This window comes from Gambusia affinis, linkage group LG20, assembly GCF_019740435.1.
Source record: "Gambusia affinis linkage group LG20, SWU_Gaff_1.0, whole genome shotgun sequence".
Classification (NCBI taxonomy): Eukaryota; Metazoa; Chordata; class Actinopteri; order Cyprinodontiformes; family Poeciliidae; genus Gambusia; species Gambusia affinis.
Window position 1 is genome coordinate 2469941 of NC_057887.1, and position 127660 is coordinate 2597600.

Genomic DNA, 127660 nt, shown 5'->3' on the forward strand with positions numbered 1-127660 from the left:
TCCAGCTTGGAGGAACATTTTATGTCGCTTCAACAGAAACCGAAGAGCTTTACTTTATTATGAGGATAAACTGAATGAAACTCGTTGTTAGTGTCGAGTCACCAGCAGTCACTCACTCACTTATTCACTCATTCATTCACTCACATTCTGAAATGAACACAGGCAGCATGAGGGACAAAGGAAGAAAGACAGTAACACGACTACGTTAATATATATATATATATATATATATATATATATATATATATATATATATATATATATATATATATATATATATATATATATATATATATATATATAATATTATATATAATATTATACATATATAATACATATATAACATATATAATATGTGCATCAAAGCTCTGATTAGCATCTTCAGTATCACATACATGAACCTTAGTTGTGTTTTTACGCAAATCATTTACAAAACGACGAGGAGCGAAGAGAATGATTTTTTTTTTTTTTTTAAAGAATTCTTGGGGGAAAAAGGTTTTCGGAGCAAATTAACAACTAAACACGAAACAGATTTTCATTTTTAAAAAGTTGGTATTGTATTACTTTTAATGGCTATAAATAAATAAATAAATAAATAAATAAATAAATAAATAAATAAATAAATAAATAAGTTCATATAGCCTATATATATATATACATTTTGAATTGCCCATTTATTTCAGACTGCTCTAATTTACCTTGGTTACACTGAGCTGCAGTAGGAAAGAACCGTGAGGTTACAAAATGAAGACAACTCATGTTTACACAGTAATAAAGATTAATGATAATAATAATAATAATAATAATAATAATAATAATAATAATAATAATAATAATAATAATAATAATAATGATAATAATAATAATAATAATATATATATATATATATATATATATATATATATATATATATATATATATATATATATATATATATATATATATATATATATATATATATATATATATATATATATATATACATATGTTATTGGTAAATAAACGTAAAAGTAGAGCTGCAATTAAATTGCAACCCGGGCGGAATGAGGCTCAAACTCTTCAATAAGTGAAGCAAATGTTTTAAAAATATTATAAATTCGTGAGCAGTAAATTAAAAAAATATGGAAAATATCATACCGAGGGAGTTTTCCCTCATTCTACACTCGAATCTTCGATTCAGACACAAAGTCTCCAAGCTGCAGCTCGGCTCAGACGCGCGTTTTCCATCCGTTCCTGCTGCCGAGAGCTCCTCACACACTCACAGTGAGTGTGCTTGGATGCTCGTGTGTGTGTGTGTGTGTGTGTGGTGGGAAATCTAAAAGCGCCGAGGAGACAGAAAACACAACTCTGTTTTTTTGTCGAAAAGGTTTAAACCGCGTCACCAAAACTGTGAATAAGATAATAAGGATAATATGTTGGCGTTTTAATTGGCTGCTGTTCTCCGCGCTGCGATCATCCGCTCAACTAAAAGCGTGTTGTTCAAAGTGAGCGGACTTACTGCTCTGTGTGTAATTATGGAAAACAGCTCTCTGCTGCTCCTGCTGCAGCTGCCAGCCCGTAATTTTAGACTTTGCTTTCTTTGATGGCGCGCGCGCACACGCACGCACACACACAGACACACACACACAGACACAACATCAGATCACACAACACGAAACAAAGCGCAAAAAACTGAAGGAAGTCGCTGGGAATAAAATCCTGTTTGTAGCGTGGAAAATGGAAACGGAGTCATTGTGTTTGTTTACTTCCGTCTGACACGGCGACGCGGAGCATTTAGGGTTTTACCACGACGATTTATTAAATGCGTTATTTTTGTATTTTAGTTTTTAAAAGTATCAAAAATTCTGGACATACACACTCTCGAATGCGTCTGCCGAAAAATAAAACAATAATAATAATAACCATAGAAAACACACAAATTAATCGCGAGAATTAAAGGGATTTTTTTAAAGTCCACAGTTTTGTTACTTACAGTTTTAACAATTACATTGGTTTTTTATCGTAGTTTGTAAGCTTACTTTGTGCTATTTGGTAATTTTTTATATTGCCATATTATTTAAGTTGTTTTTATAATTTTAAAAATGAATATTCTGACCTTTAAAATAGACTTTAAAACTATGCCGAGAATATTAATCCAAGGTTTTAGCTTAACATGCCAGAAAATAATTTAAATAAATAAATAAATAAATAAATATTCTCACCTTTGTCAAAGACAAACAAAAAATGATACCAAACCTGAAATAAAAAATAAATAAATAAAATAAAATAGTTTCTTCTCAGTCCGCTCCTCGTGCAGTCCGCTGCAGGTCCGTGTGAAACATGAGAAGCCACGACGAGCTGCGAACACAGCTTTTTGAAAATGGCGCCTCAGTAAACGCCTCCCTGTCGGAGTGTGTCGGGAGGCGGGGTGTGTGTGTGTGTGTGCGTGTGTGGGTGTGTGTATGAGTGTGAGCGTGCGGCTACAGCCTCCGCTCCCGTCTCGGTTGGTTGTCGGATCATGGAGCTCAGATAGTCCCCGGCGCAGCTCTCCTCCACCCGCTGACCCTCTCTGGTCACCTTAACGCCGGTGCGGCGGTCGGAGCTGACGCGCGGGTTTGCGCACCGAAGAAACGGCGCGCTCCACGAATTTTTTTTTATTATAAAGAACTGGAGGCTTCCATCCCATCCCCCCCCTGTTCTCTTCCTCAACTCAACACGGAGCACTTCTTCCCGTTTTCCTTGCGATCTTCCCCGCAAAGCGTGCATATTTTTCGTCCCTTGCTTTGTTTCCGCCGTCCAAAGCCTTCCTGAGCGCATTTGCGTCAAAAAATCAGAGAAAAACCCGGAGTGTCCACCCGCAGCTGTCCCCGCGCGCAGGCAGGCTGCCCGCCTAACCGCGCAGTCTAGCCAGCAGCTGAGACTTCCAGGGGAGAGCTGTGAAGAGAGAGGGGGATCTCTCTCTCTCTCTCTCTCTCTCTCTCTCTCTCTCTCTCTCTCTCTCTCTTTCTCAGCGTGTCACTCTTTCTCTCGCTCCTTTCCTCAACGCCGGAGCGGTAGCGAGGGAGAAGAAAGGAGGAGGAGGGGGAAGCCCACGCTGATAGCTGGAGGAGAGGAAGCCCCAGCGAGCTGAGCTGCTGTGTGTGCGCGTGTGTGTGTGTGTGTGTGCGGGTGCGTGCGTGTGTGTGTGTGTGTGTGCACGCGCGTGTGCCTGTGTCCCTTTCCCTGTGTGTGCGTTTGCGCTTTATAGCGGTTGCTAGGAAATCCTTTCTGTACTGTTGTGAGGAAACACCTACAAGGAGGATGAGAAGGCAGCAGCTTAAAGAAAGGCAGCGAAATAAAAATCAGCCTTAATGGCTTTAAAATATACATTCCAGTCTTTCTAAATAGTCTGTTTTGAAGACTTTGCTGTGGGCTGTGATGTGGGGTCAGGGCCAGAATTAGGATACTGGGGGGGCCCTGGGCTACAGACGGTTTTGGGTCCCTTCCCACACATGTAGATTACAATAGGTTCAGGCCCCGTCCACCCTGGAACTCCAAACTGGGGGAAGTTTTTAACCGTTTGTGCCCCACGTCCACACGGTGGATCCTAGGTTTAATTTTTAAACCTGTAACAAGTGAAAATGTTTCCCTTGTGTATTCACGTGGGGAACAAAAACACCTCTTTTATGACAGCAGTGATGTGTTGGCCCAACCTCTAATGTGACCCTTAACTCGTCACACACAACAATGGCGGACTACATGATCGTCTTGTAGTTTATTAGTTTCATAATCCGTTGTGACGGCTCATTTGCAGAGGCTGTCCTGGGTTTGGTTCTCAGTCTGTGCTGCGTTTCTGCCCCTTCTTCCACCTTCCTATTTTCTGTGCAATTAAATAAATTGTCAAAAGATGTAAATAAAGGTCACTAGTGCCTAATAATTAATGAAAAAATATTAATTCAATGTGACACAAAGAAGAAGCTTTTTTTAGTCATCACCCATCACCAAAGACTCTATTTGGACTTTGTGGTTCACCATTCTTATTTTCTTTTGTTTACCACTAACCTCATGTGAATGTCCTGTTTCCATGTCTAACGCCACTTACAGGTGTTGGGGGTACAAACAGCGTTTTGGTCTGTTCTCAGGGTTTCCGTGTGGATGAAAAGAAATCCTGGAAACATTCAGTGTGGACATTAGGTACACATCAACTTTAAGGCCTACAGGCCTCGTTAAAGTGCTTCTGAAACAATCTGGGACAAACGGGACAAACAGCCGTACATGTACCGAGAATTCAGGAAAGATCAGGGCGAACATGCAAACTCCACGCACAAAGACCCTGAGCCTGGAATCAAACCCAGGACCTTCTTGCTCTCAGGCAACATCCAAATAAAAATAATTGTAAAACAAACATGAGCAGAAGTGTTGCAATGACTATGCCAGGCCTGCATGTGGTGCTGTAACAGAATTTGTATTAGAAGGTTTCTGTCATGTCTGAGGTGCTTGGAGTTGATCAGGGTTTTTAAAGTGTTAAAAGAAAATCCAATCAATTAAAAAACACATTACAGTGACAGTTGGGAAAAACCTGTTTATATTTTGTTTATATTTTGTTTATATTTTACCGATCCAATTCCATGTAAATGTAAGGCCAGCATCACTGATACTGAAACCGATACTAATACTGATACTGATTCCGATACTTTTTAATACTTAAGTTCGATACATGGTCAGACTTCTGACTTTCAGTTGTTTTTGGAGTTTTTCCTTTGAATTATTTTGTTCAAACCTAGAATAGAATTTGGACAAAGTTTATTAGTGTCTACAAAATATTTTGATGACATGTTAACGTGATAAACAGAAACAACAGAAAAACAAAACAAATGCACTTTTTCATAAAGAAACAAATTGCAAAGAAGTATAACTTGAGAGCAAAGCAAAACAAACTGTTTTTTGAGTTAAATTTGTGAACCTACGCCCCAAAAATAAAACACAATTTCAAGAGGAAATCTGGAACTAAAGCCTCAACACCATCATACGATGGTCGCATCCGATCAACACCATCACGCCAGCTCTGATCTGACACTGATCGTTCCACCTACATCTAGCAGAAAGATCAAATGTTGTTCAAATTCCCCCCCAAAAAAGGAAAGCATAACAAAAAACATTGGAATGGTCTTTTCATCTAAAGCAAATTATATAAAGTTCAGTGTCACAAGTCAATAATATAAGGTCATGTGTTCCTACTGCGCTAACACTGCTAACAGCTAGAGAGTGAGCACTTACCATTGAGTAGCTATCCAAATAAGCAATAAAAAACTTGCTTCAGCTGACATAACTTTGTTTTTGTTTTTTTACCTGAAGTTCTCGTGCCACCCCCTGGTAGGATAGCAGCATGGGCAGTCGGCCATTTTCCATATAAAAATGTCCCGACACATACAGGCTGCCTCCTGCATTGGAAGAGAATGGATCTAACACTAAACGCATATGTGTGTGTGTGTGTGTGTGGGTGTGTGTGTGTGTGTGTGTGTGTGTGTGTGTGGTTGGGGTACTGGTGGTATTTCTAGATAAATCACTCTCAGCTTGCAGAACAGTCAGCCCTCACCTATGTAAATGCACCCCTGAGGGCATTAGATTCATCTGCAAGAAGAAGGTTCACCTCACACGCACACGCCGACACACGCACACACACACACACACACACACATACACCCCCTTACCCTGCCAGTGCAAGGCCCCCTCCCACTCCCTTCTCTCAGCATAGAGATGGATGGCCAATGTCTTCTTTGTCTACATGCAAATGGACTTTAACCCCAAATTAATGGATAACTCCCCAGAAAGGCCTAATAATGCTCTGCTCTGCGTTGCAGGGCCAGCACAAGGTTGTGTGAAGCCCCGAGCACAATTTCATTTGGGGAGCCACTTCCAGCGAAAGGCTCAGGCAATCTCTCAAAAAGGTCATTTTGTGGCATCAGCTGGAACGTTGCGGCCTTTTATGCTGCACAACAATCACTGTAGCAGCAACAAGCATCTGAGAAGAATCAGCCTCAATGCAACGACTGGTAGACTTTAGAAGCAGTGGATTCCTCATGTACACAGCTGGAACATGGTTTTAGCTATTTTTACCTTCGTGTAACACTCTGTGGTCGTATTCAACCATAGCTATGCTCCCATAATAGATTCAGATTCCCCCAAACTCCTACTCACACGGCACAAAGGGAATTACAAAAATAGAATTGTGCAACAGACCCAACAGGGTCTGCTTTGTTATTTCTGCCTGTGGGTCCAGATGAAGCATCCATAAACTGCATAAGATTGTACTAATTTAAGTTTTGAGACATTAATCTGCTGGAGGTAGCCCTCAGAAGATGGGAGCACGGGGGTCATAAAGGGATGGACATGGTCAACATCAATAGTCAAGTAGGGCGTGGAGTTAAAGGGTGTATTCCCACTAAACCTGTTTAGTTTACTTTAACCAAGCTCTGGTTTGTGTGCCTATCATGTCTGATTTGTTTTGGGAGTTGTGAATCTGTAATCGAACTCCGAAGCGTAATAGAGAGGCAAACTCTGGTCTCGGTTTGGTTGAAGTGAACTCTGGTGCGGTTCAAATGCATATGTGAACGCAAGGCTTCCAAAGCAGGACACAGACTACAGCGCAGGGCATTCTGGGTAAATCTAACCCAAACAAATATCTAGCTCAAGTAGGAGGAACGACTTGTTGGTCTTTTACCAAAAGAGAAATCCTACAACTGCTGAAGTCTGAGGACACTTCACTTTAGCCTAGTGTCTTCGTCTGAGGTTTTTGTTTCATTTTCTTCAGCGTTTCTTCCTGCAGTGCCCCTACAGGTAAAGGGGGTGAACACGTTCATTTGACACAGTGCAGTGTGAAAGAGAATGGCACCAGCTGAAAATGTAACCAATCTTGCAATCTACTGGACTGTCAGGTGTGATATCACTTCCTAGTTGTAGTAACAACCTTCCCAGCTTGTCATTGTTCTTCTTATGAGCCGTCATTGGTTGCAGGTGCATTAAGTCAGGGAGAGAACTAAAACATGCAGCATGCCGGCCCTCGAGGACCGACTTTGGGAACCACTTCCCTAAATGATGCCCAGTTGGTGCAAAGGTGCAAAAGTTGGCCCTAGAAGTATCCCTCACACCTTTATGCTACGTCACACATTCAGCAGCCTGAACTGGATGGACCCACGAGTTAATGTTCATTTCCACATCTCATCCTACCGTCTGAATCTTGCAACAGAAACTGACTCATTGAACCGTTGACTGTGTTTCTCCAATCTGCTGTTGTTCAGTATTGGCGACCCTGTGTGTTTGGAGTCTGTGTTTTATCCATCCACACAATATTACCAGACATATTCACAGTGTCGGATCATTTTCTGTAAACCCAGAAGATGGTTGTATGCCAGCAGATCAGCGGTTCCTGAAATGCTCAGACCCTCCTGCCTGGCGCCAGCAGCCACCGACTTAAATCCCCCTCCTTCCACATTCTGACGCTCAATTCAACCCTCATCCAGTCATCTTGATTTCTAGATGCCGGAAAGCATCGGCTTGCTGTCATGTGAACAGGTGTACCTAATAATGCAGTGAGTAAGTGCATTTGCAAATCCGTTGTTTGTGAACCCAAGTGCCTTAGGGTTCCGGAGCCAGTGGGAGGCCCTGAGCAAAGTCTGCTTATATATCAGAAAAGCTCTGTGCAGATGCAGACGCTCATAGGAGCAGCAGCTGTCAGTAAGAATGTAACAAACGGGGATGTGTTTTTTGTTGTTGTTGTTGTTTTGTTTTTATTTTTCTCCACAATGAGTGCTTTGAAAATTAAAGAAAGCCTGTCCCAAAGGGGGGAATTTCAGAAACCACACAACCGCTCTGACCAACCTCCTCCGCCACAACAGTGAAAGAAATCCCCGCCAGCGTGCTTCCTTACTGTTTTCCCACCCTTCTTTATGACCCCCCTTGTGCGCCCCTCTCCCCTCCGCCACAGAAATATCACATTGTTGTAATTCTATTTGCGTTTTATGTGCTGACATTTGAACTTTTGGGGCTGTTATATCCTACGCCAAATGCACGGGATGATGACAGACGCTGGTGGGAGGGGTGGGGGTAGGGGTGCAGGAATCAGGGTGCAGATATGATCCCCCCCATTAGCCGCGGCGCCGCGCTGCTCCGCAACATTACCACTGCACTAAAATTTTATTTTAGTAGCGCTGCACTCGCTCGGCTTGATCAGGAGAAATCCCCCCTGAGCGACTCTGACTGTGTTGTGTATTAAGGAGCCAGCTCTTGTTATATACAGTATTTCTCTGTGAACAATAAACCCACATTCCGTGTGTGCGTGCGTGTGTGTAGCTGTCACCCTTGAGCACAATCAATGAAACACAGCCATTTGCTTCGTGTCAGGAGCAGACCGGATTACCACGGACGTAAAAATTCATCTGGATAAGGGGCCACTTGTTGCTGGGAACGACGATAGCTGGAGGTACGAGGAGAGGAAATAGGAGGACGGATGTTGGAGCGCTTTCATCGAAAGATGAACCTTTCAATACATTCCACATAAATGTGCATTGTTAAGAATTTTTTTCTACGTGCTTTGAAACAATTTTTATTTGTGTAACTTTTCACGTTTCAATTAGAGCTGTTAGGTTTTATTTAACTGTACGGAGGATTTTCAGAAGCACTTCCAAAGCATTTAATTCAAATTATGGGTACTTATTCTTTCTTCTTCTTCTTCTTCTTTTTTTTTTCTAACCCAATCTCTGCTTCCACCCCACATTACCTCAGATGCAGATGTGTCTAGTTAAAGTCATGTGTCAAGTTTAACTTCATTTGAGAGGTAAAAATAATTAAATACAATTAAGTCATGGTAAAAGTGGTTGGAATGTGACACACACACACACACACACACACACACACACACACACACACACACACCACCACCACCAACACCCTTGCATATTCACTGCATCAGGTCAATTTGACCATTTGCCAGTTCAGACCGCAATTTTGTCCATTCATGATTAAACCAAATTATTCCATGACAATGTATTTGGCTGCTCTGTCTAGTTTTTTTGAAATTTATTTTATATGAAGTAAACTATTTTTGATAAATTAAAGAAAAATTTGTCATAAAAATACAATAATCTTACATGTAATTTTAACTAATTGCATAGCATTTTGAATTCTTTTAATCACACCCTAGTTCAACGGATTGTTCTAATCAGCATTTGGGTCATTCTGTTATCATGAAATGTGAGAAACGTCCTGCTAGATATAAACTGTATGAGTACCATAACCACATTTCCCTACAGTAAATTGCAAGCAGATTATAGAAAATGACTCCACTTTGAATCATGGGTTGTCAAAGTACCCATGACAACCCACACACACACACACACACTCTTACAAGGTGTGTATGAGTTGATGTCTGCTTTAGTACTTTTTTCTCGGGCACAACTCCACCAAAACTGGAAAAGTGGGATAAAATGTCTGGTGCCCTAAATACACATACACACCAAAACACACCCGTCCACTCACACACGCACGTACATGTGCAAACATGTAATATAAGAATACACACAAAGGCCAATATTCCAGGACACACACTCTTACAATTCAACTTTTATTTCAGCGAAATATTTATTTGAAATTTAATGTCATCATTGATTTAACACAGTGAAACTCTAAGCCCAAGTACATGGATGAAACTTATGATTACAGTTATTTTTATTTTATTTATCTGAACCACTGACCTTTTCAAAAAGCATAACTGCATAATTTCCTTGAACATCTGACCCATTAAACCATTTTTAACATCCCAATTAATTTGACAAGCCAGCTCTTTTCACTTGTTCAACTCGCCCATTTTATTTGTAAATGTTTTTTCTGAACATGTGGACCTTTTCCACAGGAGCCACTGTCCACTTGTACAACTGGCACATTTTACAAAAAACAATTTTCCCAGTTAACATAAAACTTTTGGAATATTCTTCCTGAAATATTGGCACTTACTTTTATTTGAACAGCTGTCCTATTTTACCAGAAGAACTGGCACGTTTAAGTTGGACAGCTACTATGTGGAGAAGGCAATTCAGAAATTAAGATAAAATTAATATTAACATTTTAATTAACCTAATTACATGTAATCACAATCATAAGATCTTTTATCGTCCATCAGCCTCTTTTTGAACAAATTGAGTAAAAATGCGTATCAATTTTCATTACTATTTGTCTCCTTACTATTATTATTTTCTGCTGTTCTCTGTTGGAAATAAATAAATAAATAAATAAATAAATAAATAAATAAATAAATAAATAAATAAATAAATAAATAAATAAATAAATAAATAAAATTGGACAAAAGAGAAAGTCTCCATGATTCAGAGAAAAACCTTATCTGTCTCATGTTGCATGGATAACAAGTCGGGTCATGTGGTTTGCGGTGCAGTTCTTCTATAGTCAGCGGATGACACCCGTGCCCTGAATTTCTACCCTAACCCCCCGACCACTTGGAGTGTCATTCAGCTCCATAAAACGGCATGTGAAAAGCGTAACATTCATAGAAATGACATGTGAACCATATCCTGGGTTGCATGCTATTTATACGCATTGCCTGGAAACCCCTGCTAGTGCGCACTCTGAACTTTTCACTCATTCCTCAGCCCGTGGTGTTGCCACGTTCACTCAGTCTCATGACCCACGCAGTGTTTATAGAAGCCCTGTTGTTGTTGAGAAGGGTGACTGCACCAGATGAGGGAGGCAGCAACATGCCCTCCTCCTGATGCTAACACCTGTAGCATAGTTTGCAGGTAGCATGTACTAGCAACAGATTCTCACAGTACGATTGAGTTAAAAAAAAAGAGACAGAGTTTCACTTAAAAAACAAAGCAAAACAAAACAAAACAAAAGACACACAACCTAAAACAGGAATGTATAATGTGATCATATTTATCTTACTTCAGAAAAGCTGATTATTACTACAACTAACAGCTAACAAAATGTAACATGCTAACTATTCCTGCAATGTTATTTCTAAGCTTGCTATATTGATGTTGAATGACAAACTTAAGTAAACTATATTGAATCAACATCACAATTTAATTTGATCTTTCAAGAGCTCATTGCACAGAATATTACACCTTTTTGCTGCACTGCTGACCAGCTAACTGGTACAGCCAACAGGTTACCTTAGTCATCCTAGTCTTTCTGCTCTTTATAGAGAAATACAAATATAATGAGCTGGTGAATTAGTCAGGGTATCTCCCAGCAGTCAGCTGCCTACTAGTCACTGTTTGTTGCTGCAGTTTTTTTTTAAGGTTTTATTGGCTCTAGTGGCCTTTATTTGATAGTTAATTGACAGGAAAGTGGATAATGAGAGAAGGGCAAAGGTCGCCAGGCTGGGAATCGAACCTGCGACGGCCGCGTCGAGGACTAAGGCCTCCTTATGGGGGTTTTGCTTAACCCCTGCGCCACCACAGCACATCCCGTTGCTGCAGTTTTAACACAGAATTAATCAAACAAAAGTTATAAGTTTTTACAGAAATATTTGTTATTTTTCAAGGAGTTGAATTTGTCTTTATCGTGAGCAAAAGAATCATGTCAGGGCCTTTCTTCACCAGCAGCGTGCAGCAACTGGTGGGGGAGGGTCTAGGCTTGTCACAAAAAGCAATAAATCAATTAATCAGTTAATCCATTAATCATGTGATAAATTCAAACAAGTTCAATCATTTCTGTTGATTGTTTGTTTTTCCTCATGTTTTTCTCTCTTTCTGACAAAAACTGGATGATTAAAGTCTTCAGTCTGCTGCTTTGGTCTAAACTGGTTCCTGTTTTGAACGACAAGTTTACGTACAAGGACTTCATAATTAAATGTATCTGTTGTTTCAGTTTTTATCTATTTATTTTGGGTATTTGAAATGTCTTCCAGTTCCACTGTTAAATGTTCATTAGAATTGAAAGTTTATTGACTTTTGAGAATGTATTATTGCGTTATTATTACGCCATTACCAGTATATTTCTTGAAAATGATCTCAAAACAACAATATTAGCGTTTGTTCCAACGACTTATTGGACAAATGGTCATCCAGCAAAATTTGTAATGGTGCTGGGAGAGGCAGCTACCTGGTGCTCCGTACTAAAATTTCTCTGCCGTGTCATTCAAAGGATGAAGGCTTAGGAATGGTAAGACTTTGAATGAGAGGATTGAATCTGTAGCCTTTCAGAATCTTGGTGTGCCCTCATACCTGCAGCTGGCTTGTGACTCATTTCCAGGTGTTGATTGATCCGACTGAAACTCATGCCAATGATCGACTAGAAACCCAGCAGCAGGAACTGTTTCCATAGTTCTCTAAAGTCTCGAAGCTTTCTTTCTAAACGGTTTCATCCTTTGCTAATTTCACACTTCTGAGACATGACTATTTGCTCTTTTCTTATGCATTTTACCAGTAAATGCCCAGAATGCGATGACTATTCCCCAAGCAGTCGACTTCCAGCTCTGGGACATGTCTTTGTGAACTGTCTGATACTCTGTTCATGCTGAATTTCACTAACCACATCTTTAATCACAGCCAGCCTCGGGCTTTGAAGGCAGACATCTGGGTCAGACCAGAGGCCAAGCAGCCGAAAAGAAAGAGACGATGGTTAAAAACTGTAAAAAGAAAAAAAAAAAGAAGAAGAAGTAAAAAAATGAAGAGAAACCCAAAGAGAAAAAGTGAGTCACTCCCTGTGCTGCTCAAACCCACTGGATCAGCGTTGAGTTGACCTTTGACCTCCCAGCTGGACCAAAAAAACCAGCCTTTTGGACACACACTTCCCCTTTTTCTTCGCTGAGCGGATCACATGACTCTCCGGGGCCGACCACACCAAGCCGCGTGATGCTGCTGCAGATGTGAGGACAAGAGGGGGGAGGGAGTGGGGGGGGGGATTGTGAACTTATAAAAAGGGGGGAAGAAAAGAAGTTTTTAGTGAAAGATTGGAAGGGGAACAAGGGCTCTGAGATGACACGGAGAACAAGCGATCGCGTCAGCAGACAGCTAGGAGGGGGCCGAAGGGGGGGTCACAAAGCTAGCTTTGTTTCTGTTCTGGCTGCAACATTAGCAGCTGCAATCTAAAAATCGCTGAGAGAATAGAGGATGGATGGCCAACGCCGCGGAGGGGGCGAATGGCCTGGCGCGATGTTAAAGAGACGTCTCTGTTTGTGCCCTGAGCGCACTGTTTCATAAAATATGCATACAGGCCATAACTCATGCAGAGAAAGGAGGACCTACATGACAGATTCCAAGATGAACGCGACGCTGTGTGTCCTGTGATGTAACACCCTTTTTATGGCTGATATGCATTACAATATGAGAGCGAAGATGAAGGAGTTGACTGCTTTGGCATGAAGTCACATCCGAGGACGTTTTGCTGTCTGAGCTCACCAGTTTGGAGCTGCCTCAGTTGTTCACCTCTGGGGTCGCTGGACCTCAATAAACCAGAGGTCAGGGTAAGTTTTCCATGCAGTCACCGTGTGTGAATGTGTGTGTGGGGGGGCCTTGTTTGTAGAATGTAAGGACTATTTTTCCAAAAACTACGACATCATGAGGACTGTCTCCTTATGGGACCAGAAGCCCAGGACCCATAAGAGAAGGTGCTGGTTTTGGGTTGGGAGTTGAGTTTAGGACTAGGGTATAAACTAAATTTAGGTTAGGTTCAGGAGTAGGCATATGCTGGCAATGGTAAGGTGCAGGGTAAGGGTCAAGGTTAGGCTATAGAAATGATTGAAAAATGAAGGGAAGTCAATGCAAAGTCCATTTGAAGAAAGAAAGACATTCTGTGTGTGTCGCCTGCATGAACAAGTTCTGTCTTTAGTACCAACAACACCAGGAAGTTGTTGTTTCTCTTGTCTAAAAACAGTAACCGGAAAAGGATCTACCATTTTATCTACAGGTTTAAATCTTATCTTTCTTGCCACACTGATGATTCAGCTATTAAATTTACATCTCTCCTTCCCCCTTATCTTCTGGTGTTCCCCAGGTCTGTGTACACAGATCCCTTTTATTTAATGAAATTCATTTCATTAAATAAAAGGAATTTAACTCCTGATTCAATTTTCTATAAAAATAACATTTAGTACCATTGCTAAGCACAAGACACCACCACACCCACCTGCTCCCCTACACCCAAGTGCCTCTCCAATTGTCTGCAGAAAGTCACATAATGGTTCTCCAAAAACATTCTAACACCTAATGGAAATATAAACAAACATTACCTCAAGTAATAAAAAAATGCACCTTCTAAAATTTAAGCATCTTCTCTTATTTTTGTCGACAGCTCTTCATTTTCTCCTTCACCCCAGTTAAAGTATTTGGGTTTTCGGTGTTTTTTCATTTTACATCCACTGTAGCGCCTCGATGGGCAACATTAAACCGTATGAATATAATCTCATATTTATTGAACTCTTCCTTATCAGGGACAGTATAACAATCATTTCTATATATTTATCAAAAGCAAAAATTGAAAAATTGAAATGTACTTAAGTAATACTTTAGTTTTAACTTAATGGCAGTCAGGAATGATCTGATTGATGGTCACATTAATCTACTCCCCAGTCATTGATTAATCAAAAAGGACATAAAAAAAGAACATAAAGCATAAAAGCTATCCCATAAGATGTGTCTGTGACTTGGATTGAACATTCAGAATATCATCTTATTTTAACTTTAATTTAATCTAAATGTCTTCTGCCTTCCTAGAGGTTAAAGAAAGGGAACACAACCAATTTTTTTTACTTGTAACGTCTGAAGTTAATCTGAGGGATTCATTCGTTCAGACTTCCTTAGCATCTTCCACCAGAGCTTGGCACACTAGAAGAATGAAGAGGTGAATCTAGCAGTCGTTTTGCTGAGGTTCAATAAGGTACCAGTGCGATTCTAACAGTCTCCCATCTTTTGTTGTCGTGGAAATCTCTGGACAACAAACCTCTGATTAAACTGAAGCTCACTCAGTCAGGAGGGTTGCAGGCTGACTAAGGCCTTTGGATGTTTTGAGAGACCCTCACTCTGCCTCATGAACAAATCAAGTTGGATATGATGGAAAAACAGAAAGATACTAAGTTAAAATGGACACTCCTTCAATGTGTGTTTAGAGGAAATCAGAATTCTACCCATAAAGAAGAGGAAAGCAAGAAGACGTGGTGATCCAGCTTGCTTCGATTTGATTTGGGTGTCTCTCCCCACTGTCTGTTGGTCTGTTTTGAATATTTCATCTCTGAGTCAGGATTCAGAACTCGGCTCCGGAAGCTAGCAGCTTCCAGGGAAGCAGACGTCATCCGGACCTAATCGGAAATCAGAAAAGAATTTTGGGAGGAGGGTCTCCACGTTGCATTTGTTCACCAATAAGAGTGGTGAAAACTGAAAAGACTGAGAAGCATTAGGAAACTTCTCTACCAATGTGCGACTTGTTACTGGTTTGTGTTAAATATTTGGTGTGTAAAGTTGACATCCTTATTATCCATACAGTATGTAAAGTCACGCAACATACCAGAGGACATGTCAGCACGTTCTATTTATGTTTTTGTGGCGCTTTTGGGGTTTATTCATTTCCACTCACTTCTCCAACACAGTGCAAGGAGATGGGTGGGCCAAGGACAGATGAGAGATTTCATTGGACTAGCCCAATGTCTTTAAATAAAATCAACCAATGAGACGTTGTGGCCAATAAAAATGATTTTCGATACACTTTTTTTAGGTCATTTTATGACAGCCTTGGGCTGGCTCATAAATGTACAACAGCCTACTGGGCGTTGTCCAGTATGCCAGATGACCAGTCCACCATCCTGTTCATCCAGCCACATGCTCATGTGTCTCTGTGGAACTGAGGGGCTTCAGACGTTGGTCCAAGACACTCAGCATATCTGAACTCCTTCAAGTCTTGCCTTAAAACCAAGGGTGCACTAATTACAGTTTTCTGGCCGATTACCGATCTTTAAAAGTCTTTACCTGCCGTTTCCGATTTTGGCTGAAATAAAAAATTTTTCACTGAAACGATAAAGCAAGAAAGTCTCTGAGTTTGTAACAGACATGACCTGGTGGGCTGGTCTGTTGGTCAAACCTCTCTCATCGGACAGCAGAAGTGGACGTGGCTGATCTTTAGACCTTTGCTGAGGTAGATAAGATCGGGGGATAAGATCAGCTTGACATTAAAGCATCAGCTGATCACCGTTCGGGACAATCAGTACCAAAAAAGTGGCAGTCTGATAAATTGGCACACCCCTACTTAAAACTCACCTCAATAATGCTTCATTGTTGAAGCGTATCCAGGTTGCACTCAAACCAGCTCTGTTTAGTCTGTTCATTAGTGGTTTGTTTGGAGAGGTCTAGATGCAGACCAAAAAATCCAACTCTGGTTCTCCTACACACCGACATCTTGGTTGAGATGAAGTTGCGCTCATGTCTTCTTCAGAGGTTTTTGCTACAGCGCTGAATGTGTTTGATTCATTTGACACAGTCTGGCATGAGAAAGAACCACAGCAGCTGAAAATGGAAGCAATGTTGCAATTTTGGTCCTGAGTCAAACCGACTATGAGGCATGGAAACACCCTTAGTGTGTTTACTGTTAGTATTTTCGTGTTCTGTGCTGTAATTGTACGTCAACCTTTGGGGTCTGGGAAGGTGCGTAAGAATGAAATGTATTACTGTTATTATTGTGGCTCATTCTGGCACACACACCAGTACAGACGGGTGCCAACACGTGTGCAGGCAGGGCTGAACAGGGAGCGACTGTATGACACCACGGCTGCAGGCGTCGCTTCCCGGGAGCAAATCTCAAACATTTGTCCACGTTCATCAACGCTGCCAGTTTGAGGAAGACGCTCTCCAAATACCGCAAGGCTGAGCATTGTCTTCTCTGCAGCTGCTGGATTCTGCAATGACTGTTGCAGATGTTTCCTGTGTAAATGTGTTTACCACACGGTGGCATGCAGTCAGGAGGTTATTACGAAGGGCTCGAAATGCAACACAATTGTGTAGATCAGCTCAGCAGTGTTGCGAAAAAATAACTTGGCGCTGACAGGTGTTAACGCTCTGTTTGAGAAGGAATCCGTGATGGGGGGGTGTGGGGTCACCTGACACCTCTGATGGTATCTTACAGGTTGTGTTTACCCAACACAAGCAGAGAGGAGGGCGTTATGAACTGATGACCTTCTTTAGGAACTGAAGTAATTGCGAGGTAATGCTTTGAATTTCTGAGTTAGACTTTCCCCCCCCCATGTTTCTATTAAGGCTCACCATCCAGGGAGCCATTCTGGCACTGGAGCGGCACTCGGCAGCAAAAGTGAGCAACAATCAGAACAGGTTTTTGTTTTATGTTTCTTGTCGAGTCTAGTCAAACAGGTTTGTCTGAAACAATAGAGATTATTATCTGCAGACCCTGAACGACACAAATTTGTCTCAAAAGCGCACGTGGTTGATGCTGATGGAGAATAAAAAAAAAAAAAATTATTATTCAATTAGGACAAGACTATTAAAACTTTTCCAAAATATAAAGCGGCCTATATGACATTTTTATTGAAGAGGACAGACTAAATCTTCTTGAGTTTTCTTCAGTGAAGTCAAGAAAATGAGCAAAGTGGTTGCCTTTCTTTCAGTAAAGAAGTTTTGGATCTAATGATTCACACACGTTTCTTTGATTAAAGTATTTCATGCTTAGTATATTATTGAACAGGAACTAAATTCCCAATAAAACTTTTTTTGTGTTTTGGTTTGAAAGACAAAATAAAACCTGGCCCCCGGTACACTGGGGTTGATCACATAACAAAAAGGCTGATCTATAAACACATCCTTGCCAAATAGGACAGATATACACACTTATACTTAAGTGGAGTAGATATGCTTTATGTAAACGCAGTTCATGTCAGTATATGGCATGAGCTTTTCTGGTTTTAATGTGTAAAATTGTTAGGATTTAGATTTTCTTTGATGGTGGGTGTGGTGTATGTACTGGAAACTCATCCACTTCCCTTCTGTTCATAAATGCTTCCAAAGCCAAAGCCTTAAAACCATACCGGGAATATTTATGTCTGTATTGTTGCTGAAAACAGTTTCTATTTTTCACCGGGGGCAGCCGCGGTTTGGAAAAGTCACAGCAGAATTACTTAGCGTGAACGTTGAGATTGTCTAAGTGGATTTTCCCTTTGTGGAGATGCCGGCAGGGCCTAAAAAGCCCTTTTTGTCCGTGTTGTTTGTGTGGAAATGTCTGACGATGCACATGTCTCACTTCACTCTGACAACTCCCAAAATCTGCCCTCACGTGAACACTTGACATCTTAACCACCTGTTTTTATTTATTTATTTTATTTTTTATAGCTGTTGAGGCTCAACCAATAGTGATATTTTTTCTTTACATCAGAAAAATATGTTGAAAACTGACCTTATTTAGTCCACATGTTTTAGCCTAAACAAAGATGTAGAGAGTCACGGTTGGTTAACCCATTTGATCAAATTTCCAAGCATATTTAGATAGCTGTGCAAGTCTCTAAACATCTCATGGCCGGACCGAGGAGTGGGCACAGAGCAGGCGCTGATGAAAGACAGTCCAAACGAGTCCTATTTGGAGTTTGCGACAAGCCGGAGGGGACAGATGTGGAATAAAACCGTCTTATTAGATGAGAGCAAGATGTGAAAAAGTTTGTGCCTATGTGTTCAGACATTTTCAACATGAAACGTGGTAGTGGCAGCATCATGTTCTGATAGAGAACAGTGAAGCTGGATAGAAGGGACTTTTCCTCCAGGACAGTCCTGGAAGATGCACTGGTGTAGAACACAAACACAAACAATCTCCATCTATTGGAACTGAGCTGATACTTTCTTACAAAGCAGAATGAAAGAAATGTCTGGATGGACAGAGGTTGATTTCTAAAACCCCCAAAAAACAAAAAAAAAAACCCCAAACAAACTTTGACTTCAACACATTCACATCGTTCTTCTATTTTGCAACAGAAAACAGTTTAGTGTTGGTCTAACATCAAATTTCCAATCAAACACATCGAAGTTTTACAAAATGAGGTCAAGTGTGATTAATAAGTTAGTAAACACCTGTGGAGGACAGATTTGATTAAAGAGCAGGAAATAATCTAAAAATATATAAAAGAAGGTTGATGAGTTTCCTGATGACTCATATGATGACGTCACCACGTGCACGTGGAAGCTTGTTTCTGGGAAGAGAAATGTTTCTCTCAGCTAAATATTTTGTTCAATCAATGAACAGAACAGGGGGGGGGACCCCTGAAGATTACATGACATCATATCTGAGGTGAGTTTGACTGATTTTACAGAATGATCTGTTTCTTATGTTTTTATAATCCGGGACATCCTGGATGGACCCGCCTCGTATGTGAAGGGGTCCGGGGGGAGGAAAGACTTCCCTCCCCTCTCCTCTCTTTTGGGGATCTCGCCTCTTAAATGCGGTCATTGGCGACGCGGGGGTTAACGTGGTGACGTAGTTATCCCTGAAGCGGTGACCCGGTGAGGGCAGCGGGCAGTGCATGAAGGGCCTGGGAGGGGGGTGATGAGCGTGGGGGGAGTAGAGAGAGGAGAACAGAACAGAGTGCAGGAGACGCTTCAGTTTAAAGACATGCCCACTCCCACTACATTCTGGTTCCTCCACGCAGATGAGAATATCTGAGGAATCTGCGTTCTCCTTCGTTCTCCTGTGTTTTCTTTTTTTCTTTCTTCCGGAGCGATGTGGGGAGGTTCCTTCACTCCAACTCCTAAAGCTCGTCTGGACCGTTCTGACCCGATGAAAGGCTGCGGGGGGAAGGACGCGAAACGCCGCGGACTCTTTAGCGCTTGTGCTAAATGTTTATTGCGCCTCTTTTAATTGAAGCCGCATGTGTGCCTGCCAGCAACAGAGGGGTCTCTGAAACTCTGGAAAACAGCTATAAATGTGTGTGTGTGTGTGTGTGTGTGTGTGTGTGTGTGTGTGTGTGTGTGTGTGTGCGCGCGCGCGTGTGTATAGACATGTAGCAGGCATTCATGGCGGCGGTGATGAATCTCTAGAAAGTTGGATAAACCGTGACCTCCAGGCGGTAATTAGGGCCGATCATTTGCCAAAACAGCCGCCACTAAAAACAAATATCAATTAGATCTCCGGAGAAGGACTGATTGCTCCATTTTCATGCCATGCAGGGTCGAGGTACTCCACGAATAAAATAAAAATCCAAGGACCTGGAGCAGCAGAGCGCTCACAGAGAGAGAAAGAGGTGGGAGGGTTTCCTTTAACTTGGGTCAAAAAGTGGAGGCCGGAGAAATGCTCCAGATTCACGTGTGGAGTCGCTTCAGCTCAGTCACAAATGAAAGCAAAAACAATAAAACGTGTGAAAGCCGGCCTACATTTAAAGAATGAACACGTTCAGTTTTAATCCGGAATATCGTCACCTTAATATAATCAGATTTTTGGGGGGGTTTTTTTGCCAAAAGTGATTCCCTCCATTTCCCTAAATCATTTTTATGCAATAAAAAGGGGTGATTTTGTACAAAAATCTAAAAAAACAAATCACTTTTGACAAAAAAATAAATAAATAAAAAATGCCTGCAGGCATTAACATATTTGTTAAGAGTAAACTAGAAGGACTTTCAAAAACATCATCCATTAGCTACAGCCACGTATCCATGGAAACCAGCAGGCGAGGCCTCTGGTCATGTGACTAGAGCTCGCCACTAAAACATATTGATTAGAAATTAGCGCCACAACAAACACCAGATTAAACATATTTTCTGCAGAGCAACTGGAGCCTGCCCAGCTCGGCTGTAACGTCACTTCCTGATCAGAACCAAATCAAACACACCTGCATTATTAGCAACCCAAATCGTCATTTGGTTGCCATGGAAAATATGGCATGCCGGCTTGTTAGAAGAAATTTAAAAAGTTGTTTCAGCACCAATCTAACTTTTTATAATAAAGCAGGTGATGAAAACTGACCCAATAAGGGAAATTATTTCAATTAATCATAATTTAACTGATTTAGTTGAGTTAGAGCAATTCACTTATTTGTCTGAATTTAGCTCATTTGTACTCAGAGATGCTGATTAAAATGTTTTATGGCTCAAATTCTAACTGTTTGTTTTTGACAGTGTAGAAGCTGAATTACACCTTCCTGTCTCTATTTTGGGAGGCTACACCTTCTACACCTTCTGAAGGGGGGTGTAATGATCCATAAGCCCCCCTCCCCTGACGAAAGGAAAGGAGGGGGGGGGGGGGGGAGATGGTGTAAATTCAAGAAAGCCTTTATAGTCTCCAGGGCGACCGCGCATGTGGGAAAGATGAAGCAAAACGGAAAGTTTCTCCATCAATTTTCTGTTTAATGTCAGCGCTGAAGAAAGAGAGAGAGAGAGAGAGAGAGAGAGAGAGAGAGAGAGAGTGAGAGAGAGTGAGAGAGAGTAAGAGCTCGTCGCTCTGACATAAATTCGCTATTATACAGCAGCTTCACGCAGACGCACTTCCAGAGGATCCGGCGCTCTGTACACACGCGGGGAAAATCCCTGCGTGGAGAAATTCAGCGAGGAGCTCGCGCGTAAGTAAGCAGAGCGCCGTTTGAGCTCGAGCGTTTTAGATGCGCCGTTGTAGTTTGGATACATGCGGAATTTGAGGAAGATAAAAAAAAAAAAAAAAAAAAAAAAAGTTATTTATTGTGCAAGTTGTCCAGGAGGCGGGCTCTTATTAAATCGACATGAATTATGGACAACATCTAGTTTCTGGTAGCAAACCTTTCACGTCAACATTTCAGGGACATTGAAGTACAAATGTCTAGATGACGTTCTTATGCAGTTTGATGTTAATACAACTAAGTTTGTCAGTTGTCTGAAGGAACTTGGTTGCATGACGAATGACTCCCATTAGTGTGTTATGCTGCAGGTAGAGACCTGCCACACACACACACACACACCCACACACACACACACACACACACACACACACACACACACACACACACACACACACACACACACACACACACACACACACACACCTTGTGGTCTTTGGTTGGCAGAAGTTGTCTGGTTTCAGATAGTGTGATAAAGTGGAATTAGAGTCAGAATGTGTGTAATAAACCTCTACTGGATCAGAAGGTTCACTCCACTTTGTCATTGATGTGCCACTAAATCTTAATCTAGTTAACAAAAAACAATTAAGTAAGTAAAATTCATTCAGACATTTTGTTATTTACCTACAAATTTAATTTCTAAATATATATATATATATATATATATATATATATATATATATATATATATATATATATATATATATATATATATATATATATATATATATATAACTGTTTAATTAATTTTTATTGATTTTCTTTTTACTCCATCTAGATTGACTTTGATCAAATTTGATGAAACTGGAAAATTTATTTTGCTTAAATTTATATTAGCTAATTTTTAAGTAATTCTATTTCATTACATCTAATTTATTTCATTGTGATTTTATATCACTTACATTTATGTGGATTTATTTTATTTTATGTAAGTGTAATTTAATAAATAAAATATTTTTTATTTATCTTTAGTGCATGCTAAACTGTTTAAAATCGCTTAGCATCAAATTAGATAAACGTGACTTAAAAGTGTTATACATTTAGAAAAACCCAGGCATGAGTAGAGACTGTGTTAGATTACTCCACTCTGTAAAATATATTTGTTCAGATTTTTACTCCAAATTGGGTTACCTATAATGCAGCATTACTCAGTCAAGTCATAGATTATAATAAAGTCATTTTTGGGTTCAGCCCAATATTTATTTATTTATGTATTTATTTATTCATTTTCTAGTTATGTACAATGAAGTGAATTAATATGTCCCATAAAACCAAGCGGTCAGATTTTCTTTCCAGACTTTCTAACCTTCCTCTCGTCTTTGACATGTCAGCTGTTACGTTGTGTAAATTTGATCAGCACAGAGAAAACGTAACAGATCTGAGCGACATTTGCTTGTTTCCTGGGGAGCGTGGGATATTTCAAAAATATTTGAGCCCAAAGTTTCAGGTTTTGTTTTTATTTGCAGCGATCACAATAAAGACACAATCCGCCTCGATGTTACAGTCAGAAGTTTCCTGAAGTTGTTCATGCTCCAGGACTTCACTTCTCCGTCGTTTTATTGGAGGAGTCGGTTTCTCACAGAGCCGAATGATCGGCTGGAGGAGGTCAGCTGACCTCCTGACCCCTCGGCCCCTCCTGTTCCTGCAGGGCTTTTTTTCTCCCCTTTTCTTTCTTTCTCTTTTTTTGTTTTTTTTTCTAAACACATTCCCACTCTTTTCAACACTCCTCTCCGGACCCTCGGCTCTCGGGGGTTTCTCCACTCAAGTGGGACGTATTTTAATGGATCTTTGGAGCTCGACAAGAAAAACACCGAGCTCGCTTTTCATTTCCACCGTCCCGTCACGTCGAGCGTGCAAGCGTGGTGCACGTGCACACGGGAAGTGATGCAAATCCAACCGAGCCGAGGTTGAGGTTGGCACATGTTGGGGGGGGGGACGCGCCGCGTGGTGCTGCAGCGTGTCCAGCAGTTGGTAGAGTTAATCCCGTCATTTGCGTGCGTAATATCAACACACGAGTTCACAAGTTGTCTGAATATAAACTCACATATCAGCTGTACACAGTGAGAGCAGCACAGCAGGGAGCCGCAGTATGGCTGTTTATGTTGAAACGGTTCTGATAATTAAAGCTTCCACCTGTAGGGAAATACATGGTGGAGCTTTCATCAGCTTTTATATATATATATATATATATATATATATATATATATTTGTGTGTGTGTGTGAGACAGACTAATTTGTTGCCTCATGTCACCATATCATCATTATTTCCATTTTAAAGTTATTAACCAGTTGTTTGTTGTTTCACCAGCAAACATACACTTACAGTAAAGACATATTTGTCTCGTCCAACATGGATTTCCACAGCAAGGTTTCCCAAAAAACACACTGAAGGAGGGGGGCGTTGGACTCTGGTTTGTGTTGAATTTGGGTTGATGACATCACAAGAGGCGCACCAATCGAGATCGGTCAGCCAGTATTTGTAAAAACCTCTGAAGGAGCGATTTGACTGAAGTGAGTATTTGAATAAACAGAGCACGACAAATAAAAATAAGCAAACGCTGAAGAACTCTGACTTGTTGCCTTGTGTGATGTCATCACGCAGAAGCTCGTTTTCCAGAGCGCAGACGCTGACGACGTCAAGGTAGCGAAGCGAACCAGAAACGACTGCGGCGTGTTGCTCCGCAGGTGACGAACTGCATGTGAAGTAAGTTTAAGTGATTGCATCAAAGCGTCTGGGGAGGCAGCTTTAAAGCTGCCTGGATATGTTGCTGGTGTGTGTTATCGCTCATTCCTGACTGTTCTGTATCCCCTGACCCGGTGTGAGCCTCTCTGCCGGGATGATCCGAAATAGCTGCACAGAGAGAGAGAGGAAAAGGTCATGTTGTTTTTGTGTCCAGTCCACTACTGACTTCATCACGTCTGCTCCTGTCGTCACCGAGGCCAAATTGTTGCTTGTTGCAGCTGATGTTTACAATGTGGAAAGGAAAGCTGTCTGAAGCGTTTGTGCCATCACAAACAGCCAGAACGCACAGACATCTACTGCTGGTGTTGGATAGTTTAGGAGGTGTTGGGGTTGGTGGGGTGGGGGGGTCCCTAATGAGACCCTCTGTTGGAAATTCTGGCTATTAAACATCTATCAGACAGTATCTGGTGCAGGCAGGATGGCTGCCCTCCACCGAGGGCCTCCTGGGGGAGACCACTCTCCATTTGGACCTCATTTTAAACCAACATGTTTCCCCTTGATTCTAAATTGTGTGTGTATGTTTGTTTTTTTTAAATGCGCTCCTACACATTTAAAAAAAAGTTTGTTTAGACCAGCTGGTTTCAGTAAACAGTGGGGTAACAGTCAGTCGGTGGATGGTGAACAGAGGTGAAGACGAAGCGGAGCGAGGTCAGAGACAACCGATCCGAGTTTATTACGTTATTAACCGGCAGAGAAAATCTGCAATAATAAAACATGAGCTAAAAGATCTCACCTGCTAACGAACAGGCTGGAGTTGATCTGAAATAGATGATTCCTTGAATCGCCATTATTCAAAACACAATTGTTATTATTATCATTAGTTTTTTTTTTGTTTTTTTTTATCTTTGCACATAACCAAGTCTGTTAAGTTGATTTGACCAGCCTGTACCTGGTTACTGCTGGAGACAAATGGCCTCCCACTCTGACGGATGAGCAACTTCTGACAGTTACACTTAAATTGTGAACCCCTCCAGCCTGATCCCAGTCTGCCTGGTTTTCTTTAAAAACACTTCCATGTGCTAGTTTTCAAATTTCTCTGAAATCCAATCAGCAACTTTGTACATTTTGAGGTGTATATTGATGTATTATAGGTGTCCGCTCTGTTGTACATAACATCAGTTAAACATGCACAAACAACTGTTACAAAATGTTGACTGGAAATAAGTGTTATTCCATTATCTTGGCGCCCCAAGCGGCACAGCGCCCACATATAGCGCGTACCCATTTTTTGCACCACTGTCCTCACTTCCAGCTGAAGGTTTCTGTAAGATGAATTTGCTGCAAAAACACAAGTAGCTTTGGTCTAGCTTTTACTGAAACTATCGTAACACACTTGAAACAAGAAGAAACTGACATACAAGTGACTTTTCAGCAAGATATCCGAACAGCTTATTTTACTTTCTCTTATTACAAGAGATTGTCACAGGTACCTTTTCATTAATGGGAATTATCATTTCAATCATAATCATTTTAAAATTTGTGGAAATGAAATCCTAAAAAAAGCAGAATAATACAGCAGAGTGTACTCAAAATAACCCTGGTTAGCTGAATTATGCCTTCTGTGATGTCATCAGCCTTTTTGTTTTTAAGAACGGTGAGTTTTGTCTTGACCGAGTGAATGTGTTACATCAAAACAGCAAAACAAATGGAAAAACTAACTGTGTCCGTGGCACGCCGTTCTGTGGGTGGCAGGCCACATCCAAAGTGGAGTACAGAGCAGTCCGGCTGGTAGCTTTAAAAAACAACCACACCAACAATAGCAGAGGAGGGAAGAAACTGCCCGGTGTCTGGCTGGGGTATGAGGCTGGGAGGCAGCCACCGACCCGCCTCGCTCTGGCACTGGACAGGGAAGGAAGGCAGCAAAGAGGTAGAGAGAGAGCGAGAGAGAGAGAGAGAGAGAGTGAGAAGGGAAAAGGAGGAAGAAGTGAAATAAGGGAGGGGAAGGTGGAAAGTGTCAGTCAGGAACGCTTCATTGCTTGAGGACAATCCGCGTGCAGGATCAGTCTGTTTCAAGAGCAATCAGTCAATCCGCATTAATTACCCCCCACCCCTTTTCCACCCTTCCTCCTCCTCCCCCCACTGGCACACCGACGAGAAGGAGGCTGAGGAGGAGGAGGTGGGTGGGGGTGTGGTGTTATGCTTTCTCTCTCATCCACACACCCATCCCCCACCTTTTTTTTTTCCTGCTTCTTTTAGGTGAAAAGGAACCAATAAAAATCAAGCAACAAAAGCCTTTTTCTTGTCACTAAATAAATTAAATGCAGATTTCTGTTTTAAGTGGCAGCCCCCCCCCCCCCTCCTTCGCCCCCCTCCATCCTTCCCCTTTCTCTCCACCCTTCCTCTTTTGTGAGCTGCGGAACAGGATTCTTTATTGTCCCCCGGTCATTAGTGCTGTGGACAACACTGTTATAGGGGGAGAGAACTGGGAAAGCGAGTCATTTTATAATAAACGTGGTCCACGTTTCACTGGTGTGGGCTGATGGGCCAGTCAGGATTTCCCCAACAGTGGCTCCTGCTGGAATTATTCTATATATATATCCATTTTTTTAATTAGATTTTTTTTTACATAAAAATACACATTGTTTTTAAACAATATAATATTATTTTCAAAGAAAAAAAAAAAGAAGCTAAACCTGCAACTCTTGGGAAGTTGCGTCAACGAGCATAGAGACCGAACAAATTCAGCCCCGTTTAAACAGAGACGCGTTTGTGTCCCTGAAAATGATGTGGAAAAAATGAACTAGAATTACAGTGTGTCAGTGCTCTGTTTACCTTTTAAAACATTGCCTTTGCACACTGTGGAAGGTTTTGCAAACAGACGCTACAAACAGGATGTGTGTGCGTGTGTGCGTGTGTGTGTGTGTGTGTGCGTGTGTGTGTGATGGCAGAAAAGAAGCTTGGACATGCAGGCCGCTACGACACCATAGCAAATATCCTCTAGCTTTGTCCTTATTTGATTTTAATAGTATCAATTAACTCTCCGTGCATTCAGTTTTATAAGCCGTAGATGAGCTGCGGAGCCCAGCTTGTGCTCGGGGGCCGAGGGGCCGGGGGGCCAGGAGGTCCGCAGCGCTGCAGAGAGCCTGTATTTTAATGTAAATGGACGTAAGCTGGAACAGGCCGGGTGTGTGCTTTATGAGGTGCATGCTCCGTGTTGTCAGTTCTGGACAAGTTCAGCTAAAATAGCAGGCAGGCGGCGGGATCTGCTCTAACGCTGCGCCGTTAAAACAAACCGGGGGAAGGACAAATAAACCGGTGAGAGAATTAGCGAACAGTTTTTTTGGGTAGAGAGTGGTTTTGTTGTTGTTGTGGCTTAACAGATAAATTGCAGAGATAAAATTCCAAAATTCACTTTTTTATTTTTTGTTTTGCCTTATTTAAATTCTGAGATAAATAAATCAACCAGCTTCTAACTATGCTGTTTGTTGACACAGTAAATCTTGGTAAATTGACTATGATGGAGTGTAAAATCGAATGTATGAACTCAGCATTCAGTTTGCACAGTTCGGTTATCTTGGTGCATTAAACGTCACCAGATTTTACACGGTGACAAAATCCATATCAAGTTTGACTTCCGCGTTAGTGCTGCTGCTAATAGTCTTAGCTTGATGAGGACTCGAATTGTTGTTCCAGCACAGCAGCCTTTAGCTCCGGCTCTGTTTGTGACCGTTTATAACTTTTATGAAGTTGATACTAACATGTAGAAACAGCCTGACTGTTCTCTGCTGTAAACCGCCCACTGAAAAATATCTATAGGTAAATTCAGGATTTTGTTTTTGAGGAAAGCTAACATGATAGAGTGTAAACAATTTAAAATATATATTTTAAATAAATATGTATAATTAAAACTTAATTAAGTACATGTGCTAAAATGTACTTAATTTTAGCACCACCCCCCCACAAAACTCCTTCTTGGCTTATTACTGTTTCTGCAATGCAGCTATATTGTTATAAATACACATAAAATCAAACACATCAGATCTAGTCAACTACAATTAGGCTATTAAGCTACAGTAGGGGGGAAAAATAAGTCATTTTAGGCTATCACTAAAGTTCAGGTCGTGAGCCGTTGTAAGCCATTTATCATTTAGTTTATTATTCCAACTCACCGACTATTTAAGCTCCCGTGTGGCCTAAACTCGGATATTTCCACTTATTGAATCACCGGCAATAAAAAAAGAAGAGGGAGAGAGAGAAACAAAGAACAAAAAGAAGAGATTTGTTTTCGTCGCGAGCGCACGTGAGAGTTTGGACGCGGATCTAAATTTCTGTATTTTCGGCACTAAAGAGAAAATCTTACTATTTCCCCCGCTGTCTCCCTTTACCGACAACAAAAACAAAAACAACAACAAATGACTTTCTTCCTCTATTTGTTGTGGGGGAAAAAATCCCCTTAATTCTCGGCAGAGCCATCGCTGTTTTCCTGGTTTTCCTCCACTCTCTGGAGTTGTTTCTGCTGTGTTGCGCGGATCTAGCCTCCACGTTTAATACAACGTGTAATTTCCCCCCTTTTTCTGCCGTCTTCCCTTTGATTTAGTCACTCTTGACTCTCCTTTTGCTCTGGGGCCAACGGGGTTCGCCGTGCGGAGGGAGGTGGAGGGCGCCTTGAAACCGCCCCTCCTTATCTCCTTTCATCGTTCGGCGCTGGGGGCGCCTTGAAACCGCAGGGGCAGTAATTGCTTTTTTCAGGCAGCCCAGTGCGGACTGGCCAACAGCCAATCAGAGCCTTGTTTACACTCGCTGATTGACAGCGTGCTGGCAACTCGCCAGCCAATGAGGAGTCTCGCTGGGCCGAACAACCCCGGAGTTTTAACCCTTTGCCTGGACGGATATAAACAAAAAAAAAAAAAGAAAAAAAAAAGAAAAAAAAGCTGCACTGGAATATTAGCCCGTAGCAGCTCATATATTTCGACATGGAAGCACACACACAAGCCCATATCCTTCCACTTTTAATTGGCTAAATTAGTGAACCATGCGCTGGGCTAACCCGGAGGACAGTAACGCTTTCAAATTATGCACTGATTCAATTTGTCCTGTGTGACTGTGTGTGTGTTTGTGTGTGTGAAAGAGAGCGAGCGAGAGAGGGGAAGTGGGGGAAGCAAGAGACAGGTAAATATATGGAATTTAAATGTACAGTTGTCTATTTCTTTAGCCTTCTGCGTGTAACACATAAACCTCCCCAACATGTGGCTACATTAAGCCAAATGTTTTGTTTGGGATTAAACTTTTGGGGTGACTCCAAAAAGTTTTCAGAGGACAGAGGGCAAAGCAAAATTGAAAGCTGTAGCAGAATTCCAGATTAATTTAATTAAAAGTATCTCACAGTGAACGAAAACATAATGACACAAACATACATAACTGTAAATAAACGCATGTAACTATATTTTTAATAAGTAAACATGTTATACATTGATTCGAGATTTCTCCTTTGTTAACTTCCCTTTTAGAAAATAAAAGTTATGAATATAAGAGGCCTGAAAGTAGCAAACTGAGTTGATCGTTTATATTTAAAAAATGTTTAAACTTTAATACACTTAAATTGCATCATTTGCTCCAAATGCCCCAAGCATTACGAGCATTGCAGGTCATAAAACAGTCTTATTTCATAATAATAAGTCTGCACTGAAGAAAAAGTCCGGCCAATACGCTGATAAAACAAACTGGCCAAATATAAACAATAAAATTGATGAAAGCACTTGCACACACCTTTTCAGTGTAAATCTCAATCAGCGGTTACGGTTAGAAATTATGTAAGATTAAAAGCTTTATTTTGATAGTTTAGTTAATTTCCTTCTAGTTTTTGAAATGTACTCACTCAAATAGAAAAAAAAAAATTTAACAGATTTTTGCATGTAAATTTTTTATTACTTGGTTTGTGATTATAATATAAAATTCTATAGGCATAATTAGGAACTTTTAATATATTTTCTAATGAGCTTCCATGTAAACCGTTTCCCTGGCAACAAGAGCTTGGATGGCAAATGGTATATCGTCCAGTTGTTTCGGACATCTCAGTACATATTACATGAGGAAATGGCTTCCAATGCGGGTTAAGTGAGTTCTGGTTGCAAGTTGGAACATCAGTGCTGTTGTTTGTTTCGGTACATTTAACAATGTACGCCTGTAACAATGTCTATTCATTGTACATGTTTAAGCTAATGTATGTTACAGTTTACTATGCCTGCTTCCGGTTTACTGCTCTACAACCTCAAATGTTCAACATTATTGTGAATTCCTGCATTAGGTGGCATTCCTGTTGTACTTATAATTGAAAAGTCAGAATATTGAACTTTTATTGACAAAAAGAACGCACCAAGAGTACAGCTTGCTAGCAAACTTGACGTTATCATTAGCACAAATCTAGTGCTAACAAGGCGGAAGCTTTCTAAACAACCACACAACGCTGCACACGATGAATGAAATAAAAAATTAACTGAACCACAGTTATTGGTTAAATTCTTGGCGATATGTTTGCTTTTTAGGATTTATTACCAAGATAAAGTGACCAATGTAAGCACTTAGTTGTCGTTAAAAGTAATACGTAGGCCTAAATAACGTATTGGTTATATTTAATGCCGTCCGAACGTTATATTCATGTTGCACCACATGACTTTTGTCCTCTACAATTATTCATAAGTTCAGACACGGTTGATAATCCACCAAAAACATTAAAGTGGAATTCATGTTCACACAACAACTTCAACAGAAGCTTTCATCTCAATATGTGATCGTTGTCGACCCAAGTCACGCAGTAGCTAGCTTAAAAATGTTTGTCAAGAGTTCAGTTTGTGTTGGTTGTCACATGTTTAAGTACGAGTTCAAAACGCAGTCATGGAATGAACAGTCTGTTTCTGCTCCTGCTATTACGCTCTTTAAAGTAAATGTCTAATTTCCCTTGATTTTTACTGCTCATTTACAGAAAATATGACTGAATAATTTAGAACAATTTTTTTTTAAAATTCAGAAACTTTAATGTCTCTCGTTGGGAAAAAAAGGGTAAAAGCTTGTAATTAAAACAAATGCCGTTTTTCACCGAGACTCATTTGATAAACTGAAGCTTAAAGCCGCGTGACCGCCAGTGTCGGCAAATCAAAATGAAAAATAAATATTGCGCTTGTTGTGATGTAATACGTACAAAGTTTTAGACTCGCGCACAGTGAGCACTCCGCATAAACACACACAAATTACTGTGACCTATTCAAATTTAGATCGTTTTAACGACCCATATAATATCCTACAAAATTCCCTCTTTACGGGCAGAGCACACATATTGTGTTTAATCAGGGCACACGCGTGCAGGGGGGGCTCAAATCAAACGTAAAAAGTAGATTTCCCCAAAGGAGCATCAGTGGAAATAAAACGATCACATCACCGCCGACACGCCACAAAAATAACGACCCGGGCCCAATCAGAGCCCACTTGGAGCTCCGCTGCAGCGGGATCCCGCGGAATGAGAGCTGGATGCTGTTTTTCGCAGACTCGCGCCGGCTCCTCTCCGCTCTGTGTGTGACAGGCAGCGCCGAGCTGTGCCGCTTGTCTCCTCGCATTTGCTCCAGCACGCAGCGCGCCGAGGGTTGCAAATCAAACGCCCGCCGTTTCGCTCCGCGGCTCCGGAGGCTCCCTCATTGGCTCCCGGCAGCAGCCAATAGCAGCCTGTGTTTACCGTCGGAAGGGAGGGTAGCGGTGGTGGTAGTAGTGCTTCTCTCTGTGTGCGTGCGTGTGTGTGTGTGTGTGTGTGTGTGTGTGTGTGTGAGAGAGAGTGTGTGTGTGGGTGTGTGCGTGTGTGTGTGTGTGTGTGCGTGCGTAAAGGGTTGCGGGGGAGGAGGAGCGCCTCACGGGCACGCTTTCACATTGTCGTCCTCAAACCAATAGGCCTGCGCGTCCACTCCTCCCCGCGCACACACCCCTTCAACCTCCTCCACCCCTCTCCACCCTCCTCCTCCTCCTCCTCCTCCTCCTCCTCCTCCCGGCGTGTCTGAGTCTCCGGCTGCATGAACGAGCCCCGATTCACTACAAGCCTGAACTTCTATGATGCGTCTCTCCCATACCTCAGCTGAGCGCACACACCAGCGCAGTCTGCAGAGGCAGCGGCGTTAGGATGTAATCAATCCCACATGTTTCATCTGGGCGACTCGGGGATTTTCACTTTGAATATTTTTCTACTTTTTTTTCTTTCTTTCTTTTCTCCTTTCATTTTTCGCCCTCATCGCCGAGCAACGGATCTAAGTTAGCAGTAAGTCGTCAAATGATTTCATTACACTTTCTGTCGTACGTGCGGCGAATATCGCGTTTAGTTCGCTTCTTCCGCGGAGAGCGGACTGTTACCTTAAATTAGCCGTCTTTAAAATTAGGCTTCACCTTTCTAAGGAAGGCTGAGGGGGAAATGACGCCTTTACAGTAAAACAGAACTGGAGACTGGAAGATGCGGGCTGGTGGGGAGAAGCGGGATAAAAACAGTCGACTGTCTTTATTCCGATTCACCCAGACGACAGACAGCAGTGTTTTAAAGCGTTCATCCCGTATATTAACCACCCTCTCCTGACCAGTGTGCAGCAGCAGCACTTAGCTGTGTGTGTGTGTCTGTGTGTCTGTGCTCGCGCGCGCGCGTGTGTCACTTTTTGTTTTGATCTCTCCTCAAGGCACAAATTACCTGCAGTTTCTCTAAATCATTTATAGCCCACCACGCCAGAGCTTGAATTTAAAATGTAAATTCAGTCTTTTCGTATAGTTTCCTGTGATGTGTGTGTCAGTGAGGGTATGCGTGTGTGTGTGTGTGTGTGTGTGTGTGTGTGTGTGTGTGTGTGTGTGTGTGTGCGCGCGTGTGTGTGTGTGAAGACTGCAGTGCTCCCTCGGCTTTTAAGCGCTGAGGAAAACGCCGGGGCTGTCTTCGGCTGCAGCCCGGGTTCGCCTCTCCCCGCTCCGGACTGGCCTCTTGCTTTTCTCACCCGGTGCGTCACTTCTGCTTTGGACTTTATTTTATTAAAAAAATTGTCAAATGCAGCAGGATACTCTCACCACGCCACCCCACACACGCATGCACACACACATACACACACACACACACACACACACACACACACACACACACACACACACACACACACACACACACACACACACACACACACACACATCTCCGAAAACCCGAGCTAATTCAATAATTTAAAGCTTTTTTTAAATATATATTTAATTTAAATATATTGACCTGTGTGTGCAAAGGTCAATATATTTATGGTTTAATGTTCCTATTAAAAACAATAAAAATAAAAAGAGAGCACAAAGAGGCTCTCTGTTTTTTTTTTTTTGTTTTTGTTTTTTTTTTTTGCCCGAAACCGCAACTGCACGAGATCTGTCAGCCACAATCCTTTGCAGATTTTCTGTCTTTTGTGCAAAGTTCATGTAATGTCGCCTTGACCAGCAGTGGGTTACTTTAGTCTGACGATAGTTTGACCTCTTTCCCTGTCTCTTTGTGTGTCTGATGGTAGGAAGTCCTGAAGCCTTTCCACGTTGGCTGCCTTTAAAACGCGCACCGCAACAGCTCCAATTTTTTCTTTCTTTCTTTCTTTCTTTCTTTCTTTCTTTCTTTCTTTCTTTCTTTCTTTCTTTCTTTCTTTCTTTCTTTCTTTCTTTCTTTCTTTCTTTCTTTCTTTCTTTCTTTCTTTCTTTCTTTCTTTCTTTCTTTCTTTCTTTCTTTCTTTCTTTCTTTCCTTCTTTCCTCCTTTCCTTCTTTCCTCCTTTCCTTCTTTCCTCCTTTCCTTCCTTCTTTTAAATCTTGCTCGTACCGTTCCTGTTTGCGTGGATTTAGAGTCGGAGATTGTTGTTGGACGCGGGGGCCCTGAGTGGCTTCTCTGTTGACGTGGAATGTAAACACCCTGAGACGTGTGTTTATGGGCCGAAAATGTAAAAAACCTATAGACAAACGTCAGAGAGGAGAGTGGTGTGTGATTGATGCCCCCGCGGAGAAGGGCCATTGTTTCTCACAGCCTTAGGGCCCCGGAGAAAGAAGAGTGAGGAGCCCATTTTGCGTTCATCTCCACCACCACCACCTCCACCACTCACCCCCTCCATCCCACACACACACTTCTTTTTTTTTTTTTTTTTTTTTTACCCTTTTATTTCTCCCAGCGCTGCCGACCAGATATGCACCGCAGAACTAACGCTAGGCTCTCAAACAAAAAGGAAATTTAATAATTTAAGTGCGCTCTGAATTCGGGAAAAGACGCTTGGATGTATATTTATACGTTGTACGTCAGGGTTTTTACGCACAAGGCGCGCACATTCATGAAAGCTGGATCTGTTAGCTCCAATGAACTGTGGTCAATTTTCCTCTTAAAATAAATAAATAAATAAATAAGTTAGTAATAGTTAACGTGTGTTTGTGAAAGACAGCGTGTGTGTGTGTGTGTGTGTGTGTGTGTGTGTGTGTGTGTAGGTGTGTGTGTGTGTGTGAGGCTCATGGAACTTCATAAAACCAGTCCTGGTCCACCAGAGCATTTGGTATTTTCTTTGTTCCCTTTTATCGTCGGTTCCTGTGAGGTAGAGGTGCGATCAGCATCTACAAAGTGTTAGATGGACGTGCCATGCATTGGAAGAGGTAATAGATGGAGGTGCGCTGCGTGGGACTCTGTTCCTGTGGTCGCATCTCAGAGAGCCTCACTAAAGTAAAGGGTCTGTACGAAGGACAGAAACAGGGATATATATATATATATATATATATATATATATATATATATATATATATATATATATATATATATATATATATATATATATATATATATATATATATATATATATATATATATATATATATATATATATATGGAAGATTTGCTGTTTTCATCTTAATATGGTAATATTTTTCTTTAACATGACATGACTTCATATCGCCTGACTCAATCTAACATGCAAAAATGCCTCAAACTCAGTTTACATATAACCGCAATTCTGAGAGCGACACTCCGTTTGGCGTGCAAACACAAAATCTAGAGGATTGCAGATTGTTTTGTTGGTTTATTATTATTATTATTATTATTATTATTATTATTATTATTATTATTATTATTATTATTATTATTATTATTATTATTATTATTATTATTATTATTATTGCTGTTTTTGCGCAAGATTCGGTCCAGTCCTTGTTGAGTCTGCGTGGACGAAACATTTCCAAGCTACCAATCGACAAAAAGCCTCGTCCAACCCCAATCAGGACTGTCTGCTGCTGCTGCTGCTGTTGCTGTTGCTGCGTGTGAATGGGTTGTTTGGTGTCTGGGCCAAACGTGCCGTTTTCTCTCCATTCTTTGCGCTCCTGTCTGTTTATTTACCTTTTGTTCTGTCATATGAGTGGAAGAATAGTAGTGTGTTTGTGTGTATGTGTGCGTGTGTTTGTGTGTGTAAGCGTGTGTGAGAGAGAGAGTGTGTGTGTGTGTGCCTGTGCATGTTGTGCAATGTAAAGCCAAGCGAGTCTGTTTCCATACGCACTGCTTACCTTCATGAAGCAGTGCGTAACTTGACTGTCGTGCAGACAGTCAAGTTAGGATATAATGCTGCTGTTTTAGAGATGTTTTTCCCCGTTAATGAAGAATGCTTGTTTGTGTAAACTTCAACAGTGGCTGTCTCTCAGCCTTTCCTCCAGCGAAACATCACCGCCTGGTTCTGACTTGTCCCCTGCTCTCTCTCTCTCTCCCTCTCTTTCTCTCTCCTTCTCTCTCCTTCTCCCTCCTTCTCTCTCTCTTTCCGCAGGACATGTCGGGGACTCCGTTTCTGCCGTGCACTGCGCTCCACACAGCGAAGGGAGCGCGAAGTTCATAAAAAGGGATTACTATTATATTTTCTTTTCTTCTTTTGGGGCGCTGGGTGCCTGAAACCTTCAGTGCCTCTGGATTTTTTTTAATTTTTATTTTTTTTATTTTTTACTTTGGATTTTGTGGGGATTTACTCGCTTCTCATCGGGATGGAAAGCCGCGATTTCGCCCCGCCGCACCACCTCCTGACAGAGCGCAGCGCCCTGGTGCACAGCGCCGCGTCTCGGATAGCGCCGGGCGGCCACAGCTCCGTGCAGCACCCGGCGCACTTCCAGCCCGCGAAATACTACTCATCCCACCTACCCATGGGTCCGCACTCAGGTCGGTGCTTCTAAACGCGCTTGTTGTTTTTGTGTTTTGTTTTTATTTTTTATTTATGTATTTATGTATTTTTTTTGCTGTGTGAAAGTTTGATGCAATATTTTTCTCAGCGCTTGCTGTTGCATAGTTTTAATGCTGACTTAAAAACAACTTTGAACTAGAATGTAGAATGGAAATCTGCGATTTTTGTGTGGTAATCAAAGGGAGAGAGAAGATTATTTTATCGGCCGCAGAAAGCTGCCCGTTTTTACACAAGACCCAGTTTAACATTTACAACGCAGACTGGTGTTTTATTTACTTTGTACTTCAATCTCATAATAATAATAATAATAATTTAAAAAAAATCAAGTATGATTTAGTTTAGTCCAAGAAGAGATGAATAACCAACAGCACGCTCTTGTCATACATTTCTACGGGACTCATCAATTGATAATTAATGAGCCGAATGGCTCATTTAATATAAGAACAACAATTTGTTATAAAGTAAAATTTTTGCCGTTCTGAGGTGAAGGTTCGGGTCACATGCTGGTGTGTACTGATCCCAAACGTAGAGGAGTGTGTGGGGGTGAAGAGGAGTTGTGGCTAATACTAGAAAATCCGGTCTCTATATTGAGCGGGGATGTGACGGGGTGCGAATGGGTTGACAGTGCATGCATTAGATTTAACAAGTAGCTTTGGTATCCTGCTACAATGAGGGAGGGGTGTGTGTCTGTGTGTGTAGGTGTGTGCGTGGGTGTGTGTGTACGGAGGGGGGGAGGAAGAAAGAAAATTATTGCTGAAATCTTTAATTGCATATAAAGTCCTTGGAGTGACCGGATGATTGGGATCCAGTTCGGACAGAACAATCCGCCGGTTGTTATTTTGAAGTGGACCTGGTTCTTTAAGAGACACTGGTACCGAGAGTCCGGTGCGTCTGGTGTGTGTAGGACCCACAACGCTTCAACTCTGTCTTCACGTACAACTATTCTTAACACAGCAGCCGACAGACCTACAGTCCTGTCCGTTTATATATATATATATATATATGTATATGTATATATATATATATATATATATATATATATATATATATATATATATATATATATATATATATATATGCTAGCAACCTATATATAATGATCTATAGAATTATATATGCTTCTAGAGACTTCATTCTAAAAATGTGCATTCATCTTCACATAATTTTATGTTTAATATTTGTATAATATACAAAATATGAACTACCTCACAATATACCTTTCAACAAATGATATTCTTTTATATACTTTTTATATTAAAAATAAGAAAATATATATATATATATATATATATATATATATATATATATATATATATATATATATATATATATATATATATATATATATATATATGTATATGTATATATATTCCACCTTCTACTGATGCATTTTCTAATCTTCAAGTATAAATGTGTCAAGTGTCACATCTCCTGCTGAGCAACCTTTATATAAATCTATAGACATTTCATGTTAATTTTAATTACTAATCTGTGTAATGTAGAATATATAATTGTGGAGATTTTAACAGTGATGGGGGGGGGGACGTCATTGCTTTTGGAAGAATGCTTGACAGGATAAAGCTTCTTGACTCAGATTCCCTGAATCTAAATGATTACTTTTAAACATACATGATGAGCCTATTTTTTTTTTATTATTATTATTTTTTTTTTTCAGAAATTTGACAAAAATTATTCAAGCAAAAGAAACACTCCATGTAATTCTTGGGCCAATCATTAACTCTCATTTGTCTTGCAAAACAATTGAAATGCCCATTTGACTGATATTGTTGCTCGCTGGCATGCCATGCATTACAGCCTATTTTAAAATTGATTTGGTAATGTTAAAAGGTGGTGGGCTGTGGTAGGGGCAGGGGGAGTAAGCATTGTAATTTAGGGTGATAATGCTATTGAAATATATTCAAGAGGGTCTCTGACTGCGTCTCAAGGTGCATGACACTGTATTGAGATTCCACATATTCAGACTCTCCATGCATGTCCCTTATGGGGTTCTGACTGACATGATGGGCATGGAGGATTGTTGTTTAGGGGTGGGGGGTGGGGGAACTGGATACGTGTGTACGTGTGTGTTTGGTTTGAGGTTAGAATGAGATGGGCTGGGGGGGTTACCTTTGTCCTCGCCCCCCTCAGAGACTCGGGGAGCTGTACGCCTGGCCCTAGGCCTCGGCACAGGGGGTAGATATGATGTGGAGTTGGGCGTAGAAGAGCAGGAGGAGGAATGGGGGGATAAGGGAGCGGTGGGGTTCTTTCAGATTTTTGTAAAAAAAAAAGACACACACACATCCACGTCTCACCAGACTCGCTGTGTCGCTTAGAAAAATTCAAAGAAAAAAAATAAAATAAAAAAAATAGACTCCCCAGATCTGCTTTTTCTTCATATTCCAGAGAACCTGCAATCCATCAATTTGCCAAAGCCTCTCATTTAGATCAGCATGGTGTCTGCTTGAATATGGTTTCTCTTGACAAAGTGGTGGAATGACAGACGCATACCAGCACCATAAGACTCAGCCCCACAATGATATTACGCAGGCGTTCAGATTACTGATAGGAGCGCTGGGAAAGCCTTTGTGCCTGTCCGTCCGTCTGTCTGCCTCCCTCTCTCCTCCCTGTCTTTACCCTGTTGGCTTTTATTCACTTCTCCCGTTTTCTTCTTTTTCTTCCCTGCTCTGTGATGTTAGCCCCTGGCAGCAGTCGCCTCACTGCGTGTGTTTGCGTGTGTATTTTGCGTGTGTATTGCGTGTGTGAGATTAAGGTTAGGTTTAGCCTGAAGTAGCACAGGTGTGCAGTATTGTGGAGGGAGTGGCAGTGCTTGTCATTGAACAGGTGTGTTACTTCCCAGACAGCAGACGGTTTTTGTTTACATGGTTGTGCGTGTGCATGTGTGCGTGTGCGCGCGTGTGTAATGTGTGTGTGTGACCTTGTATTGGAGTTTACATTAGTGTCATGCTACACAAACACTCGTTCTCAACTCTGTAGGGTTCATATTCTCAGTTCCTCCTTGTGTTGTCAGAGTAGATAACCTCCCAGTTGATTGTGTCTTGCCTCTCTCCTGCTCTGATTCCCTTCATGTTGAGTCTTGTTCACCAAACTCCAGATCCTGCGCCGAATATCTGCGCCCCTATCCGCTCATCGTGATCACGCCTGGAAAAGAAAAAAAAATCTCGTGGGCTCTTGGAAGTTTCTTGACTTTGATCGTAACGCCGGCGTGTGCGACACACACCCCTTCATTACTTCCCCTCTGTACGTGCTGGCTGTTTTTGTGCATGGAATTTCGGGAGTCTCTGTGAGTGCGTGTCATTGTGTTAAGCCAGAAAAGTGATGAGATGACGAGCAACGCTGAAACGGCAATGGAAGAACAAGAGAAGGGGGGATGGGGGTGTAAGTGGGTGGGAAGGAGATGGTCTGAATCTTTCCACCTGGTTGGTAATCCAGTCAGATTACCACCGCCTGACAGCACCCAGTAGCCGTCTTCCCCCGACTCCCCGGGCCAGCGTATCCTACGCCTCTTAAGAGTCTGAGTGAGTGAAAGCAAGAGAGGAGACGCCTGGCTGTTTGTGTGTGAGTGTGTGTTTCTGTGTGATTGGGACACAGAGAGCTGAGTCAGAAGTAGTCAGTGGATAAATCCCAGTCAGAAGAATTGTCCACCCCCGCTCCCGAACCCCTACCCATTCTACTCTGGGTACAAGGGGGCACATCTCTGGTGCAGCGTGCCAGACGACCCCCTGCCTGGAGGAGACAGCTGGTGAGGGCTGCAGCCAGCCGAGCCAAGGCTGGAGGGAGAGGAGTGTAAACTGTCAGGTTGGTTTAATTCAAAAGGGAGGAAAAAAATTGATTACGACCCAAATGTAATCAATACTATGCCATGGTCAACTGTACTGAACTACCAGGAAGAAATTCTAGTAGACAATGGTTTAGAAAAAGAAAATGCATTTAAAAAAAATGTGCATTTAAATCAAAACTGCATGGGGCTGCTTGGTGCAAGATTTAGCATGGGGAATATTTTTCAAGTGTCATGTATTGTATTTGGTTAATTTGTGGACTTTTTCCATTCTTGACAACACTTGATTTGTATCATTGTGCTGGAGATGCTATACCACACTGATGTTTTGTGGGAACACCGAGATGATGCAAATAAAAAAGAAGAGTGCAATCAATGTGGCAGCATTCAAAAATGTGGCAATTGTGTGTTTTCTGCCAACACAGTTTCTCCATTGTCTGCAGTTTGAAGTCGTGATACCTGACAAAGTGCTGGGGATGGTCCGTGTTTTCTCCAGCAGTTTGGAGCAAGCATAATTCTGCCCCTCCCTCACCTGCTGCTGAGCACAGAGTTGGCAATCTGCTAAATTTGTCTGCTTTGAAATATTTTTGTCCATGAAAAACCAAACACATCTGTAAAGCAGCTGGCTGCAGGCTTGCTACGCAATCTCAACTTATAATCCAGCTAATATCAGCGTGTCATCCCAATGTTGTAAAGAGCGGTGAAAAAAACCTCAGAGCAATTCCTTTAGCTGTAGTGAAAATTGGAGGCTCATAATAAATCTGCCCTGATTTCCTTCATTTTGGGAGATCGGTGATGGACCAACATTTACACGTGAGGCCGATCTTATCTACCTCAGCAAAGGTCTAAAAATCAACCACTGTCCTCTACTGCCCCGCTGTGAGAGAGGTTTGACTGACAGACTCTCCCAACGGGACCCAGGCCACTTGGATATGTGTTCCTAAATCCAATATATATCCGATCTTTTCGAATCTGACCTGTGTCTGTATGGCCAAGTCGCATTCATCCGACTTCAATGTCATTGATACTCAACATACATCACTATTCTGCACACTGATACGTGTAAGCGGGAAGAAAAACAACCACCATGGCAGACCATATGAGGATTAAGTTGTTACTCTTGCTGGCTCTGGTAGGACAACAACTACAAAATTGTAAGCGATGGTCTACCGTTAGCATCCACGTCTACTTCTGCAGACACTGAGCACTACTTCTTTTTTATGGGAGTTGGCAAAACACTGAGTCCATTCGCTACTTGTGACGATACTGCCCCCTCTACTGCGCACGTCGGACACTTTTATGTTGTTTCCAGATCACACAGGAAATCACAATAAAGTCGGATGTATTTGGAAGTCGATGCAAAAAAACCAAATCAGATTTAAAAAAGAAAAAAAAAAGGGAATTCGGCATTAAGATCCAGCATTGTCAGAAAATTATCCGGTGAAGCTACAAAAAAAATCATTTCCATTTCAAATTCCACTTTATGCAAATACATTAAAAAGATTCTTGAGTATATGACCACAACTAATCACGCTGACCTGAGAGTAAGAGACTGGAGCCACCTGAGGGCTGGTATCAGTGCAGAGATAAAGAAAAAGTGTATTATGGAGGCTTTGATGGTGGAGTTTGGGGGGTGGAGGGGTGACACTCACGTTTGCTCCAAAGAGCGAGTGTCTCTGTGACAGAAAGACTTTTGTCTCGTCTCCAGCTCCCTTCCAAGTGGAGAACAGCTGCTTATTGTTGGTAGCAGTGATTTGAAAGGGAATGGGGCGCGTTTGGTTGCGACATCTCTGGGGTGTGAACACACACCGCCATCTGATGACTTGGCATGTAAGAGGAAAGCGCCAGACTTCCTGTGTCCATGTGGTCGCCTCTTTCCCTTTCACTCTTCTTCTTCTTCTTCTTCTCCTCCTCCTCCTCCTCCCTGTTCTTCTTTCCCTTTCTGGCCAGACTTTCCTCCTTGCTCCTCCCTCCTCCTCTCCCTTCTGCTTTCCTCTTTCACTTCCCCTTCACCAGGGCATTCGCTCCTCTCAGCTCTTCGAGTGGTGCTCCAGCCCTCCTCCTCCTCCTTCTCTTCCTCCTTCTCCTCAGAGCCATGTTCCTCCCTGCTCGCCTCTGCTCTCTTCTCCCTTTTCAATCGATCCCCACACCTCTTATATCCATCTCCCGTCTCCGTCTGCCTCCCTCTGCAACCTTTCTCCTTCCTTGTGTTGTTAGCAGGCCTGCATCTCTCAGCACTTCTCTCATTTCTGTCTCAGTTTCGGTCTGCTCCCCCCCACCTTCCACACTGCCTTGTTTGTTTCTCCCTTCTCCTTTTCTCTCCCCACCACATGGCCGGTTGTTAACGGGCCGTCCCGGGGCAGCTCGGCCCGCTGCCAGCTCACTAAATCAGAAACGTTTGGAGGATTTGGCAACAGGGAGTGAGAGCTCAGCGAGGCGCCTTTGAAGTCAGCGGAATGAGAGGAAAAATGATGTTTTAAACACAAGGCTAAAACAGCTTCTTGCTCTGTGTCGGAAGAGGTGCCGCTCGCATTCATTTGCAAATACAGGACCTTGCAAAGCATTCACACCCAATGAGAATGTTGACATTCAATGCATTTTAATGGGATTTTATAAAAAAAAAAAACAAAAAAACACAAAGATCTGCATAATCATGAAATGGTAGGAATATTCAGAGTTGGGTATCAACATTTTTATAAATATAACTTTGAAAAGTCTTGTTGTGCCTTTGGATTCAGCCCTCTTTACTTTGATACCACTAAAGGGCCCCATGGTCCAGTTTGTGTTTGCTTCTTTCACACACAGTGCCAGACCGCCTTTCATTTCAGTGTACATCACACAACATAGGATTCTTCATAGGATCAAAGAAGTGGTGGACAACCCTGACCATCCTCTTCACAACACTGTCTTGGGAAGGCGGAGCATCTTCAGTCAGAGGCTCCTTCAGATTTAGTGCAGTACAGACTGCTGCAGAAGATCTTTCCTGCCAACAGCCATCATGATCTTCAATAGCTCTTTGAGGAATCTAGATTAATGAGTTTCTACAACATTTAATTTCCCTTTGGGATTAATAAAGTATTTCTGAATTTGAATTGAATTTGAATTTTAAGAGAGCGCCACACCTTTCTATGGACAGCCTCCACTGTTGACGACTTTACAGTTTCCATTCATAAAACGTCAGCCATTTTGTCAATCTTTGTAGGTAGCCACACCAACAAACGTCTGACCAATCGCACAACACTTCACTCAGAGTTCTGTTGAAACAGTTGGCCTGGTGTCAAAAAGGGGAGGAGGCAATATTCGTCACACAACTACAATTTCAACGCTTCTGTTGAAGGACTGGAAATCCTTAAATAAAATCTGGTGTTCTTTTGAAATTACCTGGATAAAAAAAGTCCATCACAGCAGTTAATCACAGCATGTAGTGTGAAGGCTTCAGAGGTTCCTTGGTGTCTAGCATCATGGAGACAATCAACACATGGACATCCACTTTAACTGACAGCTCATAAAGGGGAGCATTAATCAGAGAAGTCAAAGGGATGAATGGTAACTAAAGGCAGATTCACTCCAGCCCTGTTTAGTCCAACATTAATCTGTGTGCCTAGAAAGTTTGGTTTGTTTGAGGTGTAAAGGAGCAAGTTCTGCCTAAAAATCCAGGTTTAGGTTTGGTTGAAGTGAACTCTGGTGAGTTTAAATGTATATGTGACTGCAAATGGAGTGGAGAGCACTCCAGAAGCATAAAGTGAACAACAGCGCAGGGCATTCTGGGTAATTACAACCAAAACAGATGTGCAAGTCTAGCACTATTGGGAGAAATGGCTCATGGTCTTTTACTAGCAACAAAAAAGAAATCCTACAAGCGCTGCAAGCTGACCCCACTCCATTTTTGTTTACATATTGTGAAACATTTTAATCATGACACAAAATCATTTGGCCACAATGCAAAATGGTTTGTAGTGACGAAAACTAGTACCCTGAACTCTCTGCATGCATAGTGGAGAGTTTGAATCTGGAGAATACTTGAGACTATTCTCTCCTGGAAGTTACCTTCCTGCAGAGCAAGTCTTCATACAGTCAGAACTACAAAAGAACCTTTTAGGTCGATGCATTCTCAGGTGTTAGAATGGCTTTTGAAAGTCCTGACCCAAGTTCAGCCGAGTCTTGGCTTTGCAAGACTTCAAAATGTTTGTAAAACATACATCAGGTGCTCTTCATCCATTCTGACAGAACTGGAGGTGTGAAGAATGAGAAAATAAAAACTTAACTCTAAATGTGTAAAGTCAGTAGAGACAGTAAAACCCCCATCAGCCAAAGGTGGTTCTGGAGTCTTGACACAAATACAGGCCATAAAAATCCATGTAGCTTTGTCCTTCCCTACTTTGTACCGCTCCGTCACATCAAATCCTGATGAAATCCATTGATGTTTCCAATCTTAAGGTCACAAAATTTGAAAAACTGGACGTCAGTACATTTACAAGGCGCTGCTTTCAGCCGTAGACAAGAATGCATGAAGAAAACCTTGCATGATGCCTGAAATGGAACTTTAACACAAGCTTAATTGCCTGTTTTTCATGACGTTGCTCCTGTTCAGAGGGGCCAAGGCAATTCCGTGTTGACGCAGAGTCGCATCACAGACTTGCAGGTCCACAAGCCTCTAAGCGACATGGCCGCAACCGCTGCAACCCCCTTATCACGACCAACACCTGAGCCGGGCCTGCGCCGCCACAGGTCACGTTTGCGCCTGACTCAGCTGACCTGCTTGACTCAACGCTTCGTTCTCAGCTGCCGTGGTTTTTTTTTTCTTTTTTCTTCTCCATTCCAGTCATTTCAACCCCGTTCGCCTCATTCACATTGTAATGGGCTCCATTCAGGCCAGTCTATGTCCAGTTTGCTTTGCTGTCAGGCGTTTAAGATGGATGCATGGAGGTGGGTGGGGAGGCGGGGGGGTTGCAGGTTCATCTGGAGGTGAGGTTAAAGGATGCAGAGTTGTCGAACGGCCCATTGAACGCAGCACCCTTCGCTTTTCATGAGCCACACTGCTGCTGCTGCTGCTGCTGCTGCTACTGCAAGCTCGGATTGAACAGATTTAGCATTTGGTGTGAAAGACAGCTAATGTGCTCTAAATGGGAAATAGGTACATATCAGTGTGTGTTTCTGCGTGTGTGGGTGTGAAGGAGTAAAGAAAGAGAGAAGCAGCTGTGTGGAACAGCATGGATCGTTACACAGTGACTCACATGAAAGCATTAAGTATATTCAGGAACCTTTTGTTGAATATACATGGAGTTGTGTGCAGCTGTGTGTGTCTGACTCGGTATTCGTGTGTGTGTGAATGAGCGAACCCTCTCCCAAACTCTTGCCCGAGCCGAGGGTTGTGAGAAGAGAAACAAGAAAAGAGAGCAAGGGAGTCTTAAAAAAAAAACAAAAAAAACAGATCCGTCATCAGTCATTCATGGCTAATCAGTCTCATGGGACACACACACACGTGCACACACACACACGTGCACACCCACACATACAGACACACACATACATAGAGAACTGAGGTCCTAATCCTACTGGGACTGTTCGTGCCTCAGTGTGTGCCTGTCTAAATTCTGGATCCAGGCTGATTAGAAGCTCTCTCTCTCTCTCTCTCTCTATATATATATATATATATATATATATATATATATATATATATATATATATGTCCTCTTACCTCTGTGGCTTCTTACTCTGCATCTTTGATTGCTGGTAAAGTGTCTCGTCTTCCCCTCTCTTGTTTTTCTGTCGAGTCTTTTTAATAACCACCTACTGTCTGTTCAGCCCGTATTTGATGTGTGTTTTGGTAAGATTTGGAATGCATGTGTGCATGCATAATACAGGGACCTCGTTTGTGTGACACTGTACTTTTTTTAACGTTTTTTTTATTTTTTATTTCATTTGCCAGAGCGTGCTGCTCGCTCCTACCTGTTCCTGCCTCATCAGTAGTGTCGCCTGCGTTTTCCTCGCTTATGTCAACGCTGTCGTTTTTCAAGTCCAATAAGATACACTGCAGAAAACAAGTAGAATAAAATAAACAAAGTGTTGGGAAAATTTTGCTCATCTGATTTGTTTTGTCAGAAAGACAAAAAAAAAAGGAAAATTTTAGTCATGAAGCTGTTAAACTTTACTAAAACAGTAAAATGTTCTATGAATCTTTTCTAGCCAGGTGGCACAATAAACGTTTACCATAGCAACCATATTTTCATAGGACTTTTTACTAAAAGTATTTATAGTTGTTTGAATTTAGTTATTATAAAAGATACATTTTACATTAATTAATATACTTAATTTGAATCTGTTTTGATGACTAGCATCATCCAGATGAAAAACAAATTTTTTAAATGAACATTTACTGAGTTGATTATTAACTTAGAGCCCAGCTAATGTACCAACCTCGTTAATATTTGGTAATATTTAACATACTGCAAGTTGTTATGCAGGAATAGACGTCTGAAAATAGCATAACAATTTAACTAACATAAAAGAAAATTGAAAAACACAATCAAATTTGCAGTTATGTACAAAACATAATGGGTATCTTGGTTTTGTGATATGCGCTTAAAATCTTTTATATTCTTAAAACTTATTCTGTAGTATCCTTTCTTTTATGAACAAATGAAATGACCCACATATTACTAAAGGTTTTGATTTCAGGTTTGCAGAAAAATGAATCCCATCGTTGATTTAAAGATAAAAAGGGTGACATAAAGTCATGAGGATGCCTTTCGTTTGTTTAGACTAAGCTCTAAGTATGCTTTCTTTAAAAAAAAAAATAAACCTCAGCAGTGGGGAGAAAAAGCATAAAAAGCATTGACTTGGTTCTCTCACTTCATTGGGAGTTCTTCCTTAATACACACTAAAACAGTCCTGTTTAAAAATCTACGTAACGGCCTCATAAATGAATCCTTTGTGTGTTTATTGCTCAGCAAACTTTGAGAATAGATGAATAATTATAGCGAGTTTAAAGCAACACCACAAATATACACCTGCTCCAGGATTCGCTGCTTTTTAAAGGCGTCACACTTTTAGGGTTCCACGTTTAGAGCCGGCGCTCTCTGCTGTTTTCTACTGCGGCACGTTATAAATAAAATCTAATAAATAAGCGGACTGCATCGAAATGCCAGAAGGAACACTAGAAGGAAAATAATCATTAGTCACAACTCTAATATGACGTTCATGGCTCTCATGCACTTCCACTCCTTTTTTTAACCCCATAAGTCTCCATTTCTCCATGGTTTCCTTTTGTTTATTATCCCTCTGTCTTTTTTTCATTTCTTCTCTGTTGTTGATCTCTCAAATAAACTTTCATTCCTGTGTAAACATTACAGTAATGAGGGAATATAAAGAGCTGAAATAAGGTCAGACTGGGTTATTCTCACCTGTTCCCCCCCCCTCCTCTCTCTCTCCCTCTCTCTCTTTATGTTTTGCTATCTGCTGATCTCGTTCCTCTCTCTTGTTCAGCTTCTTCTCCTTCTCTCTCCCTCTCTCTCGCGTTCTCTCTCACACACACAGACACGGCGCACTCACTTTCTGACGCCCACACAGTCAGCGTGCTGGAAAGACACGGGCATACACACACACACACACACACGGCGACGCGGGCACAAACACACCGACACCTGCACGTTGAGTCGTTGAGGGTCTAATTTAAGTAAAGTGCTTCTCTAGGAACCACAACCCCTCGACTCACGATGATGGAGGGCGATACGGCACGATGACGGGGTTGAACACACACATGTGCAGGGTAATACTGAGACGCTTTGCACACACACACACACACACAGACACACGCACTCAGTCTGTGCTGATGCTGAGCTGTAACTCTGTGTGGTGTGAGCGCTCTGTAGATGGCTTGCAAGTAGCATGTTGCAATAATAATGTGATATTTGATCCCTGCAGGGAAACTCACAGTGTCTGGTGCTGCTGGCAGACCTTACTGTTTGGCCAGTTTAAGCACCGGCAGGGAGGACTGAGTGTTTGCAACAGAATCCCTCAGTGGGATGGATGCTTGGTAACTTGGATGTGGTTAAATCTGGGTCTGCCGGTTCGAAGGATGTCGTCTCCTCCGCTGCAGCCGCCCTCTTCCTTCGCTTCTGCTGTGTAGGTGTGTTTGTTTCCGCTGGAGTTTAAGCCAACTTAAGCCGGAGCTGAATTGTGCTGCACCGCTGCTGCAGATCTTGGGCTGCAGCAGCAGCAGCAGCAAAAAAAAAAAAAAAAAATTAAAAATAGCTTCAAAACTTTTGTTTCCTTCAAGCTTTAGGGCAACAGTTAGAGAAAAAGCAAAGAGCTTTCCGTAGAATATCACACACACACAGAACAGAACAAAACTGTGAACAGACATATACATTTTCACATCGGTCATTTATTTTTTTTATTTTATTTTATTTTATTTTTTCATAAAATTCTGTTGAAAGTTTGGAATTTAATTTCTTCTTGCTTTTCCTGTTTTAAAAAAAAAAAGATTTGAAAGATAAATCTAGAAAAAAAAAGTTTCAATTAAAGTTTAAGCTGAATGTTGAAGCCTGAATTCAGTTTTCGTATTCAGACCTTCAGAATAAATTAAGTTTATATTTCTTATGGTGATTTGAGTTTATTAGGATGAAAATGACTATTTAAAAAATTGACTATTTTAAAATAGTCTTTTTTTTTGGGTCATACAGGAGAGAGTCGGGCACTTGGAGTGGAGTCACAGTTTTTTGACCTCTTTCAAATTATTATTTGTTATTTTTGCAGATGATTTACATCTGCATCATTATTTTTTATTTCTGACATAAATTGTAGAATCTCATCAAGAAGACCGGTCTATTTTGATTTTTATCATTAAGAGAAAATATGGAGAGGATCAATCTTATGGCTTTAATTAGAGACCTAATTAATGAAGCCAGGAAACATTGTGAAAACCTGCTGATATATTATGAACTGCAATAACAAAAACAGTATAAATTCCTTCATCAAACACAGCATATACAGTAACTGATTCTAAATCTGAACATTATTAAATGACAAAAAAACAACAAGAGGAATTCATGAATTTTGATTTGAATGTCTGTAAATTTGTCCTGTGTGGAATTTGCTAACAGTCCTACATTGTGAGCTAGCTTCAGGGGCTGCAACTTCCAGAGCCACATGTGGCTCCTTGGCCCCTCCACTGTGGCTCAAACTAAACCAAATAAGAAGTGTTTTTAATTATAAAGGTAATAAAAACGGCTGGTTTTAGCAGTTCATCTGCATGTTTATATGCAACATCTGCATGGAGTATCAACAGAAGAGCACCAAGGCTACAAGGTTTTTAAGAGTCATTTAACCTTTTTATTTTATTTTAGCTTTCATATATTTAAGTGGCCTTCGTATCTTTCTTCATCTTCCTTATTTATGGCTTTATTCTATAAAATAAAGTTGTTGTTTTTTCTTTTTGCTTTGCAATAGGTAGATGAATTCTTTTAGCTTTCAACAGGAGTTTTTCAATTCAGAACGCTTCTAAAATCTGTCTTGTTTTGCGACTCAGGCCATATTTGATCTTGTAGCAGTTGGTGAAAAGTGGCTCTTTGAATTGAAAAGGTTGCTGAACTCTGAGCTAGCTGCTACGAATCTAAACTCTACTTGCTTTTAAATGTGTATCTAAACACAATCTGAGCAAAGCTGTGGTTCAGGTTTATTGAAACAGGCTGCATTAGCAAGGTTTGTGTGAACTTTTGTGTGCGGTAGCTTTTGTGCAACAACTGTAGATTAGGAACAACTAGATGTAAATCTGAAATGATGGACACACACACACACACACACACACACACGCACACACACTCACAAAACCATATCAGGTTTTGTTTGAACTCAGTCTTTACTGCGTGTAAATTTTCCATGTGTGGAATTTGTTGGATGTCCTTGGTTTCTACGTAGCCATTAGCTTGCATTGGCTAAAAAATAAATATTACTAGCTATTCTGTGCCTGTTTTTTTTAGCAACTTATTATCTAAATCTGAGTTTTCTGAAAAATACGAGACCACAAAGAGGAAGACATGTTTAGCTTTTAACTGAATTCAGATTTGAATCACTGTACATTTTCTAGATAGCATTTCAAGTTTGTTGTCTGCCCTTCATTGTTGACTAGCAATTTTTTGTGCTAGTTCATATAAAAATTATATTTGCTTTGAAATGTGTGTTTGTGAATAAATTATACAATTACAACTCAGTTATTGACTCAAACTGAATCTAAATCGGACAAATCTGAAAGACTACAGACAAAACCATACATATGTTTCAGAGTTATGGAAACTGGACCTACTTGAGTTTTGCTGCCTCTTTCTGGCCTCTTTCTAAAACTGTTGGCTGACAATAAAACAAACGATAAAAAAATGTTTTGGTTGCTTTTGTCAAAAAGATATAATTTGAGGAGACCAGTTGAATCAAAATTACATGATCACTACATAAAAAAAGAACAAAACATTCTTCGTTTTTGCCTGAATTTAATTGCTTTAATGTCTTTAAATTTTCCACAAGGTCAGTTTGTTGCTGTCCTACAAGGATGCTTGATTTATTTAATTCATTTTCAAACTTCTCTTAGCACTGCCGTAACCTCAACCGTCTAGGAAACAATTAGAATTGATCATCTAAATATTTAACTACTGTCACCTGCTAAATATTTTTTAAATTCTAGCTCCAAAGATGTTTCCTCGCTTCTTCTTATAGAGCCTTTGAGTAGAAAAGCTGAATGGAAACAGTAACGTAAAACAAAACAGAAAAAAGAGCTGAAAGATCTTAAAATCCTTCCATCACTACAGGGAATTTACTGCGTCCACCTTTCATATTTAGGCTTTGAATACCTTAATGTTTTTGGGTTTTTTTCTGTCTTAGCTTTTTTTTTTTTCCTTTTTTTGTAACTCAGGACCAAACCTATCAACATATCCCACTTCATCAAACAACTCATTTTTATCCCAATTTTGATAAAGTGAGCTCATCTCTCTACTGTGACATTAGTAATCCGGTCCCCTCTGCCAGCCTCCATCCTCTGGATTCTCTAATGAATTCATCAGTCTCGACTTCTGATATAAAATATTAAGCTTGTACAAGATGTCGTTTGAAATACCATCTAAAGAGATATTGAACAGTTACATCACATTCCCTGTCTTTATGCATGTCATTGTATCCTGCCATAAACCTTCTTTTGTAAGTAGTGGTCATACAGTATATTGTTTCAGTAAAAAAAAAGGGTGTGTAGTGGAGATTAAAAGTCAGATTGCCAAATGTAAAGCTGTAAAATTTCACAAGTGGTTAACTTCTGTTGCATTGGGTTTGGAGATTCACTCTGCCCGTTTTTATCAGTTTATTATGGTCAGTAGTTGTGTTTTCATTACAGATGTGCACAAGTCTTTGTTTATATTCTGCTAACGTAAAAAAAGAAAAAGAAAAAGAAAACCACACACACACAATTTTGTGATTATGGTGTTTCCATTAAATGAGAAATAGAATTTAAGTCAAGCATGAATAAATTTGTTCAAGCGATGAGTCATTAAAAATCCTGGTACCTCCTACCTCTTCCTGTCGTTTTCGCCAGTAGTAGCGTTGATCATGTGACTCATGCGATAATAAAAAAAGTGTTTCGATACGACAGAAAACCCCCTCCTCAACACAACAACAACAGTTTATTAAAAAACCTGCTTTTGGAACTTGGTGTGTTCCAAAATAAGCAAGTTTATTTTCAGAATTTCAAGCTACGCCATTTTATGCTGTGTGTGTGTGTGTGTGTATGTGTGTAAGTGTTTTAGTGTGTTTGCAGACTGAATGGACCAGAGGCTTGGCATTGGCATCTTGGACTGAATAATGACCATTTTTTCAGACACACACACGCGAGTCAGATGGAATTGCATTATCAACTTTCACTCTGGAAGCTCCTTAAACATCAGCAGCCTTATGCTCTTCATTAGCCCTGTGTGTGTTGTTGTGTGTACCCCTGAACAAAGTATCTGTGTCTCCTTCTGGCCCAAGCTGGAGGAGCGGTCTCATATGACCCAGATCCTCTTGTTTTCTCTGCTATAACATGGAAAAACTTACTTTGACAACCTTCTCCTCCGCACCCTTTTCCTGCTTCCCAAGAATCTCTCCTGTGGTGAGTTCCTGCTCTCCATGACCAAAAATGGTCCTTCCTCCTGTTGCGGGTGGGTGGCGGTGTGGTGTCCATTAAGTCTGTGGTCAAAAACATTTTCCTCCTCACTCGCAGTCAGCAGACTTCCGTGGGGCGGACAGGAAACTTTGAGCAACACCTAGATTCTTTTTTTAGTCTGTTCCAACAGTCTCACATTCGGTACAATCCTGTACAGTTTTTTCCCCCCTTCTGTTTTTGTGCACTTAATTTCTCTTTTGAATCATTTTTTGTAATTCTGGTGAAGTGGGCTCCGTCAGATGATGTTTCTTTTGAGAGTAAGGACTTTTAATGTCATAAAAGCACAAGTGTAGATGCAGTGAGTTACAACTCGAACTACCGGAGCCTCGTGAAGGCATAAAGAGAGAGCAAGAGAGACGTGGGCGTGTGTGTGTGTGCGTGTGTGTGTGTGTGTGTGTGTGTGGTGGATGGCGATGCTCGGGTCTGCAGCCTGGGAGTCAGGCTTCGCTGTTCATAGTCTGCTGATTTATGCGCCTCACAGGGAAATCTCTCATTTGTAGCTCTTTCATCTCATTTTTCTCCCCCTCCAATCTTTTTCTCGCTTTCTCTCCCTCTCTCTGTCCTCTCTCTTCTTCCCGCTGTAATGTGATTCAGCATGGCTGCTTGTCCCAGGCGACATGCCATGCTTTGCTTGTGCACCATTCTCCCTCTCTCTCTCTTTCTCCCTTTCTCTCTCTCTCTTTCTGGAACATGAATGAGTCGAGAGGAATCGCTGATGAATAATGAGATAGAGCAGGAGGAAAATGCTATCTGGATCAAGTCGAGCAAAAGAACCACTCTTCTGCCTTGAGCGAGTTCTTTGTAAAGCACCGCTCTGCCGTTTACTCACACATTGAATGTGTTGATGTCCCCAGTGCCACGATGCTTTTATGGACCTGTGGGTGTGTGTGCGCGCTTGTGCGTGTGCGCGCGTACGTATGGGTGTGTGTGTGTGTGTGAGGGGGTTTCTAAGCACCTTCCTCAACCGACTTGTTTGAGTAGCCCTGTCACTTGTGCAATACCATAGTGTCAAAACAGATCAGAAAGGTCTGGCTTGACTCCTGCCCCTGAACACACACACACACACACACACACACACAAACACACGCCCACACACAAATGTGCACACACACAGAGCCGGAGGCTCGGTGCCAGGGCTCTTGGTGGTTGGAGGCTCATGAAAGGGTCGGCCTGACGAGAGGTTGCCAAGTGTTCGGCAATAAGCGTAACAGCCAAGCTAACGAGAGTCAAAACCTCTGACACACACACACACACACACACACACACACACACGCCTACACACACTGAGACTGCACATTCAGACTCTTGAGGTGTCTCAACTAGTCCAAGAGTGTGTGAGTGTGTCGCAGAGAGAGTTCAGTATATCAGCATGAGCACAGAGTGCTTTTGTTAATTGGAAAATGTGACAATACGACACAAGAGGATATTGATCTTCAATTGGATGGAGATTGATTTAACTCATCATCCTTCCAGGTATGTGTGCGTATATCTGTGTGCGTGTGTTTGTGTGTGTCTATTGATCAGCAGCAGTCCATTCAGAGAGATGCAACAAAGGAAATCACTCCTCTGCTTCATCCTTGTTTGCTTCTTCCACTGTGTGACATTGGTTTATCACCACCAACAACCCTCCCTCTGGAGCTTCCCTTTTCTTCTCTCCATTTTCATTCTTTGTCATCCTCTTCCTTCTTTCTTTCCCTCTTTAAAACTATGAAGGACCTTGGGACGGTCTGGCCTGTTTTCAATCGCTGTGCTGTTTTCTTTCACTCTGAATTCATGAAGCACTCGTCAGCAACCGCTGAAGCACCACAGATGCAGGGTTGCGTATTCTTTTAGCTAATTTTTGTACCTCAGTTACATGTAGCAGATCGTCTGTGTTAATGGAACCGAGAAATCTAATAACACGAGATTTTGAAAATAAGACATGCACAAATAACCTTGTTTGGTATCATGTAATTGCTCAAATTGGAATTCCGAAAATAAACTTGCTTACTGGAAACACAGCAATAAAAAAAAAAAAAAGAGTCAGATTTTTTGATGCAAGGGTCTTCTGTTAGGACAAGGTGATTTTTGGCCTATATTGAAATCAGTGTGTCACATGAGTCACATAATCAACAGCCGGATGTTACTGCTGGCAGAAACCACGAAGAAGACAACAGGAAGTTGTTGGTGGATGATGGTGCAGGGGGATTTTGAATAATATCAATGCAAACCCAACTTTGTTGAAGAGTTTCAACAATTTTCAAGTCAACTCATTTCTGTTGATTTTCATATTTTATATAGCACCAACTCAGTCTACAAGGCAAACATTGGGGTTCATATGTAATTATATAGACTCAAATGAGTCCAAATCAAATCTAAGTCAAATTTAAGTAAAATATCAGTGATAAATAGTGAAGGTTATGTAACTAAAAAATACCAATTGGTTAAAAGGTAAGGTGAGAAGCCCAGTTCATTGCTTTGAGTCATTGCTTCAAATTGACAAGCGTGTGGCAACAGTAGAGAAGAACAACTTCCTTTTGAGTGGAGGAATGGATGATCCCCTGCTGTAAGGAAAGAGACAGAACAACCAAAGAGTTAACGGAATACTTTCACACATATTCTTTTAGCGCTATTCTTTTAATTTCTCCATCCAAGAATGCTGCACAACTAAACACAGCGGCACTGAGACAGAAAAATCTACACATTACAAGACAGTGACGCTCCAGCAGAGGCTTCAAATAATGCAGCGGTTTAGAAGCAGCTAAACCCTGAATCACTGGCAGGAGGACCAGAGCTAACGGCAGCTACAGATCTGCCAGCGGCTCCATTCACGGAAAAGCAAAAGCAAAGAGAGAATACTTACTGTAGTTATGGAAAGGAATATGTCACTCTATGGTTGTGTCTTTAAAAGAGACGGTTAAACAAAGAAGCACTGAGTACCTTTTTATGGAAATAGGAAAATGGACGCATTCAGCACAGTTTATTTCTCACTTTATTATAGTTGTTTTTTTCTGCATTTATTTATTAGTGCTATTTTAAGAGAAAAGACATGAAATATTGCATTTGGGTATTAAGCTTTTAGTTACAAATGATTCTTTTCGTTTAGTAAAATATTCCCCTATCAAACTCTAAAGTTCTATGTATAATGTTTGGTTAAGTTGCTTACCTTTAGAGGTATAAAAACAGGAAAACAAACAAAAGAAGAAAAAAACCCCCAAAGCAACAGATCCCAGAGAGTCGAGGCGTACGTCCAGATCGGGCTTTCTCCAAAAACAGCATTAAGTGTTTTTAAATGGCTCCTTTTCCTGACAAATCTCAGCCATTCATAAATAAACTGAAGCAGATCCTGTTCACTGTAAGTGCAGGCGACTGCGTGAGTGTAAATAAAAACTCATAATTCTGCTTTTTATTACCTCGGATTGTCAACACTGGAGGATTCGCTGCTTTCGTGTTGACACAATTTTCCAAGTTATGATGCCAGCTGGGAGAACGGGAAGCATTGCAAACACATTTTCTTTTTTAATTACCACTGCGGAGACTGAATGGAGCTGCATCCACAGTCAGCAGCTTGTATTTATTATAAATAACATATGCACAAAGAGAAATATGAAATATGATGTGTGTTTTTATGTATGATGTTTGAAACCGTACACAGAATTAAAAAGTCGTGTGTTTTTTAGATCAGCTGCTGCTGATTTATTTGAGCAGTTTGGTATTTTTTTAGGGGGGGGAGGGGGGGGGCAATGGGAACTTCCCAAAGGAAGCGGTGGCGACAGAGGGAGCAGGAGGATGAGTGTGTGTGTGGATTTGGATGAAACAAAGGTGGAAACAGAGTCCAGGAAGAGACGAATGGGAGGGAGAGAAATTGGGTTTACGTTAGCGACTGGCCCTCTGGTGTGATTTTCCATATCGGCAACCCAGAGGGAGTGGGCAAATATGATTTTCAGATCAACTCGTCAACAGAAAACACACAGGGAGGGTGTGTGTAGGCGTGAGTGTGTGAGTCCGGTGACAGGAAAAAGAGGGAGCAGAAAAAGGAGGAGAGGAGGAAAATGTGGACATCAGGTGAAGCTGCTGTTTTTTTTACCCGTCCACCTTATTTCTCTTCACCGACGTAGTAAATGATGAACCACACAGGGAGTGTGGATCCTCCTGTGTGTGTGTGCGTGCGTGTGTGTGTGTGTGTGAACAGTCTGCACAGTAAGCGGGATGGGGGGTGTGCCTTGGGAAACCAGCTTTATACAATCCGCGTTTTATTATGACTGCCTACAAGTCTGCTGATGTACATTGGACAAGAAACGACTGGGAGGGGGGCAAAGAAAGATGTAAAAATATCCTGTCTGAGTGAGAACAAAATAGAGAAAATAAATGTCTCCATGGATCTTTTTCTTTTCGTCTTCGATTTATTATGACTACAGTGAGGGAAAATATCAAGAGCAAGAGAAAGAGGGGGCAGGGGGCTCTACATTTAAACCGTGTGTGTGCGTGGGGGTGTGTGTGTGTGTGTTTCAATGCTTGGGTAGCAGCTGTACAAATAGGCACACACACTCCCTGATTTGTCAGCTAATAACAACGCCACTGCTCCATCCAGCTCTGATTTATCCCATGCCCTCTCACTTTGTGTGTGTGAGGGAGGTGCGCGTGTGGGTGTGTGTGCGTGCACGTGTGTGCATTATGTGTGTGTTTCTTGGAGAGAAAGACTGGCAGACAGCTGAAGGCACTTGTGGTTGTGGTTGTCAGGGCGTCACAATGTAGCTGAGGTGAGGCTACAGTACATGTGTGTGAGTGACTCCGCTGTGGACTGTTGTGGTTGTGGTAATTGGCTCTGATGCGACGCAGCGTTTATGGGTAACGACCTATCCGCCCCCCTTGGCCTCCCGCCCCAGCGTCTCTCTCTCTCTCTCTCTCTCTCTCTGTCCTGTGGCTAATTACTTGATTCCTTGTGGATTCGGATTTGTTGCCTCCTTACCCTGCCACTCGAACAAACCCACTCGTCTAACTCGGTTTGCTGAGGCTGAACTTTGCTTTGTGTTGTGAACAAGATCAAGCTTTTGGTCATGTTTAAATTAGATTGTTTCAAGATTTTCTAAGTGATTACATTTTTCCAGTATAGTTCAAACCAATTTAAAGGGGCAGTGTTGTAAAATCGACCTTTTTTAAGACTTTACATCATGTTGCAATGTTATTCCTTTCGCCAAAACCATACCCAGAGCGTTTCTGTGATTCTTTCATGCATGTTTGAGAAATCCTTTAATCTCCCACGGCAAAAGCTGGGCAAAACGTTTATTGGGACCGAAGCTGCAGTTTCCAAACCGAGCTTCTGCCTCACAGAATAGCCCTCCCCTCTCGAAGCCACTCTGCTCCTTCAGACTAGCCAGCAGCAGTTAGCAACCAGCTGGTGGAACTGCTGAGCTCATCATAGGAGTTACCTCTCATTGAAACGCTGGTAGAATGTTGTTAAAGGGTTACTAGAGCAGCCATGTTGCGATGACTTCCTGAAGGCAGAGTTTCAGAAAGAGCAGGAGTTTTTAAAGAGACAGGCCCAATTTCAAGAGTTTAAATTACAAAGTCATTTTTACAACAACTGAAGTTAACATAGTTATTAATTTGGGCTATAAAATGGTAATGTACACACACGATACTGCCCCCTTTAAATACAACTTACTTTTAGTGATGAATTTCTCTGCTCTCTCTGCTTCTTATTAAATCATGAAACCGTTCCTTCCCAGTCACACTACAGAGCGTCTGAAACATCTGCATGCTGTATGTGGATCAGACCTGAGGACTGCATCTTTGAGATGCCACATACGCCGCATACAGGCTCCACTGCTGTGGAATTTATACAAGTGCTACTCAAGTTGCCTTCAACATGCACTGGAGTGGTTCCCAGTCGAGTCTGAAGAGACTAGGATCTCTTAGTTTGAGGACATGGTTCTCAACCTTTAAGGTCAGGGGGTCAGCCTCCCCGTCAAATGGAGTACTGTGAGTATGTTGGTGTGATGGTAGGCTGGAATAGGTAGACGAATCGACGCCTGGTCTGCTGCTTCTCTCTGTTGTGGTGAAGACAGAGCTGAATCCTTCCATCCCCCCCAAAAAAAGAAAAAGCTCTTGATTTACCAGTCAGACGGTCTGTAGGTTAGTGGTCTCAAACTGCATTCCTGGAGGGCCAGAGTCCTGTAACTTTGTGATGCGTCCCTTGTTCTCCACACTTGACTTAAATGGTGAAACTGCCTCACTAACATGCAGACCAGGCTCTACAGTACTCTGCTAATGAGCTAATACTGGAGCCAGGTGCAGAGGGGAATCTAAAAGTTGCAGGGCCCTGCTGTGGGTGAAGGTTCCAAAACTGCAAAAATATGAAATGGTGAAAGAGGAAAATGAGCAGCACTGTGTGTCTGAGGCTTTATAATACCCAGAGAGATAACAGCCAAATCAGGTCTTGTCAGCTGGTTGGTCAGACTAGCTACAGAACTAATGGTGCTTTTCCACTGGTACCCACGACTTGACTCAACTTCAGGGGTCTTCAGCTGCAGGCCTCGAGGACCGCTGTCCTACAACTTTTAGACGTGTTCCTGGTCCAATCAAATGGCTGAATTACCGTTGTAGCATACAATCAAGTTCTCCAGAGTTCTACTAATGAGCTGATTATCTGACACCTCTGTGCTGAAGCAGAAACAGCTAAAAGTCGCAGGACCCCGGCCCTCGAGGACTGCAGTTGAAAACTCCTGTTTCTGCTATAAGGATGACGTGTTACCAGCCCCTGTTGTAAAACACACTTCTCTGAGGCTCACAGGGTTTGGGATTTCAGACCCCTCCCTCTTTATGAAGATAGCTAACTATGGGTCAGCTAACTCAGGGTTAGCTTCACACTCATCAGAGTGTGAAGGGCCTTAATTCAGTTGAAAATTAAGCTTAATTCTGTCCGATTCTGGTTACTGAACAAATGTCATACTCCACCTCGCTTAACCAAGATGGAGTTTTATACAAAAGCTAGCATATTACATAATATCAGTAGAATATTAAAGAGATGTTAAGTTTTTGACACTCAGGTCAAGCATGACATGGTTGGGGTTGCAATCTTTTTTTCTTTCGATTCACATACATTTCATCTCCAGTGTTTGTCTAGCTTTTTATTTTTTAGCTGAAATGTATTTATTTATTTTTGTCTGCTGTGTCTGTGGTCAGAGCCAACAGGAGTTGGAAAAAAACTGCAATTAAAGCTGAAATTGAAGGCTTAAGTGCTCGAGTTTGGCTGCACATTAGGGGGTGATGATGCAGACTTAGAATTTTACTGTGATATTTTGTGATAGTATTGTGGTAACTATATTGATTTTGTATTTTAGGTCTGTGTGTCTGTGACTGCATGGTACAGCATTCATAGTTAAAAAATATTCCCATTTAATAGTTTGTTCAGGCATAATCATATGTTGAAATTTCCCGATGTTTACTGATACTCTGATGGAACAAGCAGTGGAGAAAAATATCAAAAATAATGTTTCCAATCATCGTGTCAAATCTTTTTTTCAATAACTGAAATTTGACAAAGCAACAATAAATCAATATTCTTATCAAGATCAAAACAATTCGTGATAAATGATCGACAATAAGATAAAAACAAGAAGAAACAATAAGATAAATGCCTAATTCATTTAATACACATCAGCATATCTTCTCATGTAGAATGAACAGCTGAAGTAGGTCCTCGACTTCAGAGACGCCATGTAAAGAGGCTGCATTAATATATTTAACAAGATGGAGGAACATTTAACATCACAATAACTGGAGGTCAGAAATCAGTGCATAGTTTTGGGAAAAGAAGGAGTGAGTGCTATACCAGAATGCATGAATGAAACATGACCATGAGTAATCCGAAAAGAGCCGCTGCGTGTCCACGGCTTCCTGTGTAAATGTCCACAGGGAGATTAATATATGACCAGATGTGCGTTCAAAGGGTAAACGGTCACTCATTCATTCATTAACACAGCTTTAGTGCTGTTCCAGGAGCTGAAATGTGAGCAATACATCCAAAGGTGTGAATGTTGAAACCATTAATATCATGGCTGTTCAGATAACAAGTCGAATTTGCTTTCATATAAAGATGCTTAAAAAAAAAAAAAAAAGAAGAGCTTTACATTTTCCAAGAAGGTCAAATTTCAATCTGCAGCAAACAATAACCTAGCTGGTTGGATCTTACAGGTCTGGAAATGTTCAAAATATAAAGGAAAGGTTTCTTTTATTCATCAGGTTATAGAAAAGCTCTGCTTCAGATTTGGAAGGTTTCAATATTTCTTCTTTAACCATGACACACCGGAGCGTCTTGAAGAATTACAGCTAAAATCCCCTCAAAGTGGCCTTCCACGTCCAGCTGTCACTGTTTGTCATTTGACGCTAATGCTAAAAAGATCCGTCTCCAAAATAACGACGAACCTCTCAGGTGGAAACATGTCAGCCTTGACAAATTCTCCCTTTGACTCTTAGATACGGCAGACAGACGCCTCGGTTTTCACCAGTTTGGATCTGATCTGCAGAGAAACCGAGTCTGTTAAAACGAAAAGAGATAAAAATCCCAGTCAGACCAGCTGCAGGGCTAATCGCTTCAAGTTATCTCACTTTTTTTCCCCTCCCTAAACCGCTAATTGAGGTTAATATGTCAGCACCAAGTGACACAGATATTGAGTCGCATGTGGCTCTGCAGCTTTATCACCTAATTTAAACATGTGCTTTCTGGTTTCAGTATATTAACTTCAGGAAAAAGAAGCAGCAATTTATCGCTTTCTGCATACAAAATAATACTTCACAGATTATATTACAGCATTGATGTTGAAATCAAATTACACCAGGGATAATTCATTTACTAATCAGATGACTTCTGGAGGGAGAAGGTGGCACCAGATTTTATTTTGAGGTATCAGAATGAAAGGGAACTTGAATGCCCACCACACTTTTTAGCTTTTTACTGATTTATTTTTGTTTTGTATTTATATGTTTTACCTTCTAAAGCACCTTGATCAATGCAAGGCATTGTTGGAAGGTGCTATATAAATAAAAATTATAATTATTATTATTTATTCTAAATAATTAAAAAAACAACATGTTTTTCCTTCCACTTTGGAAGGATGCATCTCTTAACGTTGATTAACACATAAAAATCCCAATAGTGTGCAGTAGAATCTGTGGTTGTGACGTCCCTGGATGCCTCTGTAGGTCGTCTACACGTCTATCTTTGTAATCTCTGAATCTTCAGAGCATCTGTTTTGAATTTGCTCAACAGAAACATTTTAGAACTTCTCTTCCTCTTTATCAAAGTGAAATTGTTGTCATCTCATCAGAGTTCTGCCTAACCCCAAAAAAACCCTCATTTAATCCTCGCTGAGCTGTCTAACCCTCTCTATGTCTCTCTTTGTGTCCCTCAGGTGCTTCCTTCATGGGCTCCTTCCTGGCCAGGAGTCTGGGGACCCCACCTTCCCATCCCCCTCACCCCTCTGGACCCGCTGCCTCCCCCGCCTCCCCTTCCTACAGGGCTGGAACCCATTCAAGCACTTCCCCTATCTGGTTCCCCCACTCACATGAAGGTAAGACACACATGCACACACACACAGGAAGCAGCTCGGTTCTCTGACTAATCCGGGGTCTTGGTTTGGGATTAGACCGAGATGGAGCCATTAAGTGGTTTAACCAACGCGGAGCCGAGGCCAAACACGTGCAACAGCGATGCCTCAGATGATGCTACTTATAGCCACACACATGTACGGCTGAGTGTGTTTCTGGGTCTGTTTGTGGTTTCGTATTTGTGGTTGTTTTCTAGTTCAGAGCTCAAGCACAACAAAGCCCCCCCACTTCTTCCTTCTCCAACTATAAATAAGCACGCGAATCTCTTCACGCTAACAGGGAACCCATTAATCAGCATTACTCCACATCGCTGATATGTTTTTATAACCACCTTCGTCCAGCTGGATCTCAGTAGGCCCTCAGTTCCTCCCTTTGCACCCAGGTACACTTCGAAACTCACCCCCATTTCCACCATCCCCCCCGGCCCCCCTCGGCTAAGACCGCAGCCCCACCCTGAAGGCCCTCCTCTGGGTTAACCGACCTCCAACGGCCCCCTTCCTGATCTGACACACACATATGCAGTGAAACGGCATGCGGATCCTCATGCATCATGTCCTCTTTCGACTGTTAACCGTTTGTGGTGAAAGTCTGAGCTTGACTGAGTTATCTGTCCCTTTCAGGTATATCTGTGTGTGTTTTTGTACACTCATGAGTGCATGTGGGAGAGTGTTGGGTGGGTGGGACAGGACCAAAGATAACACCTAAAAAAGACTTGAACAAAGTGACAGTTTGCACCACAGACTATATTTCTCAACCAAGTAAAAACTGACTCAGAATCTGATTCCAGTGTAGCATTTTGTGAATACAGCCCAGCAGTTCTGAGTGTCGTCAACTCAAAACCGTCTCTGAAATCTCCGGCAAGAATTATTCCATTGACAAAGACGCCGCTCCCATCATGCCAGTCATCCCACTGATCCAGCTTTTCTCACTTCATCTCTGTGCACCATAGCAGGAAAGTGGCGGTGCAATCAATAACAAAAATAATGACTACATTCCATTCAGGTGAATCAGTTTTAGCATATCAGTGCTGTGCGTGCCGGGACGCTTGAAAGAAACCGGCCGAGTGGTAATGTGATTTATTACTATTGTACTTTTCCTGCCATGACAAGTCAAAATGTGTCTACCTCGCCAGTGGCACCGTGAACTCTGCTTGGCGAGACAATATTTGGCACATTTGCCATTTTAAGTGGCTGTGACGTAGAGTACAAAAAGCCCAAGAGGTGTGAGTAAAACTGCTGTTTACTTCCCTCCTGTGATTTTAATTTTCTTACTTCCTGTTATTGAAGCACTTTGGCACTCTCTCTTGATGCCAGCCTACAGAGTTGTGTCTAATTTTCAATGACTAAGCCATAAAAATGAGCACTAATGTAGCCCGGAGTGACTCCTAACCTGAATCTGTGGAACAGCTCGTACGCAAGACTTCAGGCTGAAGGCTACGGGGAGCAGCGGTGAACAGAGAGTGTGTGTGGAGGGAGAATGTATGTGTGCCTATAAGACAGATTTTACGTCTGTGTGGCTCGGCTTTGATGTTCCAACGCGCACACACCTTCACGCACTCGCACGCGCACACACTACAAATGATTGTTTTTAAGAATTCAAGCCAGGGAGCTCCAATAGGCAGCCTGCCAGCTGGCCACAGTCCAGGGAGCGGAGCATAGCCAGCACAGAGAGAGGGAACCTGTCTCAAACACACACACACACACATACACACGCACACACACACGCACACCGCCACAACACTCTACTTTTACTGGCTTTTCTACACCTGTCCTTGTTTTATGTCTTGTGCCTTTCCTCATCTCTTTACCTCCCTTTCTCTCGTCCTCTCATCTCCAGCATCTCAAAGCTCTCCACTTTCCTTTCACTTGTCCCTTCATCTTCCATTCTCCCTTACCAGCACACACACACGCACACACACATCCCCCGCTCCTCTCTCCATACACCTCACAGCAGCAGCACACTCATGGCTTTTCATATTGACAGCCTTGCTCTTCTCTAGTGTCTGTTTCCCCCGACCATCTCCCCATTCATCCAACCATTGAACCCCCTCCTTTTTTACTCTTCCCTTACTTTATTTTTTCTCCACATTTTGGCCTCAGTGGCACTCCATGTCATTCCAGTTCCATCTCCCCCCACCCCCCGCTTTTATCACTCATCATTACCCAGGGGATTGGCCTTAGATGGCTGATAGAGCCTTTTGGCTAATTGTCATCATTTAGATTCACTAGTTGTTAACCAGTCTGAATAATCACACACACACACACATACACACATGTACACTAGAAGCAGCATGGGGGTGTTGCTGGTTTTGCTGTGTGACTGTGGAATGCGTAGGATGAGTTTTTATGGAGTGCTGTTTACTTTGGCCACCACCATTAAACTTTTAACGGCTGCCAATTAACGGGCCAGCAAGGACACTCTGTGGGGCATGAAACCAACCTCTGGAAAACAGACTCCAGCATCAGCACAGCCACACAGTCTAGCACCATGCTCTAAAGATATGTGGGTCTGCCAAGATCTCCTCAATCCCACAACCTAGTTCATCGTCCTTGAAGACAAGGAACAAAGTGAAACGATCGTTCACCTCCCAGTGACCTCCTTGGAGGACTCGGTGTGTGTGTTTCAGGGCAAGGAGTGGGAGTGATGCTTTCTCCTATTCGTCTTAGGTTTTGGGAGGAAAACTGTGTTTTGTAGAAGAGCAAATTCCATCCATTCAAAATCTGCAAACACTTGGGAGTAGTGGTCGGCTGTGGTTTCTGTCACCCTTCTGTCCACTGTAAATAATGTCAACTCATCTGGCATGTTTGTGCAAGAGTTCATTTATGGTGAAAATAGAACCAACTGGCTGTAGTTTTTCAGTGTTTTTTCCAAAATTAGGGACTTTTATGATAGATTGCAGAGATAAACTGTTTGTGTAGGGTGCTGCTGAATGTCAACTCTGGGAAGAAACATGAATTCTCTCTTGCTTCCCCCTTTCCCATTGACAGGGTACCCGGGCTATTCAGGAAGTCTTGCTTCTCCTTTTCTTTCCATGAGTGCCCTGGATCACCATAGCAGCAGTCTCTATGGACAGCCCCGCTTCTATGAAACCCAAAAAGGTGAGTGCTACAGAGTACTTGTGTGTTGTAAAGGAGAAAAAAACTTTTAATCCCTTTAATTATCATTCATCCACAGCCCTAATCTTAATGATGATCAAAGTTTACTTGAATACACCAGCCGTCACAAACATACAAAGATCTACCCCTTTTTCAGCTGCCTCTGGTCACACAGGCTAGCTCTATAAAATCAAACTGGCATCATGGATCCAAGGGTGGCTCCTCAAGGTTGATGGAGACTATTGTTTATAAAATACTAGTCAGACTATAAAATACTATAAAATACTCCTGAAGGGTTTAACATATGAGTTGTGAGTGACATCTTTTTTTTACATTTTGTACTAATTTCATGTGACAGCCCTCTGAAAGGAACACGTCTTCACCAAAGTACAGTGGCTTTGTTGCATTCACTTGATATGTGTTAATAGCAAGAAATAAAGCGTGTCAATGATGCACTACACAGAGGTGGACTCTGTTTTTGCCATAAATCCCCTGATCATCTTGCTTCACAGACTGTATTCACCAGACACTCTTGAGCTGCAATGCAGGTTTACTCTTGCACAAAACAGCTGATGTGGGACGGTGACTGTGTTTACATTAATCTCTTTTGCCACCTTGGTTCTTTTACATAACCATAGACACAACCAAAAGACATCTAAGTTTTATTATTGAAGTGTTTTGTCAAAGAAGCTATTGATTAACAGAGACAATTCAGTTTTCAAGAAATTATTACATGTACATATTCAAATTCTCATTTTCTTCTAGATCACTTCTACCTGAGAGGCCTTCCTCCCCAGTCTCCTCTACTCTCCACCAATCACAGCCTTCCTCCACTGTCCAGGACAGCTTTAGGCCACCCACTTGGCCCCTGCAGTCGTGAGATAGACAGTGGGGGAGGAGGTGTGAAGAGCATTAAGGATGTGGGAGAAAAGGGGGGTTTGTCTAAAGAGAGGGAAAAATCGGGCAGCAAAGAGAGACACCAGGACAGCAAAGAAAAGCAGCAGCTTCACAACCAACACCATTCTCATCAGATGAATGCTGCCACCACTCCATCTGGTATCCACCAAGCTTACTCCCATCCACACCATGCCCTTCTTCCGCATATTTCCTTCCAGGGTCGAGAACAAGACCACAGAAACTCTTTAGAGCGACACAAAGAGTATAAAGACAGTGACTTGGGTAGTCAGGGAGCAAAACCTATGAGTGCCTGTAAACTGTCCAGTGGGACAGGGTCAGAGGGTGCCTGTGAAGCAAAAGGTGGAACACTAAGCAGCTGCAGTGGTGGGGCAAGCAGACTTTCATCTGGAATAAGCAGGCAGGGCTCAAAAGATGCACCCATAACTGGGGAAATGAGAATCAGTGACTCTTCAACTTCTTCATCTGAATGTATGCGTCGGGGAACTGTTACAGCAGCGGCATTCCTGACACCCCCGACCCCTCACGCTGTTGCTTCCTACTCCATGCCTCCACCCCCCGCACCACCACCACCTCACACCTTGCACATAGGCTCCACAGTATCTGGAGGGTGGCTACACCCTTCAAATCACCACCCGCATCCTGAGTTTTACTGTCCTCCTCCCCCACCTCTAACACTTACACCTTCAAAAGAGCCCACATCCAGCCCTGGAGGATCCAGCAGGGAAACAAAGGTCAATGGCTCAACTTATGTGCCCTCAATTGGATCACAAGGGGACGTGTCCACCCCTGACTGCCGTGGAGCAGGCGGAGGGGCGAGAAAAGACGAAAAAACCGTAGAGGGATCCCATGAAAGTCCCTCTCACCATCCCAGCCGCCTTAGTAGCTGCCAGAAGAAGGACAAATCCCAGCCCCACCTACAGCAGATGGGATATGGCAAAGCTGACAAACCTCCTGATTGGAACCAGCAGACACATCACTTCAACAAACCTGGTTCCAACGACACTTCTCAACCTGAACTTCGGTCCTGCAGCATAGACTCAAATCTCTCTTTTAAAGATGCTGATGTTGCAAATGAGATTTGCCATCATCTCTCACAAGCCAAGACCGGTTCTGATACTGGAGCTTCCTCACTAAGAGACTGTTCTCTCTCAAGTCCAGAGGCAAAAGTGGGATCTGGACTTGGAACTCAGAGGGAAGGACAAAAGGTTGCAAGGATACGACATCAGCAGCACAACAGCCAGACTGCAGCCGCAGAGGAGCGGTTAAGGGACGGAAGTCAGGCAGCATCGTCATGGGGAGCTCTGGGGAGCCAACAAGAGGAGCACAGAAAAGGTAGCCATCTTGGATCCGTTAGTAATCAGCCTCCTCCGCTGTCCCATTCCTCGCCACACACAGCTGATGGTGAGGGAGGTGCCATGAAGAACCTTATGAACTACAGCTCTCAGCAACCTTTGTTACTGCCACAGCGGAGCCCCTTCGGAGGTCTGGGCTGCCTTAACAAGAGTGGGGAGAGATCAGAGAGGACCGACAGAGGAGGAGCTAAAAGCAACACTTCCCTGCAAGACCCCTCCAAACAATCTCTCCCTTCTCGCCGTGGCTCCACTAACGAGGGAGAAAAGACTGACAGGGGTGCAAAAGAGGCCGGAGAAGCTGGAGAGGGGGAGGTCCGACAGCCTCCGGTGGGTATTGCTGTCGCTGTAGCCAGGCCCCCCCATCGTTCTCCAGACAGCACTCCTGGAAACGGCAGACAGGGCCGGGTGCTGCCCAGCCTGAAAGGTCAGACATCATATACTGCTTTTATTATTGTTTGGTCCATTTTGATAATCACTGGTTTTTTGTTGCAAGCCAAAATATAAGAAATATAAGAAGCAAGACACACTCGACTGCTTCTGCATAAACTCACCAAGCAGAAAGAAAAGCACCATCTCTGATGCCCTGTGTGCACGTAGCACAGGTTCTGAAAAATAGTGAGCATGTTTGTCCTGTTGTCTTGGTAACACAGGGGTATCGCGCACTGTGTATCCTCTTGGTCGGGAGTTGGAGGAGAGGAAGAGGATGTCAGAGGACCAGATTGGTCTTCATCACCAAGACAGAGATAGAGAACTGGTCATCAGGTAGAGTCTCAAACACAAGCACACACACACATGCACAAGCACAAGGTAGCATCTATTCAGTTTTCCTCTCATCTGATAAGCTGCACTTCTTTTATTTTCCTTGCTTCTTTCTCCCAGTCTGAAGCCCTGCTTCTCTTTTCTCTCAGCCCCTCACTCCATTTACTCCTCTCACCCTTTGATGTGGTTTTTCTGTACCTCCTCGCTCTCTTACTTCACATCTCTCTCTTTCTCCTGAAGATGAGATGTAGTACATTAATGTTACTGGGACTAATATGGATGTCTCTGAAGTATCAGGCTCTTATTATGTAGTCATATTAAGGGAAGAAAACATATAATGAGTAGTCATAGACCAGGCACAAGATGATGGCTGTTCCAGTTGCCGTCACATTTCCTTTTCTTCATGATTATAATGGTGGTAGAGGTAATGAAGATGACACGGATGAAGATAATGATCATAATAATGGTGATGATGGTGATGACAATAAGAGGGATAATCAACATAATGACAAAGTTCACCTCGCCTAACGCCGTTGCAGGGAAAACAAGGACTGCATGGAGTTCGCTCGGATCCACCCATCCAGTAGCTGCCACGGTGACCTGACCTCTCATCTCCTTGTCCCCGGTGGAGCAAGTCAATTAGGAGACCCTGTTGCACATGCTCACCCAGCTCACCGCCACTGGATGCAGAGGACAGGAAGTCCCTCCCTCTGGATGGGCCCTTCATATGGTGAGAGTGAACTCAGAGCCTCCTGCCATTTCTCACTTGATTTTGAGGTTTCCATTTTAAATGATGGGTTATTGTTTAAGTTTATAGTTTTTCCTTTTGCCTTTGCTTTTTAAATACAAAAGTACACATAATAATCTTAATTAATAAGGAATATAAAAGCATTCCATTTTTTAAAATTTATTTATAAACATTTAGAAATTTTGTGCAATACTTTGCGATGTTCCGGCATATAAAATAAAAATAAAATACATTGTGTTTGAAGCAACATGACAAAGTGTGAAAAGGTTACAAGGATGTATTAGTCAGTCAGTTTCTGTGATTTAACGGAGCTGTGTGGACTCCCTTACCACTTCCTGTTTCAGGTCTGAGCCATGTGGGGATGAGCCCCAGCTTCCCACCAGGTCTTGCCAACCCTCTACAGCCAGTCTTGGGGTCCCTCAGCCAAGATCCTAACTCCCCTCTTGTGGTTCTTCCTACAGAACCAGGGCCTCATCATCCTCTCGGTATGAAAAGCAGACTTTCACAGCAACAGTATGCATAATGATTGTTGTGTACCCAGGCTTACTGCCTTGCTGCCTCCTGCTTTCTTCTCATTTGTACAATGGATGCTGCTGCCGCCGGTTCTCTCTCTGAGTTTTAGTATCAGTGGCTAATCATAATATAATGCTCAACTAAGCCCCTCTGTCAGTGGGGCAATGTTTTATTGCTTTGCTAATGGGAGAGGCTATACCATTGCCCCCTCTGCATGTGCCTAGCATTATGCAAACCATTTGAACTGGCGTTTCATCCCTCTTGTGGTAGAGTGCAGAGGTGCTTAGACTGTGGGTGCATGTTAAAAGTCATGTTAATGTCTAAAGCAACATGTTACAGTTTTTTTATTTTTTTGCACATCTCAACCTTTGCTGGAGAGAGAAAAGAATGTGTGTGTGTGGGGGGGTGAGTGTGTGTGTTTTAGCATTTGTCACCTTGTAAATTCTATTTTCTCAACAAATACAATTTTATGAGGACCCACTGCTCCTTTTTGAGCCAAAAGCCTGGGCAGTTTTGAGTTCAGGAGTTACGTTTAGGACTAAGATGTGAATTGAGTTTAGGTTTGGTTTAGGGTTGGGCATTTACTGGTGATGAGTAAGGACAGAGTTACATTTACAGTTAGGGCATAGAAATGAATAAAAAATGGATGGAAATCCATGTAAAATCCTTGTGAAGATAGAAACACAAGGATTGTGTTTCTATCACACACACACACACGTATAGTGTGTGTGTGTGTGTGCGTGTGCGTGTGTGTGTGTGTGTGTGTGTGTGTGTGTATGTGGGTGTGTGTGTGTGCGGGTGGGTGTGCGTATGTGTGTGTGTGTGTGTGTGGATGATGCTTTGCAAACAGGCTGTGAAATTTAATTATCTCCCGCCTCCCTTGACTCGCTCTGTGAGAGTTCCTGCAGAGAGGGGAAGTGCATCCACTGAACCCTTCCCCTGGGAAACATTAGCCCACTCAGGCTAATCTCACAGAACAAAGGTTCCCAGTGACAAGCCAGCCAAGGAGGGGATGCGTGTGTGTGCGTGCATGCGTGTTTGTGTGTCTTTGGGTGAAAGCCTGCAGGTTTCCCGGCGAAAAGTACCGTATCCTCAGAAAAAGAAAATCGGGGTGAAATTAGGGGGCGTGACAAGATCACACAATATTAAAACCTCAAAAATGTTCTTGTTAAAATGAAGCACTATCTACTGGCTGTCAGCATGTAGCTTTAGCTAGTGAAGTAAGAGTAAGATAATATGAGCCCAAAATATAAAGCCGTGTTTTTTTTTAAGTTTGTATTTCAGTGTCTATGTTAGAGACCAGAAGAAATGTTGGCCTGTAGTGTTAATGGAGTGGGATAATAAAGGCTGTTTTAGGATTATCCGTAGATGAAACAAACATTGTTGATGGACAAGAACATTATTGCAGTTGGCTACCCAACATGCGTCTGGACTTAATTTTTATATTTTCACACACTGTCAAAATCATGAAACCTCTATCCTATTTATGAATACACAAAAATAAGTATTTTCCAGGCTTTTTAGTATTTAGAACTGGATTAGATTAAGCAAAACATAATGTTAACCAAACCTGGACCCAATTATTCCATGTCGATTACAGATTGGTAATTGTAATTGAAATTTTGGCTCTATTTATGACAACAAAATATGGGGATAACTATTTTTTTCCCCACCAGACCTAATTTCTCATTTTATAAAAATGTTATAACTTATCAACTCATCTTGCGAGCTGAGAAATTCATTGGAAAATATTGCTGCCTATATGTAGTTCTAAGTAACCTAAGTTTGTTAACAATCTCAATCTATCTCAGCAAAGGTCTCAGTAAAGTCCCATCTTCTCCTTTGGTTCTTCCTCTAGATGTTCTGGAGCAGTCAGGTCTCTGGCCTTCGATGTACGGAGCCAGAGGAGCTCCCCCTCACCTGCAGCCCCACCCAGTCTACTCGCGCACCTCGTTCCTACAGCAGCAGGAGCTGTACGCCCTGCAGCATCAGCACCACCAGCAACAGCAGCGAGCTATGGAACACATGCAGCGACTCCCCTTAGGACAAGTAAGATTGGCCTTCAAGTAATGAGATTCAGAACAAGTCGGAATGTTGTAAGCTGATCCACGGAGGCAACTTCCTTTTTCGGGGAGTTAGGAGTGGAACACAGTAAAATATTTGTTGATAGTGAAGAATGTAGGGCTGCATAATGTAAGGAAAGCATATAATGGTGATGTTATTGCTTAGTATTGCAACCAGATCCTTTTGCAAAAAGTAATCCTTGAACTAACTAGAATAAACTTGAATTTGCATGTTACCAAGAATTCTTGCAACACCGATCTTTTTCATTTCCTTCTCTTTAAAGAGAAAACATGATACAATCACAATAGACGACTCGCCGAATGGATCTCCGACTTCCAGAACTCCATCTTCTTCTTCATCCTCTGCCTTCACCCATGCAGCAAAACCCTTCTCTCACACCCCTCCTCTACCTAAGACCTCCACACCGTCTCCGGGGCTGTGTCCAAGCAGCCGACAGTCACCCTGCTACCACTCGCCATCATCGCGTTTGACACACCCGCCAAATCCCTTGACTCCGACCCCAAGCCCAGCGGCGGCAGCGCCACGATCTCCGGCCCTCAGCCCTGCCCCTTCACACCTTTCCAAAGCACTGGAGAGAGTCAGCGACAGAGGAGAAGGGCAACCACCTCAGGACTATCCCCAGTCCTTAGAGCCAGGTGTGTTAAAAGAGATAGAAAAAACAGGCAGGGTTGCTAAAATATGTTGTATATCTTTAAAATGTAGTTTTCTTTTGGTTTTGCAAAAAATGTTTGAAGCAGGGCCTTTGCTTCAAATGTCCTTGAGTGTATTTGTGAAAGCTAAAGAGAGACAGTAGGAAGTCCAGCCAGTAAGGTCAAAGAAAGCATATGGACAGTCTTTGTGTTGCATGAGTGCAACCTGCCAGGCGCACATGTGTGTCACAAGAGGAAGGTCAGCGGTATCTTCAGACAAAGCCTTCTTATCCTTCAGGGGTCCTTGGAAAAGTACAGGTGGAAGGATACACATTCATCTGGCTGTGTTGTCAGGGGGTGGAGGGATATCATCAATAAAATGAGAGCGAGGTGACAGGGCTGCCGCAGCAATCATAGGAAAACAGCAGGGTGTCATCAATATCCAACGTAGATCTATAAACTCACACTTCTACACACACACATGCATTCTGTATATTTAATATACACCAACACACTCAGTGTTTTCTGCACCTCGATGTTAATGTACTATGTCAACTGTAATCACATGCTTCATCTTGTCTGCCTGAACAGAATGCCAATGAAGTTAAGCTAGTCCAGAGTCTACTTCTGACATGTAGAACCACTTTTAGTTTTATGTCAAACTTTGACTTTTGCTCTCACTTTATGTTTCCACCAGACTTGCCACCTGTATATAGCTTCTCTCCAGTTTCCATGGGTTACAAGGCCAGGCCTTCGCCTCCTGAAGCCCGAGCGGCAGAGCAACCTTTGTTGGAAGAACAGCCAACAGGGTCTGAAACCAAGTCTTTCTCTAAACAATGCACCATCCAGCCTCTCACCGAAGAACGAGCAAGGGAAGAAGAGAATACAGATTGCAAGGCGGTGGAGTCTGAGAATGAATCAAAAGGATGCTCTATCTCTGAACTCCAGACCGCTCTTTCTGGATCACCGTCATGCCCTTTCCAAGCTCCAGTTTCCGAATCATTCTGCCTAGCAGGCAAAACCCTGAAAGTGGATGTTCCTTTGGGTGGCCTTGCGGAGCCTCAAATGTCCAAAGAGCAGAGAGATGATTGGGAGTTCATCAAAGAGGATGACATGGGGGAGAATGAGAGAACAGAGCCTGGACCAGCTGAATGTACTGTCTCTGTGCCTGTAGAGCCTGCGAACGGGGAGCCGGAGCAGGATCAGTACAACGATGAAGAGAATGTAGAGGTGGTTGAGGATAAGGAAGAGGAAGAAGATGGGAGTGGGAAAAGTCCAGATGAGGAATTGGTAGAATATTCTGTTGTTTCCCCCTCTGCTGACCCGCTCCCCTCTTCCACTATGACAACAGCAGCCCAGTTGGAAGGGGCTTACATGTGGAGCTTGGAGCTCTTGATTGCGGCGGCTCTGTGTGCCACCAGAGATGCCTTGTACCCGCCGGAACCAGTTGCTCAGACCCCGTCTCCTTCTTCTCACCATGGTATGGAAATACTGGGGGAACTAGCTGAGCTGGAGATCAAGCGAAGGAGCAGGGAGTTCAAAGAGAAGGAGGAAGAAGGTGAGAAGAACTTTTAACTACCATTCTTAAACTGTTTTCACTTCATATTTGAGACCTTAAAATTATTACTAACAGACAGATGTCATTTCTATGTGTGTCTTTACTGAGGTGAAGAGATCATGAGAGTGGTGAGAGCCTAACATTTAGTCCTATGGGGACCTTTGTTTTAGCTTTGGGAAGTTTATTCATAGGCATACAGATTGTAATGATAGACATATAAACATAAGATATCACCTATGTGATGATGTAATTTGGTTCTCCCACCAGTCCTTTGGGGGAATGTAGGTTTGAATGGGAGTCAATGAAATGTTGAGGCTGTTCATTTTGCAATAAAGGTGCAAAATCACCAGATGGTTTTTTTGAAAGGTTTAGGTTCCGTTGAAAATGTCAGAGAAGGTAAACTATGATGTAGCTACACTAATTTAAAGAAGTGATGTCATATTATTGTATAACTTATCCACCATAATATCTAACCACCTAGAACTCACAAACTACAGTTTTTGCTTATTTCAGTAACACCTTAGAATTTATTTCTCTAAATAGCTCAGATGTTGCACGGACTCCCACTCAGACCATAGGGAATTGTGTAAAGGCCAAGCACTTGGATCATCTTCCCGGTCTGCTCATTATGGAATATCTCAGGAAAGTCCCTCCAAGATTTTCTGAATGTTTTTGTGAATTTTTTTCTGCAGTTAAAATCAGATTTTATATTGTTACTTCAGCAATATTTGCAAGAAATTTTACTACTTTTTTCCCCCTCAATAAGTTCCTTTTAAAAATGCACATAAAATTAAAAAGAAAAAAATAACAATAACACAGATTTGACAAACATTTTTATTGTTAAAAACCTAAAATTTTTGTTACTTGCCATATTGATCAAAGATAAAAACTTGACACTTTATAAGGGTGAGGCAGAAGTGTAGTAAGAAATACTGACACCTATAACTGAGGGTTAGAAGTCAATTAAACCAAATGTATTTTTTTACATTTTTACAGAAAATTAGTGGGAAAAAAATGAGAGAGGTTTGTTGATTTTGCATAAATTTCTGTGATTGCTGAAACGCGAAAGACTACAGGGACTGTCTAGAAGTATGACAACCTTATATAAGCTGGTTAATTGGTCAGGCTGTCTACTTGAATAGCTGGCCTGCTGTCTGCAGCTGCTAATAGATTGATAACTAGCTTAGGAGGAAAGGAAGGACGAAATGCAGGGGTGACCAACACCGTTCCACAACAAATCACTCTATGCTGTCTCTGGCATCTCATTAGGACCGCAGGAACACGATGATGGAGGCTTCACAGGCTGTTGTCAGAATGCCGCTATTTCATCAGCTTCATCAGTAACTCTATTACTAGACCAAATTACATGTGTTGCTAGCTGTAGCAATCCATCCTTGATCAGATGCTACTCGTGATAATCTCCAAATAAGAGTGAGACTTAAAAAGGAACAGCGTGTACCATCTTTAATGCCACTGGACAAAATCCAACGGTTTCCTTCCCTGTTGGCGGACTTAGAGTGGATTGACAAGCTATAAACTATAAATTGTAAAAAGTTGTTACTAATCTAGTGGCTTGATACGGACGGCGGCCTTAGAACATGTGCTTTTGTGTAGCAACACTAATATTGTTTAGCTGAGACGACAGAAACAACCCAAACACTGACTGCATACCTGCCAATCTGAGCGTGAACATTTACACTTTGACTTGTTTTAAATAGCTAAAATCAGCTAAAGGATACAACATCAATATGAGTGCTTCAGATTAATGAACTGTTACTGTTAATAACCTGCAGACATTACTTGGTTCCAAATTAGCTCTTTGAGGCCAGAAAATTAGATCAAGGAAGAAGAAAAATAACTTTTTTTTTCTGCCTAAACAAACATTCCAACTTGCAGCAAACCCAAAACAAAAGGTGGACTGGGAGACGTGTGAAACACACATGTGTGAAATCCAGATGTGTATAATGTCACACAAACCCTCAAAAATGTTCCTCTAACTGTCCTGTTTCCTTCCTTTTCGCTCCCACTCTCAGCTGCTTCCCATAGAGCCACATTTCCCCCCCTGGGGAGTAAGTGTGTGTGTTGAGTGGTGTGTGTGGGCGTGTGTGTTTAAAGGGAACACAGAGATGAACAAACAAGCTAAGCTTCAGACACGATCCAGGACACATGCACAGACTCTCAGCCCAATGTGTCCCTCAGGCTCTGTCGTCTTGCTTTGCTAATTAGACCCTTTCCTTTAAAACACTTCTCCTGTAAGCGCTCCTATTTTCCTCTCGTCCCTCTGAGAGAAAGTGTTTTTATTTATGCCAGCATCTGTGCATGTGTGTGTGTTGTATGCATGCCGTGCACACACCGGTGTATGTGGCTAAGCTGTTAAGTAATCCCAGATGAATCCCTGCTCTCCTCCGTCAGAGTCCCTGTGTCTCTCAACCAGACTGCCTCCTCCTTCCTCTCCTCCTCCTGCTTTGTTATTTTTTCCCTCTCACTCGCGTCTTCTTTTTTTTTTTTTATAAAACCAATGTAATCTTGTGTGTAAATCCTGCCTCTGCAAGCCTTGTTGACGGTATTAATAAGTGTAAAAATCATAAGTCGCTCAGCTGCTGCAAAGAGAGATACAGGCTGTGTGAGTGTGCATTTGTTTACATGTGCGCGCGCGTGCTTAGCATGTGTAATAGGTGTGAAATCAATAAGTCAGTCCCATCCGGGGCGTGGAAAACCCCAGATCCCAGCAAGTTTTACTTAAAAAGCAGCTCTGCTCTCATTGCTGAGAGTGTTATTAATACAGCTGATGGGGCTCGTGTCGCTTTGGACGCGACTGGGAGAGGAAATCGATCCCAGACAGACGAGGTTATGATGGATATTTCAGCTTTTTACCAAAGATCCCAAACTACGGATCAACAATTCAGCAAACCGTTTGAAAGAATCAACACACCTAGAGTTAAGCTTTAAAAGTCTCAAGTGTCACACTTTCCTAATTTTCTTTCATGTAAAAAGTACATTTGAACAAAGCTTCCTGAACAGTGACACGGTTACATGGTACTGAAGCAAAACTTTAAAACTTAATAACACAATCTAATTGCTTTTATTTCAAATGAAAAAAAAAACAACAAAAAAAAAAACTATTTTTACTCCCACTCACTGAAAAAGGAAAACAGGCTATCCAACTTTTAAAAAATTGAGTTAATTTGTTACAAGTAACCAAATTAAGGTTATCTAAGTAAATCTATTAAGTTTATTAAGTTGTCTTGCTAAGCAAACGAAAATAAATTAGGTCTGACGAAGTAAATCTGATTACATGTAACAAATGAAGCACATTTTTTTAAAGTTCCATTCTCTGTTTTTCAGTGCTCCTGCTTAGTTTTTTTTACGACTATAATTATCACCCTCTAAATTCGGTGACTCACTGCGCTAATAGCTCAAAATATTAGACCTTTGTGTTCTGTTCTTTATGGAAAAACACACAAGCTGATACTCGCTGGTGGGGACAGTCTGCAGCTTTTATGCTACTAGCAGCACAAATGTTGGCAACACAACATCAGTTAAAAAGACACATTCACATTTTTACTGACATGAAATCAGACCAAAAGCTCTCCTTTTAGGTTAGCTAGAATTACCAAAATGATTTATGTTTACTAATTGCCAGAAAACTTAGTGAGAACATTTTTCAAAGATTTTTTTTTTTGTAAGTGACCAGCCAGCTTGCGATGCTTTATGCTTTGTAAAGTCAGAGAAAAATATCGTCACTACTGCATTTTCTCCCACAACTCCTTAAGAGCACTTTAAACAGTAGGAACAGGAGGATCGTCATTTTTTTCTTTATTTCATTGGTATAGGCCTACTGTAATACTGGTAATTAGTCAACACCTGGTGGATATGCTGCTTGTAGCATGCCAGCTGCAGTTTTAATAGTTTTAATTCCATGCATGATGTTGTTACTAAACAGCAGATCCTTCACAAGCTGCGTTTCCATTAACTTTAAAATTGTACAATTTGATATTTCGAAAGTAAATTTGCTTAATGAAAATACATGTCTAGAAAAAACTTTCATATTTCGGTGTAAAGTTGCAGTGATAGAATGAGGTGGTTTATTGGCTGTATCAAGAAAAGTGACTCACATCACGAGTCACGTGATGAACAACTGGATGCTACTACTGGCAGAAACAACAAAGAAGAAGACAGGAAGTCTTATTCACATGTGATTTTAATTGCATTTGTTTTTTGTTAGAAACACTGCAATTGTGAAATGGTGTTTTATTTTTTTGTTTTTACATTAGCAGAATATCAACAAAGATTTGTGCATAATTGTAATGGAAACACAGCTACTGATCCGACCTCCCAGCTGTTACTTTTATAAAGATCTCTCCTCCAAACAACTCACTGATATTTGCAGCTTTTGCTCCTTTCTAAATAACATTTCTGGTGGTATCTGCGCATGTTATTTGATACAAAGTTTTATTGTTACTTGTCATAATTAGTCTGTTGTTTTGTTATGCCCAAGAAGACACACACATTTTGAAGATTTTTAAATTAACCTACGCAGTTCCACAACCCTTTGAACCGGATTTTTAAAAATAATTGCATCGGATTCATGTTGAAATTTTGCCCCTTGCTTTTCATTATTTTATTCTTTACTGTGTTTTTCTATATTTTATACTCTATCTTTGTGTGAGCATACTTGCTTTGATTGCCTGTCACGTTGCAGCAGAATAATTTCCCCAATGTGGGACAAAAAAGGAATTTCTATTCTATTTGAATAAAATCCAGTGAATTTCTGAGTAGACACTTTTTTTTCAGGCAGCTAACCAAGCAGTGCGCAGCAACAGGTGGGGGAAGTGCATTAGTCCATACAGCCAGAGTAAACTCCAGTCACCCATGCTCACCCACACTCACAACATTTGCTGTTTTTTTCATGTCAAATCCCCCGACCTGCCTCCTATTACAGCTTCAACTTGACACGCCATGGTGTTATTACTGTGTGTGTGGGAGGGGGGGTGCGCGTGCGTGTGTGGGTGAGTGGAAGGAAAGTATTGATTGCGGCCATCCTCCATAATACTACACCAGGCGTGGTGATGTCAGCGGTGATGTCATCCTGTCAGGGTAACCGGAGTGTGCCATTGGCTCTGTGGAGCTTGACACACGAGACGACATAGACCTCTGCCAGCCGGGTCGGGACACGGCCGGCAGCGCCTTCCCGCCCCTCTCTGTCCGCCGTCCTGAGCTCACCCGTCCGCGCTCCCTCTCATCTTCTCTGACCTCTCATCCTTCCTGCCCTCCTCGCGCTCCTCTTGTTTCCCGCCTTCCCCCTCGCCATCGTATCCCGCTATGTTACGCGCGCGCGCTCAGGTTTTAATAATGTCATGTGTCAGCTGGGCAGGTCTTGCTGTTCCCGCGCGCGCAGCCTGCGAGTGATCCAGCGGAACCTCTCTCCTCTCCTCGTCTTTCTCCTCGGAGGGAAAATTGGATTCTGTCCATGTCCATAATGAGAAGATGTAGGAGAATAAATAGATAGCTCAATAAACACTTTGCCTCTTATTGCTTCTCCTCCCCTTCAGTCCTCACCCCCTCCCTGCTTTTTTCTCACCGCGCTGCAGTCCTTCCTCCTTCCTCCTCCTCTTCTTGCTCCCGCCACCCGCTGCTCTCCTTCTCTCCATTTCTCCCACACATACATACATACGCTCGTGCAGCTTCGTGTCTGCGGAGCTCAGCGAAAACTGTGTGTGTTCCGAATGAGTGTGTTGTGTTTGCACAGGTTTGTGTATGTGAACCTCCTCATGAATATTCTGTTTTATCTGCTGCCGCGGTGACAATGACAGAGTTAATGACAGTGACAGATGTAGAGAGCCCCATCCGCCCCTCCTCCTCCCCCATCTCAACTCCACCATTACTTCCCTCTAGATGTGCGCGCGCCTGTGTTTGTGTGTACGATTAGGCAGGAACACAAGTATACATCAAATAAACTACACAGCTAATATCATAAATATCACCACTTTTCAGGGCGCAGTTTCACCGCTCTAAGAAAATAAATCCGCTGAGCGCTCACCATGTTTTCCAACGAGGCGCTCGTATATGAACTGAAACCGTCCATCCCTCGCACAGGTGAGGGGACGCTGACCTTTGACCTTCACAGTCTGGCGACGCTGGCGGCGGCCCGGGCTCTGGAGATGGGCGGCGGCACCGTGGACGCGGAGTCCGACCGGCAGTGTCCAATCAGGAAGAGGCTAAACCTGCGCAGGAAGTGCAGCTGGACGCCTCGGCACGAGCCGGTGAGGCCTTCAGAGAACGTCTGTTTTCAGAATAATGAATCATTCATACTAAATTGTGGGTTGCTGCTGAGTTGAACAATAGAAACGGGCCTTGTTTTTGACAAACAGAGCACGGATGTGTGCCATTTCCTCTTTGTCTAGTTAGGATTTTATCTAATTGGCCTATTCCAAACAAGTGATTCACTTGTTTTGTTTTTTTTTGTTGTTGTTGTTTTTTCATATTTTGTGATAATCTTACTTCCATTTGAAAAAAACTAAATATGGACACGGTTTTGTGCATTTTTTTATTCACCCCTCTTCAAACAAATGAATACATCTATTATCAGTATGAATGCAGTTATTCTGCAAAGGCTTTAGATTACTGGTGAGTCATTAGTGAATGAAGAGCATCACAAAGACCAAGAACCAGTTCAGACCGGTGGAGAGGTTAAAAGCAGGGTTCAATTATAAATTAATATCCCATCACCTACTTGGAGTACATCAGCAAAAATACCAAAACATGGCAGTCCGCTTAAATTTAAAGGGCCATGATGAAAAAATCTTACCAACACTCAATAAAATATCCCATAGTATACACTGTGTGAAACATATTTGCAATACATGTAAGAGAAACACTCACTAAGTGGACGAACTGAACTATTAATATGGAGAAATTTGTTAAGTTGATCAGGCGCCACAGCATCCAGGGTTCGATTCCCAATGCTGGGGCCTTTGCTGCTTCTTTCTAATATAATGTAAATTAAAAAAAAAAAAAAATGTAAAAAAAAAATGCAATAATCGGCAGAGTTCTGTGATGCCATCCTATTGCTAATTAGTAAGTTTACAGAGACTACCTGCGTCTGTTTGCATTTTGCTGGCAGGCCAATCACAGGCCTGTGCTCCTCCTGCAGGGATGCAGCACTGTTACCACACTTAAAGAGCTGATTGAGATTCTGCTCATTTTCTGTTCCCCTGGTTGTGAACAGCGACCCACGAATTCAGACTGAGGCAGAGCCACTTTTAATGTGGCTAGTTGGACTGAAACAACTGAAATTAGCCAATTATTATTAATATTTAGTCAAAACTAGTCAAAAATTAGTACAGTGAGAAATAACAGATTCTGCAACAAGAAAATATACATATTCTGGACTGCTGGGAGTGATGGGGTTCCTGTTGGAGCAGAAACAGAAGTTTGCTCCCCCAGCAGCGGCTCCAGCTGCTCCATTGTTCAGGCGCCTCTGGCACGCAGAGAACCACTACATTATCATCCAGGCACTTTTATCAGTGAAATGCACACTATACCAGATTGTTTTGCATATTCAAAACTTCCGTGTAAGTTGAACAGCTCATCTCTTTGTCACAAATATCACAGTCCATAAAAAAGAAAGAAGATTCCAGTTTAAATAACGGAACACTTGGATAATAAAACCGGTTTATTTAATACGCGGAAAGAAGCATCTTCTGGAATCACATCAAAGTGCCTTCAAATAAGGAACTCCTTTGAAACTTTTTTTTAAAAAAGTGACATCATGATGGAAATATGTTTTCCTGTCTTCCAGAAATCTGCATTTGAGAGCAGAAGATATTTGTTAAAAAAAATTTTAAAATATGCCCTAAAACCTGCATCATCAACACGCCGGCCAAAAAAACCTCACTGGTTATATATTCAGTGCTTGTAGGACTGAGGATTGTCCACAGCATTATAAATTCCTCTGCTTTGTGTGTGTGTGTGTGTGTGTGTGTGTGTGGGTGCGTGTGCGTGTGTGTGTATCAGGTGTGCCCAGTGAAGGGCTCCATGGAGACGATGGGAGGGGAGGAGCTGGCCATGCGTGTCCAGCTGGCTGAGCTACAGCGCCGCTACAAAGAGAAACAGAGAGAGCTGGCCAAACTACAGAGGAAACACGACCACCAGTGAGCAGAACAACACACTCACACACACGCCAACACACGCATGCACACACACTTTTCTTGTCTTTACTGAATTGGGCATTCCGACATTCACAATTGTGCTTTCATGCTGCATCCCCTCCTGATTTATCATGACTTGCTGCCTTTCTCACACTGGATGCATTTTGACCTGCAGCCGAAGCAGCCAGCCCCCGCCCCCACCGCCTGATTTCTGCTGCATTTTCAACCCCTCTCTCTCTCTCTCTCTCTCTCTGTGTCACTCTTTCTCTCTCTCCATCCTCCTCTTCCTTTCCGTTGCTCCTCTCCCTGCAGGAAAGACGAGACGTCTCGTAGCCCCGCTCGCCGGGGGCCCGGCCGCCCCCGCAAGCGCAGGTCCACCCCCGGCCCAGCTGCCGTGGAGAGCTCCAAAAGACTCAGGTCAGTGCTCTGATGCTGCGTCGGTATAATCAGCGTGATTGGCAAGCCCAGCTCATTCATCCTGATTTCTGTTTGTGTTTTTGGTGAAAGGCACGGTTGATTTTCAAGAAGTTCTTCTTCAGCTGAATTGATTCAAATGCTCTATAGCTGATGATTTGCTTGATTGGGCCCTGGAAGGAGCAGCTCATGCATGCACACACACATGCAAGCGCACGCACGCACACACACACACACACACACGCGCACACACACACACACATGTGCACGCACACAGTGGGTTATGTGATGGAAGCTGTAAGATGGCTGTGATTTTTAATGAGAGAAGGTAATGAAGCTGAGGGCTTCATTAATCATCATTAATCACTTTTAATCATATTTATCACTTGTATTGATTGTGTCCTGATTCCATGTGAACCACTTGCATATACTAATACAGCTGGACAAAGTCTGGATGTACAGTTATTACATTGATAAATGACTCAACACCTCCCCCACCTGCAGCAACACGTCGCCACACATTTTAGCACCTCAAACATGCTAACTTTGAAGCAGACACAAACTCAAATCACACACACACACACACACACACACACACCCACACACACCAGCATTCACTGTGATAAATGTGTTTTCTCTTGGTGCCCCACCTCTGTTAGCAAGTGCACCCGTCGCCTTGATAAAATGATTAAAGAAACTCAGGGTTTGTCACGGTTACCATGATTAGAAGGCGCTAATGAAAATGACAATGAAAGCCTTTTGTCATAATATGCCGGCATCGCCGCACACATAGTCAGGCAGGGAACTTGTTTAATTAGCCGAGCTGGTTTCTACGTGCCTGTGCAACACGACGAATGTTGTCATTAACAAGCAATGTATCGCGTGTTTATGCTTTTATCTTCTCATGAAGATTGCGGGCGAAAGTCAACAATTAAAAAAAGTGAGATAAGGAGAGGATCAGACAAAATTAAAACTGTTGTTTTTCTTTGCATAGCATGCTAATAATGGAGTAGCTTTCAGCTAGTAGGCTAATGTAAAGTAGCCTCCAATTCTTGGGACAGAGCATACTCAGTGAGCCATGTTTAGAGACTTTACCCTCAACCTGGGCATTCAAATGGGCATAAGAGGGCTAAATGTTGTTTCCATGCGTCAATCCTCCCCTACTCTTCCACTTATCTGAGCTTGGGTCACAGGGTTACAGGTAACTCAGACAGCATCTCCCCAATGACTGTCACTCACTTTGGAGGGTCTCAAGGCATTTGTCTGGGTCCCCTTCTGGTGTCTTGAAAGCCATGCCCAGGAGTCCTGATCAGATGCCATATCTTTTTATTATGATGCATATAATCAGCATGGCCCTGGCTTTGTCTAGCAGTTAGCTCATTTTGTACCCACATTGGACACCCCAGATGATGGGGTGTGCAAGGCCTGACCACATATTGGTCACGCATCACACCAGCATGGGGCCCTTATCTGCTAGAATTCTCAAAGCATTAGATATACAGAAGGAGCCTCTACTTGATAGGTTCATCCTCTACTTACCCACTATTATCTTGTGAACTCTGAAAGACACAACTGTATCTCTATAAACAACAGAGTCCTAACAATAGATGCATCAAGTGAAGTGACAGATTTTTATTAGAATTTCTAGTTGTAAACTCTAATATTGGTAATTCTGGCTACATAATGCACAAACATTTGGTTTTAAATATATGCATGAGAAATTCTCTGTGATGAAGGATGTCAAATTTTATTTGGGCACCAATAAACAAGCCATGTCCGACACACTGATTACCTCTGTAGAGTTGGTATCAAACACCTTCCTGGATTTAACCTGAAATATTTTTTTACTTTTAGAGTAAGAAAGTTGCAGATCGTGTTCTGACATCCAGGTGTTGGATTTATTTTAGTGAAACGAGGCTCGACTTGCTCTCGGCCTCACATCAGTCCCATTTGGATCACATTACAGTCAAACTGAAAAAGCAAATGACCTTCTGCAAAAAGGAAACCAGTGTGTTGACTTTAAAACGATTCTATTATTTAGCAGGAATGTAATAGAGAGCGCATTCAGTACCTATTGGCTGAGATGCGATTTTGGCCCTTGAAGCTTAAACTGTGGGGGTGAGCAGCAGGGTCGGCGATGTGGTTTTAGATTGCAGACTCCTCCTCTTTTTCCTCGCCTCTCCTGGGACCGGAGATGCTCCGAGCCAATCCTTCCCTCCTTGGGAATATAGGATTCACCTGCCTCAGACACCAGCTGCTAACAGAGTGTGGGTGTGTGTGTGTGTGTGTGTGTGTGTTGGCTGCCTGTGGTGTAAGAGTCCATGCAGGCAGTGAAGGAAGGACAGAGTGAAAGAGAGGCAGGGAGGAGTAGTGTTCGATAGAGGTTAGTGTTTATCGATTGAGCCCTGAAGCTCCGGTCAACGGACAGACTCCCCCGAGACTGCTTTATCTCTCTCTTTCTTTGTTTCTCTCTCTCTCTTTCACTTCCCTTCCCCCACTAAACCTCACTCCTGTTCTCTCTGTCTCTATCTTCAGTAGTGCAGCTTCGTTTCTCAGACCAACCCTTGCCCTTTTACATGATGATTCAGCTTTGTATTCACACGACGGCTGAATATTTCTGCGTTTGGCGTCAAACCGCATTGGCGGTTCTCAAACCCTGCATCCCACCTCATGAAAAAAATTAAGACAGTGAGAACCAGTGGGAGGACGGAGAGACAATGAACGAACCGTCATGAGATAAAAGTGAAACTGGAAGGAAAGGACTAAAGAGGATGGACTGTGGCAAACATTCGTCTAGCGAGAGGAAAAAAAGCCCCTAAACCAAAGAGGCATGGACTCTACCAGACCTCTAAAGATGTGCTGCAGTATCTGGCACCAAGATGTTAACAGCAGATCCTCCAAATCCTCTAAGTGGCAAAGTGGAGCTTCGACGGATTGAACTTGCTTGTCTGGGATGTCTGATTGAGACCTGCAGCATTTGAAGACCAAGTCAACACCTTGAATCTTATTCTCCTTAGACTTAAACCATTTCAGCTTTGTGGCAAGGTGCATTATCCTTCTGAAATAAACTACATCTACATGGGAATGCAGTTTTCACTAACAGGTATAGCTGTAAAAACGTAGGCAGTTTACACCTGTGTGTAAACTCTAGTCCTGTAGTCCAACCTTTGACAAAGATACCACGGCCCAAAGTTTTCCGTCAGATCCTCGCCCACACAGTCATCTGGCCATCACATCACTTTGTTTTTATCAAACTATGGTTGGACAATATTGCTGAAAAACTCATCACGTTATGAGCTTGCCATTTTAGTCAATATTTCTAATTGTCAATATCAATAATTATTGATTAAATTTTGTTTTGTTTTAAATACATAAAAAACTTTTATCCATGGTTGTCTCTCCATGCCGCTGTTTATTTTTAAGCAGGTACAAGGTGTGGTGGCATGACTTAAAACTGCTCAGGTTACCCAACAGGTTGTTGCTAGGTAACCAAAGAGTGAGTGAGTGAGTTGATGGCACCGAGTTAGCTTAGCTCAACAAGAGCGGTTGAGCAGCTAACGTTTTTTCTGTGCCTACATCTCCCAGGTGTTTGTGCAGAATGCTGTGCGGTTCTGGATCAGAGTTCAGTGAATATAGAACTTTAGACTTTGATCAAGTGACTTAAAGAGACACCACAAATACGGCTGTTACAAGTGTGTTACGATGCATATTATTGATTCATTATCCAGGCCTATATCAAACTTGCTCAAAAACTCATATTGCCCATTTTACTTGCTTCTGGATCATGTACATTGAAGACAGAATGTTCACTTGCTATCTAATATATTGAACCCGGTAAGAAGTACCACAATAAAAAGATAATGAAAACATAATCAGTGGTCATAACGTTATGCCCGGTTAGTGTAAATTCTCATTTTGTGAACATCTCTGCCATGTTTTGTTTTTTCCCAGGACTGGGCTAAATATCCTAGAGCAAAAGAACAGGAATGTCTTGTCCAACCACAGCTTCAACAGTCTGAATGCTGCACAGGTCAGTTATCCTGTTGTTCACAGTTTGTCTACACACAAACTCACAACCATCTCCTGCTGCGTATTTTCTTTTGACTTTCAAGAATGCTTCAATTACAACAAATAAATGAGTCAATAATTAGTCATTCCACTCAATGTTCACAGATGAAAGCTCGTTGTAAGCACAGAGGTCGACCAAGTTCTCTGAGCTCCAGGCTGGCCAGGCGGGTGACCCAGATGAAGCAGAAAGCCGCCGCCCAGCAGGAGGCGCCAACAGCCGGAGGGGTGCACAGCAGCGAGGAAGACCCTTCCAAGAACCATAGCCGACAGGGGGGGAAAGGTGAGGAGTTGGTGTGAGCGTACATTCAAAGTTGTTGTCCATTAGGCATCTGGGATTCCAAAATGACAAAAACTCTGATTGCTGTTGATCCAGCAGATCGACAAGACCGGATGCCAGGTGAGACCATGAAGAAGAAGAGAGGTCGAAAGCCCAAAGTGGTAATGGGCATCAACTCCAACCGGCCTCATCACAGGGACAGACGGGACACGCACGATGGAAGAGAAGAGAAGAGCTGCAGCGAGAGTTCAGAGCGTGGTGAGTTACCGATCGGGTCTGACAGCAGGAGTGTGTCCTGGTACGAATTATTCAATGCTAGATCAGACAAAAGTTACAGGCAAAGTTGGCAATTGAAAAACATATTTTCCAGAGCTGTCACATGCTACTGTTAGCTTGCAGTGTTCACATGCAGTCACTCATGTGAGTCAAACAGTGCTAAGCAGGCTGATGGGGTTAATGAACATTGACCATTCGGCGTGAGATTTTACTGCGAGAGCGTGTTTGTGAGTGTTTCATCGAGGCATCTGAGAGTGAGATGTCTGCCATCATCAGGGGGCTCCTCTTACTGCCTGGCTTGTCTGTCACACTGTTAAAACTGTTAACGATGTACCACAGGCATGCAGCACTGCCACCCCCAGCCCTCATCCTCACACCGTAACGTGAGCCCATCTAGAATGTCACACCCCCATCCTTCTGTCTCTTCCTCCCAACTCTAACCTCGTGAAAATGCCTTCAGTGGAGGCTTTGAGTTGACGAGACCATCAAATCCACCCCGGTATGGACCTTTTTGTAGGAAGGGCTGATGGGGAGATGGTAAAACTTTGGGGAAACTCAAGAATTCAATCCACCTGTGGCCTTGGCAACAGGGACAGGTGGGACATGTGTGGGTGTAGGGCGAAGTGTTGACGAGAATCCTGTGTAAGTGACAAATGTGTTTGAGAAGTGTTGACACCCAAAACACAAATCCCCCTTCACATCCCCGCCAGTCAGCGACACTCAGCTGCCAATAACAATCTGTTTGTGTGTACACACAAGAAATGCTGGCTCTAGTCTCAGACTGGTACTCGAGTCACACTGAAGTTGCAAAACTAAAGACTTCAGACTTCATTTTGACTTGTGCTGTTAAGACTTAGATTCTGGATCTGGGAACAAGATTTCATGAATTATCTTTACCTCATGTTAATCACTGGTGAAAATCCTGTAGATGGTTTATAATTATCTGTTCATGCTAGCTGTAGCTTCATGGATGTCTCTCAAACTGAATTAGGCCTAACAGCTGTTGTTCTCTTACTGGTACGGTAGAAAAGACTTTCAAAACAAAAGCAACTTTTTCTTTCTCATTCACTAAATATTTTATGCCTCGCTCTTTACTATGGAGTTTATAACTGACCTTGGAACGCATTTACTGTAAAGAATCAACAACAGATTGAAATTACAATTTAACTGCAAGTGTCAACATTTAAAGAAGGAAATGATGCACATCAGGTTTGGGCTGCACAGGGCTGGAACTGTTTGCACTGTTCCAGGTTCGAATCTCCTAAAGCAATCACAGCAGGTGTCCTGAACATACTGAAGCTGAGAATAGTTCCAAATCGCACATCCTCTCACAGAGAGAGAGAGAGTACTTTGAGCGAAAGTGTTTCTACAGAAGGGAACCTTATAGTTCCTCTTAAAAGCCACTCTGGTAGATCTAATGCTGTCCTGCAGTTTCTCTATAAATTGCTTAATGGTTTAGGTACAAGTCAGTTTAAACACTTAAAACCGGTGATTTATTCAACTGGAAAAATTTAGCCAGAATACATCGGTGATGAAATCTTATTGGCTTTTGACATAGAACATCTGAGGCCCAAATGTTGTAGAGAAGCTCTGGCTGTTAGCAATGCTCACGTAAAAGTCACTGGAGGTTCTCTGACTGATGGCTCCGATGCTGACATTTCACAGAGGAGGAGGTTGGCAGTGACGACAGCGAAGACGAAGCGGGTGACATCAAGATTACCTCATCCTCTAAAGAAGCTCTTGCAAACTCCGCTGGGACGTTTCCCTTTTCAGCTCAGTCCTCTAAGCTCCAAGCAAGCCTGAAAGCCAGGAGCAAAAGGCCTGGACCTCCTGGTGAGAGATTACATTTACTCGTAATTTGCAGGAGTTATGTGGAAACTGTAACGTAACTCCACACTCTATCTTTCAGTTTATTGCCCACAATCACACCTTTGTAACCTGAAAGTAACTGCAACTTATCTTCACCTTCTTTAATATTCCCTCTTCATCCTCAGGCCTGGGAACCTTCCCCTGCATGCAGCAGAGGAGTGCAGCCAGGCGACCAAACTTCAGCAACTTGGACAGGGGACATCCGGACCACATGGGGGCTATTAAAGCCTCCCTCCCCAGCTGGGGTGCGCCATCAATAGGCTGCAACTTTGGAGAGAGCCACAGCAACCACCGAGCTCTGACCGAGGCAAAGAGACTCATCAAAGACAACGAGAGGAAAACCTCTGCAGGACAGAGCTTAAGAGGGAAGGTGAGGCCTTACACTGGGGCTATGTTAACACGTACGGAGCCGATGCAATTATATGTATCTGTTGAAGTCTGCACAGTTTTATAACTAATATTTAAAAATGTTAAAATGTGAAGTCTAACCGGTATTAGTGGACGCTTATTAAAGACAACAGGTAGTATGAGCTGAAATGTCAGCTGTCATAGAGTCATGAAGAGAGAAAGGAGAGGGGTGAGTCATGAGAGGTTACTCCCTTTGGCCTTCTGTTCATCTAAATAAACGCCGGGAGGCAGAAAAGCATGAAGGACTTTTGAAAAGCGCTCAGTTAAAGGCACTGAGGTGAACCACACCCGGCCAGGAAGTTTGACAATCATGTAGCTTAACAGTGACACCTCCCTCCAATAGCACATACTGAGAAAAATAAATGTTTGTTCGTTCTATAGATTTGTCCTCATTAGAGATGCACCAGATTTTGCACACAATTATCGGTCTTCAATTTTTCTAAAGCATTGACCAATTCTGATTTCTCTTCCAGACCTAAGCATGTAAGGCTTTTAGGACTATAATCAATAATATTCTAAATATTGTTTCTAGTCTTTCTGTCTTGAGCAATCATTGATTGAATTAATAATGGTCCCTATGTCTGAGCTGTAGGGCCCATTTTATGCAACAATTTCAAACAGAAACTTTACTGCCAGTGTTTGAGCCTTCATGTTATCTACTGTAAGTTTTGCTCTCTCTTGCTCCATTGCAGCCTAAAAATGTCCACCCATTATCTAAAACATAGTCTGCCTTTGGTTTCTTATTGGTGCGGTGTGATCTTTGTAGATTGACATTTGCTCCGGTCTACAGGCCAAAAAACAAAAAAAAGAATCAACTTAAATTTTGGCAGAAGTGATGTAGATACCATCATTGACTATAAAGAGTTTGTTTCCCTGCGGAGTATATGCAGACACAGTCTAAATCATGTTTTTGGACTGTGAGAGGAAGTCAGAGTATCTGGAGAGAACTCATGCCTTCATAGGGAGAACATGCGAACTGCATGCAGAAAGGCCCCAGGCTGGGATTTGAACCCAGAATCTTCTTGTTGCAAGGCAACTTCGCTCCCCAATCGTAGATATGTTGTAGAAAATACATCTTCCTTTTAAAAAGGTTTTTGCATCTCTGTGTTCCCCTAAACTTTTGTTTTTTGTGACTTAAGGATAAAAATAGGCTCCTCACTTTCTCTCAGAGTACATTTGCAAAAAAATTGTATAACTGCACAATATTGTTAAATACTGAAGTGAATGAAAATACCTAACTTTAAGTCTTGTACTTTCTAAGGTAGCATAGTCATGCTTACTGGTGCTTTTACTGTTTGGAAAAATGCAGGACATTTGAGTTTCCAGTCAGCTTGTCATTGATCAGGGCAGATCAGTCTGGAAATGGGACAGTTTTCTGGTGTGTCTCTAGTCATTCTAGAATATTTCTATGAATGTGGTGTGTGTGAAGAGGCTGTTTCATTCTCTCTGAGCAGCAGCGATGAGGCACCTATATTTACCTTCATTTGAAATGCCCTGAGGTTCCAGTCCTTTGGAGTCATCATGTCGGAATGTCCAAAAACACATAACTCCAAACCAAACAGAGGAATATGGAGATAATCATTGGCCATAACTCTGCACACACACACCCATGCATGCTTACACTCACACACACTCGGCGGTACTAACGGGAAATAATCCTTCATGCCCTCAGGTGATGAAACTTCTGTCACTAAAATATACGATCTCCTGGTGTGGAAAACTCCAACACATACGCACACCCACACCATATCACTTAGATTATTATGGTCTTTGGAAAGTCTAAATACAAGCAGAAACCTGTTGGGTGAGCTGGCTTTTCATCATCACTCATTTGTCATCTTTAGACAGACCAGCTCAAACCGGTGTAGAGATGGGTAGGATCTGGTGTGTACTGTGTGTGCATGCGTGTTGGTGCGTGGGCCTGCGTGTGTGTGTGTGTGTGTCCACCTGAAGTGAAATGTAATGTAGCAATAAGCTTGAAACCTCGTCCGTTCAGGGGCAACAGTTATTACTGACTGTGACCTCAAACCTTCAAGTGAACTGCGCAGAATGAAGGGGGAAGAAAACAGCTTAGGGGCTAATTGAAGCATCATATTACTGGCGGCGTTGGTCCCAGCAGCGGTTACACCTCACCGATGTGTTCACCGCGTTAGTCAAATCTGACTGGAACAGACCATGTTTGGTTTGCTCACCTGAAGGCCCCTTTTCCGTTGACTCATTTGCGTACACAGGTTTTCTCCCAGAACCTCAGTGGTAGAGATGCTAGGGCAGTCCATCAGCAGACCAACATGCTTTTGTGTTAAGAAATGTTTGAAATTATAAATATTCTGAGGTGCACAAGCAGGCATCATAATTTGAAGATAGCTTGTAAGGCCAGCGGGCGGATACAGGAACGGCACCCAGTTCAATGCTTCCTCTATAAACCCAGCTTAATCCATCTTTACTGTATGAAAAACTGCACATAAAATGAACAAACCACCCTAGACTGGTGGGTAGGAGTGGGCAAGTAAAGCCTGGTGACCCTCTTGTAATACACTGAAGGAAACTCTGGTACATAGCGAAGCCAAGTCCTGCTTTCTCCCAGACTGATGTCGAATGTGATGGTAGGACTTCGTCTTGCAATCGATGGGTTGCCTGTTCGATCCCCTCACTATCCGCCTCTGTTGCTGTGTCCTTGGACAATATTTTCCACCATCACTGTGCGAATGTGTGCATAAATGGGTGAATGACTTATAGTGCGAAGTCCTCTGGACTTGATAAAGCTCTGCACTGGTCATTTACCGTTCACATCCTGTTTCCCCTCCGGTCAGGAAAAGGGTCATGGAGTGAGCAGACTCCTGCAGAGCTTCACGGCTGATGAAGGTTTCCGCTTGGATGAGGAGACTAGTTTCTCGGAGGGGGAAGGAGAGGATGAGGAGGACGACAGGCAGAAGGAGAAGTCCCTGTCCCATCTGCCCCCCAACATGCCTTCCAGAATACCAGGTGAGGATAAATGCATGCCTCTGTACCCGACTTACAGTCCCTGCCTTAAGACGTTATAATTCATCAACTCAATCTGAGATGAATGTTTTTGTTTCCTTTTATCGCCACCATCAATCCCTGAACTTTCACATCACCTGTCTGCAGCGCTGCCAAACTGTGTGCTGAGTAAAGAGATGCTGGTGGATGGCCTGAAGATCCTAATCTCCAAGGAGGACGAGCTGCTGTACGCCGCGTCGGTTCAAACTCTAGACCTGCCCGACATGTACGTGCGTGTTCTCCTCCCATCGTTCACCAGCACACCCTCAATCTTTAAGGGATTTTCACTGCCTCTTTCCAAAGTTTTGTGACACACTGAGCCCATTTGGGTGGCATAGTCCAAACAAAAACATAGTCATCCCCAAGGTAAAAATGTCTGGCAGGATAAAGAGTGATCAGTATGGGACAGACAGGACGTTAAAAGACTTCAAAGCTGGGAAGCGCCGCAGCATATGCCAACACATCTGCTAATAGAAAAAATAATTATATGCCTGCAAGTCACAAAACTCCTGCCTTCACAACACACGCTGCAGATTAAGCTCTGAAAATCGTTTACAAATTCAAATGACAGTTTGGTATACGTTCCTGCATAATTACAGTTTCCTTCTCTCAGATTCAGTGTCGTCATTGAAGGGGAACGGGGAAATCGGCCAAGGATCTACTCGCTGGAGCAGCTACTACAAGAAGCCGTGAGTCAGAAAACATGGCATTTTAAAAAAAAATTGTTTTATGAATAGCCTTTTTATTTGCTTCCTGAAAGCTTTGTGTGTGCTTGCTTCCAGGTGTTAGATGTGCGACCCCAGACGGAGGTCATCCTGACGGAGGGAACCCGAGTGTGTGCCTATTGGAGCGAACGCTCTCGCTGCCTTTACCCCGGCTACGTCCACCGTGGTGAGGCACACCTGCAGACAACAGCTCTGTCGTCTCACCGGCTCCCTCTGTTCCTGAAACTCATACTTCTGTGTCCGCCCTTCAGGAGGTCCGGGTGAGGAGGAGAAGGAGAAGGAAGGCAGCGTGATGGTGGAGTTTGATGATGGAGACCGAGGAAGGATTTCCCTTGTAAACATCCGACTTCTGCCTCCTGGATACCAGATCCACTGTAAGTATGGAGTTATGAGCAATTCTTGCACTTTTTAATTCACAGGGGGAAAAAAGCGACAAAGACATCATTCTTACATGAAATCATGTGCAACGCAACTACTGAATCCTCAGTTGCTCTAACTTAGCGTGACTGCCTTTAGCTAACAAGGCATGGAAGAAGCCTTGTGATCATTTCTAAATTGATTTGGCTTTGTGTTTTAGATGCAACTAAAGCACCCAGAGATGCTCAATTTTCAGGTTTCTGGTAGATGTTATTTTTTACTAAAAATAACATCGGTGCACTATGTGATCTAGTGGTACACCAGGCGGCCCAAAGGTCCTCCATACAGCCACCCAAAAAGCTCAGCTTGGCCTAAGCTAACCAAAGTACAAGACTCTAGTTATAGTCCTTGCAAAGTACATGGAACACTTCTTATTCACATTTGTGATGGCAGGACAGGAAAGTTTGTTTCTTGGCATGGCTCAGAAGCAACCAGTTGGCATGACGATAGTGTCTGACTGTTGTTATACAAACCTGGTGACCCTCTGTGAGTGTTCTGTAGCTCCTTTATCATCCTCACTCATAACTTTTTTATTTCTTGCTCTGACTGTAGATATGAGCGAGTTTTGCCAGGTAGCTTTGTCCTTGCCAAATTCTGGCTCTGGAAGCTCAACTGCTTACCTTACGCAATTGGTGTGTGTTTTTGTTTTCCCCATTTTGAAGGGTGTGTGAGAGAAATCTGATGTGGTTTTGTGTTCCAGGTGCGGAACCATCTCCAGCTCTGCTGATCTCTCCGGGGCATCGGGGTCGGCGAAGCTCTACAACAGAGAAGAAAGATACTCCGACAGAGAAACTAGCCAATGAGGAGGCAGGAGGGAAGCCCCAGGAAAAAAGGCCAGGTACATAGTCGGGTTATGATCAGTGCTTTTCCAACAGCCCATTTGCCATATAGTGACTAGTTATTTGCAACCCAGTGCTATTTTAACTCCTGCACGTAGTCTAAAGGTCCTTGAGGTGCATTCTCTGAAAAAACATTACAGTTTCAGTTGTTTGTTAATTATCGAATGCCTTCAGGTCACAGGTGAGCACAGAGCAGCTTTATTAACTGAAGGCCTCATAAATTAAGATGACTTTTTTGCCGCCTTTTATTTACCCTCCATAAAAAACACATAAATCATGGCTCTATGGAGTTTCATAAGGGTGCTTTGTAAAGTTAGCTAGCATCACAAGTCATCGCAAACTAAGAGTGACAATAAACCTGGGGGAGGAAGACAGGTTTACCAGGTTTGTTGCAGTCTGAGTAATGGATCTGTCGAAACTAGGTGAAGATCAAGGAGATAGAGGTTAAGTTTCACCAAAGCTTTTAGTTTCATAATTAATCAACGTTTGCCCTTAGGATTTTCTTCCTTATTGATTTCAGCACCCGTCTCCATTCTTTTCTTTTAGTTGGCAGGCCGAAGAAAACGTACTCAGTGCCAAAGACAGCCAACTCATCAACCTCAGCAACCGATTCTGTGATGAAGGGAAATGTTCCGTTGTTGAACTGGTCCATGCCCAGAAAGAGACCACCAGTGGACTTCTTCCTCTTCAATGGGATGTCGCGTAAAACCCAGAAGAAGATTAGGGAGAGAGACTTGGGCTTGTTTCACCGGCCAGCCCTGCATTCTCTAGCACCACCAACCCCTATTAAAAGCATTTTTGGCACTGCATTCGAGGTTGACTCATTCAGTAGCATCGCTAATGGCTACTCAACCTTTGGGAACGGTGGAGCCTCCGTAGCCGGGAGACCAGTCACCGCCATGGGTTCCATGGGGCTCCGGGACTCGCCTTGTTCCTCATCCGTTACCATGGCTGCGGCAGCTGTGAGCCGCAAGCCTCTGAGTGAACGTGACAGAAAACACTTCTTAGTCAAGCTAGACCACGAAGGAGTGACTTCCCCCAAAACCAAAAATGGCAAAGCCTTGCTTCGGTTTGGAGGAGCAGGAGGGAGAGGAGTGAAAGGCCTGGCATCTACTGTACCACAACGGTACATCCAACCTTCTCTTCTGGCAAAACATGACAAGAAGATGGGAGAGAAAAGGGAAAGCAGTGCCAGGCCTCGACCTGAGACCCTTCGAAAGGGCAGTCCGTCTCTCGGGAAAGATGTTCTCTCTGCAGGACTTGGAGTGAAAGGTGGAGACTACAATTTGGACTACCCTAGCGACTGCCCCAGCTCTTACTCTGAACTGGATGAGGAAGACGAGGACGATGGTCAAGAAGCAAGACGAAGACGAGCAGCCGTCTCATCCCATCGGGGCGGTCGTTTTCTATCCCGTCCGTCCATCTACTTCTCCTCATCATCCTCCTCCTCTTCCTCGTCTGGCTCCATTTCCTCCTCCTCTCTCTGTTCCTCGGACAACGACTCCTCCTACTCGTCCGACGAAGAGTCGTCGTCTGTGCTGCTGCGGCGGGCGCTTCTCCAGCAGGACAAACAGAAGAACAGGCAAAACGTCAACTCCGGCCTCCGGAGCCCCGACCCCATCACCTCCAACCCCACTTCAACTTCACCTAATGGCTACGTTACCAAGGCTGGCGTAGCCATGGGAGGATTGAAGGCAAGAGCCGACAGAGCGGAAGACAGGAAAGAGTACAAAGAAAGCATGATGGTCAGCAGCAGAATGACTAAGGTTCAGCTGAAGAGGAAAGAAAGTTCTTCTAACGACCACCATCAGGCCCAAAGCAGCCCTGTCAGCCAGCAGCTGAAACCAGCCAACAAGGACTCAGCAGCCACCAAGAAGCAGAGGATGTCTTCGCCTGAACCTCTTCCAAAAATGGCCGCCCTGCTGCCTGGACGCCAGCTCTGGAAATGGTCTGGCAATCCCACACAGGTATGACATTTTATGGTATTTTTTTGTTCTAGAGGTTTTTTTGCGTCCAGAAATTTGTTCATTAGAGACTTCCATCAAACTCAGAAAAGAGTTTGATGATCTGAAATAAGCTATGTTGAGTTTCAGGAACCCCAACATAACCCCACTGGATGAAGGAGAAATTCTTATGAAAATTTATTTTCTTCTTTCCTTCTTTTTCTGTCAATAAATGTGCTGTATTGGGTGTGTGATAAGTAAATACATTTTTAATACAACTAAAATTTGTATTTTAGTTGTATACAAACTAAAATAAAACAGTTTCAAACAGTTTGAAACTGTTCGTGTTTCAAACAGTTGAAACATTTATTTTTCTTGCTCCATTCAATGTTAGTTTAATTTTAAGCACCTTTTTTAAGCGAAAGGTTGCAGAAGATTTGCATTTGACTGAAATCTGTGAGGACGTGAGAGAACTCTGAAAATGCTAATAGTTGTCTATTTTTCCTAAGAACCTGAAATCCCCCTTTAAAAAATCAATCCTGCTGTTTTACTGACTGAAAACAACTGAAGTAAATCAGGCATTTTGTTTTGTATGTTGTTGTTTTTTGCAGAAATGTATGTTTTGCATTGCAAAGACACTTTACTTCCTCCTACATTTTGTGTTGAACAAAGCAATGCTGAACTGAGCTATAAAAAAAAACAAACACACGGTGGAAAAAAAAGTCACTGCTATTTGCTGTTTCTCTAACAGAGAAGAGGTCTAAAGGGTAAAGCCCGTAAGCTTTTCTACAAGGCCATCATGCGGGGCAAGGAGATGGTGCGTGTCGGCGACTGCGCCGTGTTCCTGTCACCTGGCCGGCCCCAGCTGCCCTACGTGGGAAGAGTGGAGAGCCTCTGGGAGTCGTGGAGCTCCAGCATGGTGGTCAGGGTCAAGTGGTTCTACCACCCAGAGGAAACTCGCCTGGGGAAGCGACACCGTGATGGCAAGGTAAGTGCAAAGATCCTTTCTACACATTTCTACTTTGTGGTATTTTTTTAGAATAATGCAGTATCACATTGGTACTTAACCGCTCATCCTGTCATTATTATTTCTAATTTTCAGATCAGAAAAATGCATGCGTTTGTATTTCTGACATACAAGCCATTGTTTTAAATGGAATGTTTATTGCAGATTATACCACAAACTTGATATAAAGTTCATGCAACACCTCCGATTAAAGCTGCAGTTTGTACATTTAAAAAGTATGTTTTTCCATATCTATTAAAACTGTTCGCGTTGAGACAGATAATCTAAACAAAAAAAATAAATCAAGCTCCTCCACCTCTTCCCAGTGCTACAAATAAGTACCACTCCAAGTCAAAAACAACCAATCAGAGCCAGGAGGAGGGTCTTAGTGCTGTCGATTAGTGTGCTAGTGATGGTAAAACAACTTACTGTTACAAGAAAACTGTTTATTGACTATATTCTGTGGGCCACTGGAACCACGGGTGTGCTGTCCACAGGCGGTTGAAATTTCATAGTTAATTACCTAAATTGTCTAAATTTCTCATGACGAATTGCTTCATTTCCCACAATATGAATGCATACAGTACTAGTAAGTTTGACAAACTAGTGTCTTGTCCACAAGGACAGTCACTGCACATCTATAAATGTGTACAGAGAGTGGCAGTCCTGTTGTGTGTTAGCACAGTGGTTGCACCAACACTCAACTTTATCAGCTTGGTGACGCACAAAACTCAATTTGATTTTAATGTTGTTTCCTGAATCATAAATATCGGGTTAGCAGACGTGTCTGGTAGGAGTCCATTTTTATTCTGCCTGGAGCTCCATAGAGTGAAGTGCACCAAGTATGGCAGCCTTAAGAGTCTTAAACTTTGCACAAATCCACTAGAATACAAAAATTTTACCTCCCGGGGGGAAAACTGCAACCCACGTATTGAAGCCTTAGTCCTCGTGGCGACATTTGCCACATGTCTTCCCTCTGTCTCATTACCCTCTTTCCTGTCAAACTACTTTCAAATAAAGGCCACTAGAGCCAAAAAAACCTTTTTAAAAAAATTACGTAAATCCTCCAATTTTGCTTTTCATGAGCGAGTTGTCATTGTCCTTCTCTGGCAGAACGCGTTGTACCAGTCGAGCCATGAGGATGAGAACGATGTGCAGACCATCTCCCATCGCTGCCAGGTGGTCAACAAGGCAGAGTACGACCACCTGATGCGTGAACGTAAGGTGGCCGGCCCCTCCAACGACCTGTTCTACCTGGCCGGTACCTATGAGCCCACCACGGGCCAGCTGGTCAGCGCGGACGGCATGGTCATCTTGTCCTAGCACCGCCGGCTGGAGCAGACATCCAACACGACTGCTGGAGTTCTTCTAGACAGAGGGAAGATGACGCTTGGTTTCGTGGATTGAACTGCTTCTGTTGGAGAAAGAGTGAGCCAGTGGTTCAGAGGAACGGGCTGGCCCAGGCTCCTTGTCTTACCCAGAGTTTGAACCCCAACCAAACACGAGTACTTTGGATTGGAACGTCTTGGAAGTATTCCAACAGGAGGGCTTTCTGAAGCAAAGAGACTCAACGCTAAGGAGAGACATGCTGTAAACCACACTGGTTTGGATGGATGTAACGGTCTTATACATGTAGTCTGACTCGGACAACGCTATTTAAAGGCCCCCGATAGGACCAACAAACACTGTAGTTTGGACTTAAATGCATATATGTTTCTGCAGAGTGACTGTGACGGCATTTAACAAACTTTTAATGCACATTATCAGTGCTTGCGTTTGTACAGTTTGTGACGTCGAGCGACGACACGATGTCATCAGACTCTAATAATCGATTCAGTGCTCGACGACTTTAGTTGTTTTCGGTCGCTAACGACCGAAAGGCCCAACAAAGTTTTCCTCCTTTGAAGCCATACACATCGATACCTCTCTATCGCCGTCTCTGTCGTATCCGCTTGTCCGGGCGCAGGCAGTAGGATTGTTTATTTGAGCTGTGTGTGTGTGTGTGTGCGTGTGTGTGTGTGTGTGGGGGGCGGTGTGTGTCTGGGCGAATGTGTGTGTGCTTTGTACAGCATTCTATGTAGAGTAACACGCTGTACATACTATATAAATATAAATATATATAAATTTATGTTCATGTGGTTTCCTTTGCAGAGATTATTTTTATTTTAGAGTTTTCTAGGGATGGTGGGTGTTTTTGTGTGTGTGTGTGTGTGTGTGTGTGTGTGACAGGGTGTGTGGGGGGTGTGGGTTGTTGCAGAGGTAGAAGGTGGGCTCATGTTTCCTTCTGTTTAAATGCACTGAATAGGACTAGAGGTGTGTTTGGGGTGAAACTCTGCAACCCATGTGATGACTTAGTGGCTGTAGCTCTAGACAAAAAGTAAATATGTAGAAAAGGTGTTTGGGATATTTTTTTTAAAAAAAAGCTCTTTTTTTATACATGTTTAATAATTATTTTATTCTCTTTTTTTGCTTGTTTTAATCTATTGGAGTTAGAATGTGCATTTCTTTTCACTTCTGTTCAGCAAATACCAGAAAAGAAAGCTGCATTTCTGCCTGAAAACAAAAGAAAAACAAACTAAAAAAATAATAATTTTTTTAATCCAGTTCTTGCCTGTTTTTAGCCTGTGTTCCTATGGAAAATGTAGATACTTATCTGGCAGCAAAAAGAAACATACCAAAGCACCTGTGACTTTACGCTACACCATATTAGTTTCAAAAAACAACAACAACAAAAAAGAAATTACAAAAGACGTTCAATCAATTCTGAAACCGGGACCCCTGCAATCTCAGAGGGATTTCCTCTCGTCCTGTCCGCATTCATCCGGTGTTCGCGGAGACGGTGTCCGCACGCCACCCAGCTGATGCACTTGAGGTCTCTATGGCAACCAGAATGGCATCACGTGACCGTGAAGGACAATCAGAGCCAATCAATGGGACGATGTTGAGAGACAAAAATACAAGAGAAAAGGATCAAATCACAAATTTATGCTTCTTGTCACTTTTATTCATGCTTTGCCAAAAAAAAAAAAAAAACGTCTGTACATGTTTTTGTGTTTGTTTGCTTTTGTTTTTAATCATCATCTTCTTGTTTATGCAAGCCTGGATGACTGTTTGTTGTATAGGATGTACAGGAGGAGGAACATAAATGCCTTTTTTCCCCTTTTTGAGGACTGACTGACTTTTAACAGCATCTCTGCTGTTACACTGCAAAGCAAAAGCTTTAAATGGAACCTAATGTGAAACTCAGCTTTGAACTATTACTTCTATGGGTCTTTAATTGATTTGTATTATTTTATTTTATTTTATTTTTTTTAAAAGCTGTATTTTCTTTAAGAAACACTGGATTGAATTCTTATCATCACATTTCAACGGGAGGTGGGGTTTAGGGTGGGGGCATCATTGTGTGTTTTTTTTTTTCATTTTTTATTTTTTAGACCCACTGGAACCTGCTTTGTATGGTTAAAATAGCCTACGAAAATATATTATGTAATTTCAGTCATTCTTTGGAAATATGACTAAAATATTTCCTTGTGTACAAAAAGAAAAATATTTATCTTAATTTTATTGCCTTTTGCGTTTCATTATAAAAAAAAAAAAAAAAATAAAAAAAAGGATTCTTAAGAATGAAAGCGTCTGAACTGCTTCTCCTTTCGCCCTTCCTGCAGCGTGTGTGTGTGTGTGTGTGTGCGTGTGTGTGCTCTCTGAACGCGGCCTGGTGTGCCTCAACACCAAGCCATCGTCAGACGCGAGAATACGGAGCCCGGTAGCAAGCAGGAATAAAGAGGTGGAGGCGGTGAGGGTGGGACAGGAGGAGGGTTGCTCAAAAGAAGGGAAGCAATTTGAAACTGTAGCTCCAGTCTGATCGGAGGGGAAGAAGCCGGAGAGAATGGGAAACTGTATCTGGCGGTGTTTGATGAGGGGGGAGCGGGGCAGGATGTGGAGTCTCCTCAGGTGGGTCAGGTATTCACAGCAACACAAAAACGGAACAGGACCATTAATAGAACAAAGCTGTGGAAGAAGGGGGGGTGGATGTGGGGGGGGGGATCGGCTTTCAGGCTGCACTCACAGCTTTCACACACTTACTGTGGCCAGCGCATCGCAAAAAGTATTCAAGCCCCTTTTACTTCGTCGCGTGTCGTCATTAGAGCACGTCTCAATCTGATTGGTTGTTCGTCACTTTAACAAGAAAAATATCTGAAAAGTGTGGTGCGCATTTGTGTACAGCCCCCACTTCTACCCCTAAAGAAAATCCAGTGGAATCAAATGTCACAGAGTTTCTCCCTGTGTGTAATTTCATATTAATAAAAATATCCCCACGGCATGATGCTGCCACCACCATGTTCCCCAGCATACAGTGTTTCCCATGTAGGCTAAAAAAGAGCTACATCTGGCTTGTGACAAATAAGTAAAGGATTTGTGGAGGACACGACCAACAGATTTTTCCACCTGAGTAGTTGATCCTTGGGTTGTCACACCGACAACCCAGCGATCAGAGGACAGAGTGAAACCCTGGTGGATAAGGGAGGGACTGAATATGTAGCTCTAGAATATTTTCTATCTGGACATCTTCACAGGACATCTGCCTTGAGGACGCGCAGACCTGAGTATGTGGGGGCCCTTAGACATGTTGCACCAGGAACTCACTGGCCCTTGGAGCCTGGAGAGTGACGACCCCTGAATACTGTGTTGTGCTGCAGTAGGTGCGTCAGTGCTGGCCTGTGGACCAGCTGGGATTATGGCCTCCAGAGTGTTGACCGTCCAGGACAAAGTGTTTTCATTTTTACTGCGTTACTTGATTCTTCCTGCGGCATGTTCACACCTTCTTATCGTACTGTAACCGCAGCCTTTGTTGTGATCATAGCAATCATCTATGGGTTATTTACCTTTGACCTTAAACAACCGGGCCGTCTCATGGAACGGCTCGAAGGAAGCTGAGACGCTGAGTTGCCGTGCCGACGTAAACTTTATCTCACTTTTAGTGGATTTTTTTTTTAGTAGCAGTGCCTCCTTCAGATGTTTGCCTATTTGCCCTCGACCGGCTGAGTTTTTACTTGTCGGTTCAGAAAAAGGCGCCTGACCAACAGACCAGAGTCATAAATTAAGACCTTACAAACATTTACTTATTACTCATTTACTCAATTACAACCTCTTTGTTCAGTTCTCTTTTAGCCGTTTGGCAGTTTGTTATTGCAAAGATATGAAGCAGTGCTCCTACCACACACACACCCACACACACACACACACACACACGCAGACACTCATATGCCCCCATTCTCCTCCCTGTTGGTCTTTTACATCCTCCTCACCGGCTCCTCAATCAGCCCACGCCTTGAAAACACACAGACATTTACTGTGGTCTTTCGGCTCCTTATCAGCAGGTTTGCATTGGGCTTATCTGGTTGACATTGTTAAACTACTTTACCCAGAATGCTGCAGGAGATATGGGCACAATGGTAGGCTGGGGGGTGTCCTCTGGGTTAATGAGAGAGGCTTTCAAGTTGTAAGAGCAAATATGCTGCAAGCTGATTTGTGTGTATGCATGTGTGTGTGAAGGGTCAAGGTGTCGCAGGAAGGTGTGGCAGCTTTTATTGTTTTTTTTTTTGTTTGTTTGTTTTTTGCAGAAGGAGGGGCTGGAGAGTCCATTTTGAGAGTTTCTTTTGTTTTTGTTTTATGTAATGCTACGGAAGAGAAGTTGAGAAAATTTAAGGGGGTGAAAAGATAAACGGTTCAAACCGGAGCGCTAAAGGAGGAATGAGAGCATAACTGTGTATGCAGAGCTGTGCCTGAGAGAGAGAGAGACAGAGGGAGAGAGAGAGAGAGAGAGAGAGAGAGGGAAAGAGAGAGGGCGGGGGGTTCCAATCATGAGAAAGCCCTCCATTTAGATATAGTCTGAGCATGTCAGAGAAGTGAATGGATGGCTGTCAGCTGCAGCGAGGTGTACGTAGGCGTGTAGGGGTGTGTGTGTGTGTGTGTGTGTGCCAGGATGTATTCAGGTCAGCATGGGGGTAAGGAGATCAGCGGTCCTGTCCGCATCACCTCATCCATCGCTCACATGAGCCGCGGCGAGGCTCACTGCCGCCGCCGTACCGTAAAGCAGAGACACTGTAAACGTCCCGCAGCCAGTCGGACTCCATTCCAGTTGTACAACATATTCCACGGCGACAGATGGTACATTCACATAAATCAGGAATTCTTGGCAGAGTGGAAGTCATGCGCATGTTCTCTGCATTACAGCATCTACAAATGTTTCAGTTTTTCTTTTCTTTCCCCCCCTCCTCGCTCCCATCCAGCTACTTTTATGACTTGTTTCTTTTTCTCGTTTGTTACACAAAGAGTTCAAAGGAAATTTTCTGACATCTATATTTCTTCTCCCTTCTACCATAAGAAGATAAGTGTAATGCATGATGTGTTTTTTTTTGTTTTTTTATTTTTCCAGTTGAGCAGAACTTTTGGGAGTGTCTTTTCTCCTTCTCAGAAGTAAAATCCAGGCAGGTCATTCTGAGTAGATGACTTCATGGAAAATGCAAACGTTCAAAATCTGGAGGTTACATGAAGGGAACTGGACAAAGAGCAAACCGGCAAGGCATGAGGATGACAGAGGAGGGACAGAACAGACAGACATAAATACTGGGGAGATTGACTACTGGAATGCAGAACAGGTGAGTCTAAATAGCGGATGATGAACTGTTGAGAGCAAAGGCATCGAGGGAAAGTTACGACTAAAATAGAGAACCCAGAAATTAAGGAGGATAAACTTTACAAGAAAACATAAAACCACAAACCCTGACAGCCCAGAACACGAGTAAGTACAAGATTCTACTACAATGTGAAATAAACCATGACAGACACAGAACTCTAAACCAGACCAAACAGAAACCAAAGTCCTTCGGATCATAACAGGTTCTGACTGGATATTGGAGCCAGCAAACATCATACATTTTTAATAAGGTTGATGTTCAAGTTATTCCAAAAGCTTATAGTTTTAGGCTACTTGATTCTCTCTAAAGTCAGGTTTAATTAGTGTTTGGGATCACTGGTGTCTTGAAACGGCCAACTGAGTTGACCTGAACAGATTGTGAAGAGTTTGGAGCCAGTGTTCCTTTTAGATTTATGTCAATGTTTTTTTGTTTTGTTTTTTTGTTGTTGTTGACCATGAGAGATTACTGAAGTGACTGGAGAGCAGGGTCAGAGTCTCTGGTCCAGTGCTTAACTGGTTCAAGTCTGGCCTAAAGAACAGAGATTTCTTTGTGTCGGTAGGTAACTTCTCTTCAGAGTTTACAGAACCCCAAGGTTCAGTGTTTGGGCCGCTTCTGTTTTATGTGTACATGCTCCCGCTGGCTCAGGATGTGACAAATAATAAGATGATACAACTCTACATCACAATGTCACCAGGTGAACATAAACCCGATCCAAGCACTGAACAGACGATGAGAAACATATCAATGTGTGGATGTGTCGTAACTGAACAGAAACCAAATGAAAGTTATTGTCTTTGGACCTGAACTAGAGTCAACGCGCAGCTTCAGTTATTACAGATAGAAGCCAGCAATCAGGCTCACATCTGGGAGTAGTGATGACCTCTGACCTAACCCTTCAGAGCCACATAAAGACAGTTACAAAGTTGGTCTTCTATCACCTGAAGAACATTTCAAGGATTAAATGACTAATGTCCCAGCAAGAGCTGGAGAAGTTCACACATGCATTTAGCTTCACTGCAATAGAACAATATTGAACTAGCTAATCTGAGATTATTTAAGAATAGGTAAAAGGCAGTAGCTGCCGAACAGCACATTGAAGTGCAACATCTGCAGTTAGACCCACACACACACACATTATATATATATATATATATATATATATATATATATATATATATATATATATATATATATATATATATATATATATATATATATATATATATATATATATATATAAGAGAGAGAGATGAGATACATCTAATTGCTCTTCTTTCTGCTGAACAGCTCTTGCAGCAGCTATTGCTGGTATTTGATATTTGGAATAGTAGAGGGTCCGCGGTCGCCTGGTGGCTGCCTGGACCGGCAGTCAGAGTAGGTCAAACATCCTGTAAAAGTCTTGGTGGACACAGCAACCTTAGCCACAGACAACTGATAGCAGCTGTGTGTGGATCCTGTGATATTCCTGATATGATCTTGATGCAGGCTGAAATTAACAGAGAGTCGGTTGCCAGGCTCGTCAGATCTACCCCAGCGACAGGAAGACAGAAGATATCTGCAGAGTATCAGAAATATACCGCCGCCGCAAATACAGCACACACACACACACACACACACACACACGCACACACACGCACACAACCCAGGCCTGTATGATGTTTCCTCTTGAAGTGCTGTCAGCCCACTGTGGGGGTCATCAAAATGCCTGTAACGTTACACTGATGTCGATTTAATATGTACAATAAATTAAAGTGACACCTGAACGCTGCGACAGTGTTTGAGGATTTATCGCTTCACCAAGTTAAATATGAACCCAAATAAAAAGCCTGGTATGAATAGGCAAATGGGTCGTGTTTCATTGCTTTTCGTTTTCATTTTTCTCACACTGTGTCCACAAGGTGACCCATGATGCTTCCTTGAACGGTTTAGGATCCATCTATGTGCTGCACAACACAGGCTCATTATATTTTTTGTACAAAATGATCGTGGATGATAAAATTCCAGTTCTGCCTTTTTGAGTCCCAGTAGGCTGCTTTTGGCCACGCCCCCCAACTCAATGTTTACATTCGACGGAGATAAAGGCTGCTTCAGCTGGCAGTAAAAAAGTAAAAGTACTTTGTTGCTGTACTGAAGTAGACCTTTCAGGTATCTGTACTTTATTTGAGTATTTATCGTTCTGGTGGGTTTTTCCTTTTCCTCCGTATATTTTAAGATAAATATCTGCACTTTCTACTCCTTGACTCAGTCAACTTTGAATTTCAGTGGACACATTTTTGCCCGCAGCAGAGACCCTTTAAAAAAAATCACCTGAACGTAATTAAATTTTTTTAGAAATAGTCTGGAAATCTTTCTAAATATGGCACATGTGTCAAACTGAAGGCGCGTGGGCCACATCTGGCCCGCCGTGGCTTTTTATGTGGCCCTCTAGACTCCAAATTACATCAATACATTCTGGAACAGCCGGCCCTTTAAGAACATTCAGATTTTGGATTTGGCCCAAAATGAAAATGAGCTTGATGCCCCTGAAATATGGCGTTGTGTCAGTCTGAAGGCTTTGGGTCAGAAACATGACAGCAGCGTCAGTAATGATGCAGCAATTTCTCTCTTTATTTTAAATAATTCTCTAAATACCTGGGAGAAATCTGTGGCATGAAGAAACGAGCACAAAACCCAAAGACGGAGAAACACTTGATTTGAGGCTTTCAGTAGAATTAAATACATTTTTAATATTCTGAATATTAATATTATTCTGTGTTTTCCTCTGTCAGCTCCACAGTTCAGGATTACAAGCCAGTAAAAACTCAGCCCACCTCTGCAGCTCCTGCAAAACCACAAGACGATTTGAGCTAATAATAATCACAGCCCCCCCATTGAACGCGGCTAATGCAAAGGCACGGTTACCATGGCAATAAATGGCAGGAAATTAATAAACAATTTAGGCCATAATTGGTAAACCTTGTCATTTGTGAATAGGAATGAACCCCAGAGGAGCCACTTCTCATCTAAATAACAATGCAGGAGACAGAGATGCCTCAACGCGCCGCCGTCAGAGCGACGCTCTCTGTGTCACTTCTCCGGCTTGCCGTCCCCAAAGCTGAAACCTGCACTCCTTCTGTCAAGATGACTGACAATTCATCAACTGGCAGCGGTCCTGAGAGATTAAGACGGCACGCTGAGCGAGCGGAGCGCCGCCACCAGAACGCCACGGAGAAAATCAATGGAACGCTTAAGATTCCTATATATCAGGCAGCTCAGATGGAGACAGGCGGGGAAATCCTTGTTATATTCTGATTTTTATTTTATTTTTTTACAATATTTTTAGCGGAGCTGACTCAGCAAATGTGTGTGTGCGTGTGTTTGGGTGTGTGTGTGTTTACTTGCATGACAAAAAGAAGGCAAAAGAGGAGATGGAGGATTATGTGTGAATTATCTGTGAGCAGAAAATACACAGAGATTTTGTGGCAGTGAAAGTGGAACATAGGTGGGTGAAGAAGAGCGCAGGTTTTTAGGATGGCGTGTGTGTGCACGCGCGTGCGTATGCGGGGGTGACGGTGTGTGTGTGTGTGTGTGTGTGTGTGTGTGTGTCCCTGGCAGCTGTTTGCTGTGCCCAGAGTGGTGTTGGCAGAGCTTCTTTACTGTAACAGCTCCCACATGTTGGCACAGCAGAGAACAGTGAGGGCCCTCTCCCCAGGTGCCAGGGCTCTGTGTGAGTGTGTGAGTGTGTGTGTGTTGAAAGAAAAGCGTGAGCATGTGGTAGAGAGCAAAAGACTCTGTCTTTTTGTGTGTATTTACATGTTTACAGTAACGCCTGGATCTGAATATCTTTGATTTCAGACCACACAGGACCTGTAGACTGTTACGGTCTGACAGTCAGGACCCTCTGACATGAACTAGTCCAATAAGAGTTGGTTTAAATGGTTAATGTCAACAACAACAGTCAGTGTACATCAGACTAGCTTGTAAAGTTTCATCATTCCAAGGAGTTTTTAACTTCTCACCAAGCTAACAGCGAAATGACGTCTTACTTCAACAGCTGAAGGCAGATTTACCCATGACCACTTCAATAAATTCACCTCAATAAACGAACAACTAACCCTTTGAAATCTGATTCTGTTTCAGGATTTTCTTGAGAATTAGCAGTTTCATTGATTCCACCAAATCTTCCTGGACCCTGAAGTATCAAACATTTATAATAGTGAAGCTTTTGTCTCATTAGCCCTCAAAATGTTTTCCCAACAGTCTTGAGGTTCATCAAGATTTTTTTTATTTTCTGACAAATGTGAAACGGGTTCTCATGGACTGGACTTTTGCTCATACTGAACTTGACAAGCAAGTGTGTTCAAGATGTTACTGGAGTAACTTTAAAACATGTTCTGGTTGTTCTCCCCGATCGTTCTCCTCTCCATATGAGTGAAGTTGCCACCAACCTTCTTCAAATGTTTGACACCAACGAAATTAATGTGAAACATTTGTGTTGCTTCTGGGTTTCCAGTGATTAAAGGTCATTAAAGGTCATCAGCGATCAACCAGCCACTCCCCCACCTTTCATTTACACAATCAAACATATTTGGTGTCGATCAGCTCTGCTACATTTGTGCTGATTTGTGCAGCAAAAAATTTTAATTTGTGCTGCTTTTGCTTTGACAGTATTGGTGATGACCTCTGATGACCCCTGGAAAGGTTTTCATCAATGTCTTTTAATATCATGGAGCCACAAACCAAAAATCTTTACGGCCCAAACGTTTGAGACCAATTTAATCGGATCGGAGGAAGTTGTTGGGGCCAACTTCACTCTGGTATCTACTCACACAGCGTCACAAAAACTACTGAGGCAAACTCTACCTCGGCAAAACCTGTGGCGTGGGCAGACCTACGGAGCGGCAGCCTTCACCGCGCTTTCCCTGTCACACTCCAGTTAGCTTGGAGGACAAGTTCCAGCTGAGACGTCCCTTCATCTACCTAGGTGGGATCTCAGAAAGTACCTTTTGTTTCTTTAACTTTGTGTTTCTCTTCAAGTATGCATTCATGTAGGTTGGGTCTCTCTGGTAAGCCAAGTCCCTCGGTGTGTGTGTGTGTGTGTGTGTGCGTGTGTGTGTGTGTGCGCGTGTCGATGAGTGTGTGGCCACGCCTGTGTTTGCACGTCGATGGCTCTTCACTCTTTCATCTCATCAAGTGTTCATCATTCCATCCCTCATCAATCACACCATGCAGCAGATCAGTCATCAGCCAAAGGCTCTGTTTTAAAAAAGATAAGATCTCTCTCTGTCCAAGCACGCACACACACACACAGACACACACACACACACAGGTGTGTGTGGTGTGACTTGTGACCGTAGTGCTCTATGAACAAATTCAGGCGAACATGGTGGGAGGCCCTTCATTTAGCACCTCCATATTATTATTCTCCTTCATAATGGCACACACAGTATGATGTTGGTCTGCAGCACACACACACACACTCCACGCACCAATACACACACACACACACACACACACACACACACATAGTTTCCATGGTGACCAATAGGCAGCCATGCAGAATGAGAGCATAGTCTCTTGGGACATCTCCTTTGTCCATCTTTCCATCGCTCTCCTTTAGTGATGACAAGATGTCTCCTCTCAGTCTCTGTGTTTCTCCTCCAGCCTCTGTTCATTATGCATAATGCATGCATTTCAATTCACAGGCTCAGCTTCGTACGGCTCATCCAGAGAGTTTGCAGCAGGCGGCCTTTGTCTGGAACTCTTTCCCCTAGATTAGTCCACTGTATTGCTCAAAACTCTGTTTCAACAAACGCAACTAAGACATTAATCCCAGCTGAGCAAGCTTCTCCCAGAACCTGGACGGTGTTGCAATAAGTGCAGCTGGAGGCAGTTTGAGTGACAGCTCCTCATTATGAGTAAATGTGGTATGGATGGAGGGGGTGAAGGTGGGAGGGTGTCTGGAGGGAGAGAAATTCTGGTTTTGTCAGAGACTGTGAGATCGCTTGGGACAAATGTTAAATATTGGTGGCATCAACTTATCCAGGTTTTAGGGTTAGGGTTGCCGGTGACGACAGTGACTCCAGATCAAGTGTTCCCAGAGCAAACCTCAACTCAATGTTTGTTTAGTTCTACATGTTCATGGAGTTGTTAAAGGATCCAGGTAACACGACTACAGTGGAAAACAGAAGGAGTGGATTCAGATTTTGATCCGCCTCTTTTCAGGGTTTACAGATTTGGATGAGTACAACTACTTCACTGGACCGGCGACCAGTTCAGGGTGTTGTTCACCTGGTCCCCACTGACCTGCACAGCAGATTTTTCTAGTGTAGCTGTAGTAAAGCCACTCAAAGCCCTTTACATTAGAGCTATATTCAACCAGCCACACTCACAAACATGCACACATTCATACGCCGACTGGGTTGAGTTTTAGTTTGAAGTGTGCATTAATGCATCCACTCATCTGTTCATTGTCTTCACCTTATCTGAGGTTGACTTGTGGAGGACGCACTTAAAGTAAGGACACCCAGACACTCTCCAGCTCTTCTTGGGGGAACGCAGTTCCTTCCCATACCACCGGGTTCACTGACTGGAGGGGAAGAACTCCCTGAGCCTCCAGTGAGTTCTGAGTCTGATCCCAGAGGGGCAAACGGAGGCCTCTGGACGGCACCTACACCGACTCATTTCAGCCTGGAAGAACAACTGGCTGTGAAAGTACTTTAGTTCAGGATCAGAACATTGAAAGCATCAGGACTCTACTTTACAGGTTGCCCACATTGCTAAAGCTGTTTAATATTCAATGTACTTTCGATTTGATTCTATCAATGTGACACACTGACGCCACTGAGAAAAGACGTCAAATGACCTTTGTCTCTCATGTATTAACGTGCAGTTCAATTCATTCTGGCTACAATTCAATCAGACACAGTCAGAATGGACTTTAAAACTGACTGCACACATCAATTTTATTTTAAATCAATACATTTCAATTTAACATACATATTGTCATCGGAATATATCTTGATAAAATGTAACAGTTCCTCAGTCTGTAGTTAGAGACAATGGGATCATCAGTTCCCTTTATGTGATGGAAGCTTCAAACCAGCAGCTTTCTGAAGTTTGCTGAGTCCAACCATCGTCTGAGACTGAAACTACCTGCTTTAAAGTTATGAGAATTACTTTCTACCGCTGACTCTTTTATATAAAATGCTTAATTTGTGCTTTGGACCAATGCAGCTCTTATGTTGTATTGTAAAATCCAGTTGTATACCCAACAGCAGGACCAACGGTGTAGCAAAGAGCTGGAGGCCGAACACAGAGCTGAACAAACGGGCTGAAATCAATACTCTGCAGGCGGTTGGTTTAAAGATGGGAGGGATGCTCGTTTAGACACAGCTGAATGGTTGCCACGGGAGATTCAAAAATTCCTCAAACATGCATGAAGGAATGACAGCAAAACTCCAGATATGTGTTTGATGAGGAAAAAAAAAAACAATATATCACACTATAAAACATAAAGTTGATTTTGCATAATACTCCCTTTAAAAAGTTCATAATGCCATGAAGTGTTGTGAGGGAACGTTGAAGAGAAACAGACCCACAGCATCACAGATCCTCCACCATGCTTAACAGTGGGCATGAAATGCTTCTATTCATGTTTTGTTTCACAACAAAAACATCTGAACTGTTTGCTACCGAAGATCTCAGTCTTATCAAAGTCTCATCTGCTCAACGAACTCAACTCTAGGTAATGACCCATGGCTGAGCAAACTCCAAGTTGACCATTGTGATGGTTGGACATCAATTACTTTTTATCTTCCATGACCCACAAACAACCAGTGGTGACATCAGGATGCCAGTCTGTGCTGCAGCTCTGAACAGAATCCATGATAGAATACCACAGTAATAATGTTGATATGATACTGTAATAATGTTGATATGATACTGTAATAATGTTGATAGAATACTGTAATAGTGTTGAATCAGGGTTGATATGTAAGGTTAGACTGTACAAAGTTTGAAGTTGGTTTAAGTAAAAAAAAAAAAAAAGATTTCCCGTCATTTTGGAAGAATTACAACCAAGGTGATTATGTATACACTGATTATTATTAAATATGGAAACATCGCAATATAAGTTTCAGCAAGACCCGACTGAGGCAATGTGGCCCCCAGTGTGGGGGTCATAACTGGCTCTCCATCCCACTGAGGGTGATGTTGAAAACCTGATTAATTATGGAGGTCGGGTTGGTGGGGGTGTTGGGGGGGGTTTCATTGCAATGAGGGGAAATGTTAAGAAAATATCCTCTTGCTGTTGAACTGCCCTGCCACCCAGTGACTGTTCACCCACACCCTGGGATCTCTAATAAATAAAACTACAACTCTGCACTTCTCTTTTATTGTGCATGTGCTTGCATGCATCTTTGTGTGTGTGGGCGTGTGCGTGTGAGTGTGTGTGACCTCCGCTGTCCTTTAGCACGAGGAACATTTTGCGCCGCTGTTTTTACAAGCCGGGCATTAAGCTGTCCATCAGCTGCCAGAAAAATACCTTGAATCCTTTCCCCTCCTCCCCCCATCACACTCACATCGATTCCCCAGAAACACAGTTGCAGTTGCCGTATCCGCTCCTCGGCCAAGCTCTTAAACACACTGAAACCAACCTCTTCGCTCTTTATGACCTCTTTTACACATGAGCCTTCTCTTTTTACGTCTTCTTTCCATTCATGCGTCCTTCCTGCCACCCGTCGTTTATCTCTCTCGATATTTGCTCCCTAAATATCCCCTCTGCTTAGATACGAGAGATGCTATGAGATGAGCAACTGCTGACTGGATGGGTTGTGATACAGGCGGTGCACCTCCCCCCCCCCGACTCCCCAGATCGGCTCGTGGAAAGATGTGCTTGTTAATGTAAAATACAGCTTGTCATGCTGCATGGCTCTCTATTACGGCTTCTTTTTACAGTCCAAGCGAACGCGGCCAAGGTTGCCTTTGAGTGAGTGCATCTCCTTTTGGAAAAGGTAAATCTATATATACCAATAAAATGATCAAATGTCATGTGTCGCTGGAAACATGGAGCATTTACTTGATTTACTGCCACTAAATACCTTTTCATAGAAAACTACCCCAGAATGAGTTCAGGGTCATAAAGCTGGGAGTAAATTTCCAATCCAACTAATGATGGTTGACAAAGAAGAAACAAAAGTTCACTAATTTCAGCAAAGAAGTGTTTAAGAAGCCCAGGCTTAATGCTTAATGTAGAGATGCGTATCTTCCATGTTTGACTTCAGTTCACTGGTCTTGATCTGGATTCAGTGGATGACTTAGAACAGAAAGGTAAAAAAAAAAAAATTTTTGACAATTTGTAATCGAATCCTCAACATCCAATCAGGTTTGGTCTGGAAAGACGGCGAGCTTTCATGCTGACATGAAGGGCGAGTGCTTCCATCTGGAGAACTGTACACTAAACCTGGTTTATGATTTTCTAAGCCAGCTGTCAAAGCTACTGCAGATCTGACAAAAACACTTAACATAACAGAACAGGCGCTTATTTTGATAAATGGTTGTTTAAGTCATGGCTTTCAATCAATCAAAACAAACTGGTGATCTTTAAAACATAATGCATAATTTACCAAAACATTGAGAAAATTTACTTAAATGTTTTGTTCATATTTGTTCAGAGAAAAATGCACATTTCTTGGAGTTCTTTTTTATATTCAGGGTAACTTTTAGCATGTGAAAATCATTCCATTTTTTGTTCACCGCTTCGCTTTGTGCAGAAGGTCTGGACTGTTCACTATTGAGAAATATTTTCTTGCTGGGTGAAAGTTTTAAACGACTGGATCCAATTTGAACCGTTTGTTAAGATTTGATCTGTCAAGCTTACCGGAAATTGTGTGTGCTGTAAATAATCCCATTCGGAGTAAAACCACGCCATCTTTGAAGGCAATAAAATGTCTTAAACATTCATCTGGGTCCAACTTAAGTTGCTCAGTATTTGTCCAACATGTGCTGATTGTCTTCCTTCACTTCCTCCGCTGCCACTACAGGCAGACTACGATTCTCTGCGTTCACAGAGAAATCCAGCTCAATGGGAGAAATTCCAAACAGAGAACTGAAAGGAAGTGAGAAACAAATGGAATCATTTAGGAAGGCAAAAGCCAAGCTAGGTGTTTTCAGCATATGATCATTCCTACCACAGATAAGAGGCAGAAACCTTCCTGAAGGAACCACTACTGGACCAAAGGGGCCTTTGCTGTTCAGACTGTCTCCAAATGAAACTCTGATATAACAACTGGACTTTACTGACAACAAAACAAGTCCATGGAAATCAGAACCAGTCGATTCAACAACTGTTTGTGACTTTGTGACGCAACTTTTCTCAAATCAAGTATTTATCCTTCATTAGAAAACCTTTGCATATCATTATTATTATTCCACTGCTTCTGCTCCACATAAACACCACAAAACTTCACCAATCTGCTCTGGGTGTGTGGAACCGTTTCCAGCTGTACCAGAGGTTGCAGTAAACAAGCAGTTCCTGACTCAACGGGACCGTCAGCCAGGTCACGCCGTTCCCTGTCAGCATTACATTTTCTCCTCTCTTTTACCGCCTCCATAACACGAACGTCCAGAGAAAGCTCGCTAAAACTCACTTTAGGCACTCGCTCATGTCAACTTGCGTTTAGTTCTATAGACACACCACGCTTCCTGAAAAATAATCAAAATCAAGGAAATGCTTTCAGATGTGAGGTAGAGAGAAAAAGAAAATGCTGCGGTGCTCCTGTTGCACCGACTGGCACATGCAAAAAATGCAATACAAACTCATTCAGGGTGCAACTGAGACGTAAACATCCATTTTTATTTGAATTGCCCTAAATGCACCGCCTTGCTATTGCAGCAGCCCATGTTGCCCTGATCAAAAACAGCCTCTGTTGGTATGTTACATTCACACACTGCTTCACTTTGAGTCTAACAACAAACATCAACCACATTCACTGACTATAACCAATGTTACTGGGTATCAAATAAAATGAGTTCTTCGACTTCACTGTAACTGGATTTTTCAAATATAAAACATGAATCCCACTTTCTCAGACCTTTAACACTCCTAACATAAGATCCTTTTTATTTTATTTTTTTTTATGTTTATGCATCGAAGAACATAAATAAAACATTTAGACCCGCATCTAAGATGAGGTAAAAATACTCAGCCTACGCTGGAGGGAGAAACAGCCCCATTAGTACTGTACTGACTGTATTCAGATTATTCTTTCGCATTTAAAGTGATTGTTTGAAGTTTAGAGTTTGGCGTCTGGCCATCACCGTTCAGCTCCTTGGTGCCAGAAAAGGTTCTGTTTGGACAGGAGGGTGTAGCTGAAAACTGGGACTTGGATACTAATTGGAGAAGAAGTAAATATTTGTTCCGTGATGATGGACTTACTTTCAACATTAGAGGTTAGTAAATCTTACCAGAGACAAGTGAAAATTATTTATTTGGTGTCTAATGAAAGATGTTGAAGCTCTTTGTATGAAATTCAACAGGATTTTTTGTTTTTCTTTCGCCGTATTTGGATTTACATGATGCGAAAGATGAGTGGCATTGTTCGAAACTTGAACCTTTTCTTCAAAAAGGGTTTGTGCGCGATTCGAATGGTTTTAAACGTTAATGTGATGTAAGCGAGCAGCCATGAGACACCGGCAAATGCTTGTGCAGAAGTGCAAGGAATATTACAAACTGACATCTACTGTACACACGTTTATCCTGATGAAGTCTCATTCCTGGCAGTGAGACATGTCCATGAAAACTGAAAACGTATTCCTAGTTGAAACTGCACACGGTAATCTGGACGCACCACGGGGAACCACACTGCATCTATGGGATGTAATAAGACAGAACTGAAGGAAAGTTGGATCCATAGGCAGAGTGAAGCAAATGGAGTAACAGTTTAGAGAAAAAGAAAGGAACACTTCAGCAATTTAAAGCTCTTTGTCCCATCATTAACTTTCAGGTTTATGATGGTTTTGCTACACGGAACAGAAGAAACGTTTAGTATTCTAGTATTACAGATCATCAGCTTTTTATTTCTTTAAAACCGACCTGAGCTGAATTTAATCGCCTCGTTTGGAGAACTGCCGTGAGACGCAGAACTGGAGTATCAGCCTCAGTTCTGTAGACTGTCCAGTCTCTGGCGGGGCAGCTTCATGGTGTTTTTTCAGTGGAGTCATCAGAGATCTGGACACCGGGTAGTTTAATGCCGTCCTCTCCCTGCACTGCACAGTTGACCTCTTTGTTTTGCTCAGGATGAGTACCAGAGTTCTGTTTCTACATCGGACTTCTGGCTGTTTCATTTCATCGTTCCCATAATGAACCCCACTGTGGTGTCATCTGCACATTTTATGATCAGGTTTCCATGTGTGGATGCACATGTCACATGTTAGCTGAGTAAACCACAATGGACTGAGTACACAACCTTGATGGACTCCAGTACTCAGTGCGGTGGAAATTTTCAACTGGAAAAGTAGCAGCGTTCATATCAGGGATGAGACGTTTCTCTGTTTTGCTCTGGGCCACCGTGGCACAAGCACTGAGCTACAAATCAATGTACAGTATCTGAAGCAGCTCTTGGCCTGGATTGGGACATCCCCAATCAAATCCATATTTGAAGCTGCACTGCTATTTTGATAAGGAACATCTAAAAAACAGTTTGTTTAACCAGGAGAGTTGTTTCACAGATCTTTAAAGTGTTCGCTCCATTTTTTTTTAAACAAAAAGTAGAGCAGTGGTGGCCACAATGTGCACTAACAGTGGAGCTAATTGTTGCTTAGCGCGCTTATGTTTTGTGCTAACTTTCAAATCGCTTAGCACACTTAGATTCCCCAAATTATATTTTTCTGGATGCATTCTAAAGCGAATGACGTTTATTCTGTTCCCAAAATGCATTGCTTTAAAACTACAGGCTGTAGTTCTTCAGTAAGCAGTTTAAAATCTACTGATGTACTGCCTGCTTTCTGACCAAAGCCCTACTGTGGTCCATTAGGCAAAAACAGAGCTAGCAACTACAGAGTTAGCAAACACAGAGTTAGCAAACACAGAGTTAGCAGTACTCAGCAGTATTGGTGTGGAATGACAAACTTGGCCCTGTGGATTATGTCATTGACTCATGATGTGTATTAGCGCCTAGCACGTTAGCATTGCTTCCGACATACCGCTATGTCTGTATAGTGCACCAACAGAACTAATGTTTCTGGTTAGCATTACTAACTTTTAGTTTGCTTCACCCACCACCAAGACGTAATATACTATATTCAAAGCATTTTTACAAAGTTAGCATGTCATGCTTGTAAATTATGACTAAATCTTGAATCCTTTGTGGAATAACATTTTTCTTTCAGACACCAGATCAAGCTGAATGTATTACTCTCTCTTATGCTGTTGGCATTCTGGTCATCAGCAGTTTTGGGGCCGAAATCAGTATTAGCCTTGAAAAGCTCCTTAAAGCCCCGGTATATCAGTGTGCACGAGACAGCGTGTACCTGGGGAGAAAACACTGGAGAGAACCTTTGACAAATAAAAGGTAGGAGACAAAGGGGGGAAGCTAAAAGGAGTCAAGGCATCACAGGGGCCATGATGGAGGGAAGAAAAACATCAATACTGTGTGCATTTAGTGGAAGTGAGCAAGAAAGGAAGAGAAAGAAGGAGCCATGGGAGAGAGGCAGAGAAGTCTGCAGAGAGAGAGGAGAGGCTTGAAAATCAAGAGAGGAAGTCCAAATGAGATTATCTGAAAGAAGTCGGAGACAATGAGTCAAGCATTTTGAGAAATAGACAAAGAGAATAGTGGAGGTCTTTCTATGAAGCAAGCTGGAAGAGGGAAAAAAGGGTTTTAACCATGCTGGGAGTTCTCAAGCAGATCTTCTGTTCTGCTCTCAGCAGAGACAGAAAGACTTTTAGTTTCCATCAATGTGCACACAGGGATAGACAGAATAATCATCCTGATCTGCATATCCACAGAGAGCGGCCAAGGTGAGAGACAACCGAAATGCACTAGTTGAAGTGAAACACATGCGTATAATGTGGTAGAGTTCAGCCGTATTAAAGGGAAAAATTGTGATTTTTTAAAAATTTTATCTCCACTACTTCATCTCGTTTTCAATGCTAATGTATTGAGTTAGCATTGAGTTAGTTAAATAAATAAACTTTACAATAATCTTCTAATTTGTTAAATTATAAGTCGTTGATATCCACTTGGACCATCATTAACAACCAAAACAAACTTCAAGTTAGGGACTAGTAGCTGCATGCACTGGTGGTTTTAAGGTACATTATGATCAATGAGTGTGAGGTTCACATGTGAATAGGGATTAAGATCATCAAGACATTTCAATTACTTGTCAAAACACAACAGATCAGAGTTTTGTAACAATGATTGGAATGTTACTTTTTCAGGAACAGGAAAAAGGTCTTTGTTTTCTCCCAGAAGTTTATCTTCAACAATGAATGGGGATTTTCCACATCTGATTACTTGTGTTTCTACACAGCGACTCCACAGAAAACAGACTCATATCAGAGAATCCACTGGGATATATGAGTTCGTCATGTAGATAAAAGCTGGATGGCATGCTTAGTGCTGGAGTGAAGCTGGAAGAGCCACAGACATTAACACCTACTGCAGCATGGTTAAAAATGGAAACCATGTTTTGTGATTGAAATGTGCTTCCAGCAGCACTGAGTCTGAGAGCAAGCTCTTTGTTTGGATGTTGTTTTCTTGGAACCATGTCCAGAACATTCCCACTTCCATATCTGACTAGAGTTCAAAGGTAAAGCAATATTCAAGCAGTGGAATATTGTGCTGAACTGGCCAAAATGATATCATTCACAATCTCAGGCATGTTTATCAGAGTTTCCATTCATTATCGTCTGCTTATCCAGGGTCGGGGGTCAGGGGTCGGTTCGCAAGGTAAGGAGGCCCAGACTTCCCTCTCCACAGCCACAGTCCCTGCAGTCTGTCCTGGGTCTTCATCTGTGGTTTCACCTCACCAGAGAGCCATGTAGGAGGCTGAGTTACCTCAACCAGCTTCTCTCGATGTGGAGAAGCAGCAGCTCAGACTCCCTATCGAACTGATTTCTCCCTCTTTCATCTGTGATCTTGTTCTTTCAAACACAACTCTAAACGCATGAGCACAGATGAGGTTAGCAAGGTAGATTGACTTGTAGGAGCCCAAAGGTGAAGCTCCCCAGAGCCAGGCCTAGAGGTGAGCTATGCTGGCAAGCACCTGGTGGCCACTAGAACACGGCCCTAAAAGGAGACGTTGGTCCCCCTTCTCATGGGTTCACCACCTGTGGGAAGGGCCAAAGGGGCCAAGTGCAAAGAGGGATGGGTGGTGGCTGAAGGCGAGGACCTTGGCGGTCTCCTCTTCGGCTACAGAAGAGGGCTCCATGGCAGAGCTTCCCCTCCTGTAACAGTCACGAGTCTCTAAAACTTTTTCCTCTTTCAGAATCTCAAAGTAGCTTTTATTCCAACTTTCATTCTGTCAAACAAGCAGGCAAATGTAGCATTCTATTAATGATATTCAGCATGTTTTGCTGAATTCAGGGCCTGTACCCTTCGAAGGCTGCATGTGAAGACTGATGACATCATAGCGATGGAATGAAGGCTTTTCAAAAATCAAAGGTTGCTCACAATGCAGCCCTCCATCGAGTCCTCCTGTGTCCGATCTGACCAAAGCTCAAGGTCCTAGAAAGGTCACAGACAGTTTGTGATATGACTGTTCCTCGGTATTCATCCAGTTTGGCACCTTCAACTCCTTGCCTTTTTTTTCGCTCCGGACGACCCTGCAGGGCGGCCGCTGCTCAGCAGAGGGCCATTATCCAATCACAGTGTGGCATTTTGCCACCAAGGGAAACATAATAATCATCATATTCCTGAGGATCTCCCTGATAACTCATTTACTTCAGTTAAAAGCCAAATGACGGTGCTTAAACGCGGCGGAGGCCACAGTGGCTCTCAAAGCGGAACATCGGAGAGGGACAAGCGGCGTGGAGCGTCTTCATTAACGCCATGCGACTGAACCAAAGACTCTGCACACAATTATTGCTACATCACAGTGCCACTGCTCATCACTCACTCTCATGGAAACACACAAACACACACACACACACACACACACACAATCATTCTGAGTGGAATAGACAAAACAGCGCACTGCTCATTACCGCTGTGCCAGTCCTGTCTCCATGGTCTAGGTGATGGGATGGGGGCTGTAATGCACACACACACACACACACACACACAACCTGTTCTGACGGTTCAGGATGGGGGAACCCTCTGATTCACCGTGTTTTATCTTGGGCAAAGAAGCACACACACTTTCTGTGTCTGCTTCTCTCCCCTTCCTGACACACACACACACACACACTGAAGTCATATCTTGATTAGGCGGCTTAGGTGGTCCCGGGAAATACACTCATCTCTGTCTGTCTCTCTGCCTGTGTGCCCCCTGCCCCCCCCATTCCCCCCCCTCTCTCTCTGGCATGTTGTTATCTCCAGGGTCCAAATGTTTAGAGATATCTTCACACACACCTGATGGCAAACAACCTCAGTTGTCTCCCCTGTGTGTCCTTCTTCTAACAGGCTCCTGCAGCCTTGACCGGACCCACAGCCTGTTTACAAAGGGTTGGACCCGACATCCATTTAGCCCCGCTGTTCAAAAGGGACAAAAAGAAAGGAAAACGCAAAAGGCAGTGAGGTTTACTCTTCCAAAACCCTTCTGTGAAAAATTGGATTCCCAGGCAGCCATGAAACCTCATTGGCATAGAGGGGAAAAAAATAAGAGAAATAAATAGATTTAATACTTTGACAGAATGCTTCATAAACTCAATTCTCAACCGACAGCTGGTTTTGTTTTGTTTTTTTTGGTTTCCTTTTTTTTTATGGTTGCACAATGAATCTTTGCTTTTTCATTTTTATATTTCTAATGCAAAATAAACATTCTCTTCACAGAAGATGAACTTTTTGAATGGTGTTATGTTACAACCACAAGTTTTTACATGGCAGACCAACACAAGCTAGTGCATAATTTTATTGTCCAAATGTTTTTTGTTTTAAAATAATCATCTATGATGTGTGGCCAGGATGTGTATTTGTTTTATTTTACTCTGTAAAGCGCCTTGAGACAATATTCATTGTGAACTGGTGTAACATGAAGGAAAAGAAGGAATTTAATGCATTCGATTCAAAAGCTGAATTTATAAGATTAAGGGCCCCTGGAGACCGTTTTGGGGCCTTGTCCCAGGAAACAAATAAAAATATATTTTACCTCTACAAATTACAGAACATTCAGATCCAATCATCTAAAATTATTTACAATTGTTTGTGGGCGGTCGAGGTTCCAGACCCTCTTTATGAAGCAAAGTGTAGAACAAGAGGCTGGTTTTCACCAGGCTAGATTATCACATAAAGTACACTCACCTTTCTGACTGTAAATGTGACAATATGTCAAAAAAAAAGGCCTAAGTTTGTGTTTATGTTTGTCATGTTCTGAATAATTGTACAAAATCCTGCAATGGGTGAAAACTGTCATTTATTCTTCGAAAAAGAAAGTGAGTCAGAAGTGGATTTTTCTGTTGTTTTTTTGTGGATTAAAGGCTAAAACAGCTTTTCTACGCAGACCGCAAATGAAAACAATAAATCAGCTTATTGACTCACTGATATGTTTCACTGGTGATATAATGTTGAGCATCAAGAGGTCGTTGTGTGATTTAAGGTACATCTTATCAGCTCTAGGCCCTGACATAAATAAAGATTACACAGCAGACTCTCTGTAAAGCTTTAAAGTAAATCCAATATAGTCACGATCCATAAACTCACATTATAAATTTTAGGAGAACTCAACGTCTAATTTATCTGCATTTAATCAGTGGAAAAATATCCGTATCCTAACCTCTCTTTTTTTATTTCTTGAAACTAAATCACTGGGGCCACACTTATTGGTGGCCCTTTTTTTTTACCAATAAGAGACCAGCTAGTTTTACCACCAACAGGAGCAGCAGAGAGAGCGACCTTTGACCTTTTTTTTTGCACAATCTCTCTAGTCCGACCTTCTTTTATAGATCCTTTTCTTCGCCTTACCCCGAACGTTTTCTACAGGTTTGAAGTCTGCAGACTGCTGCTGCCATAACGTTTGGTCTTTCCAACCATTTATGTGTTCATTGTGTTTTGGATTGTTTAAAAAAAAACACTAAAAAAAACACTACAACTGTCAGGCTGAATTTTCTTTTGGATATTTTCGGCACGATTCATGAAAAAGTCAGAAAATGCAGAATAATTTGGAGATATGCTATGCAGAAAAAAAAAATCAGTGAGGATTGTGCATATATAGGCGAGAGTCCACTGTGGATGAAAACTCTAATTTAGAGAACAATCCACACTTTTTTTCCTTTACACACAAAAACAGTGAATATCTCCTCCAGCTCCACGGATGTTACTGAACAGTCTTACATTGCTTTGGTGTGGAGTGTTTTAAATGTGTGCGTCCTGTCCTGGAGGTGTTTTAGTCGGGGAACACCAACAAACTTCCCACCTTGACTTGGTTTGGTTTAAAGTCACGCCTGAGCTTTAAAAGCAAACTGAACCTCCAGGACAGAGTTATGCAGTAACAGCAGCAGCTGGTTTGGCGCGATCACCAAGAAAGCTGCCAACTACGAACAGACCGCCTGCGCAAACTATCCAGCAGGTTGCTCTGTTCCTACGATGAATGAAGCAGAACCATAAAAGAAAAAGAAAAAAACAGAGTGACAGAGTACGCCATGTTGCCGTGGTTACACAGATGCCAAGTGAGGAATTGCAGGGATATAAAAGTTTTCTAGATGACATATATGCCCATTAATCACTTTCTCTCTTTGGTGCGACAAAGCCCACATAAGCCTATTAATACAACCGATTTTCAACACACTGTAAAACAGAAAACAGGTGATCCAACTTTAAAAAGCTGCTGCAAATAATCAAAATAAGTCTATTAACAGGAAATGTATTAAGCTTATTAAGTCCTTGTGTTAAACAAATAGAAATAAATTCAATTACCGGTACATATAACAGATTAACTACATTTTTTTAACCTGGTGATCCATTCTGGTTTTTGTTGTTGTTGGGGTTTTTTTCAACACTTTGCAAATAAAAAATCTTCAAACTATACCAGTAGAAAGTCAGTTTTTTTTTATTTATTTGTTTTTATTTTTTTCATTGGAATTCAAGTCAGATTTCTTGGTGCGAGTCCAAAGGGTGTGTTTCATTTAAAAAAATTAAAGATACGATAAAGCAAATGATAATCATAAATCTTATTAGCCCTGTCATCTATCACTCATCGGCCCGTTATGGCCGCACCATGTGCACACAAAGTGACAGCAGCTATTATAAGTAAAACCTGCCCAATTCAACACTGGTTTGCTCTGTTTGGTTTGCTAATCGCACCTTTTTATCACATCGATAAGCAACTGCAGAACGCAGCACTATGCTTACAATGCCGGCTTGTTCCAAGGCACAGAAAGGCTCCACAGGGCCGTATAGGAGTTTTCATGTGCTGCAGTTTGACGGGACAAGATAATAAAGCGGTGATCTCCACCTGTAATCCTCCCTGCAAACAGTCGCACATGCAGCTGTGTGTGACTGCCAGTAAACCACGCTGGAGGCTGGAGGACATTTTTGCAATGAACCACCGCAACAAGAGAGTGAAAGATGATTGACCGAAGAGCACACAAAACCAAAGACGCGTTCACATTTTCAGTTTCTCACACACACAAACACCCGTACGCACACGCACACACACACACACATCTCTCACTCTGATCTGGTTCAGTGGGGTCTGTTCTGCAAGTAATGACTGCGCAACACGCTTTTTATTTTTCTTACTCCCTTACAGTTGACTCACGCTCCACTGCCTCTGTGTGTGTGTGTGTGTGCGTGTGTGTGTGTGTGTATGTGCGTGGACACGCTAACAGAGTTCTCTCCTCTCATATGCACAATAACTGATGATGTGGGGTAATCAGTGACTGTAGCCAAAACTATTGCAGACATGTTTCAAAATGAGCTTGAGGAGGAGCTGTTCAATTTTTCAACTGACTGGTCGTTGAAAGCTTCAGCTGCTTAAGTAAACAGGCGACCACGTCCAAACACACACACACACACACACACACATATACTGAACACGCAGGCTCACGCGCGCACACACACACACACACACACACACACATGCCCACCCGCACACACCCACACACACCCCTACACACACAAGCCTTGAGGAAACGAGTGATAAAAAGGCAGCGAGAAGCTAACTCATGCTACTTAATGTTCAATCAAGGTTGAGCAGAGAAAAGTCATTTCATCTGTTCTGCTCACATTTACATGTAAAAGTTAGAAAAAAGGAACCAATGGAAAGGCATGATCCTTATTAAAGTGTTCAAACTTTTCATTTTGTCAGTGTCACTTCCACACACTTCAGTGGATTCATGACGGATCGACTGACGGGAAGTAGTGCTTCATTGTGAAGTAACAGAATGATTGCTCATACTGAGCCAGGTTCTGGTTCTGGTTCTGCTGGAGGTTTCTTCCTGTTAAAGGGGAGATTTTACTTTCCACTGTCGCTACATGCTTGCTCGGTATGAGTATTTACTGAGCAACAAGGGATAAAAAACAGATTGCATGAGGTTTAAATAAACCAAGTGTCATGCTAACACGGGGAAACAGTTGTTAGCATTGTTGTTTTACAGCAACAGGTGCACATAAATTGCCTGTAGGAGTATGTATGGGTGTGTGTGGGTGTGGGTGGGTGTGTAGCCCTGGACTGGCAGCCTGTCCACGGTCTCACCAAATGATCGATGGAGGCAAAAGGCAGCGCCCCCTATGAGGCTGTATGGGTAAGTGTGTGTGTGTGTGTGTGTGTGCCGGTACTGTATGGATGACTTATCCATATCCTTCTGCTGGAGCTGCAGGAAGAAATGCATTACTCTGTGTTGGTCTATAACATTAAATCGCAATAAATACGTTGAAGTTTGTTGTTGCAATTTGACAAAACGTGAATAAATGCGACGGTTATGAATATTTCAGCGATGGATTTGGTAGCACGCATTGTGGGCCTGCAGTGCAGAGGCGCTCAGTAATTGAAAACAGGGCTGAATGATCTGAGAGAATGACAGTCCTGAAAGATTATGTGAACTCAAACATTAACACAATTAAGTGTGTGAGCAGTGGGGTATGGTGCGACATTAGACACTGTCTTAATAGCCCCCCGGCACCAAGATAGAGGAGTGTGTGAGTGTGTGTGTATGAGAGAGAGAGAGAGAACGCATGCATGACAGCCCGTATCTCCATGACAAGATGAAGAAAGGCCCAGAACCGACTCAGAGGCATCAAATGCTCCTCGTCATATCGGCTTGATTACAAACGCAGAAATTCAACCGGACCACGACAAGAAAAGCACGGCGATAACAAATGCTCTTCTTCTTTTTTCATAGCGGCGATCCGCTCGTTAAAGACAGCAGCTTTATCAGAGGCCGAGCAAAAATGATTCAATTGTGTCCCGGTGATTCCGCGCCTTAGCAACAGCCGGCGGGTCGGCATGGCGGCGGCCCGGTTCTGATTTATCTCGCCAGCCTGCACTCAGGTGCTGTTTTGTTAACAGGATTGCAGCCATTTATAACTGTGTTTCATTACTGTACTAAGAGGCGATAAGATGATCACTCACACACACACAGATACACGCACACATGCGTCCGCACACACAGAGGCGCTAATTCAATCCGCTGACAGGGAAACACGGCAAACAACATCCATTATGGCCTCGGAGCTAATTGGTTATGTGGGGGTGGGGGGGGGAGGCTGAAGGAAGCCTGGGTTTAGTGTTGGGGTGCCGAGTAATTCTTCTATTTTTCACCTCCCATTGTTTGCAATTATTCATCGCATTTATCTCTCTCCCTCTTACTTTCTACCCCTTCAAAAAAACAACAACAACAACAAAAAAGAAAACAGGAGCAAGTTTCTGGAGCTAGCTATGCTAGCTAACGCCAATTCCTCTTCCGGTCTCTTCTTGTTCGTACGCCACGGGGGTGAACTGGAGATGAAAACACCTGCCAATAAAGCTAATGCATCCACCTGACCAGCAGCAAGCAGTCCAAGCCCAAAACAAAGATAGCATCTTGGCCCCAGGTGGCATCAAACCCATCGGTGACATTTAATAATGTCCTCTCTCTGGCTAACCTCCGCCCGCAGCCCCCTCCGCCCTCCTCCATCACCTGACTCACTATTACTATTCCAGATAAATCTTCTCCTGTAGAAGAAACCGGGGAGGTAGACACGGGGTTGGTGATGAATCACCTTCATTCATGCAAAGACCAGATCTTTTAGGATTCCTGGCTTTGGCTCTGTTTATTTACTTCCTCCATCACACCACATCACCCGGCAGAGTGACGGTGGATGAATGGCTTCACGGGCGAGGCAGATCATCAGACAGATGGGGCTGCAGGAAGAAATAAATAACGCCGAGAGAGGTGTTTAAGGACAAAGGGAGAAAGATTATAATAATAAAAGGGCAGAAAAGGGGAAGAAAACGGGCTTGAGGGCCTGAAGAAGTGAGACGGATAAACAGATAGAGGCAAGTAGAGACAGAGGAGACAGAGAGCGATGGGAAGGTGATGGTGGAGATAAGGGCTGGGGGTAATTGCTACTGCGTACAATGTTTACATGCAGCAATGTGTTGCTAAACAAGTCGGCTTGCTTATGTCATCATCTGAAGCGCATGCAGTTAGCAGATGATGGTATGAAAACACACCTGGAGGAGGAAAAGGTGCTGACATGTTAAAACAGGGGCGTCAAGCTCATCTTCGTTTTCAAGATCATGAATGTTCTTAAAGGGCCGGTCGTGCCTGAATCTATTGATAAAACCCATTAACAAAAATGTTAAAATATTAATAAATAACTGTCTTTGCATTTTAGAAGTAGTTCTTAAAATTAAACATCTTTGTACGTTGTTCAGTCCCTCTGGGATTTTGCAATTGATTTTGTGATTATTATTTTTATTTATTTATTTTTTATTTTTTGCAATAAAATCACAAATATTGTGGAGCTAATTTAGAAATATTTTTAAGAAATATTGAAATATTTACATTTACATATGACGATAAATGTGACTTTAATCGTCACATCGATCACGGACTAATCACTTGGCATCAAATAAGGCTGAGGCAGCGGTGTTGTAAAAGTACAAAGTACTGCCCCCTACAGGAGGGAGTTAGTGCTCAGTTAAATCCGACGTTTCTGACCATGTTTGCTGAAAATGTGCAGTTTTGCATTAATGAGAAAAAAGGTGAGGATCTGTTGTTTTATGTAAATTTCCATGATCGCAGGAAACTGGGAGGATTGACTGATATAATTTGGCACCTGGAGTCTTGAGGGCCACACAAAAAAGCTATGGCGGGCCAGATTTGGCCCCCGGGCCTTCACTTTGACATGTGTATTAAAACATAAGCAAGGCTTTGATAATCATTATGATGGCAGATCCTGTTTAAAGGGCCAGTGCTTTGTGATTCCAAGCCACGTAGTCACATTATATAGCACAATCAAGTGACCATGTTACCTACAGTTGTTACAAAAGTGCTGCATTTGTCCGATAGGACTTTAAAGAAATTACACTTTGCAAATACCATTGGCTCTCAGTGTCAGTTCCAGTCCCAGCGTGGAGGTGCCACAATTACACAGAGAAACACGCCACCAGCTTCTGTGGAGGTGTAACTCCATCAGTCACCGGGCGAGAGGCGGTTCACCCTGGACAGGCTGCTGGTCCTGGACAGGCTGCTGGTCCATGACAGGGCGGCACACAGACACACAACCATGCACACACTCATTCATAACTAATGGCAATTCAGAGTAACCTATTAACCTAACTTAAT

General features: G+C 42.5%; 1 protein-coding gene across 7 annotated transcripts; it reads left to right on the forward strand.

Moving 5' to 3' along the window:
- The first annotated feature begins 13307 nt into the window (after positions 1 to 13307).
- Positions 13308 to 100638, forward strand: bahcc1b (BAH domain and coiled-coil containing 1b). Of its 7 annotated transcripts, XM_044103615.1 has the most exons (29): positions 23783 to 24043; positions 24135 to 24236; positions 36021 to 36403; positions 61792 to 61950; positions 64975 to 65085; positions 65848 to 67776; positions 68003 to 68114; positions 68651 to 68841; positions 69204 to 69344; positions 71231 to 71421; positions 71720 to 72092; positions 72784 to 73644; positions 79741 to 79907; positions 81661 to 81797; positions 82107 to 82211; positions 86160 to 86238; positions 86382 to 86556; positions 86650 to 86811; positions 88495 to 88662; positions 88824 to 89068; positions 91917 to 92088; positions 92233 to 92350; positions 92738 to 92813; positions 92907 to 93015; positions 93101 to 93223; positions 93967 to 94104; positions 94652 to 96072; positions 96800 to 97036; positions 98168 to 100638. In XM_044103615.1, exons 3-29 carry the CDS (start codon positions 36232 to 36234, stop codon positions 98375 to 98377), a joined length of 8082 nt encoding a protein of 2693 aa, XP_043959550.1. In that variant the 5' UTR covers positions 23783 to 24043; positions 24135 to 24236; positions 36021 to 36231; the 3' UTR covers positions 98378 to 100638. The 7 variants fall into 7 exon arrangements, with proteins under 7 accessions (XP_043959551.1, XP_043959550.1, XP_043959546.1 ...); XM_044103616.1 differs by lacking the exons at positions 23783 to 24043; positions 24135 to 24236 and adding an exon at positions 13308 to 13438; XM_044103611.1 differs by lacking the exons at positions 23783 to 24043; positions 24135 to 24236 and adding an exon at positions 30238 to 30329.
- Positions 100639 to 127660: the final 27022 nt, after the last annotated feature.

Coding starts and splice junctions, on each gene's coding strand:
- bahcc1b (XM_044103616.1), top strand. CDS start 36,232: ATGGAAAGCCGCGATTTCGCCCCGCCGCACCACCTCCTGACAGAGCGC. Junction 92,089..92,232: donor CATGCCTTCCAGAATACCAG/GTGAGGATAAAT, acceptor ACCTGTCTGCAG/CGCTGCCAAACTGTGTGCTG. Junction 94,105..94,651: donor GCCCCAGGAAAAAAGGCCAG/GTACATAGTCGG, acceptor CTTTTCTTTTAG/TTGGCAGGCCGAAGAAAACG.